A 144,179-nucleotide genomic window follows, 5' to 3' on the forward strand; every position below is an offset into this window, starting at 1 on the left:
GGGAAATAAATGTGAGACCATAAATATAATTCTTTGATTTTACATTTATTTACCTTTCCGAAGTTTTTGTGTATTACCTTGTTTTTGTAGTCATTTTGATAAGATTACTGTTTCAGTTGATAATGGACAGGTACCTTCCTTGATGCAAAATCTGAGTTAAGCAGTAAGACAACAGATATATTTGGAACAAGATGGGCAAGACATGGCAACCCATGTTTTCCAAATTAGTTGTTTTGGGGAAATGTTGGTTGAGAGCAATGTATGAAATAAACTATATATTTTGGAATATTACTTGTATATCCCATCCTCAAAAACTCTTCAAAATGATCTATCAGAAAAATGATCTGTCTCTTAAGGCAGGGGTCCCCAAGCCCTGGGCCGTGGACCGGTACCGGTCTGCAGCCTGTTAGGAACCGGGCCTCACAGCAGGTGAGCGGCGGTGAGTGAGCGAAGCTTCATCTGCTGCTTCCCATCGCTCGCATTACTGCCTGGACCCTCTGTGCCCTCCTCCTCGCCCTGTGGAAAAATCGTCTTCCACGAAACCGCTCCCTGGTGCCAAGAAGGTTGAGGACAGCTGTGTTAACGTGGTTAACTTATGCTTTAAACCTACTTAGATGTGCTAAGCAGGCATTGAGAGGAAAATTTCTATTCCAATAGCATTTTATTTTATGTATTCTTGATAATTTCAACATTTAAATATATTATAAAAGTAAGGTGTACGGGGAAAGACACAGCACTTTTGATATTTTTCTTTTTAAATTAGAAAGTTTGTATATTTTAACCATGTGCCTTATTATCATCAGATATTTAATCATGCCAGAAAATGAGACTGTAAGTGGACAGAAACTTTATAGTCATAGAAATGTTTTTAATATTCCTCCTGAGTCTCAAAGTTTGTGAAGCTTTTGTAATATGTAGATTTGCATCCATTTAAAAGCCAGTATTATTTTGTAAACTGTTTATTATGGTACATGATATATCCCACAGCTTATCACACTCCGTCTAGAAATAGAGCCCTTATCTTTTGACTCCTTCATCAGAAAACAGTCTACGAAATCTGGAGTGGATTTAGATCCAGGGTCTCTTTGGCCAAAAAAATACAAAGATTAAATTATCATTTGGATTCACTGTTTATCACCTTCTAACCCTTTGAGCAAGGAGTAGAGAAAATCAGAGAAAAGTCCAGTACATCTTTGGGCATGCAAGTTTTATTTGAGATCGGGGTCCGTCTTGCAGACCACTATCAACAGGGATTCAGGAAGGATATTGTTTGCTTTTCACAATGTAAGTCATGTGATTACAGTGCTTCAGTGTCATTTTAGTAAAACAGCATTTGATTTCTCACGAGAATTTGAATGCTGCCAGAGAAGCAGCTTTTAATTAAGAAAATACATAATAACATCTCTCAGGAGGGTAGTGGAAATAATCGCCAGTGTCAGAATATTTTAATATTTTTCTTTTTTTTTCTTTTCCAAACTTTCCCTGACATCTTAATTCCTATGTTGTGAGACAAATTCCTAATGAAACCTTTCGTGCTTTCTTAGATCTGGTGGTGGTCAGTGGTGTTTACTTCCCCCGAATCATCAACACCTGTGACTCCATTAAAGTCTAAAGACCCTTTTATCTTCTGTAAAATTCTCAGTTTTCATTCATAATGGAAGACAGCCCAGAGAACTTTTTTTTTTAAAACACTGGGTCAAATTGGCCATTCATAGGAAGGGGCTTGTTGCTGTAATGATTTCGTATTACATCATACCTCTTCTCCAGGGCGCATCCTGGTGTAAAATGAATGAAAAAAGACACAGCTGGGCAGCCTCAGGGGTAGCATGTGGCTGTGATTCTTGCATCTCAGTGGCTGATTGAGGCAATTTCTGTCACCAGTCACAAGGTGTGTGGTTCAAGTTGTGATGAGATACAATGTTGATATTAAGCAGGGTGCTTGCTAGGGCTTTGGTAACAAAGTACTGCAGGCTGGGTGGCTTACACAACAGAAATTTATTCTCTCACTGCTTTTGGAGGTGGGGAAGTTGGACATTGAGGTGTTGGCAGAACTGGTTCCTTCTGAGAACTGTCTCCTTTGTTTGTAAATGGCGATCTTCTCTCTGTGTCTTCACATGATCTTCCTTCTGTACCTGTATGTGTCCTAATTTCATCCTCTAAAGACACCACTTACACTGGATTAGAGCCCACCCTAACGACCTCATTTTAACTTTATTACCTCTTTAAAGATAATATCTCCAAATGCAGTCACACTGTGAGGTACTGGCATGTGAATTTTCAGGGTCGCTATTCAGTCTATAACTCTAAGACTAAAGAGTTCTTCTCCAATTAGCTTCATTGCTCAAAACATAGTTGGAATGGCCTCTGCCATACTCCACACCACTCTTGTTGTTGTCAATTAAGTGCTAAATAAAACAGAAAACAAAAAACGGAAGCAGGAATCAGGACAATGATAATATACCCGAAAGATGTAGAACACACGCAACCTGATTCAGAGAAGTAGGAGGATGGCACAGGGATGAAAGGATGAAGTGGAACTCGGTATCATATGCACTCACAGTGAATGAGTGCAGTTCCTGCAGAGTATTTCAAAATACACAAAATGAATGTAAATTGAAAAGATAGCAAGATGCAATTCTGTATTCTGAACATTTTCTTTGAAATAATGCAGACATCTTACACTAATGAATGCACTAAAATACTCATAAGAAGGAAGCAATTTATTATTATTGAACAAACTGATCAAGTTTAACCGTCACAGTAAATATGTTTGTGATTTTTTAAGTAGGTAAATGTAATATGTTCAACTATAGTTATTAAAATGTTTGTGAAATTCAGAATGAGAGTTTTAATATAGGATTTTATTATTTTCAAGTGTGGTTGAGAAGGATTACCGTGACCCCTGACTCCTAATAAATCACACTTTTTTATAAATCCCCATATTTGAGTATGAGAGGAACCAGTAACTGCTTTTAGCCAATAGAATATGGCAAAGATGACAGGAAAGTCACTCTTGTGATTTTGTCATGTTATATAAGACTCCATCTTAGTGAACTACAGCAAGAAATTCTCCTTCTAGCCTTGAAGAAGCACACAGCCACTTTGTAAATGGCTTATGGAGGGACCACATGGCAAAGAACAGCAGGTGGCCCCCAGGAGCTGAGGGTAGCTCCAGCCACAGTCATTAAGTAAGTGGGGTCTTCAGTCACACAGCCCCTAGGAAAGGAATCCTGCCAGTGTCCTGAGTTTGGCAGTTTGGAAGTGGATCTTTCCCCAGTTGAGTATCATGATGAGAATGCAGCCCAGCTGACACACTGATTGTTGCCTTGTGAGACCCTGAGCATGGAAGCAGGGCAAGCCTTGCTGGGACTCCTCATCCAAGGAAACTGAGATAATGTGTTTTGTTACATGCTCCTGAATTTTGTGGTTATTTTTTACATAGAAATATAAAAAATACTCAATGCAGAAAAAATTATCAGGAGATATATATATATATATATATATATATAGATATATAGATATATATATGTATGTATTTATATATATATATATATATGTATGTATTTATATTTATATATATATATATATAAAATCTCCCAGAATAAGGAAAATTCAAAATAACTGTGTATTTGCCTTTGTAATAGAGGTTATTCTTGTCTCTTTGAAAATGGTTGAGTCTTCTGATCTCAAAATTAATAGCATTTCAAAAGGTATTATCTTTCACTACAAAACCCCAGTTACCAAATTAAAATCATGAGTGTCTCCCTTCTGCCTACCTATTTCAGTAGGTTTTTGTTGACATTATTTTCAAAGCACCAGACCTTGGTGTATTATAAAAGCAGACTCCCCTAGTCCTTGTCCTCCATTTCTCTCCTTGGCCTTTCACCCTCCCTCCCTCCTTCTTCTCACTCTTCTCTGTCACTCCTCTGCAGGTGCTCACCTGCTCCCTCCCTCCCTCTCTCTCCTCTGATTGCTCTACCTTCCCTCTGCAGTCTCCTCCTCTTCCCTGCCTCATTATCTGCTCAAACTAGCTAAAGCCTGACATGGAATTAATAGAAACAAATGGTTATTTGTGCTAAAATAGGTTATAACTAATGGTCTGACAACTCTATAAATGGTGAAGGATATAAATGCACAATTACATCAGCCAAAAGTGTACACAACAATTGGTTTATTAGCACATTTTGAAAATATTTTTTCCTCTGTAAATTACAGAAAAAATAATAACTCTATTGATAATGATCATTAGAAATGTAATTAATAATTGAGGTGAAATATCCCTGGGGTAGATGCTGAGCATTGAGACGATCTTTCACCCAAAGCTATGATATATAAATTGTCTTTTGCAAATAAAATAGCCTTTAGCCTTGGGTGTACATTTTTATGTGTGTATAAATGTTAAGTGTGTATGTGTATGTCTGTGTTATTTACCATTCTTCTTTTTACATTCGTTTGAGTAAAGATTTAGTCAGATACATTTCGATTTGTAAAGATGAAGAGTGGGGCAAGGTCGTTCCCAGGGTCTGCCTCTAGGCAGAACTAAATGGATAGCACTGTGGTGTTAAGTCAGAGAATGATAGGCTGCCTGTCAGGGTTGGTGGGCAAGGTGATGAGACTGAGATGATTAATCTGGATAAGATAAACCAGTTTTATAGCCTTGAATGTAATGATTTATGAGGCAGTGGTGACTGTAAGAAAATGCAGAGATAGTTTGTTTAAAGCAGGATGAGAGGAAGGAAAACAAACCCAAACACTCTTGAAGAAAATAGGTAATACCATAATAACATACAAATATAGTAAGATTTATAAGGAGGACAAGTCATGAGATTTTTGAAACAATAAATATTGGCTGGAGACAATTATTTTCTTCAATTGGTAAGGTACATTTTCTTAAGATATTTAGCCATTCTACTTCTATCCATGTAGACAAAAAAAATATGTAATAAGTCTACAGTCTACATCAATGCTATCTCACCTCTGAAATTTCTTCTGAGACATAAAGAAAACATTTTTCATGAAGAAATGATTATTTAAAATTCTTGACCAGTAACATTCTTTGAGAGTTGGCATGTGACCTCTGCATGCAATCCCCCACATGTAATTTGTCATATACATTAAAATAAAGTATTTGTAGATAGTCAAAAGTCCATTCTTTAAAAAAAAACTTTATTTCAAAATAACTTTAGATTTACAGAAGAGTTGTAAAGAAGGTTCCTGTATATCCATCCCACAGCTTCCAATAATTTTAAATAACCATCATACACATACCAAAATGAAGAATTTAATACTCGTACAACATTATTAACTGAACCAGACTTTATTTTCCACCAGCCTTTTCACTAATGTTCTTCCAATCCAAGATCCAGTATAGGATACAACATTGCATTTTTTTTTCATCCCATGTCCTTATTCTTCTCCAATATTTGTTTGTTTCTTCGTCTTTCCTTGTGTTTATTGACCTTGATACTTTTGAGGAGTATTCATCTAGTATTTTGAAGTATTTGTCCCTCAGTATGGGTTTGTCTGATGTTTTCTCATTGTTAGGGGTTTGGAACTTTTTGGAAAAATACCACAGGGGTGAGTACTCTTCTTATAACATTCTATCGGGAAGTACAAGATATCAACTTACTTGTTATAGTATGCTAATTACTTGGTTAGGGTGATGTCTACCAGGTTTCTCCACTGTAAAGTTACTATTGCACTTTTTCCATACCCTATTTGTTAAAAGTCAGTTGCTAAACCCAGGATACTCTTAGAGGAGAGGAATAAAGAACTACCTCCTAGAGAGAGGAATATCTAGAAATTTGTGGACACGTGTACCACAGGAATTAATAATGTTTGGGAGGAGAAATCTTGAGGGTATGCAAATATGCTCTTTTTTCTTAAAAGTTTTGCCTACTAACTTAAAAATTTTCCCATTAATCCATGGAACTAGCCTGCAGCAATTATTACTACAGTGTTCCAAGGGCGATTTCCTATTCCCCTCATTCCTTTCAATTTATTACTTAGAAATCTTCTGTAGAGAAGATGTGCCCCTTATCTCCCATTTACAATATTTGTTAAGTTATTATTTATATCTGTACGGATTCATAGACATTTATTCTTAAGATTATAATCCTATACTATCATTATTTATTTTGTTGCTCAAAATATTTGGCCATTAGGCATTCTTTCAGCTTTGATCCTGGGAAAGAATGATCTTAATTTAATAAATTATAATAGAAAATGAAGTTGATATAGAGGGTGAAATAGACATATAGTCAATGGATACAATAAACAAGTTCACCTTTCTAACCATGAATAATGATTGCACCAAGAAAATGACTACACAGGCCCAAACTGGGGCACTGATTTTAACTTCTAAAGCATGAAAGTATATTTTTACTCAAGTAAGCTTTTTTTTTTGCAAAAAATAGATTAATCATACATTGATTCTTCTTAGTTTTATGGATGAAACAACTTAAGATAGAACAAAATATCCATACTGAAGAGATAAAGTCCTTTACCCAACGTTACTTGAATAGCCATGGTTTATATGTGGGCTTTTAGGTGACAACTGTGGCAACAACAGGGGATGATTAAGGAAAATCAGTAAAAATAGGGGGTACCTACTGGGATGTATCTACTGACATGTTTCATGTATGCAATGATAGCAGGTTTTATTTTTTTAATTATTCACTGCACCATGTTTTAGAAAACACTTTAAAAACAAATAATCCAGTGATTAATTTATTTTTATTTTTATTTTTATTTTTTTTTAACATCTTTGTTGGAGTATAATTGCTTTACAGTGGTGTGTTAGTTTCTGCTTTACAGCAAAGTGAATCATAATTTATTTTTGACATTTTTCTTAGAATCTTTCACTACTAAACTCCGTAATCCCTGTGCTTAACTAAGTCAAATGGCTGAGTTGGTCAGTGATGTAACACATTGAATATTGACCCTCTTTTTAAAACAACCAGAGAGCCTCACAGGCAATTTTTTTTTTCAGGTTAACATTTAGATGAATTTTCAGTATTAACTGCCAGCAATTCATGGTCTGCTTTTCTTATCATACATTGTCTAGTTTTTCAGTTTTGGAGCACTACCCAGCTTTCAGTTTTTAATTTCATCTTTAAAAACCTTGCTTACTCACAGAAGATATGGATTTAATTACTTGGTTATACTGTGAATTAAAAAATACTATTCCTAATACCAGAAAATGGATATATATATATATTATATATATATATTTTATATATATATATAATATATATATAATATTTTGGTTCTTTTAATTGCATGTTGAAAAAATAACACCAAGTATAAGTTTTTAATTACATGCAAATAGTTTCAGAAGGATAAATTACATATATTTAATACTAAGTTAATAATAAAAACAATTACATCAAGTTATAGGTGTATATGGCACATCAGAATCCATAGGATTTAATACATTTAAAATATTTGAGGAAGTCTTGAGGAATATAGCTCACTTTGTTTTTACTTTTGTTCTAGGACCAATGTTGACAACCTTCTAAATTTTAATTGAGTAATATGTAGGAATAATTTATGGCAGATTATGAGGAAAACTAAACCAGAATCTGTTTTTTCTTTTTTTTTTTTATTGAAGGATAGTTGACTTACAATAGTATATTACTTTCAGATATACAACATAGTGATTCAGTATTTCTATAGATTATACTCCATGTAAAGCTATTACAAAATAATGGCTATATTTCCCTGTGCTGCACAATACATCCTTGTTGCTTATTTATTTTATACATAGTACTTTGTATCTCTTAATCTGCTACCCCTGTCTTGCCCCTCCCTGCTTCCCCCTCCCCACTGGTAACCACTAGTTTGTTTTCTACATCTGTGAGGCTGTTTCTTTTTTGTTATATTCGCTAGCTTGGTTTGTTTATTTAGATTTCACATGTAAGTGATAGCATACAGTATTTGTCTTTCTCTGTATGACTTGGGTCACTAAGCATAGTAACCTCTAGGTCTATCTACATTGTTGTAAATGGCAGAATTCCATTCTTTTTTATGGCTGCGTAATATTCCTCTCTCTGTGTGTGTGTGTGTGTGTGTGTGTGTGTGTGTGTGTGTGTGTGTGTGTGTGTGTAATCCATTTATCTGTGGTTGGTCACTTAGGTTGCTCTTAAGAGTTTTTATAAAAGGTGATGTTGGGGACAATGGACAAGCTGGACACTTCGGAGTATGATGTTGAAGACATCATTTTGCTCTTATCTTTCCAGTACTTGCTAAGTGTGTAATGCAGCTGAGTGCTGTAAATCCGTCTCCTCCCATAGAGGCATACACTGGAATGCTGGGGGCTGGGGGCAAGCTACTCTTCTCTCCCTCCCTCCTTCCCTCCCCCCCTCCCCTCCTGAAGGATGAATCTCAGGATTGCACACCTCCTCCCAATCTTGCAGCGCTTGAGGCTGTTGAGAGCTCCCACCTGCTTTCTTGGTCGTTAACTCCCTCCCTGACCCCCCAGCATTCTAACTGTGCCAGTTGCCTCAGTGCTCTGAGCGAAGCGAGATGGAAGTAAGTCTTTGGGCAGCAACCCAGAAGGCTGGGATGTCAGGTGGATGCTTCCCTCACTCCTTCCCATGAGGGAGAAATGGGGGGGCTGAGTGGACCTGAGTGCCGAGCCATGGAAGTTTGGGGGAGGGGCTGTAACAGATAAAGTTAAACTGCTCCTCTTACCCATTTCAAAGCATTTTTTCTCAGTTTTGTGCTCCTCTGGTATGCTGCAAATTCTAAACTGGATTCTGGAGTTCTCACAAAGTATTTTGGCCCAAATATTGTTTCATCAGTGTTTCTGTGGAGGAAGAGGGCACAGGACTTCCTATCCCACTGTTTTGCTGAGGTTACTCCTAGGATTTATTTTAAACATTTATGGCATGAGGGGACTTATGACAAAGGGAGGTTACTGACCAATAAAATGCTCTATGCAAATTTTAGAAGATTCTTTTACTTTCTTCAATGAGCTGAGGTTTTAGGATCTTCTTTTTGTTTTCTTTTTTTGGCCATGCCGTGCAGCATTCAGGATCTTAGTTCCCCTACCAGGGATCGAACCCATGCCCCTACGTTGGGAGCTCGGAGTCTTAACTCCTGGGCCATCAGGGCAGTCCCAGGATCATCTTCTAAGGTGACTGAAATGAGTATGTTTTATGACTTGAGCATACACAGTGCCCGAGCTGATCCAGGTGAAGAGTGAGGCGCCCTTGGCCGCGGCCAGCCCCCCACCGAGGAAGGGAGCCCTCTCCTCAACTCGGTCCAGGACCTGCCGGGCACGCTGACACCTGTGAGAAGGAATCAGTCGTGTGAATCCCAGTAGGGACCTTCCCTGCCCAGTGGGGGGCGGCGAGGGGGGAGCTTTGGACGTTGGAATCATGCGGCATGGATGAACGGACACACAGGGCCTCTTGGAGGGTCCCGCCCACACACTCGGGGGGCCCCAGGCCTCAGCTTCCCTCCCCGCCGTGAGATCTGGGAGGCCTCGCTGCCGGGGTCATTGCGTTTGCTTGTGTGTGTGAGACTGTCTGTCCCCAAATCTCCCCAGTCCCCAACTCCTGTCCCCACCCAAGGCTAGGAAACAGCAAGATGGAGAAGTAGCAGCCTCCACAGCGAATCCTGGGCGCCTGCATGGCCTCGCGGCACAGGGCACCATGGGAAATTCTTCCCTCTTCGAACAGAAGGATGTTCTGACAGGTTGCTGGCTCCTTTGATGGTCATGTTGGTGGCTGTAGCTCTAGGTGTGCGTGTGTGTGTGCGTGTGTGTGCGTGCGCGCTTTCTGTGACTCTCCATGGTACAATCCCACCGTGTCCCCAGGCCCCCTCTCCCCTCCACAGTAACAGAAACGCTCCCGGGAACCCTGAGGGGAGACTGAGGACACACACTGCTGTGACTCCAGAGGATGTTTTCCAGCAATGACAGGATGTGTGTGTTAGGATAGGACTAGATACGCCACAGCAAATGAACAAGCAAAGCCTCCATGGTTGAAAGCATCAAACATTAATTTTTGAACTCACGTTCAGCACCAGGGCAGCTGCTCTCCAGGTGATCAAGGCTGACAGAGGAAACAGATTCTGGGGCATTGGGCTCCCTTGGTTGAGGTATTAGGATAAGAGGAAAGACTGAAGAACCCACTGGAAAATAAATTCTTTGCCTTGAAATTGACACTCCTCATTTCTCACCACCCACTGGCCAGTACTGATCACCTACTCCTGGTGAACCACAGGTGATTTTAATAATCCTGTATGTTCAGAGGACTTGAAAAGTGGTTATGGGGGGTCTGAGGTGTCTCTACCACAAAAGGAGAAAGCAAATTGAAAAGATTTTTGCCAAGAATTTTCTAATTGCCTTACCTTAATTACAGTATATCAGTGGAACAAATAGAATGGTTAGGTTACCAAATTTCTTTATCCCTTACATGAATGACAAAAATATTACATATTTATTTTTGTCATTATGTTTCTGTTAATTTTCTTTTAAGTTGGCTAAAAGTGGTCAACAAAGTGGCATTGAGTTCTGAACTTGCAAATATGAATATTTGCAAATTCAGAGAAATTGTAAGCATATTTGAGATTTAAGACCAATTACTTGAAAGAAAAAAATAAATGTTGTATATGCATGCCCAGCGTGAGATCAACTAATGATTACACAAAAACAATAGTAATAATCAGATTGAGTCTTCCAAAGTGGTTATAGCAGGAAAAAATGCTGTGTGCTGTGACCAAAATGTTTCCATGGTGCTATGCAAAGAAACAGGAATTCACATCATAAAGTAATTATTGAGTTCAGGAAATCTGTTTTCTCTTTTTTTGATAAATGAGGACAATTATTTTATTATATCTGATACAAGGGTACACTTTTAAAAACTTATTTTTCACTTTCACTAAAATATAATTTATAGCATATTCAGTAAATATTTTAATTTAATAAATTTAGTTTATGCAGAAAACAAATTTCAAGCATACTGTCTAATGAGTCATTCCAGGGGCTCTGCTCACTATTGTTACTGTGAGATCCGGGCTAGCAAAAATCCCATTGTCTTGTAATGCTACCAACTCAAAACAAGAGATGGCTTTACCGCCATAGGGGAAGGGAACATGTAGAATAATATGCCTAAAGGCTTACAGGCTCTTAAATCCTTCCACGTGGAGGTGGCACCTTATAGTTTCAACTAAATCTCACCAGCTAAGGCAAGCCACATGGCCATCCCACCTTAAAGTTGAGGGATAATATAATCTTTCTTTTTTTCCTTTTGCTTCGTTTTCCCACCAGCTTTATTTAGGTATAACTGACACATAACATTGTGTAAGTTTAAGGTATACAAGGTAATGATTTGATATTTGTGCATGTTATGAAACTATGACCACAGTAAGGCTGGTTAGTTAACACTTCCATCACTTCTTATGCAGCAGTTACATTTTTTTTTCATTTTTTTTTTTTTTTTTTGGCAGTGAGAACTTTTAAGATTTACTCTGTTGGCGACTTTTGAATATCATTCAAATTCAAATATGTAATACAGTGTTGTTACCTCGATCACTGTGCTGTCCAGTACATCCCCAGAATTTATTCCTCTGAAAATACTGCCTTGAGTGCCACAGGAAAAGAGAAGTGGAAAGTTCTCTGAATACTAATGATACCTCACAGATACCCCAAAATAATGTTAAATATTTAATCCGATTTCAAATCTTAAATAATTATGTTAAATGATGTCAGCCATCAGTGTCTTGATATATACTTAGATACACCATGAGAATAGTGAAATTGTCACAAGTTGACAAAATGATTTTAGAAGTCTGTGTTTATGAAATCAAAAAAACTTGAAGTTATTCTATTGGGAGATATTTCTTTGGTCTTTATTTGAATTGTTCATTCTAATTATTAATATTAGGAAGAAGGGAAAACCAAAAAAATAACAAACGTGGGTCTGGTATTTTGCAAAAGAGAAAAGCACTATAGATCTTTGGTATTTATTTCATTTAATAAGCTGGTCATTCAGAAAACCTCCACATAGTTTTATTTGCTTCTATTTTATTTCAAAGCAAGCAAAACATCACACGATTGCAAATATATTTAAATTCCAAACATGTACAAGTTAGAAAACTAGAGTTTTGTTAAATAATGTAAAACTGTAATAGTCGGCTTCTAAATAATCTACAGAAAAACCTTGGATATATGATAGCATTTATAAATAAGGCCAATTGCATTTCATTTTCTTAAGAAATAACTTATAACTGCATAAATAACTTTGAAAACCTCTGCTTTTGCTTAAGAGCTTGAATAGTAGGGTATTTGGACAGAATAAGTAATGAATTTGGGGGAAAGGGATTTGTACATTTTATTTTCTTATAAGGTGGAGTAAAATGTTTTTTCCCTCTGTCTGTTAAATAAGATATATCCTCCTTCTAAAGGAAAAAACTCCCTTGACTGTTTCACCTTTATGTGATTTAAATCATTAATTCTAAGAAAACAGGTGAATTCTTATCCAAAATCCTTCTGACAGCATTTATAGAAAGCTCAAAGCTACATTATTTACATGAGATTAAATATTTTTAAATTGAGGAGTTATTTCTACCAACAAGCTACCCACACTGTTTTGGTAGTTATTTCACTTATTTATGCTTGGGAATGTTAGTGTATTCTCTCAAGGAAGTTAAATATATTTTCTAAGTAAAAGGTACTATAAGTTTTCTACTATTTGGCATCTTTAAGCTCAGGGCCCAATTATATTCTGAGTCCCCTGTGATGGTGACTGCTAAGCCCTGGAGCTGCAAAGATGAGTAACTCACACAGGTCCTGCCATCACCGGACCTGTATATATTATACAGAATGTGGCGAGATACAGATGAACTGACACATAATGTCCATCTGCCATCATAAGCACTCTTAATTATCCAGAAAGATCTGGAGACGTTTCACTCTGCATTTCTGAATCACCAGTTTCTCATTCACAAGAAGAAAGATGCAATTAAGCTGACCTATATTTACTAATTTTGAGAAAACTAATCACAATTGGTGAAATGGTATATTTGTTTCACAATTCATAAAGACATGCATCTGTTACTTATACTTGTTTATGTCCTTTTAGACTTAATTAACAAGGAGACTCGTATATATGCTGTTAATATTCGTTAATTAACATGCATTCATATATAAATTTAGATGCATCCATAGATAATAGTATAAAGCACTTTTTGCCAAGAAATAATAATGACTTTTGTAACAGTAACTGCTAATCAGGTAGAAGAACAGTTCCTAATGAAAATTGATTTGGCCTGACATATTTATATATATATATATGTTTTAATGTAAAAAAAACCCTAATAATTACATTAAAAATAAAATTCTGCTAATGGTAAAATCAAGTTAAGATAATAGAAGAATAGAATGAGTAGTTTACACATAAAAACATTGCGGACAGACTGATTTTTATACACTATGTTTAGTTATCTGAAAATATTAGAGTCAAGCAGTCCAATATAGTGTTTATATGAGGTTGTTTATGAAGTGAACTTAATGAATCTACTCCCTGAGTTCATTCTCAGTCCAAGGTTAGACTAGTTGCATAGCCTTGAGTAAGTTGTTTGCCCTCTCACACCCTAAACTTTATCATCTGGAATACAGCAATAATAATAATGATAAGAAGAGGAGCTATATCTACTGAAGAGGGTGGTTCTAAGAATGGAAAGTAAAAAAAAAAGAATGGAAAGTGATGCAATATCTAAAATATTTAATATATTGTCCAACTCAAAGAAACACTTCAATAAATTTGAACTGTTGTTAATAGTAATGATAACAATGATGGCAAAAAGAGACTAATCACATCCTGTGAAGATAAAGATGAATTTGCAGTACCTCAGTCAACCAATAGGATTAAAATTACTAATATTCCAGAAGGATCTTACAAAACAAGATATGCTAGTATTGATTATTAAGTAACCACATTCCAAGATCAAACATTGCCAGGTAGCTATTCTGCCTCATTTCAATTGATGAAGACAATAGAGAGCATAAAATAACATGCAATCAAAGCTTCCTGAGCCAGTCTAAGACAAGCCCAGGGGATGGAGGCTCTTGGGAGCATTTTATTTTGTACACCAGCAACAGAACCAATGGCCTGCCTTCTCTCTATCTCTCTGTCTCTCTTTCTGTGTGTGTCTCTCTTTTCTAAGTCTACAGCTGACCTATCTCAATAGTAAGTGTAAAATATGAACTGTCTATTTAAGGGTGGGTAGGTGGGTGTCCCCCTCTGGAACAGTGTTTCATAATATCCAATGATACATTGGCTCAAACTTTTCTCTCTAAAATAGCTTACTCTTTATATTTAAATTTCATTAATGTCAGTTATCCCTGTTAAGCCCTTAAAATGAATTCTTAAATATGCTTTATACCTTTATAATATAGCATTTGTGAATTAAAAGCAAGCTTCACAAGGGTAAGTTTTAGCCAAACTCCTATATGAATTGACATAAAGTATCAAAATTAAGGAAGTTTTGCTGCAAATTATGTTAGTTCCATTTTGAAATTGATGGAATTTTTTAGTTTCCATTTAATGATGGTTTATGTAATTTACACAAAGAAGTAGAATGCAACTTAAAATTTTATATAAAATCCCAAAGGATACAGTTATTTAAAATAATAGAGAAATCAGGACAATAAACCTATGGATAAAGAAATAATCAGAGATAACATTTATACAGATAAATGCAAACAATATGATCCCATGTAATAAAGGAAGACACAGTATTTGGCTCTAAGCTTCTAGTGGCCAGAGCAAAGAAAGAACATAATTCTTTCCAAAAGTTATTGCATCTGTAAGATCCAAAGACAATAGAATTATTGAGCTTTCAGAATGGATATCATGAAAGAAGATATTCTTGGTATTCTTTAATAACCAACAGTTTTTCTTTTGTTATTATTTTAAATTTGAACTTTAGCTAGAACTTAAGAGAAACTTAAATGATTTAAAGTTAGTAGTAATTACAGGAAAATACCCTACAGTAATAAGGATGGTGGTTCTTATAAAATACAGTTTGAGGTAAAATAAGCTAAGTATAAAGTGATAAAGAATTAATTAGGATCAATGAAAAGAAAAAATGTTAAGTGTTTTTATAATTTAGCAGGGGGTTTAAGACAGACTTTTATGCATTAATGACAGGTATGGCAAATAATATTAACAAATGTATACATTATAAATCCTTTCAGTGTTTATCAGAAAAACAATTCATTTAATTTCTGGAAAACTTCTGAATAATTTGCTTCCAATTATTGCTTTTTCTTTTCAAATAAAAAATAAATGCTTATAGAAGGTCATGTAACTGTTGTACCATAGGCTGTATATGTGTCTAAAAGACTTAGTTTATATGGTCCTATATTGCTTTCTCAATTATTAAAAATGTTCCAGTTATATGTAGTTTTTCAAACTTCCAAAGTGCACATTCTTTTATATTGACTAATTGTTTAGGGCATTACTACATATGTGTTTTTACCCTTTAATTGCACTGCGGATTTCATTAAGTCAAGAATCATATCCCATAGTCTTTGGTATTAATGTATTTGTAGGTACCCACCCCACTCTCATGATACTGTATTTTGCTGTCTAATTCATGGAACAATAACCGATGAAATTTTTTGGAGAGTTAAGCATTTTCCAAGGTAATTAATGGCCATCTTCTGTATTTACTTCAGATCATACCATCAAAGATACATTTTGCTGACTTTTGCTGACATTAGGAAAATGGGAGTTGTTTTCTCTCCAAAGAAAGATGCTCTTTCTCCTTCCTGGCATTTCAGCCTTCTTAAATGTGACGGCACAGACAATTTCCAATGAAAGACTAAACTGGACTTTGAAAACAGAGGTGCTGTGCTGGCTGAGACATGGACTCAGGCCGTCTCTCTTGAACTTCACATTTTATTTTCCCGAAGATTAGCTGGAGCCCACGTAACAGTCTCCCCTGTCTGAATATTTGAACAGTTGGAGACACAAGTACCAGCCAACAACTTAATTATGAATTTTAAAAATTGGCATTAATCTTTTCTCTTTCCTGTATATATTCTCTCCTAATGCCACAAGTCACAGTAAATGGCTCATTAAACTTCAGGCAATGCTATGGAATGCTTGCTACCATTTATAGGCAATGCTCTCCAAAGTACAATTAGAGGGACTATTATGACACAGAACAATGGAGACAATTATTTCTGAAGTTTATTAATGCTAATTAGAATATGGCATCTAAGACAGCTGCTGATACTTCATTGCTAAATACTGAGGGACTAATTAGTGTTTGATGTTAATTAGCTGCTTCTGCATGTGCCTGGCCCTTAGAGGCATATGCCGTCACCATCGGGCTTTTAAAAGTTTGGCCCTGCACTCTGCACGAATGTGATGTGGCATTTAGGAGTTCTTTTAGAGTATATGGCATTCTTCTCTAATATATATGCCCTGAATAGATTCCACGGAAGCTTTAATAATTAGCTAGTTATTCCACTCTTCATTGAAAACATACTAATAAATTGTAGATTTTTAAGTGCTAAAGTGAAGACGATCCTTTAATTTAGCTTATATTTTTTCATGACCTCTGATAAGGGAATGACTTCAAATACTGGAGATCACTGGTATGAAAAGTATCTGGCTTTAATTTACTTAATAATCAAGCTGACTTTGCTTGTGTTTGTCAATTTACACTTAATCATTTACTGATGATTAAAATTCATTATTAAATAAATATATCAATTATGTACACTTGCCCATGAACCAATTCAGTAACTTTTTTCATTTCTGATTCTTTTTCTCTTTTAACGAAAACAAAATGATTTTCTTTCTTTTTTTTTTTTTTTATGGAAGTGCTGTCATTTATTTAACTTTTTTTTTAATTTTTAAATTTTATTTTATTTATTTTTTTATACAGCAGGTTCTTATTAGTCATCAGTTTTATACACATCACTGTATACATGTCAATCCCAATCTCCCAATTCATCACACCACCACCCACACCCCCCCGCTGCTTTTCCCCCTTTGTGTCCGTACATTTGTTCTCTATGTCAGTGTCTCAGTTTCTGCCCTGCAAACTGGTTCATCTGTAACATTTTTCTAGATTCCACATATATGCGTTAATATATGATATTTGTTTTTCTCTTTCTGACTTCACTCTGTATGACAGTCTCTAGATCCATCCAAGTCTCAACAAATGACCCAATTTTGTTCCTTTTTATGGCCGAGTAATATTCCATTGTATATATGTATGTACCAGAACTTCTTTATCCATTCGTCTGTCAATGGGCATTTAGGTTGTTTCCATGACCTGGCTATTGTAAACAGTGCTGCAATGAACATTGGGGTGCATGTGTCTTTTTGAATTATAGGTTTTCTCTGGATATATGCCCAGTAGTGGGATTGCTGGATCATATGGTAATTATATTTTTAATTTTTTAAGGAACCTCCATACTGTTCTCCATAGTGGCTGTATCAATTTACATTCCCATCAACAGTGCAAGAGGGTTCCCTTTTCTCCACAACCTCTCCAGCATTTACTGTTTGTAGATTTTCTATTGACGCCCATTCTAACTGATGTGAGGTGGTACCTCATTATAGTTTTGATTTGCATTTCTCTAATAATTACTGATGTTGAGCAGCTTTTCATGTGCCTCTTGGCCATCTGTATGTCTTATTTGGAGAAATGTCTATTTAGGTCTTCTGCCCATTTTTTCATTGGGTTGTTTGTTTTTTTAATATTGAGCTGCATGAGCTGTTTATATGTTTTGGAGATTAATCTTTTGTCTATTGATTTGTTTGCAAATATTTTCTCCCATTCTGAGGGTTGTCTTTTCGTCTTGTTTATGGTTTCCTTTGCTGTGCAAAAGCTTTGAAGTTTCATTAGGTCCCATTTGTTTATTTTTGTTTTTATTTCCATTACTGTAGGAGGTGGATCAGAAAAGATCTTGCCGTGATTTATGTCAAAGAGTGTTCTTCCTATGTTTTCCTCTAAGAGTTTTATAGTGTCTGGCCTTACATTTAGGTCTTTAATCCATTTTGAGTTTATTTTTGTGTATGGTATTAGGAAGGGTTCTAATTTCATTCTTTTACATGTAGCTGTCCAGTTTTCCCAGCACCACTTATTGAAGAGACTGTCTTTTCTCCATTGTATATCCTTGCCTCCTTTGTCAGATTAGTTGACCATAGGTACGTGGGTTTATCTCTGGGCTTTCTATCCTGTTCCATTGATCTATGTTTCTGTTTTTGTGCCAGTACCATATTATCTTGATTACTGTAGCTTTGAAGTATAGTCTGAAGTCAGGGAGTCTGATTCCTCCAGCTCCGTTTTTTTTCCCACAAGACTGATTTGGCTATTCGGAGTCTTTTGTGTCTCCATACAAATTTTAAGATTTTTTGTTCTAGTTCTGTAAAAAATGCCATTGGTAATTTGATAAGGATTGCATTGAATCTGTAGATTGCCTTGGGTAGTATAGTCATTTTCACAATATTGATTCTTCCAATCCAAGAACATGGTATATCTCTCCATCTGTTGGTATCATCTTTAACTTCTTTGATCAGTGTCTTATAGTTTTCTTCATACAGGTCTTTTGTCCCCCTAGGTAAGTTTATTCCTAGGTATTTTATTCTTTTTGTTGCAATGGTAAATGGGAGTGTTTCCTTAATTTTTCTTTCATATTTTTCATCATTAGTGTATAGGAATGCAAGAGATTTCTGTGCATTAGTTTTGTACCCTGCAACTTTACCAAATTCATTGATTAGCTGTAGTACTTTTCTGGTGGCATCTTTAGGATTCTCTATGTATAGTATCATGTCATCTGCAAACAGTGACAGTTTTACTTCTTCTTTTCCAACTTGTATTCCTTTTATTTCTTTTTCTTCTCTGATTGCCGTGGCTAGGACTTCCAAAACTATGTTGAATAATAGTGGTGAGAGTGGACATCCTTGTTTTGTTCCTGATCTTAGAGGAAGTGCTTTCAGTTTTTCACCATTGAGAATGATGTTTGCTGTGGGTTTGTCATATATACCTTTATTAAGTTGAGGTAGGTTCCCTCTATGCCCACTTTCTGGAGTTTTTATCATAAATGGGTGTTGAATTTTGTCAAAAGCTTTTTCTGCATCTATTGAGATGATCATATGGTTTTTATTCTTCAATTTGTTAATATGGTGATCCCATTGATTGATTTGCATATATTGAAGAATCCTTGCATCCCTGGGATAAATCCCACTTGATCATGGTGTATGATCCTTTTAATGTGTTGTTGGATTCTGTTTGCTAGTATTTTGTTGAGGATTTTTGCATCTATATTCATCAGTGCTATTGGTCTGTAATTTTCTTTTTTTGTAGTGTCTTTGTCTGGTTTTGGTATCAGGGTGATGGTGGCCTCATAGAATGAGTTTGGGAGTGTTCCTCCTCCACAATTTTTTGGAAGAGTTTTAGAAGGATGGGTGTTAGCTTTTCTCTAAATGTTTGATAGAATTCACCTGTGAAGCCTTCTGCTCCTGGACTTTTGTTTGCTGGAAGATTTTTAATCAGTTTCAATTTCATTACTTGTGATTGGTCTGTTCATATTTTCTGTTTTGTCCTGGTTCAGTCTTAGAAGGTTACACCTTTCTAAGAATTTGTCCATTTCTTCCAGTTGTCCATTTTATTGGCATAGAGTTGCTTGTAGTAGTCTCTTAGGATGCTTTGTATTTCTGTGGTGTCTGTTGTAACTTCTCCTTTTTCATTTCTAATTTTATTGATTTGAGTCCTCTCCCTCTTTTTCTTGGTGAGTCTGGCTAATGGTTTATCAATTTTGTTTATCTTCTCAAAGAACCAGCTTTTAGTTTTATTGATCTTTGCTATTGTTTTCTTTGTTTCTATTTTATTTATTTCTGCTCTGATCTTTATGATTTCTTTCCTTCTACTAACTTTGGGTTTTGTTTGTTCTTTCTCTAGTTCCTTTAGGTGTAAGGTTAGATTCTGTATTTGAGATTTTTCTTGTTGTTTGAGGTAGGCTTGTATAGCTATAAACTTCCCTCTTAGAACTGCTTTTGCTGCATCCCATAGGTTTTGGATCATCGTATTTTCATTGTCATTTGCCTCTAGGTATTTTTTGATTTCCTCTTTGATTTCTTCAGTGATCTCTTGGTTATTTAGTAACGTATTGTATAAGCTCCATGTGTTTGTGTTTTTTTACTTTTTTTCCCTGTTATTCATTTCAATCTCATAGCATTGTGTTCAGAAAAGATGCTTGATATGATTTCAATTTTCTTAAACTTACTGAGGCTTGATTTGTGACCCAAGATGTGATCTATCCTGGAGAATGTTCCGTGTGCACTTGAGAAGAAAGTGTAATCTGCAGTTTTTGGATGGAATGTCCTATAAATATCAATTAAATCTATCTGGTCTATTGTGTCATTTAAAGCTTCTGTTTCCTTATTTATTTTCATTTTGGATGATCGGTCCATTGGTGTAAGTGAGGTGTTAAAATCCCCCACTATTATTGTGTTACTGTCGATTTCCGCTTTTATAGCTGTTAGCAGTTGCCTTATGTATTGAGGTGCTCCTCTGTTAGGTGCATATATATTTATAATTGTTACATCTTCTTCATGGATTGATCCCTTGATCATTATGTAGTGTCCTTCCTTGTGTCTTGTAACATTCTTTATTTTCAAGTCTATTTTATCTGACATGAGTATTGCTACTCCAGTTTTCTTTTGATTTCCATTTGCATGGAATATCTTTTTCCATCCCCTCACTTTCAGTCTGTATGTGTCCATAGATCTGAAGTGGGTCTCTTGTAGACAGCATATATATGAGTCTTGTTTTTGTATCCATTCAGCGAGCCTGTATCTTTTGGTTGGAGCATTTAATCCATTCATGTTTAAGGTAATTATCAATATGTATGTTCCTGTGATCATTTTCTTAATTGTTTTGGGTTTGTTTTTGTAGGTCCTTTTCTTCTCTTGTGTTTCCTACTTAGGGAAGTTCCTTTAACATTTGTTGTAGAGCTGGTTTGTTGGTGCTGAATTCTCTTAGCTTTTGCTTGTCTGTAAAGCTTTTGATTTCTCCATTGAATCTGAATGAGATCCTTGCTGGGTAGAGTAATCTAGGTTGTAGGTTCTTCCCTTTTATCACTTTAAGTATATCATTCCACTCCCTTCTGGCTTGTAGAGTTTCTGCTGAGAAATCAGCTGTTAACCTTATGGGAGTTCCCTTGTATGTTATTTGTCGTTTTTCCCTTGCTGCTTTCAATAATTTTTCTTTGTCTTTGATTTTTGCCAATTTGATTACTGTGTGTCTTGGTGTGGTTCTCCTTGGGTTTAGCCTGTATAGGAGTCTCTGCACTTCCTGGACTTGGGTGGCTATTTCCTTTCCCATATTAGGGAAGTTTTTGACTACAATCTCTTCAAATATTTTCTCTGGTCCTTTCTCTCTCTCTTCTCCTTCTGGCACCCCTATAATGTGAATGTTGTTGCATTTAATGTTGTCCCATAGGTCTCTTAGGCTGTCTTCATTTCTTTTCATTCTTTTTTCTTTATTCTGTTCTGCAGCTGTGAATTCCAGCATTCTGTCTTCCAGGTCTACTTATCCATTCTTCTGCCTCAGTTATTCTGCTATTGATTCCTTCTAGTGTAGTTTTCATTTCAGTTATTGTATTGTTCATCTCTGTTTGTTTTTCTTTAATTCTTCTAGATCTTTGTTAAACATTTCTTGCATCTTCTCGATCTTTGCCTCCATTCTTTTTCCGAGGTCCTGGATCATCTTCACTATCATTATTCTAATTTCTTTTTCTGGAAGGTTGCCTATCTCCACTTCATTTAGTTGTTCTTCTGGGGTTTTATCTTGTTCCTTCATCTGGTACATAGCCCTCTGCCTTTTCATCTTGTCTATCTTTCTGTGAATGTGGTTTTTTTTCCACAGGCTGCAGGATTGTAGTTCTTCTTGCTTATGCTGTCTGCCCTCCAATTTTATGTCTTTTAAAACCTGAGACAAGACTTTAGTCATCAAACTCGTGTTTTGAAAAAGTATCAAAGTTTAGGTTAAGCCAGTCATCTGGAAAGAGTTATCATGCTAGTCTTAAAAACTTTCAAAGGCACTGTTTGCTTGTTTTCCTGGGGGCTTGTTGGGTGGGTGGGGGAGTGACTACTATTAACAGTTTGCTCAGGAATTCCTGTGACTATCAGCTTTACTTGTTGAATAACTTCTTTCAAGCAGAACTTTCTCTGCAGTTAGTAAATGAACTTAAGAATTCAGCTGAGAATATGAACTCTGTGAATAGTAACCACAGTGATATATCATGGTTTAAAATTTTAAAGATAATCCCAGATTTTAATTTCATGCAGGGATAATTGTTTTTATGATGATGTAAGTTTGCAATTTGAACAATGATAAAAAAGGATTTAGTTAATAATTATTACCCAACAATTTTTACCCATTAGTTTATGGCTTTGAGATGTTTTGGTACTTAAGCAATTGGTATGAATCTATTATGGCCCATGGCGTTAAAAATAAAGGAATGAAACAAAGCTTTCCACAGTGGAAATTATATGATCATTTGTCAAAGTTACAAAACTACAATGTCTTCAATGTCTAATTGGCCAGAAAACATGGGAAAGAAGGACAGTGAAGGAAGAAAGTGAAGAAAAAACAACTTATAAATGTAGTCAACATTTTAAAATACCCACTGTCATTTTTCTAGGTTGATTTCTCAATAGGATGTTTGAGCTTTGGAAAACAAGGAATAGACCCACAAAATAAGCTGTCTATTTATTTTCTTTTTACTCTTCCAAGTACTTTTTGTCATCTTCTTCATAATTTTTACATTCCTTCCCAGAAAGTGAATACAAGTTTCCAGAATGTTAGATTTTAGGAGGTGAAAAATGATAGATACAAAACTTAAAACATAATTGGCTGTTTGAGAACTCTGAAGAGTGAAATATGGAAGTGTATAAATATAATTGATGTAGTATAGTGAAAACAATACGAAACTTGACTCTTCATATGTTTGTGGCACTGGGCCTCAAAGTCTCAGATTCCTTGTCTGTAAAATGAGAAATATTCTGTTCACATAGCAGAGTATTTAAGAGTATGTTCTCTGCTTTGCTTCAAGGGGCTTTTGTTTAAAGGTGCTCTGTGACTTATGTGTGTCGTAGCTTTTCTATCTGTAAAATTAGAGTGATAAATTTGCCTGTCTTATACCAGAGACTCTAGCGAAAAAAAGGCTAAGGGCAAGTATTAAAATGCAAATACTTTACTTAGGATGTGCAATATCAATAATTTACCCCAACTCTGGTAATGTCTCTCCCTATATTGAGAGTCTTTTATCTCTTTCAACATTTTATCAAGTCAATGACCCCAAAATTGAATTTCATAAAAGACCCTAGTCAGTAGTCTCACATCTGAGTTCTAAGGTTGTTTGAGACTTAATACTCAAATTAGTTTTATTAGTCTTAAATTAACTATTACCCTGTTATCATTTAGGATGGAGGGTATCAACCAAAATAAATACTGCAAGAGTTTGCAACTAAGAGGAGTTTATTTAGGGTCTCAATCATTGCAGTTTGGGAGACACAGATTCAAGTAACCCCAAAAGAATGTTTCTAGGAAGAGAAAGAGTCAGGGGCTTATAAAGAAATTTTGATTGACTGTGATGCAAGTCAGAAAGTGTTCATCCTTAAGGAATGACCATTTGTTTTAGGGTAGAGGTTCAATAAGTAGATAGACTGTCATGAATTATTAGAGTGAGTCCAGTAAGTATCTTGAGTTTTTGGCAGGTATTCTGGATGACTTCATCAGTTCAAAGGTCAGATTCCATCCAGGCTGAGAAGTGCATAAGTCACACTTCTTAATGGCCTCCAAGCTCCATTTTATCTCATTTTATTTTTGGGGAGAGGTTTAGAATTTATATATTTTTTCCTTTTTTATTGAAGTATAGTTGATTTATAATGTATTTGTTTCAGGTGTACAACATAGTGGTTCAATTTTTTTATATATTATAGTCCATTTAAAGTTATCATAAAATATCGGCTATATTCCCTGTGCTGTACGATATATCCTTGTAGCTTATCTATTTTATCCATAGTAATTTGTACTTCTTAATCCCCTTCCCCTATCTTGCCCCTCCCCATTTCCCTCTCCCCAAAGGCAACCTAGTTTGTTCTCTATCTGACTCCGTTTTAGAGAGTTCTCTTACTCCAATTTTATTTTTCCTTTACAAGGGATAGCAAAAATCATCTTAAAATATGCAACCTGTGAAAGACCTATAATAAACAAATTCCATGCTAATTCATATTCAGGTATAAACAGTGATAGAAAATAACTACCATTGATCCAGTTGACTGATTTTTGAATAATTATAAGTCATTTTACCAAGATGGTCTTAACTTTCTCATTCTTCACTAGACTTTAGGGCATTTGCTTTAGAAAACGCTTAAATTCTCTGTTCCTTTGAGATGTAAATCTTTTCCCAGTCTTTTGTGATTTTTTAACCCAGGAATTTCTTTCTCAAGCACTTGGAAGCCATCTCTTTGAAACACAGTCTAGAAAAATGGTGCCCTATGTCCCCATCTTCCTGGAGGGCAGGAGGACAGCTCAGCAATTATCACAGTTATTACTAATGAGCAAACAGAGGGCCTAATCACCTGGACCAATCCTCGCCCTCCTCCTGCGATACTTTTCTACTCACTCAGCCCAGTGCTTAAATCTCTCTAGCCCTTTGTTTCAGCGGAGTCAGGTTTAATCACTCTACCCTGCTGCGGTAGTGTTGAATAAAATTTTCCTTGCCTGTTTAACTCTGTTTAGTGAAGCTTTTCCTTGATGCCCTCAAAAATTGATCTTATATTAATAATCTGGAAATTTTGATGTATAACAGTATTGGAAACATATGTAGGGTATTTTGTCTTTGAAAAAATTGTACTGATATTTCAAAATGTATGTTAGGTCTATCCATTAAATAACTTTGTGAAAACTAAAACAAAAAAAATTCCACATCAATTTGAGTATAAGAAGTTATTATGCTCTGCCCAATAAGACTTCAATAATAATGGCTTTCTAAGACTTTGCTATCTCCAGAGATAGTTTTGATACTTAGTATTACAGACATATGCCTTTAAGAGTAATTACAAATTTAAATCCAAATTTTTATTTTGCTTTCCTTGTCTGTTTTTACTCTGTTAGAAAAAAATAGGTGGAAAAAATAGGTGATTTAGTTTGCATTAGGTTGCTATTTCTTGTGTCACAGTCACATTCAGTTAAACACCTCCTGCCTAAAATCTGTTCTAACCTTTGTACAGAACTATTATCCTTCTGAAGATTCCCAAAGGTTATAGCAATTAGAATATACTATGTCTTTGCAGCTAAAATTCAAAAGGTCTCTTTTAATTATGATATTTTACCATAGATCAATAGCCCCCATTAAAAGGATTCTTTTTTTCTTTCTCCTGACCCTGCTTTGACTATGCTTACAGTGAGTTGCAGATCAGTTATTGCTAAAATATATCTAATTATTTTCTTCCACTAAAACGTCTAATTTAGCTAGGGGAAAAATAAAGAGCCTCATACATTTTTTATAAGAGAATTTGTCCTCTGCCTGAATATAAGTAGACTAATGATTTTAATGAGGTGACATGCCCAGGATTGGTGTGAATAGAAGCAGTGACAAATGGTGACTTTCAGGATGTTATGATTCGTAACCACAGGCAGAGAGGTAGTGACCTGTGTTTTTCAACGAGCAAAACTTGTTGCCTTTTGCCCTATGCTACTCCATTGTTGTTGAGGATTTTATTTTGTGTGCTTTCCCCACACAGAACTATATCTTCATACAGGAAAGGCAGATAAAATCTGCACATGAATTTGGAGAGGAACTGTTTTATACCACTGTGAGGCCTTCTAAGGCTATTTAAATAACTCCTAAGAGGTGAATGGTTTTCATCCGGCATGGGTAGTCATTGGGTGTTAATTCTAAACTGGTCCAGGTTTTTAAACCGTTGAATAATATATAATTGTTCTTACTGCGACTCCTTAAGGCAAATCAGTTCTAGACAAATTAGAAATGAAACGAGAGGCAAACAAAGGTGGGTGTAAATAGATCCACTGACATATTTGCAAAAAAACCACAAAAGTCTAACATATATTTCTATACTATTCCTATATGAAATAGTACTATTCTAAGATGATTTAGACCCAAAATGAAATTAATTACTAATGCTATCTTTCTGAAAGTTGAGCTTAATTTCAAGCACCAAATGATTAACCTAAAGTACATAATTAGGTTGATTATTTATACAAATTCTGGTGACTTTTATAAAGTCCTCCAGTTATGAAAACTCTTAATTATTATAAGCAGCAGGTGCAAAGATGCCATACAAGTCTATGTTCCTCATTCATCTTCAGAGAAAATATCACATTTTCTTTATCCATTCACTCCTTGACAGCTGTTTCAATTGTTTTCATAGCTTGGCTCTTGTGAATAATACTGCAATGAATGTGGGCATGCAGATATTTTCTTCGTGATACTGATTTCATTCCCTTTGGTTATGCAGCCAGAAGTGAGATTGCTGGATCATACGGTAGTTCAGTGTTTTAATTTTTTGAGGAGCCTCCATGCTGTTCTCCATAATGTCTGTACCAATTTACATTCCCACCAACAGTGCACAAGGGCTCCCTTTTTTCATGCCCTTGTCGACACTTATCATCTCGTGTTTTTGATAGTAGCCATTCTAACAGTTGCAGGGTGATATTGTGGTTTTGATTTGCGTTTTCTTGATATTTAGTGATGGCCATTTGTATGTCTTTGGAAAAATGTCTTACTAGGTCATTTGCTCGTTTCTTATTTAGGTTATTTGTTTTTACTGTTGCATTGGATGAGTTCCTTTTATGTTTTTGATATTAAACCCTTATCAGATATATGATTTATAAATACTTTATCTCATTCTGTAGGTTGCCTTTTTATTTTATTGATCGTTTCCTTTGATGTCCAGAAGCAGTTTGGTTTGATATAGTCTCACTTACTTAAATTTGTCTCTGTTGCCTGTGCTTTGGGTGTCACACTCAAAAAATGATTGCCAAGACCAATGTCAAGGACCTTTTTAGAATTTCATTATAAGAAATGAATAGGAAGCTTCTGCGTTTAAAATATTAGAAAAACAATGAGTTTTTTTTTTAATAGATCTTTATTGGCGTATAATTGTTTCACAATACTGTGTTAGTTTCTGTTGTACAACAAAGTGCATCAGCCATATGCATACAAATGTCCCCGTACCCCCTCCCTCTTGGGCCTCCCTCCCACCCTCCCTATCCCACCCCTTGAGGTCATCACAAAGCACGGAGCTGATCTCCCTGTGCTATGCTGCTGCTTCCCACCAGCTATTTTACATTCAGTAGTGTATATATGTCGATGCTACTCTCACTTCGGCCCAGCTTCCCCCTCCTACCCCATGTCCTCACATCCATTCTCTATGTCTGCCTCTTTATTCCTGCCCTGCAACTAGTTTATCAATACCATTTTTTTTCTTTTTTCTTTTTTCTTTTAGTTTCCATATATATGTGTTAGCATATGGTATTTGTTTTTCTCTTTCTGACTTACTTCACTCTGTATGACAGACTCTAGGTCCGTCCACCTCACTGCAAATAACTCAATTTTGTTTCTTTTTATGGCTGAGTAATATTCTATTGTATATGAACATATCAATTATTTTTCTTTAGGATAAATATCAGCATATGGTTTTACTTTTAAAAATTTCAAATCTTCCTTTTCTTATATCACTTCCTAAAAAGCATATGTATTTCATTTGTGCCAAACTCTTTCGAAAAGACTTTAGTAGTTGTTTATCTTCTCTATATTTACATGTTCTAATATTCATCTTTAATAACAATAATGTTTTGTTACATTTTTCTTATGAAACATTTGCTCTGGTGACAATCTCAGTCTTTGAAACCTGACTGCGTGGGTCCTGGTTCAGGAACTTCCTATTTAAGTGTCCTATTTTAATACCTTTAAAATTTCTGTATTTCACTTTCTTCAGTCTATTTCTCTCTGTTGATCTATCTATCTCTCTACCTAACTACCAATCATCTGTCTCTAGTGCTATGTTGTTTCGATTTATATCCTACTTGAGGATATTGAGGAAGGTGTCTCATTTAAACATCCTGTGCATGTAGGCAATTACCTAGAGACCAGGAAGTTTAGACACGTGTTTCTAAACGTTTTCACAGTGAAATTTCCTTTGAATATTTTAGTTATTTAGCTATTTTCAATGTGGATGTCATTATGCATAATAAGACAACTAAATGAAAATTTGTGGAGATGGAATTTGTGAAATTGGTAAGTGAAAAGATCTCCAGATAGTCACTTTCAAGTAGGTAATAATATTTGGCTGCAGAAAGCGGTTATCCCTGAGAACCATTTGGAAATCGAGATACAATTTAAAAAGAATCCATTTAAGGCATCAGTGAGTTGAGGAAGCAATAAATAAGGAGTTGAATGGATATAATTCTGAAGGGGAGAGGACTTCAGAGAAGTTTTCTTATGATCTACAGCTATTTTGGTCCCTGGATGTATTTATTATTTCTGAGCTCAGGCTGAGAATGTATTTTGTTTGGATAGATGCCCACTCTTGGGGAATGGAGAAACTATAAGAAATCTTTGTGGTCTCCAAAGGGTAAACTAAAATCGAAACAAAAAAAATGACAGTATGAAGGGAATCAAAACACATCCAATTTCCTCCTTAAGACTTCTGTGAAATTATGAAGTTGTACCTGATAAGAGGGACTAAAATATTAAGCCAGAATTCTCTAAGAAGCATAGCAGAGTTTTCTGCTATCTCACAGAGCTAAGAAAACAGAAATCAGAATTAAGATTATGGAAAGGGACCAAGACGAGTAAATCTAGCTATTTATGAGAGCCCAACAAGTCTGTTAGAAATAGGGCATCTCAGGCTTCCTGTAAGTACAACTCTGTCCAACTAAGCTCAGTGCTTATTTTGATGAAGGTCTAGCAGAAGAAGATGTAAACCTTTACAGAAGTTTGATTTCATCTATAACCTCTATGTTTTTTAGTATAACACATCAGACATTCAGTTGAAATTAGGAAGAATGCCAAGAAATAGGATCATGTGATCAAAAACTAAAAGAAAAAACCCAGGAAATAAAAATTAGCTCTAAGGTATTTAAACTAATGGAATAAGTAGAAAATGACTTTAAAGTAGCTGTGATTAACTTGTTTAATGAAAAGGAGAAAAATAGAAAAAAATTTGAGAAAACTGGAAACTATTGAAAGATACATAAGTTCTAAGAATAAAACTACAATACCTGAAATTGGGTATAACTTCAAGAGTACATGAGTAGAAACTATTCAAACTGAATAATTGAGAAGAAAAAATGGGAAGTATAGGAAAAATTCATGAGGCAAATGAGACAAAGTGAAAGGTCTAATAAACTTGGAGGTAAATATAAGGAGAAGTAAGAGTGAATAAATCAGACATCATCAGTATTTGAAGAAATAATGGCCAAGACACTTTCAATACTGATGAAAGATTTCAAACCAGACATTAAATAACTTTTGCAAACCTCAATGAAGATAAATATGCAGCCATACCTAGAAATGTCTTCCTAAGACTGTTGGAAACAGACTAAATGTTTAAAGCAGCTAGAAAATAAGATCCGATGCATTCAAAACATCAACAATAGGAGTGCAGGCTGAGGACACACAAAAAACAATGGAAGCCAGAATACAATTGAATAATGTCTTTAAGTGCTGAACAAAAATAATTGCCAGCTTAGAGTTCTACAACAGTGAAAATATCTTTCAAAGTAAAGGCTAAATGTAGATGTTTCTCTTCTAGTTCTGGGCAAAATGGAGTAGACACATTTCTCTTTATTCTTGTGACTAAGCACAATTAATTCTGGATGTTATGTGTAAAAAAGACATGAATATATTCTGAAAGATAAAGAGAAGCAGACTGACTGAGGACTTCAACATCTTAGACGATGAATTCTTCGAGTTTTCTTTTTCTTATATACCAACAACTGGATGCTGGAGAAGCTGGCATCCTGATTATGCCAACAGGCACAGACAAGAAAAACAAAATCAGTGTAATAATGTTGAAGAAAAATGGGGAAGTTCATATGATTACCTCATATACAGAATAAATACATGAACTTATAAATATCATGTATGAAAGCATAAAAAAATCAAGTAGGAAAAATCTCACAAAAATGTGCAAAACATGTAAGCTGCTATCTACAAAAACCTTTGAGAGAAATTTTATAATGCCTCAGTAAAGCAGTATACCACGTTCATGTATTTAAAGAATTAATATTGCTAAGACTTTTCCTCTAGATTGATTTATAGATCCAGTATTATTTCAATATTGATCACAGAAGAGTTTCTGAAGATATTGGAATCTGGTTCCAAAATTTATATGGCAATTTAAAGGGGAGAGGGAGAGAAAAAGAGCGAGAGGGATTGAAAACACCCATGCATAGGTATGTGCTCGTATATGTGTGTTTTCAAGAATACAGTATAGCTGAAGTAATCAGTGATGTCCCAAAAGATGGACCGTACATAGAGATTGTTCTAGAGAAAACATTATAAATAAGTAGTGTTCAGAAATATTAAAAGGTTTACCAATCTTCTGGGCTCTCATAACCAAAGCAGAAGCCAATTTTTATTCCAAATTATACCAGAATGATTGGAAAGTTTTCTTAATTAAACCTATTAACCTACATCTGACATTTCTGAGTAAATAAGGCAGTGTGAGTTGCATAGCAGCAAAATCACACAGAACAACCTAGATTTTTCTACCCCATTTCATTCAGAGCAACCTGATTTTGTTTGTTTTATGTTATTATTTTGCCTCCAATATTTTAAATAGCTCCTGATTCAAACCAAACTATAAGTCTGCTAATGTATGCATTTCCTCTTTTTTATTTTTTTTGGATGACATGTTTATTAGCGTATAATATCCACACGGTACAGTCCATCAGTTTTCTTGGTCTTACAGTTGTATGTGTTTCGATAAATATATACTATTACATAACCACTACCACGATCAAGATATAGAATATTTGTCTCCCTCACAGTTCCCTCATGTCCCTTTGTACTCAGTCCCCTTCCCCCACTCACCACCTGACCCATTCTTGGCAAAACCTGATCTGCTTTCTGTCTCTCTAGTTTTCTCTTCCCAGATTGTCATATAATAAGGATCAAAGACTATGTAGACTTTTATATCTGATTGCTTTCACTTCAGCAATATTTTTGTATTTTCCAGTAGTTCATTTCCATTGATTACCGAGTAATATTTTACCTTATGGATATACTATGATATTTTTCTCTGTTCACTGATAGCATATGTGTTGCTTTCACATTTGGGCTATTATCACGAAGGGTACCGTAAATATTCATATATAGGTCTTGGTATAGACATATGTTGACGTTTCTCTTAGGTAAATTTCTAAGTGTGTGATTGCTGGTTCTAGACATATGTTGACGTTTCTCTTAGGTAAATTTCTAAGTGTGTGATTGCTGGTTCACATGACATAATATTTACCTATAAAAGAAACTGCCAAATGGTTTTCTAAACTGGCTATACCATTTTTCATTCCACAGGACAATGTCATGAGAGTTTGAGTTGCTAGCATTTGGTATTAACAGATTTCATGAAAGTTAGCTGTTCCATACATGTGTAGGGGTATCTCAGTTTTAATTTTTGTTCCTTAATGACTAGTATTGTTAAACATTTTTTCATGTGTTTATTTGCTATTCATAGCCCTTCTTTGGTAAATGTGTTTTCAAAAAAATTTTTTGAGTCATTTGATTTCTTACTGAGTTGTGAGAGTTTAATCAGATGTATATTTTGCAAATATTTTCTCCCAGCCTGTGGCTTTTCATTGTCATCACATTGTCTTTTGAATGGCAGAAGTTTACATTTTGATGAAGTACAGTTTATCAATACTTTCTTTTGTATTGTGAGTTTTTGGTGTCTTATCCAAGGAATCTTTGCTTAACTCTTCACTTAATTAGAACAGCCCTCATTACGTTTGTCTGACGTTAGCTTTGTGTTGAAAACAAATTAAATCTTAATATTGATGCTTAAAAATATATATGATGGTATATGTGTTTGCTTTTACAGGACTAGAGGAGCCATATATCTGCAGTAGTAACATGTCATTTATGCTGCCAGCTCTCACTATTATTAAGACAAAATATAAAGCTTGAAAGCAGCATTTGGAATAGCATGAAATAAGGATGTCACATCATATTTAAATTACATTATTATAAGTTTCAAAATGTAAATGAATATACACGATATGAGTGAGGTCTTGTGCCTTTAAACATCAAAAATGGTTTGAATTTCGAAATTTTTTTCTTGAAACAGACCATCTTTTCAGTAGAGTATATTTAAATATTTATTCCAACACAAGAATTGAACATAAAGAAGAGACTTATAACATTTAATTGTCAAATCAGAAAATAATTCATTTTGAATTCAACTTTAAAAAAGTATGTTTTACCTCTGCATGTCTGGAACCTCACAATATATTGTTATCATTTCTGCTTTAAACCTCAGTAGTCTATGTGTGTATATTTACTCAGGATGTCCTGAATAAAATAGGGACGTACAAGGCACGAGAAAGAAACAGAAAATTATGACTTGTGTATTGACACAAACACATCTGTGAATATGGGTCCTATTTTTCTACTTTCTTCTTGTGTCTCATGCTTCTAAAATTTATTCAGGATGTTGTGTGTGAAACAGTGTTATAGACTAATGTAAGTAGTATTTACCCCAGAAAAAAACATGCCCTTTTCACTTTCAAGCCCTAGTCTGGGGTGTGTGTGGATCTAACAGTGATTGAGCTGGTTCATGGCTTTAGTGTGTTCATCGCTACCTTCAAATACTCTTGGATCAGAGCTTTGCTTGCAGTGGCGCCCCAGGTGTCAGTCTGCTTTGCATGCGCACTGTGAAGGCCCAGGCATCTGGAGTGAAGGAGGAGGATTTCTCTTGGTCCTTCTGCCCTGCCCCAACCTTTGGAGGGCTGTGGGTTGTCGGCTCTGTTGAGGGACCATGGGAAAAATGGTGGGTTGTGCAGACACCGTCTTTGACTGCAGCCCCTCAGGATTCTGATCTCTCATGTCAACCTGTACCTAGACGTTACGAATTTATTAAAATCTAGACCCCTTTAGCCTTCCATATGTCTTTCAAGATTACCCCTTACCACCACTCTCACCATTCCAGCAGAAGAGATAGCAGTTATGGTCTCTTCTCTTCTAGCAAAGCCTTCACTTTTTCTGCAATTTAGTTTTATTGTTTTTCTTTTTGTCCTCAGCTCTGTGATGGGTAGAAAAACTTGTGTGGCTTTGTAATTTATCCATCTTACTCTCGTTCTTAGGGTGGGTGTGATGGCCTTTTGCGATTTCTGGATCTTAACTGAAAGCTGAAGGATGGAATGCTTTCATTTTAAAATCAATATCTGAAAGATACAGAGTCACCAGCATCTAGCAATTTTTTTTTCCTTTATTGTATCCCATACTTTTAATTAGGCTCACGCTGCAGAATTGGAAGACATTTCTCATTTGTCGCTCTGCTGCCATTCTTAAAAATCTCTGCACTGAATGACACTTTTAGTCTCCATTATTTTATGCAAGTGTCAATTACTCGTGGTCTGGTTCATTACCTGTGACTGCCAGGACTGTTTCTGAAATGGTGAAATAATGGCCTATGTAGTATGAAAACACTGAGAGAGTGGTAGGTGTTGACTGTAGTTCCATGAGTCTTCATCTGAAACTAAAACTATTGGCGTTTTCTTCTTTAAGTTCCTGCTGTGTGCCCACAAGCTACTGAAATTATAGAGTCAAAAAATCCAAGTGTGAGCATTTAAGTAGCTCAAATCTAACCTGTTTTCTAGACAAAACGCTTATTTTCTTCCAATAAACAGCCAGTACACTGAAACTAATTACACGGAGTCCACATCTCCTACCTCCTTAGAAGAGGAGCTTTTCTTTTTCTGTTTTGTTTTCATAAAAATCTTAAATGCAGCTTCTTTGACAGCTTATCCACTGATACATTTCTGCATGATTGTTTAAAGAGTGGTTACTGCAATTAATGTCGTCTTTGTGTACTTTGCAATTTGTGGGTAAGCCTGTTTGCTTCAGAGAGTCTGGTATTTTGGATTTTTAGCCAAATAAATGTCAACACATTTATATTTTTAAGTTTTTTTTGGCTTTGGAAAAGTCAGCTTATTCAAATAATACCTTCATTAAAAGTATACTTTTCATAGTTATCCTTTCTTTACTTGACCTTGGTTATTTTATGGTTATAACTTTGATTTCCATTCTTATAACAGTTACAACAATTAACTATGGAGATTCTCGAATGTCAGCATATGAAGAACCTCAATTATGGGCATCAAAATGGAATGAGTTATTTTTGCCCAGGCAAAATCCGCCTCATGTTACATCTGCATGAATAAACTGCTTAAATACTGTATTAGCCAGAGTACTGAATGCTAACTTCTGTAACAATAGAAACAAAATCTCAATGACATAGTGAAAAAGAGTCTTATTTATAACTCGCATTGCAGTCAATGTAGAGTGCAGGTTTCTGCTCTAAATGGTATCTCGAGGAAAAGCTTTGCTCCATTCTCGTGGGTGCTTTAGCTTATAACACAAAGGTTAGCCTGAGGTGAAACAAAAAATGGCTTTTGAAGGAATTAGCTGCCTCATTAGAAAAGAGCCAAAGATTTCTCCTTTGTATTCTATTGAACACATCTAGTTATATAATGATCCTACTTGCAAAACAGGTTTGGGGGTTGAAGAGGAGGACCTGGATATTGACGAGTTTCTGTAATCACTGATACCAATTGGTAGCCAAGGTCAAAGTGAAGTGTGAGAAGTCCCAGGGTGTGGGAGCCATTCTGTGACGTACCTATGTTCTCTTTCATACGAATCCATGGGAAAATAGCACACATTTTGTTAAACATCTGTTATGACAAGCTTTATTTCATTTTCTCATTTAATAAGAAGAAGAACTCCCAATTTGGTGGTGTTTTTGTATTTTTAGATTGGGACACTGAATGTTACATATGAAAAAAAAGTGGCTTCTAAGCCATAAAGTGAATAAATACTAGACAACATAGAAATACCCCCTTTTTTGATTACTTGTTTTATATTTATGTATTCTTTGAAGAATTTATGTTGCCGCTAAATGGTGGATCCTTGTCAAAGAATTCCATATTGTTTTTTGTTTTTTTCTCTTTTTCATTATGGTTGTTAAAAAATTTTAGCAAGGGGTTTACATAAGAAATCCAGTACCCAAATTTAAAATAAAACATACCCCTTGACTTTTAGTACAGTCATAGATTATAGAGACCTAGTGCCATGATTCATTCTGTTTTAACATTACTTGTGGGTGAGAGAAAAGTTGTGCAATGCTGGAAATACTTTAAAAATTGATAAAAACTTTGATTCAAATTGAAAGTTTTCCTTTGTTTTCTAAAATACTAAACAGAGCACAAGAGATAGCTATTAAAATATTTACTAACACTATAAATTTGCTGCTAATATTAGGGTGTATATAACACTGCATAAATTTATTAGCAATATCATGTTTATTGTTGACGATGATTTTATTTGTTTTAAAATTAGGTTGGGATTAACAATTCAGAGGTACTGTAAGTGAAAAGTGGAAAACTTATGCATTTCACATATAATTATAATTTAAAGTATAAGAATAGATGAGATAGCACAGTGGAGAAAATTTACCACCTTCCTCTCTGTGCCATGAGATTAAAAAGGAATTATTTATTACTCTACATGTCAGTTTGCATCAGTAGATGTGCCCTTGAGACAGAGTTATGTAATATTTTCATTTTCTATATTATGCATTTATCAGTGCCTGATATAGATTATTCCCTAACTTATAGAAGCGCCTGAATCTTTGCTTTTGAATCAATGCATATATGTTAGCGTGTATAACAATAGTTTACAATAAATACATTGTCCTAAATAGTCACCTTTAGAAGGGTAGAAAAAAGATGTAAAGGGGATTCTACTATGCAAATATCCACTAAAATGCTGTAGAAAATGTTAAAAATTGTAAAAGGTAAAAGAGTAAATTTAGTTGACGATATCAGAGAAGTATTTATGATGCTGATAAAATGTGAAAGATAAGAAGAAATTTATCAAGTAGAAATAAAGCAAAGGAGGGGAAGGTTTAGTGTATCTTCTAGGCAAAAGGAAAAATTAGAAGCAAAAGCATTTACTGTTTAACCAATAATATTAAAACTGGCTGAAATTTAAACCTTGTCTAGAAGAATATTATGAGATCAAAGTGGGAAGCCAAATTAGAGCAATGTTGTAGAGATCCTGAAATGAAATATTTCTCTGTTACTTATTTATTGCATGCCTTACATTTTTCTAAGCACTGGGGATTTAACAGTTAACTCAACAGGAAAAATTCCTTTTCTGCAGGAGACATATGCTAGTGGTAAGGGGAAATGAGGAAGAAAGATTGACAGAAAATAACTAAAAGAGTACAACGTATGCTTCTTAGGATAAAATATTATGTTGATAATACATGAGGAAGTGAAAATGGGGATATTTAAGTCCAGCTGTGAGAGGGTGGTAATTTAAAGGTGGGTTAGGGATTAGGAAAGGTCTTACTGCAAGTGTTATGTTTGAGCAGAGACTCAATGAGGGCATGAGCCATGCATCCATCCAAGAGAAGGGCAGGGAGGTCCAAGTTGGAGCTACAGTGGAGTTATAATTTGAAAACCTTTAGCATCTGATGATAACTGATGATAATAGATGAGTTCACCAAGGGAATGAATGAGGGTATAGGAATGAAAGAAGATGAACATGGACTGACCTGGTTATCTAACTTCAAAAGCTTGCAGAGATGAGGTAGAAAAGCTGAAAGAAGCTGAGAAAGCACACACACACACACACACACACACACACACACATACACAAACACGGAAAATGAAACACGGAAAATCTGGTTAACTTGAAACACAAACTAGGAAAATACTTCTAGAAAAAAATGATTGTTTCAACTTTTGCTAGAGATATAAGGAAATAAAGTCCTAGGACTGACTCATCATTGTATTTAGGTCATTGGTGACTTTGAGGAGACCAACTCCAGTGGCATGATGAGGGTGAAAGCCTAGTTGAACAGGGTTCAAAAGAGAAGAGAAGGAAAGCGCAAGTTGACAAGGAGACCAGGTAAATCCTGAGTAGCATTGCTGCCTCATTTATGAGTGGAGAGAGGACCGTGATTGCTCTTGGGGATAGTGGACAATTGTTAGACAAATGCCCTTTGTCTAAGAGGTAAGGTGACATGGGGTGTAGTGTACAAATGGGACGGTTATCATTCTATAGGAACCGAGGCCATTATTTCAAATGAAGAGAAGCGAAGACAAAGGTGCATTTGGATGTGCATGTGTCGTGGTGGTGTGGGTAGCTCTATTCTGATAGTATCTATTCTGATAGCTTTTATTTTCTGTATGAAGTAGAAGCCCGAGAATGCCAAGAACAGACTTGAATTCTTGGGTAGAGAGAAGATAGGAAATGCTCTTATATTAAAGGCATGGGCTAGAGAAACAGAGTAGCATTGCTGGCAAGCACTAAGAGCCCAAGACAAAAAGTTAGAGCTCATGGATTTAATGTGAACTTGTACTTTTCCATGTATTTTTCTCGAGACACAGTCAGCTGTGCAGTTTTAGTGACAGAGCTGGGGAAAAAAGTAATCTTAACTAGAGTTAATGCTTTGCAAGGCAAATAGGATCACAAAATTGGCAAGCAAGAGAGTAGAGACTATGCACCACAGTGACTTAACTGGGGGCCTTTGAATCTGTATTGGGACAGTGTGGTCACGAGACTGGAGTAGACCTGTGAACAGATGGTAGAATGAATGGATTTCAGGTCCTACTTGAATGTAAATGTTGTTGAAGTGATGGTAGGAGCCAGTCACCTGGAAACATTAGAAGTGGTAGTCATAGGGTGGGGCATTAAATTGTGATTTTGGCAGAGATGTGGCTTTTAGATATGCCAGGGGTCTAGGGCATGCCAACGGGGGTAATGGTGAAGCGGAGCTGACGACAAATCAACCGTCTGAGAAACTGTGGTATTGGAGTGTTGACTGTTAGATGTTAAAAGTTAAGAAGGAGTAGTGCTAGAGAAAAAGAAACAAAGCCAGAACATACAATAGAATCTTCGAGGAGAGTGTTGAGGGTTTGGGTAGATACCTTTGGCAAGGAGTAACAGGTGATACAATCTCATAGGGCAAAATGAAAGCTTAGGTGGTTTGAAGGAAGAGGGAAAGAACATGATTTGAAGGTAGCGAAATAGAGTGAGGAGTACACATCCCGCGCCCCTAGTGAGTGACTCCTGGGCCTGAAAAGACATGCTGCTTAAGAGAGGGGCAGGGGTCCCAGTCCTTATAGGAGAGCCAAGGGTCAGAGGAAGGCAAAGGGAATAGCAGAAGAATCAAAACTACAGGGGATTTTTCTGATGAAGAACCATGAGTTCCAGAGGGCACAGGGGAAGTTTTCAGAAATTCGTCAAGTTGGGAAAGGGTCATAACGGTCCAAGATGTTGGACCTTGAGAAATGTCTGACCATCCTGGGCTTCTCGTGGTGACTGAAAAGAGGGAGAAATCCCCGAGTGGGATCCATGCCAGCGGTCTGAATGCCTGTGCTGGAAAATCTGGAGTGCTTGAGTGCTGGGGTTTGGGGCAGGATGACGCGTGGCAGCACTAGAAATTTTTAAGAAGTGAAACTATCGCTTCCTGTTTTACTTAAATAACAGACTCTGATTAGAAAGGATACAGATACAACGCTGTTAGTGATTTGCCTTATCTCCTATCCCCTATGTTCTTCATATAGTTACCTGCAAGGTTTCATTAATAGAACTTTAGGTTTCATTTGAGGAAACATGAAAATAAGTAGCAGTTCTAATTGCCTAGTATTTATACAATTTAAAGATTCTCTGGATGGTGGGGCACAAGGCACTGACTCTCTATGATACATGAAAGGCAGAACTGTCCCCTGCAACTCCGAGGAGAGGAGGTGGCCGGGCAGGGCTCCCTGGGGGTGGTCCTGGGGACAAGATAACAGCATGCCAGGGCTGCAGGGGGCATCTTATGTATGGCAAGCAGGATGGAGTTTCCTAGGTTTCTCGAGCTGCCTGTGGATTCCATCATTTGAATAATTTTAAAGACTCCTAGGGCATAGGGGCTCTTCCTAGCTGTTACTTGGCCCTGGAGTGACTAGGACTGCTGCAGTGTAGACCTGGGTGGTGAAAGCCCAATAGGAGGTGGTTGGATTGCAGAGTTAAGCAGCTGCTCAAGAAAAGGAACTGGCCAGCCTTAAGCCAGGACCTCGAAAACCAGCTCAAAATAGCATTAGAAATACTATATTATACCCAGTAAAGGCAATTGCTAATCAAGGGATTTAAGATACTTTCATCTTTAACCTCAAAAACCGACCTATCTTAAAACTGAGTTCTGATACTAAAATTAGGCGGCGTGATATATCTATTTTTGCTATACGGTCAAACAGTTCCATTTAGGTAAGAAGTTATGAAACAGTTATGAGCTGGCAAGTTTTTTCTCAAAGAACATTTTCTCCCTTATAAGTGACATGGCACATTACTGGTATTAAGTCAAAGTGCCCTGTTTTCTTCTAAGATTTCAGACTAAAAACTAAAGCGTTCCAATATGAAAGTTAAATATTTTTAAAAAGATGGATTTCCTTTCAGAATCTCATGCATCAAATTTCTGGAGCAGCAGCCCAACCTGAGGGATTTACTGAGGGTATATTTCAACACCAATCACATGTTACCAGCAGCCATCATGAGTCACTCTTTCCACGGAGTGTCAAAAACTGACATGGCTTTAGCTTACCATGAAAAGATCCTCTGTGCAATTGTTGTGAATTAAATACATCAGAAATCATGCTTACAAGTTAAAATGTTCAAATAGTATTTCATTTCAAATACAATGTCTAACAGGTGTTCTTCAAAGTGACACTTGAGTACCTCATTTTACAAGGCTCCTTAGAATGTAGCATCTGGCAGTGCACTATTCCTAATTTCAATTTCTCAGTGGCGTGCTTGGAAAGTACCTGAGTGACTGTCTTCAGGTGAACATGGCCCTTGTGTCAAAATAAAAGTTCAGGCAATAGGAAATTGCAAAATTATGAAGCTCTTTATATAAATCTGCGGTCTGCCTGGTTTTTGCAATGCAAATAGAGAAAGCAATCTTGGTGTAATTCATCTGTGTCTGAAATCCCCTTGCATTGCTGCAAAGTGTTCCTTAATTGACTGGTAAATCATTCTATGATCAGTTTAGCAAATTGTTTTTCTTTTTTTTTTTCTGTGCTGACTCTGGGGAGCTTTGGGCTGTTTTATGGTAACCGTTGCTGTTTTCTTCTTTTCAACTGAACCACCATCACCTCTGCATGTGATAAAAAAGTCCGAAACGGGAAACAGTAAGTCTGTGTATGAGAATTCAGATGCTCCTGGAATTAAGTAAATATAACCTCCCTGCCACAGATTATTGAATTTGAGACTTTTTATTAGCAGCTGAAAAATTGGAGCTTTCTAAAAGCCTGATTCCCTCCAGAGGACTTTGAAAATAAAATGTTTACCAATAACTAGGCCTGGGTTTACAGTATTTCCTCAAGCCAGACCAGGGACTACACTGTTAACAACACAACCTTGAAGCCAGTCCATTGTATGAAAAATCTGTTCCCAGTACACTGATAGAACAATATAAGAAGCTAATATATATAATTGAAGCTTTTCAAAATGCTAGTGTGTCATTTGGTAGTTACAGCTACAGCTGATGTTATTCTAAAGGTCTGGTGCGATCATGAAGTCTGTCTAACTTCTCTCTTCATTCCCATCCTCTTCTCCCTTTGTTGGTCTTTCCACCGATTACACGTTCAGGCACTTCCTGTAGGTGCCCTTCTAGAATGACTTGCTCTCAACCCCTTATGAATTTTTTTTAATTGTGTCGTCAATTATGGTTTTGTCTCTTTGTGAGATCGTAGACATTCCCCAAAGCTTTCCGGGCCCAGAGGAATTCATTTAGCTTCTACCCTTCAGGGATTTACAACTGAGCAGGGAAACCTTCAAATCCTATTATTTACACAACTTCTATCTGCTCTATCTGAAAGAGCAATTCATATCTTTTGTTTGCGCTGTTCATCTTTTTTCTTTTCTCAACATTAGCTTTGTCACCGTGCACATAGCTGTTTCCAAATCATTGAAAATTCATTTTTTCAAAGCTCCATTTAATGCACTAGTCCTATAATTTTGCCAAAGGAATCAGATCTGGCACTCATTATTGCTTAATATTTCCAATCCATCACATCTTTTATACACCACTTCCACAGATTCATCCTCTCTATTAATTTTTTACTCACCATTTGAAGAACTGCTGTGCTGTGGGAGCTATTGGTATGAATGGAGCATTATAAAGTTTTATTGTATTTTATTATTGCATAACTGTTATGCCAATACACATACTGAAAGCAAACTATTGGTGTTTAACATGTAACAAATTCCCAGCATAATGTTATTTGAAACCTTCATTTAATGCATGACTAAATCTTGTTTCATAGACACAGTAGATTTGAATGAAAACCAGCTCAATTTTACTTATAATAACAAAGATACTCTAATAAAAGAGAGATGTTCAACTTACTACTTGAACCTCATATCTGTTATTGAAATGGAAATCGATTTGTGCATAAAAACAGAAGAGGGGAAAGCATAGCAGCAGAGCTAGAGAAATTTAATTGCTTTATAATTCATATTATTTTGATATTTTTAAATAGAGCATGTTAAAGTTTCTTTTTTCCCTGCCTGGCATAATTCACTAAATGAGAGAGAGAGTAATTATATGGTTCAGAGGCAAGGCTTAATTATCTAATATTTTTAATTGCTTTGTGATCACCTATCTCAGATCACCTTGATTATTGCACTTTTGTGGTTGAAATGAATGTGGTGTAATTCAATGATTCATGACTAAAATTTGAAAAATCTTTACATTTCATAGGGCTGATTATTGAGAGAAGCAAACAGAGTTTTAATCATGTTGATCTCAATAATACAAATGGAAAAGAGAAAGCCAAACCCAAAGTATATAGAAATGATTCCTCACTAAAGTGAACTTGGTTAATATCTACTCACCTTTCATAAAATATTATCTTAATTTGAATACACCATGAAAAATTATGTGTTTTTGAAATTTGGAAACACCAATTAATCACAAGAGCACTGTGGGTGCAGTTTGAGAGGTGGTTACAACTCTGAAGGTAGTTTTGTTTTTTGTTTTTTGTTTTTAGCAGAGAGGAAAAGACATTTCAATATATATTTGGATGCTTTTCTCATCGTTTATTTAATCAGGCACTTTTTAGGTAGGTGGAAATTTACCTAGAGGTATAACTAATGATGAAATATTCCCGATTTTCACCTCTCGAGAAATGTATATAATTTCAATATGGTATCCTCTTTCTTTGCCAGGACTATTGGTACAATATACTTTACCCTGGTTTGAGGTATAGAAACTTTTCAGAGGAAAAAATACTCTGCATATTAAAGCCTGAATCTGCAGAGCTCATAGGAGTACTTCAAAGTAGAAGGCATCCTTACATGTGTGGCTATTTCAGTCTTTGGAAATGTCTAGCCAGCAGTAATTATGGGCATTTAAAGGCCAGTGAACAACATCCTGTTTTCTTTCTTTCCCATCTGAGCTCTGGGCCCATTGGGATACAAGATATAAGTCAGAATAACTCAAAATATTAGTTATTTAGAGATAAAGCTAGATTGCAGGGTATGGCTTGAATCTGATGAGATTGCACAGATATTCTAGTAATTCTTCCCTTACAGTAAACTCATTCACTCAGTCACAGGAGAGCTACACAGACTCTGCTGCCATCTGTAGAGGCTTTGCCTGTCCTGGTGAATTTCCCTCATGAGTTAGCTGAGAATTCATCCAAAGGGCATATTTACCGCGAGGTACCAGGAATGGTTTGGTCAATCCTGCTCCCTTCTGCTAAATTCATCTACCAGAGGAGTGACAGCTGTTCCCTAAGAGAGGGGTGGTTGACAGATGGGGAATGAAACTCTAACTCACCTTCCTCCACTTGGAAATGTGAGCAAAAGAGAGTAGATGTTCCTCCCTCAAAACGAGGTCTTCTTAGGCTGTATTTCTGGAGCATCTTGCCACCATTCCGGGGGTGCAGGTGGGTAATTTTCAAGCTCTTCTCCCAGCTTCAAAGCCACTCTTCCGATTTGGCTTTGTGATGCCAGGCGTCTGCATTGCCCATTGCGGGTAGGCTCTGTCCATAGGCTTTGATTTGATGAGACAGCAAAGTGAAGGAGAAAAGGAAATGGCTTCTAGCTGTTGACTCTTGCTGACCTTTTCTTCCTGTCAGTGTCACCAAGCCATGCTGCTCTTCCACTGAGGCAGTGGAAGTTCATGTAGAAGTAGCTGAACTCACATCATAATTTCTCCAACACTCCCAGAGCCACTTTACAGCCCTGAAGAGACCCCAGCACCACCTGGAGGGTCACTGCTTCTATTCCCCTGGCTTCCCCCACCTTCTCAGAGCCACCAGCAACAGCTGACCCTTCTCAGAGGTCAGGGTGTTACCTCCTTGTTGCCCCTCGTTGAGCTTCTAAATGTTAACAATTTCAGTGTTAGTCTTGGAATGGTAGGTATTCTCCACTTGGCTCCCACCCTGTTACCTTAATGTTCTCTCTTTGCCTTATCAGTCCCGTGGTTAACAGTGTTTTATGCATTACTGATAATTCTTTAAGTAAAATTTTATCTGTTAAAATAACTGATACGGTTTCTGTCTCCTGGCTAGATCCTGGCTGTTACCTTTGCCCATATAATGATCTTTCTGGTATTGAGGACAGATGTCTTGGCTTCCTTTTCTCTAGGATTCATGACTTGGTTTAGTATCATGATAATTTTGTGGTAAATGCATTCCTGTTTATTAATATACTTCCTTATACTGGTTGAGACACTAAAAATAGCAGACATATGCCAGCTTGGAATAACCATTGCAAAAAGTTGGAAGTGCTACATCCGTTATATCAATACACTGCCACAGCTTGGGTTCCCTGGAAGGAGACTCTGAAACAGGTGATAGTGTGCAAGATCCGTGTTAGGGAGATTCCCTTGGGGTCAACACCTGTGCAGGGGAAGGGGGGTCAGGAAGAATGGGCAATGCAAGGAGACAAGATGTGATGTAGGTTCTAGGACACCTCAGCCAATCACATGAGGACCTCTGGGAATAAAATGACTCATTGGGATTGTTCTAAAATGGGCTGAAATGGCCTTTTTGTCTATTAGATTTAGGACATTCTAGGAAGGGTGTGACCTTGTGAGTTGTCTCTCTGCAGCTGAGGCAACCCAAGGGGAAATGGCAACAGAAGTTAAATTGGTGCTAATCGAAGGAGGGGAAACTAAACCAGGAGGTGACAGTATTTTAAGCAGGGAACCGTCCTCCTTAGATTTTATATTTCTGGAAGATCACTCCTATGATGATTTGAAGGGGAGACTGGGTTGAACACTGGAGCGTGATGAAGGCCGGGAAAATAAGAGTCCCTGAGTGTTTAAGTTCAGGTGTGATGAAAAGGAAGGGTGTGTTTAAAAGAGGCTGTTTAGCATTCAGTGATAGATGAAATGCACGGGAAGGGAAATTGGGAATGTAAAGGTGATTGAGTTTATAGCTTGTATTATACAATAAACTGATGCCATAACCGGAATGGAAATTAAAGAGGGACAGATGTAGCGAGACACTTTGGATAAGCACTTTATAATTGTAGTGCCTGAAATAAATCCCATTGTAATTATTCCTTAGACATTTGCGTGCTGAGGTCTGGAAATCAAATATAATTTCAGGCTGTATAGATGTGAGAGTTACCAACGTGTAGATACAATTTGAAGCCACAGCACTGGATGAAAACACTCCAAATATATGTGCAAAAGAACATTAAAGATGGATTGTGATATATCCAGACATTAATTCTTGTTGATTTTCCTCCATTAGATTTAACTTATCTAACCATCCTGTCAAAATATTTTTGAATTTGGATTTTTGTCATCTAGAATTTTTACAATCTTTCCAATTTTATAAAACCTAAATTTGGTGTGTGTTATTCATCTCTCATTGAAATATCTGATAAAATATCAAAAGTAAACATGCAAAGGTCAGAAACCTCCAGATTGACATTCATTTATTATTATTATTAATGATAAAATGTTTGCATTGTAGATAATCACCTGTTACTAATCAGATTATTTTCCTCCATCCAATATATACATGTCCATTTATCCCACAGTCTATTACAGAAGGCTTTGCTACAGAGTTATTGAAAAATAACTAAGTAATGTAAACTATATCCCCTTATTTAAGATTATTTGTTCCTGTTGAAAATCCACTGATCACAATTTATCTGAGAGCTCACAACCCATCACTGTATTTATTCTAGAAAATTCATACACTCATTTTCCTGCAAAACGCATATACTATATGTACACATTCAACTGTAGCTCTGAATATATATTATTACTGCTTCTTAGATAAGGATTATTGTGTTAGATGGCGTGTACGCTTTAAAATTCTTTAACAGACTCGAAGTTTGATCTGGAAAACGTACGTTGATTGGCACTCTCTTCATCATAGTTGAGTCTCAGTTTCATTACACATGTGCAAGCAATTAGGCAGTAAGGTATAACAATTAAAAAGCAAGAGCTCTAAGGTTAGACTCTCTGGATTCTTATCGTATTTGTTAGTTTTGAAACCTTAGGAAAGTTGCTTCAAAACTGCGTGCCTTGATTTTGATCATATATCAAATGGGAACAATAGTGTTTACCTCTGATACTTGCTCTGAGATTTGACTGAGTTACTAAATGTAAATTCTTAGTAGGATAACTTACACTGAGAAAGCACTGAGTAAATATTATCTATTACTACTAACTTTCATATATTTATAATATAGGACTTTGAATGTAGCAAAATCTATCCATTCTAGTTTTGATGAACATTTGAATAATTACCAGTTTGGGGCCTTGACAAATCGTGCAGCTATATAGATTATGCCCTGATTCTCCTGTACACAAATTTCCCTATAGTATATATCTATTGATATAAGCAAAATAGATTGGTTACAGGTTGTGACTATCTTTGATTTTTTTAAATTTATTTTCTGACATAGTTGTACTAGTTTGTACTCTGTCAGCAATATGTGAGAATTCTTATTATTTACATCCTCAAAAATACTTCCTTTTTATTCAGACTTAAAAATTTTTCCAATTTAGTGCCTGTGCAGAGAGATCTCCTGGGGGGACTTCACTCCTCTGGTTTCTCAGAAAATTGAGCACCTGTTCATCATGTACCTTTCATTTGGATTTCTTCTTTTGTGAAGCAGGAGTTTAAACATTTACATATATTTCTCTGAGGCTGTCTGTCATTTTGTTATTGAAGAGTAGGAGTTCTTTAAACATTATGGATACAATTCTTTTTGGTTGTATGTGTAGCAAATCTCTCAGTCTGTGGCTTGTATTGCTATAAGTTGTCTTTTGATACTAGATTTGCTTATTTTAATACTTAATATCTTCATTATTTTTTTCTTTTTACTGTTTTGGGTCTTGTTAAGAAGTATCTACCTATCCTAAGGTCAAGAAAATGCTCTTCAATATTATCCTCTAAATCTTTATTGTTTTGTTTTCATATTTAGCTTTACATTATCCCAGGTATTGATGTTTCTATGTGGCTTAAAATAAATGTCCAATAAAGTTTTTCTTATAGCCAATTGTTCGAGGTCCGTTTATTGAAAAGACCAAAGAAAATAAGCAGACTACAGCTTCATGCAATAACTTGGATGAAGCTTAACTGTGTACTCTCAAGTGAAGCAAATATAACATAAACTTATAAACTTAAGTTTGCTTAAAACTTAATATATATACATATTAAGTGTTAAGTTTTAAAAATGTAAGTTTTAAAGTTTACATCTTGTTTTGTGGGCAGAACAAAATGATGAGATATAAAACCGGCAATTAAGATCTTTACTATTTTGAGATGTAAATACATTTTACAAATGAACAGATTTTCCAATTTATAATTTTAAGGGAATTTTTCCTGGTCTATTAAAATATATTTTATTTTAGAATGCAGGGGAAAATACTTTTTATATTTGTTGTGTATCTTTCTACTTTAAAGCACCCATGGTTTTAAAACTTTGCATACCTTTTCTTGGATTTTCTAGGTATATTATCCGCAGATTATGACTTTTTTGTTCCTATTTGCCTACACTTTGACTTTTTTGCATTCTTACCTTTACACGTTCACTGGCCAATTGTCTTCTTTGAGTACCTATCTTGAAATTCTTATACATATCTTTGAATGTGAAGAGTAGAAGAATAAACATTAATTTTATAAAGGCATTTTATGTATTTTGATTGACAAATGTTGATTAGAATTAATATATTTTTCAAGAAAGTAAAAAATTGGTCATGTTATTCAATTTTTCATTCTTTCATATGCTAATACATATTCTATTTATCTACATTTAAATGTTCATGGGATGTTTATAATATTTATTTTTATATGTTATATATGGTTGTATAAGTTCTTCTTTTCACTGTGAAAAATCTAAAATCCTTTACCAAATGCTAAAAATATAAATACTAATAATTTTCTTTTAGATACAAATATCAATTATTATACGGTCTAATTTTCATGAAAGTTTTATATATATATATATGCATATCTATATAATTTACTGACTTCTCTAAAATTGAAGATGTTTTTACATACCTTCATGTAACATTAACACATTGAGAAATAAATGAATAAGAATAAAATATTAATATTTAGAATAGATATATTTATAAATTAGAAAAATATAGTATTCAGATTTTTTTGAAACTGCATCTTTATCTTATTTATACATTTGGGACCATAATTGCTGCCTTTAGAACTACTGTGAATTATGAGCCTTGAAAAATGTCAAACTTTTCCTAACTCTGCTATCACACATACTGTCTCCTCTAATTGAAAAGTTACTCCAGAAATCTTTCCATAACTTAAACCTCTTGTTTCAAATTTCCCATAAATGTTACCTTTTCAGAAAAGTCATTCTAACAAGCATACATAAGATTTTTTCTCCCCACCTTGTTATCTTTCTATTATGCATTTATAAAAAAGAGGCTTTCCATTAAATTTCCTAAGGTCTTACTTTATTACCCAGGGTCTTTGTTTATTATGTGCATCTTCACCATATCTTGTAGCTCAAGCTTTTCTTTCCTAGTTGTTACAAAGTAAGACAAATGTCCCTATCTTAAAAAGTAATTATACTGGTGACTAACCTTTATCAAGCATGGCCTTATACCAGATCCTTAGGTCATTTAATCTCCACCTCTTGTGAGGTAATAACTGCGTAGAGAAGGGGGATAAGTGAAGGGGGCAGGATTTGACAGGGGATTGATTTCCAGGGTCAGCTGCTTCCAGAACCTAGTTTCTAACAATGTTTGCTAACTGTAAAATAAACACAACACACATTTGCAAAATTTCCCTTCAAACTTTTAATTTTTACTTTTTAACTTAAAAGAGTAGATGTCAAGAGCCTTTCCCCCTGTTTTCTCTAGGAGAAAGTTTCAAGTCTAACATTTCTCTTTAGTCTAGTTTGAGTTGATTTTTTTTGTGTATGATGTAAGGTAAGGACCCAATTTCAGTTTTTTCAAGTGGATAGTCAGTCTTCTCGGCACCACTTGTTGAAGAGACTATCCTTTTCCTATCATGTATTCTTGGCCCCTTTGTCAAAGATCTGCTGAACATACACAAGTGGTTTGTTTCTGGGCTCTTTATTTGGTTCCATTGCTCTATGTATCTGTCTTTATACTGTATAATACTGTTTCAATTACTGTAGCTTTGTAATACATTTTGAAATCAGGAAGCATGGTATTTCTAGCTTTGCTCTTTCTCCAGTTTGCTTCAGCTTTTTGGAGTCTTTTGTGGTTCCACATGAATTTGAGAAGTGTTTTTCCCTTATGTAAAAAAATGCCATTGGGAATTTGTTAGGGATAGCATTGAATCTGTAGGTTTCTTTAGGTAGTATGGACATTTTAACAATATTAATTCCAATCCATGAAGGCAGGATGTCTTTCAATATTCATCTCCTTTAATTTCTGTCATCAGTGTTTTGTAATTTTCAGTGTACAAGTCTTTCACCTCCTTGGTTAAGCTTATTCCTTAGTATTTTATTCTTTTTGATGCTATTAAGAATAGGATTGTTTTCTTAATTTCCTTTTGAGATGATTTGTTCTTAGTGTATAGAAACACTATTTTTATATGTTGAGTTTATATCTTGCAACTTTATTGAATTCATTATTAGTTTTAACAAGTTTGTGTGTGTGTGTGTGTGTGATCTTTAGAGTTTTGTACATATAGAATCATGTCATCTGCAAACAGAGATAATTTTACCTTTTCCTTTTTGAGTAGATTCATTTTACTCCTTTTTGGCTAATTGCTCTGAAACTGTAAAACTCCTAGAAGAAAACAGAGGGGAAAAGCTTCTTGACATTGGTCTTTGCAATGCTTTTATGGATATGACAGCAAAAGCAGAAGCAACAAAAGCAAAAATAGACAAGTGGAACTGCATTAAATGAAACACTTCACATCAAAATGAATAATCAATAAAATGAAAAGACAGCCTACAGAATGGGCTGAAATATTTGGAAACCATATATCTGATAAGGTGTTAATTTCTAATATATATAAGGAACCCTTACAACTCAGCAAAAATTCTGAAAGAAACCAATTAAATGAGCAAAGGGCTTGAACAGACATTTTTCCAAGGAAACATACAAACATGGCCAGCATGTGGATGAAAAGATGCTAAATATCATTAATTATCAGGAAAATGCAAATCAATACTACAATGTTATATCACATCACACCTGTTAAAATGGCTATTATCAAAAAAAAAAAAAAAAACCCAAGAGATAACAAGTATTGACAAGGTTGAGTAAAAAAATGAAACCCTTATATACCTTTAGAGATAATGTAATATATTGTAGCAACCAGAGAAAACAGTATAGAGGTTCCTCAAAGTTAAAGCTAGAACTACCCTATGATCTAGTAATCCAACTTCTGGACATATATATATATACAAAAGAATTGAAATCAGGATCTTGAAGAGATATCTGTATTCCCATGCTCGTTGCAGCATTATTCACAATAGCCAAAATATGGAAACAACCCAGTTGTCTGTCAACAGATGAACAGATAAAGAGAATGTTGTATGTACATTCAATGGAATATTATTCAGCCTTAAAATAAGGACATTGTGGGACTCCCCTGGTGGTGCAATGGTTAAGAATCTGCCTGCCAATGCAGGGGACACAGGGTCCATCCCTCATCCGGGGAGATCCCACATACTGCAGAGCAACTAAGCCCGTGTGCCACAACTACTGAGCCCACGTGCCACAACTACTGAGCCCGCACACCTAAAGCCCGTGCTCCGGAACAGGAGAAGCCACCGCAGTGAGAAGCCCGCACATTGCAACAAAGAGCAGTCCCCGCTCGCCGCAGCTAGACAAAGCCCACGGGCAGCAACGAAGACCCAACACAGCCAAAAATAAATAAGTAGGAAAAAAAAAAAAAGGAGATTGTGCCATTTGCAACAACAAACAACATTTGCATCCTGGAGGTCATTAGGCTAAGTGAAATAAGCCATTCACAGAAGGACAAATACTGCATGATTCCACTTATATAGGAAGTATCTAAAATAGTCAAACTCATAGAAACAGAAAATACAGTAGTGTTTGTCAGGGAATGAGGAGTGGGGGGAAATGGGGAGTTGTAGTTCCATGAGTATAAAGTATCTGTAATGCTACATGAACAAATTCTAGAGATTTAGAGATAACAGGTGTGAGGTGATAGCTCATGATAGTTTCGATTTGCATTTCCCTTATAATTAATGATGTTGAGCATCTTTTCATACACATGCTGGCTATTTGTATGTTTCCTTGGAAAAATGTCTGTTCAAGTCCTTTGCTCATTTTTAATTGGTTTATTTGGTACATATAACACAGTGTCTCTAGTTAACCGTACTGGATTGTACACTTTAAAATTTGTTAAGAGAGTAGATCCCATGTTAAGTGTTCTCACCACAAAAGAAAGAAACAAAACACAAAAAGACACAAGGAAACTTTGAGAGGTGTTGAATATGTCTATTACCTTGATTTTGGTGGTGGTATCATGGATGTTTGCCTATGTCCAAACTCAAGAATTTGTATACATCAAATATATGCAGTCCTTTGTTTATCAATTATACCTTGATAAATCTATTATAAAGAGAGTATATGGCCTTCATATACCCAAATGATTTAGTAATATTTCTTCTACTTGTTTAATATTTTGTGAGTGGCCAGATTAATGAATTCATTTTTAAATATTCTTGTTACAAAGGAAATGTTATATTCCATTTGATATTCCCACTTTTATTTATACTTTTAACCTGACAAACTACTGAACATAGTAAAAGTTTTTCTAAATAATTGTTACATTTAACTTTTGAATGTTGAAGTAAACATTTCTTTAAGCTGTCTTTTATAACTGTATGGTTTCCTCCTATTACATAAATGTGTTTAAGAATTCTAAAACTTCACTTTATATTAAATTCTTAGAAGGTAATTTTATACTTGATATCTACATAGTTTAAATGTTCATTTATTGCTTAACCCATTGCTTTGTTTTTACCACGAAAGAAAGATGGAGACAGTGTTACATCTCTGCCCCCAAAGTCTTCATAGGTTTTCCATTTCACTCAGAATAAGGTTCAAGAATCTACGCTTATGTTGTACAACACAGTCCAAATTGTGAGATGTTGCAGATTTAGTAAAAACAAAGACTATAAGTCATCTCATTAATCATTTTTGAATTAATTATATATTGAAATGATTTTAATTTTGTTACATCATACTTAGAATGTATTATTAAAATTAATTTAATCTGTTTTAGTTTATTTAATGTAGCTATTAGAAAATTTTAAATTATGCCTATGACTCACCTTACATTTATTTCTGCTGGACCTTTCTGCTTTGCTCCACTGCCCCCCACTCATGTATAGGTATCTAGTCTCTTCTGTTACCTCTCCCCTCCTTGCTTACTCTGCTCTGGACACACTGGCCTCCTGGCTGCTCCTCAAATATTCCAGGTCTACTATTCAGGGCCACTGAATAGTGAACTCCCTGGTGTCTAGCTCTAAGAAGTATCCAAGTTTTCACTGGACAAAGAGTACTATAGGTAGTGCAGAATTAAATCCATAACCCAGGATTGATTGTGTGAGTAACTTAAAAGAATTTCAGCATCTCTTTGAGCATTAAAGTATTTTAACTTTTTTTTAAATCATGAAATATGTTCCTGAGATTTCATTATACTCAGTTTTACCAGGTATGATGCATTTTGTCCAAATATTGCTTGGAACATAATATCTGTTAGATGTATGACCAATAAAATATACGTGAACAATGTATCAATAGAAATGGGTTCAAGGTCATTAAGTAATTATAGACCTTTAGCATGTTCAATAATTAGGTCTAAATGAAAGCAAACGAAAATGTGGATAAGCAAGCATTCTGGGGCTCTTTTGCTTGGCTTCAAATGAATTCCTCTAAGCACACTTTTAAGGCAGTGATCAGAAAAATGTTGATTATATTCCATACTGAAAAGATGAATTAAAACCTTTCATAAATACACACTAATTTAGGAAAAAAGAGCCTTCCACACAGGATTTGAGATGCAAATAATCAATCCTCTGTCAAATTCCTGTTTTTTAAAAATAAAGATTAAAAGATTAAAAGAGTGCTTCTAGGCACTCTTCTCAATTAATGACTTCTTAAAATTATTTTAAATTATTAAATTTATTACTATCTATATTATCCTCAATAAATTGAATTTTTCCTTTGATAAAAGTAAATACACGTCATGCTCATTTGTAATAAGTGTAAGTAGAACAATAAGTCATTTAAAAAGACAGGTTCTTGGACTTTTTGGACTTAGCTTTGAAGATAGTAGAAACATTATAGCAAGGGCAGGTTTATTTTAAGTTAAATTCCTAAAAGTTTTACAGGATGTGCCTAAATATTTCTACAAATTGGAACAACCTTTGAAAGTAAGAATGTCATTACACATTAAATACTATATGAAAAGTAAACACTATTTATATTAATTCTTATCTTTATGTTTGCACATAAACACATACATATTTGCTTATGACATTGTGCTTTTTAGAAAAATTCTGTTTAAAATTTTTAATTCATAAGGTATAGAGTATATACTTATTTTATAATTTTAATATATATTATTTTATTAATATAAAAGAAATGCACACATTGTGGAAAGGTTAAAAAGCATACTAACAAATTTAATAGAGAACTTAAAACTCACTATTTCACAACCCAGAGAAAATCAGACAATCATTGTTAAAATGCCAATCATTTACAGAGAGTGAAAGAGAGATTGCATAGTGAATATATTTCATGTTTACATAATGTGAACACATTGCATACATAGATTTGTGTAAACTTTATATGGTATTCCTTTTTATCCCCACTAATATAAATCAAAAACTCTATCCATATATAAAGACATATTTCCCTCTTAGGATTTTCTTTTCTTTTTTAATCTCTCTTTACAGGGGCAAAGAAAGTTACAGAAAACCTTCTGGTGAAAGTTAGAGAACTTGCTTTTTTGTCAGACAGGTGGTAATAATTTCATACCTGCAAGATTAAATGTGGTACCTTTGCAATAAAACAACCAGAGAAAGCAACAGCATTTTAAAAAGTGCAAAAGGATTTACTTGACAGTTTATGAATTACAATGCAGGTGTATGAAGAAAAAAATATGTATGCTTCCTTAAAAAAATCGGAAACTAGAAAGAGGAAAAATGGCCACCTCAGATTTTTAAAAAGTACATTATAAGGAAAATGGCACGTTAAGACAGTTTAGCTCTTAATTGTAATTGAGATGTTCTTGACTGTTGCCTATTTGATGATGGTGGTGGTGATAATAGTAATTATAAGAAGAAGAAGGAAGAGGAGGAGGAGTGTGAAGGGAGACTATTTTTCTAGGCATGGATTTTTGAAAAGTGAAATGAGATTTTACCGTTTTATCCTGGTCACTAACTTTAATCATTTCTGAGTCAGTGCACAGTCAACTTGTCAGGTGTTCGAAGTAAGCTGCTGATATCCTGTACAAGGAAGCCTAAATATAAAATCACCACGTTATCACATTGCTAATGGGTACCACTGAATAATTCAACACCGATAATAATAAGGGATAAAAAGCTGGCTTAGATTTCTGCATTATGATTCAGGGTAGTAATTTACTTCTAATAACCAGGGTAAATGCCTTTTATTTTCCTCTGAAAGATTTTTTTTTTTAATCTTCTGCTTTTGCTTCATTTATCATGTCAGGGAAGAAAGGAAGGAGCGGTGGGATAGCAGGGAGGGATTTAAGCTAGAGGCTCAAGATTTATCAAGTGGTCGATGTAATGTGTCATTTAGTTTCAGGAGGGGGCCATGGACTTAGGACTGAGAGAGTTTAAGGTCAACTTTCTGTTACCAGTATAGGAGCTGGAAGGCTAAAGAAAATAACTTGGGCCAAAAATGACAAAGTTCCTAGATGTCATCACTATTTTGTGCCTGTTTCTATGGTTTCCTGTAGTGAAGGTGCAGGGTGAGGAGGAAGAAGAGGAGGTATCATAGTAAAATCTTGCTAGGCTATCATTTCCAAGTTACTGCCCAGAAAGGAAAGTATTCTGATGGCAGTGTTTAGAGCTCCTTGAATGATTTGTCAGGTAAACTTCATCATTGTAAATATAATTTTTATTTTCTGTGTAAGGGACATTAATATGTGTATATATATTTTTAGGTAGGCAAAGTTTGAATGTGCTGTACACCTTAAATTTATACAGGGCTTATATGCCAATGATAAGAAAAAATAAAAGGAAATATTATATAATCATAATCTGACTCATCATGCATAGTGGCTTAGTCCTATTAATATATAACCCCAGAATCTCATCAATATTTATTTCTTGTAGGGAGCCTATACAGTTTTAACCTATACAGTATAAAGAGCATTTTGAATGAAATTACGTTTTATAGAATTTGGATTTGAATCAAAATATTGTTTAATTTATGTAAAATATTAATATAGAATTTTGCTTGTAAGGTTTAGATGTTGCATTAATTTGCTACAGTTTTTGTGTTGAAGTACCCCAGACTGGTAGCTTAAACAACAGAAATTTACTCTCCCACAGTTCCCGGAGGCTGGAAATACGAGATCAAGTTGTTGGCAGGGTTGGCTTCTCCTGAGGCTGTTGAGAGAGGATGTGTTCCATGCTCTCTTCTAGCTTATGGCTGATTTCTGGCAATCTTTGGCATTGATTGACTTTTAGATGCATTACTCTGATCTCTGCTTTCAAGTTCACATGATGTTCTCCTCGTGTGCTTGTCGATGTGACCAAATTTCTTCTTTTTATAAGGACACAGTAATATTGGATTAGGGCCCTCCCTAATGACTTGAGCTTGACTTGATTGTCTACAAAATCCCTATTTCCAAATAAGGCCACATTCACAGATACTGGGGGTTAGGACTTCAACACATTTGGGGGAAACACAATCCAACTCATAACACGTGTTGATGTATCAAAGGTTCTCATTATATTTCTGGTCAAGATGTTGTGAGTTTACACCTTGAGAATCCCTCTCTGAGCTAATCATTAAGTAATAACATGTTCATTATAAAAATAGGAAAGTGATAAAAAGGAAAACAAAAATGAAACAGCCACAGCCAAAAACAGGGTAGCTCTCTCTCAAAAACAGGACCAACAGAGAAAGACAACATGAAATGGTTAGGGAGAGAGTGTGGAAGCTGACCAGTCTTCAGGAGTAGCAGCTGAAGGGAGTAAACCTCAAGGCCTGATTTCAACATCAAATTAGATAGAGCTGAAGAGAAAATTACCGTTTTGGTGATGGACCTCATATTACTGTAAATAAAACAGATTTAGTATATCAGATTAAGAGATTAAAATGAACTTTAAATTAAAAATATATTTATTACATATTATATAAGATACTGAAACACATACAATTAAATGTTTGTAATCCAAATTATATACGTAGTGGTCAGAATGAAGAGGCACACTATGAGTACTATGGTAATTTAGAGGAAACTAAGACCCAGGTCAGCACTACGTTAACCGTTAATGGGTGAAACTTGTCTTAAATTAAAGTAAGACATGGTTGCTCAGATTTCAAATGCACAAAGAACAGAAAAAAGAATTTTTACAAACTCACATTTACTGTTTGTCTGAAATCAGGCTTTTTCCTCTAACCACATACCTACCTACCTACCTACCTACATACATATATACAATAGATTTGTGATCATGTATATAGAAAACCCTAGGGAATCCAACATTCAGCAAACACTTAATGAGTACTTATCATGGCTAAATATTTTCAGCAATAGAAAGTAAGAGCTGTATTAAACATTTGTTAGTTGTTGTCATCCTGTAACATTAAAATAATGGAATAAATGAACAATTAAACATTCTAAAGGAATTAAGAGAGTGCCGCTGTGGGGATGTGGGAATGAGAAAGTAGGTCTGGTTATACTGGATGATGCAAGCAGGCCACATTGAGCAGGTAACATTTGAGCTGAGAAAAATGAGGGGATTTGGCCTGTATTTTAGAGTATTCTTATTGGCTATATGGGTTGAGGAAAAGAGACACATCAAAAAAAAGAAGGTCTTGAGTGTTTTACTTAAGACCAGTGCACAATTATCAGTTTACTGATTTGAAAAGGAGTGTGGGAGGAACAGATTAGGGAGAGAAATCAAGAGAGTGAACCTTTAAAAAAAAAAAAAAAACAACTTAATCATCGGAAAAAATATTTTCATGGAGCTTACAACTTCAGTAAGAATGGGATGCTCAAAAGCCATGAAGTTAAAGACAGTTTGAGCAAATATATGCTAAGGTATCATAAATGAGGACTAAGATTTCTCCAAACTTATTTAGGAAAAAAAGTTACTTCCTAAAAATGAACATAAGTTAATATTTATAATGTACAGAAAGTAGCTAAATAAATTGGAGAAAACCATATAATTAACTAATGAGCAAAGTCCATGAATGGTAAATCATTGTTAAAAATTTAAATGCTAAATCAAGATTAGTAAAAAAATGCTATTACATTAGTAATTTAACAAATGCAAATCAGAATATGCGTTCACATAACAAATTGATCAAAAGGAAAAGAAAAATTTTACAGCATCCGTTGCCTCTGGCCTTTGGGGCAATGGACCTTCTCACATATTTCTGAAGGGAGTGAGAATTACTGTGACCATATGGGAAAATTACATCACAATCCTTTTAAAATTGAGTTCATCTTCTGATCAGCGTTTTTGATTCCCTTGTACAAAGTAACAGCCCCCGTATGTATGTATGCTTGTAGATGGAAGTTTATTTTAGAATTATTTGAAGTGGCTGACAACAAATTAAAGAAACAAACAGAAGCAAGTGAAAAAACTTAATTTGGCCAAAAAAGAGAAGAAAGAGGAGGAAGAGAGAGAAAAGAAAAGATTTTTAAACTTTCCTTTTGTTTTTCTTCTTTTTTATCTTGAAGAAAAAGGGTATATAATACTTTGAAGTATTATATGATTATAAAGAAACAAGTAAATGTATACATATTAAACTTGAGAAAGACTCATGCTTAAATAATTTAACCAAAACACAGTAGATATATATGGCTTATATGCCTTTGTAGTATTTTTCTAATTATGGTATGAACTTATTTTTATATTTGAAAGAAATGTATGTATAATTATTTGCCAACCATGCTATTAAAGGCAAACCAAGTGACCTAAAGAAGATAGTCTTCTCAGGTTATCACACAATTTATTTTTCTTTGGCTTCATGTATCTCAAAGAACTCAAAGGAGGAAGGTTTTAATCTTCACTGCACCTCAAGGTACATACATTCTTCATACCTGTGGCAGGGCATTATAACTGAAGTAATAAAATTTCATAATTCCTAATAACAAGGTTTGTTGATGTGTCTATCTTTGTTTATAAATTAGTCAAGTGTTCCACTGTGGTGCACTGGAGAGCACACATGTGAACTTTAATGAGGGTGTAATACTGGCTCAGAAATTTGCCTGAATTCTTTAATGGATTCTGCAAGGAAGAGAGGTTACAGATCAATGTCAAGGTGCTTTCCTCAAGAGGTTTACTCGATTCAGAGAAATGAGAACCAACATCAGTTTTCGCTAAAGTCCATGAAATGCTCTGAGTCTAATATCCTGTGTAGTTGGAGCTCCTCTCCTGTCCCAGTTCTCAGTACACTACTGGAACCTTCCTCTCACTTCACACAATTTAAATTCCTCAGCATATTCTCTACAGCACCTTTCATAGACTTGCCACATCTACCTCTCGGATCTCACTTGACCTGAATCTTAATTTGAAAATGTACTGAAGTTGTAACCCTCCCTCAAAAATAATCCACATGCTTACCATTCTACCTGAAAGCCTTATCACCCAGCTGCCTAGTTTTTCCATATTTAGCAAAACCTAATCTGTTTTGTTGTTATTGAAATGTTTTCTTTTGTTGAGCATTTCCAGACAAATCCAGACAGAGATATCAACCTTCCTTTGTGCAATGACAACATTCAGTTCATAGCTTAATGCAGCAGAGTACTTAAAACACTCCATTGTACATTTCTCTTTTCACTTGTTCGTGAACTTCTGATTCCCAGAAAACATACCTCATATCTGTTTGTTAGAGTGCCATATATATAATCAACAAATAGCCACTCAATTACTGACTAAATATGCACTCACAATGTTTGTTGAAATAATGATTTATCTTTATAAAAACCTGGAAAAATTATACATGAAACAAGATTGACTTTTAATATATTCTCTGTGATCATTTAAGTGCACATCTCAAGACTTGAAGATATGCCTAAGGATAAAAATTTCAACAAGTGGCATTACTGCATTTTGTGTTTAAGAAAAATCATGTCATATTCTGACAAATAAATTTGAAGCAAAAGACAAAATAAAAATTCTAAGAAGCTGTGTATCCTGACATATAATTATTTAAGCTAATTTTTACTTTTTATGTTCAAAAATATCTAGTTTTCTTGGAATACAGACCATACAATTATATTCTTTTGGTTTTTTTTTTTTTCTGAATCAAAGAATTTATATTGGATATAAAGATTCCTGCTAGCACTAGTACACCATCATTATTAGTCAAACAAAGTATAAATAATAAGTACTGGTAATAGAAGCACTCTGGCTGAACTGCCAAAATCCTTGTGCTTGAGTAGAAAATATAGGTTTGAAATTTGAGATGTGGCCATGCAAGGTATCAGATGTATAATTTAAAAAAAAAAAAGGAATGACGGGAAAAAAAGTAATTGGAGTTACGGAGAAAACTTATATCTAAATTTTCCTTACACAGTTTTAAGAATGTAAAAAGAAAAAAACTACTTTTTTAAAATATAAAGCTTATATATATATATGCATTCACATGCACAGAAATGGATATTGAAGGTGATTGTGTCTGTTTATAAGGTTTGAGTCTCTGAATAAGAGGGATAATTGATGCTATCTCAATTTCTAAATTATCATAACACACTACAAACCATTTTTAAAGTTGAAGAAGGCAAGAAAATGATGAAATCCGTATTCCCAGAGTATTGCATCATTGGCTGATGTGGGGACCAAAGGGAACAGAGGTGGACATTGGCAGAAACAGGCTTCTTTATCATCTCCACTCCCATCCTTGCCAAAAAAATGAACATTTCAGTGTTCTCTTCTTGCTTTGTTTTAGGCATTAGGAATGAGCACATGAATAAGCACAGTTTGCTTTCCTAATAACTTCTGACCTTTGGGAAATAGGAAAACTTCATGTCCTAAGTTGATCGTTTAAAGGGTTCTGTGAGGGCAAAGGGAAAAGGAAGTAGTTGCTGTCCCACGTATACACACCCACACACACCCCACACCACATATGTACCCTCCATATGCAGACAGACATCGCTAAATATTAATTGAAATGAGCTAATACATAAATGAGTGAAATTAAAAAAAAAATAGGTGGTTTATTTTTGGACCTTGACAAGTTATCCTAGAGCACTATTTGGAAGAAGAAATACATAAGAATAGTGAGATTTAATGACAAAATTCTCCACAAATAAACCACAATTTTAATTTGCTTAATAGTAGGAAATAATTTTATGGATTTTGGAATATTGCTGGAGTTTCTGATATCCTTATAATAAATAAAGTCTGTCCCCCAAATTTATGTATATTATTAAAAATATGCTTAGGATTAATTTTAACTGATTTTATTAGAGACATCTGATTTGGAGATACAGCTCCATCTCACAGCTGTTACCTGAGAACTCTTTCTGTTTTACTAGTGGTTTAGTAGCACTATTCCTTCGCTCCAATATCCTTCTGTTTCAGAGTATTTTTTTAGTCTTCAAATAATCTTTTCAGAGAGGGTGTATGAGAATTAAAGTTTCTTTGATCTTGGATATATTTTTCTATTTTCTTTAGATATGGAGTTTGGGGGAAAACTGTAGTGACTAGAGTAATACATCATGTAAAATCATATTTTGATTCTGGATTTATTGCATGAAAAAAATAAGCAACGGAATACAACCCTAAATCAGAACAGTTAAAAGATTTACCATATCATGGTGCTTTGGTCACATTGGAAATTTTTTAAAAATCAGAATTAATAAGACATTATAAAGATCTCCTAGGTCAAAGATTTCTTAAACTGGATTCTATGATTACTGTAGAATTTTAGAGGGTCTAAGATACCACCTGAAATATAATTGTGTGTAGAAGTGATTCTTCTTTTCCATGGAAGTATTTCCATGGAAATATTTCTTCTTGGAAATACTTCATAACTTCCGTTGTATCTCAGAGGGCTCTGTATCTCCCCCATAGTTTGAGTTATTATTATCATATAAATCATAATGAGATACATTCCTAATCTTATACACAACATCAACGAGATAGTTGGTGAAGTTACTTGTCTAAAACTATAATCTGCTCATATTTATTGTCTATGATTAATTCATTTACTTATTTAAATAGAAATAGAAGAAACCCAGTTTACAGTCTATAAAGAAAAGTTTTATAGAGAAGTATTAAAAAATCATACTTTTATTTTGAAGTATTATCTTCTCCAAATTTTATTCTGTGCATCTTTAAACTTTTACTTTACTTCACGGGGTCCAAACCTGTGACCATTTTGATTATATTTTTCCAAGTATGTGACAACTTTTCAGTCTCCTCCTCAAAACGTGGCCCTTCAGAATGGGTTGTGTGCTACAGAAGTGTCTGTCACGTTACTCATTCTGTTTGTTTTATAGAGTTAAAAGAAAAATATATATATATATTTTTTTGTAGCTCCTTTATATTGTTGGCTTATATTGAGCCTGTAAACAATTCAAAAATATACTTTCTGTATATTATTCTGTAAAGACTTTAGAAAGTAACTTTGCTAGTATCCTAGGCATTTTATCTGGCACATATTAATCTATTTTGAGCCTTTACCTACCTAATACTGTTATTATTTTCTTTTTTAATTTTTATATTCTCTTGAACAATGATTAATGTTGAAAGAGATTTTCATCTAAAGTGGCAATTTGCATGTCACAAAATCCTCTGCCAGATATTTCCTGTGTCATAGTTCAGCTAGAAATATTTAAGCTTAATGATTCTGTCTGTTCTGGGAACTGATAGATTTTTTTCCCTGAATTAAATAATACTGCTAATAATGAAAGTAACAGCTAGTGTTTGTTGACTGTAAATGTGTGCCAGACAAGGAGATATTTGTATGGATTATCTCATTTAATTCCCATAATAACCCTGTGAGGCAAATGCAACTATTATCCCATTTCACAGATACCTTAAGGCAATACATGAGAAATCTTTATAGCATTATTGTTAAATAAGGAGGGTTCGGTGTTAAACAAGCTACTTTTATGAGAAGGATATCCATTCAGGAATTGGTGAGCTCTGTGGCTGTGTGTTATTTTATCTTTGTTTCCCCATCACCCGATGTTGGTTCCTAGTAAGTCTGTATGAATGAATGAATATGAAAGCACAGTATCCCAGCAATTACAGGTTTTCCTTTAGGACACATATTTTATGTTAGGACACATCCTCTGTAAACAGTCAAACAACATCACTCTGCTAATGAGTAGAAAACAGATCAAATCATCCTACTCTGTTCTTGGTAAAGTCGGTCTAACTGCAGACGGAACTTTCCACTGTGACTATACACATGTTTGTCACTGAATCTGACTTTTCCAAAATGTCTCTAAGTGGGAATACTTGGGCTTGACATTAATAGCTCTTTGACTTGATAATAGCTCTTTTTCTAATAACTCCTTTTCACAACCAATGAGAGAAAGGAAGCCAGAAAAACTTTTACTTTCACAAGGGTGATATGAGGAGTGAAATAAAATGGTTCAAAACCTACAGACTCTGTTTTAATAAAAGAGTATACTTTAATTTTGATAAAATATCTGTAACATATAATTACCCATTTTAACTTTCTTTAATTGTACTTTCTTTAATTGTTTAGTGACATTAAGTACACTCACATCGTTGATCAACCATCATCACAATCCGTCTCCAGAACTTTTTGTCTTTCCAAACTGAGACTCTGTACTCATTAAACAATAACTCCTCATTCTACCAAGATGGTACTTTTTAAAAGAAGCCAATTTGGCAGAATATTAAAACTAAGGAGAATGAAATTACACTGTAATAAAGTAAGACCTAATTCTAAAGCCCAACACATTTGTATATGGTTTGTGAGGAACTAACTGAAAATATTTTTCTTTTTATGCTATAATTCATAGATTAATTTTACTTTATTTCCATGCTCAAAAGTTTTTTTACTATAATTTTATGTGTTCAGTTAATATTCTGATCAATGAGTGTTAGTACTAAAATCAAGAACGATTGTTAGGATACATGTGGGAAAATAGGTTCTACTGTACTTTTATAAGTAAATAGGTATCATAGAGTGTTAAATAAAGGACATAAAAATAGTGCTGTGTCATTTATATCGTGGAGGATATGATAGCATGGAAGAAGTGCTATCCTTGATGATGAAAATGTGCCTGTGGATAATTGAGCTGCTTTGGTGGTAAAAGCAGCTCAACAAATCTGGAACAACATTGATTCTAGTGAGTTAAAGTCTTAAAATTACAGAGCAAAAGAAGGCCTGGAAATATATTGACTCAATTAAATAAAATAAGTTTATATCATTTGACAGAACATTTTGCGTATTTTAATAGTACTTTGGATGTACCTTATAACTCTTTAGATAAATACTCCTGTTTTTAGAAATGTGGTTATGTACCTCTATTAGCTGGTCAAGGAAAGTCCTTGAACAAGCTGGGCATCACTCAATTTAAATAGTTAAAATAGCAATAAAACATCATTTGATACTGATTATGCAAGTTCCATATATAGAGAGTTGAGGATCTCTTTTAATGCTTATTTCCACTTGACTAAAATGGAAAAAGGAATGAATCAGTTTATTTTGGTTTATGGAATGTCATGACCTATTTGGATAAACATTATTGAGATAATTGCCTTGAATTTCTGAAAACCTCTTACAGCCTAGGCCTCTTTTTTTTTTCTCTCTCTTGAGTTCCCCATCAAGCTCTTTTGCATTTCATTTAGGTAGTAGAAGCAGTTGAGCTGCATCATTTAGTAATTTATTTCACCCTCCATAAATTCTACTTTCTGCTTTCAAGGGTACAATAGCATTAGCTTTTTTTTGAGACTAAAATGTCTTAGGTTTGAGAACTAAGCAAGTTGTCTGTAAATGTATGTTCTAGTCCGTTTGTTAAATCTGCAGTAATAAATGTCCACATTTGGTAATTCTCAGTAATAAAATGTGTAGGCGCAGAAGACATTTAAATTAGTTGAAGGACTTTTTCACATGTTACAATATTGTATATAAACTGTTGTTACTGTATGTGATGTAGTATTAATGTGCCCCAGGTCTTAATGGGTTTCGTTTATGGTCGTCCTGCCTAAAAACTTGCAAGAGAAATAAATGTGTTTTGTTTTATGGCGGTTCATATGGCCATTTTATTAGCTCCCCAGCCTTGGGGTCAGGTGTATTTTATAAGAGGAACAAGCATTCACAGTAACCTGCCATCTGCAACACTGGTTTTAGCGTTTCTTCCTTTGGACACCTTAGCATTTCTGGTAACACCCGGCTCTGACAACCCTGTTGTATTAAATGTGCCTTGCAGAGGGCTGGCCCCTGAAGATGACCTGTTAATGAAATTTGCAAGGCATATTTTTTATAAATGGGTCTCGATTTTAGCGTTTGTCTGAATTCATATTACAAAAGCAAACAATCTGCGATTTTATTGAAATGTTGTCTGGGCGGCAACAGAATAAAAGCCCAATTTTGTGGGGCTGGGAGAAGTATATTGACTTCGTCATTTAATTACTCTTTTTATGAACAATAACCTAAAACTGCTTTCCTTGGCATACTGCTTCCTGATTATTTTTGTTGTCGTGGGAAACTAGAGATCTTGACTTTTTAATCACTTAACTATTTCAGAGGGAAATGGTTGTTTTTATCTATATACGTGTGTGTATCTATAAGCAATATGAAAATAGTCAATTTGAACTAATTGCTATTAGGGGAATTCCATAATTTAAACATTTCTTTTAGATGCATGGAAAATAATATATCATGCTTCTTCCCTTGCAATTTCTTCGGAGGAAAGAGTTAACTCATGGGTATGTTAATTTTTAACTACAGAGAACTTTTAAATTGTTCTGCATAAACATATGAGGAAATACTAGGCTCTGCTTCCCACCTTTGTTGAGGAAGATTAAAGGAAAAGATTCAGATTAATGTTCTTTAATCCCTTCACAGCTCTAGAAAACCCCTACATCCAGAAATCTCTGAAGCTACTTGGTATGTTATCACAGAAGAGACAGTTTATTTAGGAATACATCACTGGAAAAGGATAAATTTTTCAATATTAATTCTTAATAAAAATGATAATGGACAAAAGAAACTGAGAAAAAGTATAGGAGTTGAAAAGTGGTCATTTAAGGCTATTTTCTATAAGCTGACAAGGATAATGACCACAAATAACAATAACAGTAATACTATTTATTGAATTCACCTCACGTATGAAATAGCATTTTCTAATTTAATCCAGTATCTGAGTCCTGGTGTGAATTTACTACATTAGAGTCAGTGTCACTCTGGTTCAACGTTCTTTTATCAATTGGAGTCCAGGCAGGAAAAGAGAAATTACTCTAGATATTTCTAATCAAGGAAAGTTCCATGTAGGAGTTGGTCATGGAAAGGCTAAAGGAGCACAAGAGAAGAGAGAGATATTATCAAAGATCACAAAGCTTTTACTGTTAGGATGGAAACCTACGGCCCACAAGACCATTAAACTGCTGGACGTTCAGGTTTCCAGCATAGCTGCTGTTGGAAGAGTGTCACCAATGAACAGAAAGTGGGTGAGAATAGATGTGCCTTTTCCCCAAATAGTATGCTGCAAAAATCACTTAATTAGGAATCTGCAAATTACTAGGATTTTAATTTTAGTAATTCCACTTATTATACTATGGGCAGTCCAGGACCTTTTGCCTCTATGGCCTTGATTTCCAACATTTATAAAATGAAATGGTTGGACTAGACCATTTTAAAGAATTGTTTCACATCTGAATTTGTACACCATCATAGGAACTCTTATTTTAAAAGAGCCAATTATGGTTTGGGGAGAAAAAAAAAGTGTCCAGGGCCTCCCAATTTCTGATTTTGGTAGGGTAATGACTTCCATTTCTAGTACTACTCTTAAAAAAATTTCATTGAGGTATGATTGACACATAAAATTTTGTATATATTTAATATAAACAACTTGGTGGATTTAGAGATAGGTATATAACCATATAACTATCACCACGAACTGTGCCATAAACATATCCATCACCTCCAAAAGTTTCCTATTCTCTTTATTGTGTTTCTCCTCCTCCTTAATATTATTATTATTTTGTGTTAGAGGACTTAAGCTATATGCTCTTAATAAATTTTTAAGTATACAATTTATTGTTGCTAATTATAGGCACTATGCTATATATTAAATCTCTAGTTCTTACTCATCTTGTATAATTAAAATTTTGTAGCTTTTGACTAATACCTCCCCATTTTTCCCTCCCCCCAGCCTCCAACAACCACTGTTCTACGGACCTATATATATAGCATTTTCTTTATCGGTTCATTTGTCAGTAGATATCTAGGTTGCTTTCATGATTTGGCTATTGTGAATAATCCCGCAATGCACTTGGAAATACAGGTATCTTGTCAAGATCGTGATTTCAAATTCTTTGGATGTATACTCAGAGTGGGTATTCGGGTCCTTCGCCCATTTTTTAAATCTAATTAGTTATTGCTGTTGAGTTGTGTATATTTTATATATAAACTCTTTATTAGATGTATGGTTTGCGAGTGTTTTCTCTCATTCTGTAGCTAGCCTTTTCACATTGTTGACTATTTCCTTCACTGTACAGAAGCTTTTTAGTTTGATATGATTTGTCTATTTTGCATTTGTTGCCTATATTTTTGGTGTCATATCCAAAAGATCATTTTCAAGGCTAATGTCAGGAAACTTTTTGCCTTTGTTATCTTCTAGTTGTTTTATGGTGTCAGGTCTTAAGTCTTTAATCCATTTTGAGTTGATTTTTGTGTGTGGTGTAAGATGAGTCCAATTTCACTTCTTTGCGTATAGATGGACAGTTTCCCACACCATTATTGAAGACTATCCTTTGCATATTGCATATTCTTGGCAGCCTTATCAAAGAACAGTTGACCACATATGCTTGGGTTTATTTCTTGGCTCTCTCTTCTGCTCCACTGATTTACTTGTGTTTTTATGTCAGTACCATACTGTTTTGATTACTGTAGCTTTGTAATATATTTTGAAATCAGAAAATGTGAGGACTGCCACTTTTTCTTGCTCAATATTTCTTTGGCTATATGGGGTCTTTTGTAGTTACATAAAAATTTTAGGACTTTTTGTTTCTGTAAAAAAAAAAAAAGCATTGGCCTTGTAATAGTGATTGCATTGAATCTGTAAATCACTTTGGGTAATATGGACATATTAACAATAAGAATTTTCCCAATCCATGAACACAGGATGGATATCCTTCTATTTATTTTTGTCTGCTTTAATTTCTTTCCTCCATGTTTTATAATTTTCAGTATATGTCTTTCACTTCCTTGGTTAAGTTTATCAGTTAGTATTTTATTATTTTTATGCTATTGTAATTGGGATCTTTTCCTTAATTTCCTTTTCAGATTTTTTTTCCTTAGTGTATAGAATCATATCTAATATTATGATAATTTTTTGTCCTGAAACATTGCTGAATTTATTTATTAGTTCTGAGAGGTTGTGTGTGTGTGTGTGTGTGTGTGTGTGTGTGTGTATCTGAAATCCTTAGGGTTTTCCACATAAAAGATCATGTCATGAGCAAACAGATCATTTTACTTCTCCCTTTTCAGTTTAGATGCTTTTTTATTTCTTTCTCTTACCTAATTGCTCAGGCTGATACTTCCAGTACTATGTTGCCTAGAATTGATAAGAGTAGGCATCCTTGTCTTGTTCCAGATCATAAAGGAAAAGCTTTCAGCTTTTCATCACTGAGTATGAGGTTAGCTGTATGATTTTTATCTATGACCTTTACTGTGTTGAGGTAAATTCCTTCTGTTCCTTATTTGTGGAGAATTTTTATAATGAAAGGGTATTAAATGTTGCAAATGCTTTTTCTGCATCTTTTGAGATGATCGTGTGATTTTTTTATCCTTTATTCTGTTAATATGGTGTATCACATTGATTGATTTGCATATGATGAACCATTCTTGATTCCAGTTAGGATAATTTCACTTGGTCATGGTATATAATTCTTTTGAAATTCTAGTGCTGTTGAATTTGGCTTACTAGTATTTTGTTGAGTATGTTTTCATCTATGTTTATTAGTTACTGGCCTGTAGTTTTCTTTTCTTGTAGTGTTCTTGTCTGGCATTGATATTAAAATAACACTAGCCTCATAAAAGAGTTTTCAGGGGGTCTCTATTTTTCTTTTTTTTGAACAAGTTTAGAAGGATAGGTATTAATTCTTCTTTAAATGTTTGGTAGAATTCCATTGTGAAACTATTTGAACTGGAGCTTTTCATTGTCGAGGTTTTTGGTTACTGATTTAATCTCCTTATTTGACATTGGTGCATTTAAACTTTCTGCTGATATTTCTTCATGATTCAGTACTGGTAGGTGGTGTGTTTGTAATAATTTATCCATTTCTTCTAGGTTGATCACTTTGTTGGCATATAATCATTCATAATACTTCCTCATGATTTTTTTAAAGTTTCTGTGGCATTATAGTAATGTTAACTCTTCCATATCTGATTTTATTACATTCTTTTCTCTTTTTTTGGAAAAAATATTTATTCACTTATTTAAAATTAATTTTTAATTGAATTGAAGATTCTTTAAATTCTATAGTGCTTTAAAAACTTCAGAAGTTTCACACAGATGATTTTATATAATCCCATAATAACCCTTTTTTTCCCTCTACCCTTAATATTACCTCTCTCCCCTTCCTTTTCCCCACTGGTAACCACTGGTTTGTTCTCTATATCTGTAAGTCCACGTTTTTGTTCTGTTTTATTCACTAGTTTGTTGTATTTTTTGGATTACACATATAAGCAATATCATACACTATTTGTCTTCCTTTGACTTATTTCACTTAGCATAATGCCCTCTAAGTCCATTCACGTTGCTGCAGATGGCAAAATTTCCTTCTTTTTTATGGCTGAGTAGCATTCCATTGTGTGTGTGTGTGTATACACACACACACGCACACACCATATCATCTTTATCCATTCATCTGTTGATTTACATTTAGGTTGCTTCCATACCTTGGCAATTGTAAATAATGCTTCTATGAACATTGAGGTGCAGATATCTTTTTGAATTAGTGTTTTTGTTTATTTGTTTGTTTGTTTGTTTTGGATACATACCCATAAGTGGAATTGCTGGGTCATATGGTAGTTCAATTTTTAGCTTTTTTGAGAAAACTCCATACTGTTTTCCACAGTGGCTGCACCAATTTACACTTCTACCAACAGTGTACAAGGGTTCCCTTTGCTCCACATCCTCACCAGCATTTGTTATTTGTGTTCTTCTTGATGATAGCCATTCTGACAGGTGTGAGGTGATATTTCATTGTGGTTTTGATTTGCATTTTTCTGATAATTAGCAATGCTGAGCATCTTTTCATATACCTTGGGCTATCTGCATTTCCTCTTTCAAAAAAAGTTATTCAGGTCTGTCAATTTTTTAATTGGGTTGTTTGTTTTTGATGTTGAGTTGTATGAGCTGTTTATATATGTTGGATATTAACCCCTTATTTGTCATATAATTTGCAGATCTCTTCTCCCATTCATTAGGTTGTCTTTTTGTGTTGTTGATGGTTTCCTTTGCTTTGCAAAAGCTTTTAAGTTTAATTAGGTTCCATTTGTTTATTTTTGCTTTTGTTTCCTTTGCTTTTCCTTTTATTTTTTCTATTTTGTCTTAGTTATTATAGCTAAGGATTTCTTTTTTTTTTTTTAAGATACCTTTTTTTTTTTTTTAATTATTGATTTATTTATTTATGGCTGTGTTGGGTCTTCGTTTCTGTGCGAGGGCTTTCTCTAGTTGTGGCAAGCGGGGGCCACTCTTCATCACGGTGCGCGGGCCTCTTACTATCGTGGCCTCTCTTGTTGCGGAGCACAGGCTCCAGACACGCAGGCTCAGTAATTATGGCTCACGGGCCCAGCCGCTCCGCGGCATGTGGGATCTTCCCAGACCAGGGCTCGAACCCGTGTCCCCTGCATTGGCAGGCGGATTGTCAACCACTGCACCACCAGGGAAGCCCAGGATTTCTTGATTTTGTTGATATTTTCAAAACTAAACTTCTAATTTCATTGACCTTTTTTATTGTTTCTATTCTCTGTTTCATCTATTTCTCCTCTAATCTTTATGATTTTTTTCCTTCTCTTAACTTTGAGCTTAGTTTATTCTTTTCTAGTTCTTTGAGGTATGAAATTTGGTTGTTTATTTGAAGTCTTTCTTCTTTTTAATGTAGGTTTTTATCGTTTAAAACTTCCCTCTTCGTAATGCTTTTGCATCCTGTAAGATTTGGTATGTTGTGTTTTAATTTTTGTTTGTCTTGAGATATGTTCGAATTTCCCTTTTGATTTCTTCTTTGGCCCAATATTTGCTCAAGGGTGTGTTTTTAAATTTCCAAGCATTTGTGAATTTTCCAGTTTTCCTTTTGTTATTGATTTCTAGTTTCATTCCACTGTGGTTGGGAAAGATACTTGGCATAATTCTAGTCTTCTGAAATTTGTTGAGGTGGTTTGTGACCTGACATTTGATCTATCACAGACAATGTTCTCTATATACTTGAGAAGAATGAATATTCTGCTGCTGTTGAATAGAATGTTCTGTATATATCTGTTATGGCCATTTGCTTTATAGTTTGTTCAAGTCTGCTGTTTCTTTATTGATTTTCTGTCTGGATGATCTATGATTTAATGTGGGATATTGAAGTCTTCTGCTGTTACTGTATTGATGTCTATTTCTCCCTTCAGTTATATCAGTGCTTGTTTTATATATTCAGGTGCTCTGATGTTGAGTGTATATATATTTATAACTGTTGTAGCTTCCTGATTAATTGACCCTTTTATCATTATGTAATGTCCGTTTAGTCTTGTGACAATTTTTGACTAAAAGTCTATTTTGTCTGACATAAGTACTGCCACTTGCTTTTCCTTTTGTTTACCATTGCATGGAATATCATTTTAAATCCGTTCACTTTCAGTCCATGTATGTCCTTAAATCTAAAATAAGTCTCTTGTAGACAACATAGAGTTGTATCTTTGTTTTGCTCTTGTTTTTGTTTTTCATCCAATAACCACTCTATACATTATGGTTGGTGAATTTCCTCCAGTATATTTAAAGTAATTATTATAGGTGAGGGATTGCTTTGGTCATTCTGTTAAATTTTTTTCTGTCAGTTTTGTTTTTTGTTTTTCTTTGCTGTCTTCCTTTTTGATTTTCTTTGCTGTCTTAGTCCATTCAGGCTGTTATAACAAAAATGCCATAAACTGGATGGCTGATAACAAGCATTTATTTTTCACATTTTTTGAGGCTGGGAAGTCCAAAGCTGGGATGTCCAAGTCACTGCCAGATTCAGTGTCTAGTGAGGGCCCATCTTATGGTTTAGAGTCAGCACCTTCTAGCTGTAACTGCAATGGCAGAAGGGTCTAGGGAGCTCTGTATGCTCTTTTATAGGGTCTCTAATCCCACTCATGAGGGCTCCATCCTCACGATCTAGGCACTTCCCAGAGATCTCCCTTCCTAATGGTATCACACTGGGCATTAGGTTGCAACATAAGATTTTGGAGGACACAAACATTTGGTGCATAGCAGATTTGATCATGTTCTTTGTAGTGATATATTTGATCCTTTTGTCTTTCTCTCTTTTTAAAATCTGCTGTTGAATTTTTTCTTTGTGGCTACCATGTGATTTTAATAAAAATTCTGTCTTTGGGAAATTTAATTATAATTCAGATATAACATGTGAAGACTTTTTTAGTTCGCTGATTACTACCATTATAATCTATAAATTTTTTGGACTTTCTACGACCTTAATCATGACATCACAAAAGTATATTTTATTTCTTTCCTACACTTATTCTTCTGTTTCTTTTTTAGGTTAAGAAAAATATTATACTTAAAAAATTATTGAGGAGACATGTATTTCTTTTTTACCTTACTTTATTTCACAGGCCAGGATATCCAATAAAATGCTAAATAGAAATAGTAATAGTGTGCATTGTTTTTTCCTCTGTCTAGGGGAAAATGATCTAAATAATCCTTCATTATATATGATCACTGACTTAGTGATTCTTTTTCTTTTTTTAGACCCCTATTGATTAAAGAAGTTTCCTGCAATGACTACTAACAGCAGTACTTGTACTGAGGTAAGGTTATTTTTTTTTCATTTTTTTGCGTTAACATGGTGAATTATATCTGTTGATTCTCAAATGTTAAAATTTTTACTTTTATTATTCCTGCATTACACTCCAATTTCTCATGATGGGTTTGAGTTTCTGTATTGCTGGACTTGATTTACTGATATTTTGGTCAAGATTTTCCCATCTGTATTTATAACAAGGGTGGATCTGCATTTTGTTGTTATTGTTGAAATGTCCTTGTCAGAATTTGATATTGAGTTTAAAACTGTGACACAGAATGAGTTGGAAAATGTTTTCCTCTTTTGCTATCCTCTTCAAATATTTGTATAGTATTGGTGTTGTTACTTTTAAAAATACTTAGTAGAATTTACTGATGAAGCTGTTTGGACTTGAACTTTTCAATGTAAGACAGGTTTCAATAATCAATTTAACTTCATTAACAGATACTAAATTATTTAGGGTTCTATTCTTTTGTCAAGTTATGTTATGGTTTTCAAGGCATTTATTCATATCATTTTTACTTTCAAACTTGATAATTCAAGGTTGGTTATAATTTTTGTTGGTGTCTGTAGTGATGCTCCTTTATTGGGGGGTTTCTTTGTTTAAAGACTCTTATGTTTTCCAACTGAGCTAGCTGAGTGCCCCTGGCTTTCTTTCTATTTTATATTTAAATAGTATTGCTTGGGTTTTTCACATTAACTGATAATACAAAAACTATTCTCGGCTAGTTTTTTGTTCTCTATTTTATGATTTTAATTTTATTGATTTCTTTTGCTTTATTGTTTGGATGTTGCTTTCCTGTTCTTTTTTTGTGCTTTCTGAAATGAAATTTGAGATCATTGCTTTTAAAACTTTCTAATGATAAGTCTATAAATTCCCCTGCATGTAATGGGTTTTAATATATTTTCATTAACATTCAGATTAAAATATTTTCTAATTTTACTTGTGATTCCTTTTTGATTATGTTCTGTTGGTTATTTGGAAATAACTTTATTTCCAAATTGTCAGAGATCCTTCCTCCCACCCCCTGCTTTTTAATTGATTTCTTCTGTTTTTTCACCAATGTCAGAGAGCATACATTGAATGATACCAACCCTTTGTAATTTATTGAGGCTTGCTTTATAAACCAACATAAGGCCAGTTGTGGAAAAAATGTATATGTTTTTGAAAATTATATGTACTGCATTTTAAAAATGATTCTGCTAAGCATAGGGATTATATGTAGGGCTACATTGTCCATGTTATTGTTAGTTTTATATTATTGTTTCATATATGCTTCATGTATTTTATGTTTCTTGCTATCTATTAATCATTTTTTATTTATTTTCCAATATACTAATTTAATAGATATAAATACATTTACCATTCTTTAATAGTTTATAAAATATACTCTTGGCTTACTTAGCTTAGTCTTCTGGAGATGGAGAATATTTTTCTTATCTTTATGCATATTAAATTATGATTCTAGTAGCTTAACTTAGAACTGCTCTAAATTTTTAAATGCTATCTCACAAAATGCATTGCCTGAATCTTGCAGATTTTGTTCATAGGTATCAAATTAAATTCTTGATTTGGGGATTTTGTTGTCTTTAAGTAATAATTTCTTAAATTGTGTGAAGTTAGTTGCAAATAATAGAAACCCACCCTTACTGCCTGAATCTAAAAGGGCAGTGATGGTGAGAGGTAGGTAAAGGATCTGATGAATTTCTAGGCAGTGGCTCTCTCATGGCTACTTCTCTGCTTATGTTTTTTGAGTCTGATTATTTTGTGAGCATCTCTCTGCAGGCTCATGTGCTTGCTATACTTGGCAGGTGTGCAGTGGCCAGAGTGTATTGCAGTGAAAATGACCAAAACTGGCCCCAAGTCCTGATGACGTTTCAGGTCCAGTGCTCACCAGCAACTAATCAAATTGGTGTCTATAACCTTTAATTTAGTCTCTGTTTAGCTCCGTGTGGCTCTCAGTCCATTCTCGAAATAATCAGCTCTGACGGGAGGCCCAGTTCTCCTGGGACATGTAAGGTTATCAAGACTGTACAGTAGGGTGGGTGATATTTCAGAATCTTAGAACAAACTGTGAGGAGGGAGAAAATGAGCACATTGTATTTGACTCTGTTAAATGTTATATCATATTTGATTTAAGATTATTTTCACACTAATTTAAAGGTTTAGAGTATCTTTCTTTTGGCTGTCATCTCGTTTACATTATATATTTGAGCATTATGATACCTGCAAATTTGATACAGAAAATTATATTTGCTAAGTAATGAAATATTATTTAACATAAAATAATGTATTTCCATAGTCAACAGAATGTTCCATTTTATTCATAAATGAGAAGATAAATTTGAGAAGTATCCTGTAAATGAAAATGAATTCCTCTGATATTTTTAATATCTCCTGTATTATCTTCTTTCTCTGAGGGCACTCACTTTACTACCTTATGTCTTGCTATGAGTATCATCCGGTGAAGGGACTAGAAACATTTATTTTATATAAATTGTTATATATGTAATATATACCTATGAATATTAATGATTAAGAATGTCATATTCACTATCGACATTCTTCTTTGGAATGTGAGAAATAAATGGTTTTAGAGGCATCTAAAGTACATCATTTTTTATATCAATTAAAATCCACCTTGAACGGTATATAACCTGTAATTTTTTAGGTCAGACATGTAACTGCTAATCTTTAAATTCAGTTCATATATTCTATTTTATACTTCACTATAATGAGACAAGCATTTCAGAGAAGGCAAGTAATAATATTACTATGAAAATGTTTGCTGATAGAGCCTATTGTGTTCAACTAAATTAGCATAAGTAATTATTCTTCAAAAGAGTCAGTTTCATTTTCATTGTTCCCAGTTGTATATTCTACATAGCTACCATTTTCTTCAGGCATTAGAAAATTTCAACAGCTGGGTAAATTTTAATAAACATAATTAACACTTGTTCACAAGTGTTTTTGATTAGCCTTATGATTATTTGTATAAGTATCTGGGTAGAGAAATGCATTCAGTGCAAGCCCGTGTCCCAGGCCAAGTATAAAGTTGGCAAAGTTTGTCTTCAGTATTTTATCCACCTTATTTTATAGATAAGTATATATTTTTCAGAATTTCTACTTCAAAAAGCCCAGTTATTATTTACTTTCCTTCTAGTTTCTCTCTCTGTAAGTTACAGTAGGATCAGACTAGGGTTAGATAGCATAGGATGCAAAATTAAGGCTGCCTAGCCTTAATTAGTTAACTATCCTAGACTCAGTGTCCTCAACTGTGTAACCTCGGAAAAACATTCCAGTTCTCTAATTCCCATCTGTAAAATGGGCATTATAATAGTACCAAATGCAAACTTTGCGATGAGAATGGAATGAGATAAAGCATATTAAGATTTTAACATAGCACCTGGAGAAAAGTAATTATTGACTGAATGTTAACTGCTGTATTGTTACAGCAACTAACAGTGCTCCAGCAGTCTCCAACAGTGTAACTCCTCACACATATAAATAAGTGGGTCCTTCTCTCAAATGACAGTGCCTGTTGGATGTTATCATTTGAAAAGTAGGCTTTGCTTCTTGCAGTCATTCAGTGAACCAGCCTTTTTCCACATCTTCCTTCTTCCCTAATGATGATGTTGCTGGTGGTGATGAGGGTGATGACCTCTTCTTAGAGGTTTATTATAAATTTCTCTTTGGAGTCTCTCTTCCTCCCATAATGCCATCTCATTAGTGCACAACTAATTTGGTAATGTTGTCAAACTAATTTAGGCTGGCTGCATGATAGTTCCATGTCCTTTCTTTCAGTATTCACCTTTTAAATGAAGTTTAATTATCTTTATATCAATGAGTAAGAAATAAGGTTGAGCATCACCTGGGAAGTGCCAGCTGGAAAGGTGTGTCACAAGAGAGAGGTTCTCCTAGTCATATCATTTCAGCCAGTGCCTATCAGTCTGGCACTATATTCTCTGGTTCTACTTTTTCTAGAAACAAATGCAACTTTTCAGTCATTCTTCGCTATGCTTAAGTGATTATCCTACTAAAACATGAAGATTTGCAGCAAATTTTAGTTAACTTGTTAAGAAAGCTCTCAAAAGCATAATCGGTATTTCATTCATTAGTTGTTACTTCATTTACTAAGTGTTATTTCATTTGAGAAAAAAAAAAACTGAAACAATCAGAAACCAACCTGCACAGGTTTTTAACTACCAAATCTGTATGTAAGCTAGTCACATATTTACCCACATATTCTGCCTTCTCCCTATTACAATGGATGAGTGTATTGTAATCCCATCTAAGGACTCTTCCAATTGGAATCTAACCTGCTTCTGAGGAAGAGATGTGCTCATGTGATCTTGCATCCCTTTTGTGTACATGTGTTTGTAATATGTGGTGCTCTTCAAGGCGTGGAGCTCAGAGCAGGGGTTTCCTTGCCCAAGTACCCAAGGGGGAGGTACTGTTCGCAAAATCAGATTGTTTTGACTTGATTGAATCAGTTTCATCAGCACAGAAAATAGCTTCTTAACTCATAGTAAAATCAACCCTTTCTTTTACATTTAAATTTGGATACATTCTTTCTTGTTTTTTTCTTGTTGTTGTTGTTGTTTGTTATTTTAGTATAAATACCAAAAAGTATTTATATTTTGCTTTTTGAGAAAATTTTTACACGTATTTAAAATCTACATACCTCTGTACAGAAATTCCCTGAATGATGTCTGCTATTTGCAAATTAAAAACTGGGGAAATAGTTATATTTCCTTAGATTGTGTCAGGTAGTTTCACTAACACGTTTACTCTTCTGCAATGTAAGGTCACATCAAAATAACATGTGATCCTAAGAATTTGTACTTTCAGGTATACAATCTATGAGCACAGTGGCTAGCATGTAAAAGATATTTCAAAAATGTTATTTCTCTTTGATCAAGTTTCTACAGTTAACAATTTTTTATGACTAGATTAAATCCTAAAGCTTCAGCTATTTCAGGGCTCTTTCAAATATATTTTAGGATATTTGTTCACTTTCTATGGATTATTTACACAAGGTAAAACGGAAGAAATAGCAAATCAAATTCTACCTACAGTCTTGTTCCTGAAATACCATGTATACAAAATAATCTGTTAGCAATGTTTTATTTCTTAATAAAATAGAAGATTATGAAAGTACCTTCCAAAGAGCAGTGACGTAGCAGAAACCATGCCATTGGATCCCTTATTAAATAACAGCTAGGATATTTAATAGTTAGAAAAATGTTTGTCTTCAGGTGTGAGAACTGTTAGTAGAAATGTATATCCCAAGTATGGCTGGATTAATATTTTCCCTGATACAGTAGAATTTAATCTGATAAAACACACTCTGTAGAAGATTTTATATCTCTGACAGTGAGCCATTCTCGCGTTTCTCAGGTAGAGAATCTGTTCATTTCTCTGTCCAGATACAGAAAATTCTTACATCAAGGCAGTTCATCCAAATTCCCATTTGTACTATTAGAGTGGAATTAAAAGTCCTAAAACTAGAATAGAATTAGATGGCCAGATGCTTAAGTGAGTTGCCCCTCCTCAGGTAGGCATATTTCAGCTCCCAACCAGTGTCTATAAATCGAAGTCATTTAAAGAAATATTTCAAAATGTAATGCCCCTACAGTAATCTTTAAAGACTGTTAATTAAGCCTTTTATACTAGGAAGCAAAAGTCTAATCAGAGAGTTATGCTCATGCATTTATTCTCTATATACCATTTATTATTTTAGGCAATATCTATATGATATTTCAGAGTAAAATAAAACAGTATATACTGTTATAGGAGGCAAAGTTGTACTAATACTTTCATTTAAAGCTGATTAATTTTATAATACTCTAAAGGGTATTGTTAATAAAGCAGCACTGATAAAAACTTCTGAATTGTTAGTCTGTGAAGTCCTTATTCAAATCATATTTAACACCTTCTCTGGCTATCTGTTGATTAATGATATAAGAGAGAAAAATGTTCATAAGAAAATATCTTTTCTCTTTTGTTTTCCTTCCTCCCTTTCTCTCTTTCCTTCTCTCCTTTCCCTCCTTCCTTCCTTCCTTCCTTCCTTCCTCCCTCCCTCCCTCCCTCCTTCCTTCCTTCCTTCCTTCCTTCCTTCCTTCCTTCCTTCCTTCCTTCCTTCCTTCCTTCCTTCCTTCCTTCCTTCTTTTTTTGCATTCACCTAGCTCCTTACCCATTTCTAGCCTTTGGCTGTGAAAATGTATTTGCTTATTACTGGTATCCCTTTTGGCAGATACTAACTATTCAGTTTTACCCAATATCTAATTATCCTTTTGCCAAAATATTTTAATCTTTCATTAATGTGTTTCCTTTGCCTTTGTGAACTTTTATATTCCTTTTTGAAATATCTTAATGGTGTTTTCACAAGGAGAGATGATAAATATGTGTGTTCAAATCATTGTGTTTTAACTGAAGTTTATTTCATTCCAATTGAATTAGATTTTATTTTCATCCCTTTGTTTGTTTTGTTTTGATGACATTGGTGAGTGTAATGTAGAATAAGCCCAAAGTATTTTAAAATGAGATTTCATTGCTGTTGACCCCATGATGAAATAATATAGTATGACCCAGTTATTGAGATGGAACGAGAGAGTGGAATGTCCACAGTTTGTGCCATTTAACTTCACAGAAATTACATGTTTTAAAAAATAATCTTCATTTAAGCCTCAAATAAATGCACTGATACTGTTTGACAGCTTGTATATATAAATATTGCTATTGAATTTTATTGGTATTCATCCCTACTCTGTGAGAGCTTGGAAGGTATGAACTATGACCAAGGATCTTAAAGCATTCATTGGTACTTAGAAGAATAGAAAGTATTAGTACAACAACAACATAATCTTTTCCCAGCATACATTCTGTAACTACGCAAGCATGTTTTTCCTCAGGAACAGAGTGTGCTGATAGTAGTAAAGTGCTTCTCAGCACCAATTTACATTGATTCTCCTGAACTGCATGATAGAGTGGAAATTTGGAATATCAGGAGTTCTTGTTCTGACTTTGTCTCTAAGAAACATACAACCTCAAAAAAGTACTAATTTTTCCTACGTCTGAATTGTCTTGTTATTATATAATGGAGAAAACATAATATTTTATTTTACACTTATAACCTTCACTGAAGAGAATGAATAAAGCATACTTGAATCCTGAGATCTAGATAAAAATATAAGCTTTCTGTTAACTCTGAGAATAATGTAAAATCAGGGGATATTTTTCAAAGTTTTAAATAAATTTATGAAAGGCATTTCCATCACTGATAGCAAATTTCTTTGTTTTTAGGACAGCTAATTATGTCTTTTAGGTTGGCAAAATGAAAGCTATGGCATGAGAATTTTGTAACTATGAATATGAAAGACTAGATTTTGAGAGGAAGTCATTTGGGAAAGATAATGTTGCTTTCAGAGATACGGGCTGGGAATTAAGTGGAAAGAAGATGGCGAAGGGAACAGCATGGCATCTGTCCAACATCTACCCATTGGCTCTTTGGTAATTCTATCCAGTATCATGGATTTAAACACCATTTACAAGATGATAATTACCAAATTTATATCACCAACCCAGATCCCCTTCCTATACTTTGGACTCATCTCCATTTCCTTCTTGATATTCCCATGTGCATGTCTAATATACATCTCATTACTAATATGTCCACAGTTGAACTCCAGATACACCTTTTATACTAATGCCCTACCTGTTTAGTTTATCAGGTAATGGTAACTCTAACCTTTTCTTCGCTTAGGGGGAAAATAAACTTTGAGTCATCCCTGATTCCTTACTTTTTCCGTAAACCACAAATCAAATCATTTGGACAATCTTTTTGGCTCTAGTTTCAAGAGCTATCCATAGCCAGATCACATATCTCTATCATATGTATCTATCTCTGCTCTCACCACCATCCAACCCACTGTCAGCAATTACCTTCATTTATGCGATTGCACGCTAACTTCTGCAACTTCTAACAGTGTCCCCAAGTGTTTATTTAAAATAGGAACCATAGAGGTCATTTTAAAAAGTAAGTTACAGGTACAGAGAATATGGACTAGACTTGTTTTGCTTCCTTCTCCCCACTAGTGCAATTATGAACCCTGGACATGTTGCAGGAAATATCTGAAGGTTAAAAGTGAAAAGTTGCAAGAGAAAGGCAATCTAGTTAGGGACTCCAGGACAGGAAGAACCTCTAACTTCAAGGTGTCTTACTACCCAGTCCCCCAACAGTGGATGGCAACCCAGGTCTAGCATTTTTAGACTGTTAGTCTAGCAAACGTAGGCAGTATAGGTAGGTTCATTTCTCCCCGGGATCAAAGGTAAGGGGGGGAACATGGCAGCCCTGTTGGCAAACGCTCTCCTCCACTAGGTCTAAGAATCCCCTCCATGTTGAGAGATGCCAGGTGTCGGGGCTTCCCCAGTGAAGAGGATCCTGCCAGGGACCAAGCACCTGCACAGGGAAGCCTCTTTGTAAGGACCAGCTAAAGAGTGTCTTCTTTCAATGGACCCACCAGAATGAATCCTAATGGATATGAAGTCATTTTGAGGGGTGGCTAAAATGCTCTAAGATCAGTGTGTGGTGTTTTTATGCAACTCTGTGAATATCCTAAAAGCCATTGAATTGTATACTTGAACAAATTTTATGGTGTGTGAATTATATCTCAGTAACCCGTTTTTTTTTTTGAAAAACCAATGGGATATTACTACACACCTATCAGAATGGATAAAATTTTAAAAATGGGTAACACTAAAAGCTGCTGAGAAACTCTTTCACTCGTACATTGACAATGGAAATATAAAATGGTAGACCCTCTTTGGAAGCAGTTTGGCAACTTCTTACAAAATAAACATACATTTAACCATATGTCTAAGCAATTGCACCCTTGGGCCTTGATAACAGAGAAATGAAAACTCATATTCACACAGAAAGTTGTAAATGAATATGAAAAGCAGCTCTATTCATAATAGGTCCAAGCTGGAAACCACCCAGATATCCTGTAACAGGTGGACAATTAAACAAACTGGATACAGCCGGGGTATGGAATACTACTCACCAATAAAAAAGAACGGATTTTATATGCGTGCAACAACTTGGACGGACCTCAAGAAAATGACACTCAGTGAAATAAGCCATCTCAGAAGTTTACTGAATATGTGATTCCACTTCTACAACATTTTTGAAATGACAAAACTAAAGAAATGTAGAACAGATTAGGTAGCGGTTGCCGTGAGTTAGGGAGAGGGACAGGTGGGGAGTACGAAAGATTAGTCTGGTTATAAAAAGGCAATATAAGGAATCCTTGTGCTGATGGAACTGTTCTGTATCTTGACCGTGGTCCTGGTTACACAAACCTACACATGTCATACAATTGTATAGAACTAAATGCACAGATAAGCACACACATAAATGACTATAATTAAACTGGGGAAATATGAATAGGATCAGTGAATATTTTGGACACTATCCCGGTTGTGATATTTTATTAAAATTTTACAGAATATTAATAGTTGAGGAACTAGGTAAGGGTGGACAAGATCTCTGTATTATTACTAACAACTGCATGTGAATATTATTTCAAAATACGATTTTAATTTTAAATAAGTCAAATCCATGTTATGTTTTATCTAAAAAAGCCTTAAATGGTTTTTTATTTCACACTGAATAAAAATCTAAACTCTTACAGTAGCCTCACAGAGTCCTCTGTGATCTGGCCCTGTCAGCTCTCAGGTTCAACAAATCACCCACTCATTCGCACAAGTTCAACGTCACTAGACTCTGCAGTTGCTCAAAAATGTTAAAGCATTTGCACAGCCTTTTGTCTCTGATTGAAATGTTCTTCCTCCATACATTCATATAACTTCCTCTCTTACCTAGCGAAAGCCTTTGTATATTGGGCATGCCCTCAGATTGCCTTGTCCCCTTCTCTTACTCTAGCTGTTGCTGTGGCAACCAGCTCTGTGCAGCTGTATCCTGACAGCACCGTGTATCTGTAACATTCGCTCTGGTGCTTGTCTTCCACTTCATCATGAGATGCCAGCAGAACACATCTCAGTTGTGCTGATGCACTGCAGACTTGCAAGTGTAGGACATTACATCTCACGGAACCTCCCTTTCCAGTGTGTGCTGGGAGCTAGTGTCTAAGCATTGCCCGAATTGATCCCTTGGGCAGAGAATGCTGAGATACACTCCACATGACTTTTCAGAGGATTCCTGGCAGTTGGGTTGGATTTCCTTCCTTCCTTTCCTTCCCATTGCTGTTTCTTGCATCATTTGCCAAAGTAAGTTGCCTGCAAACATCTAATTTGTCTGATTATTCTGTCTGCAGTACAAAAACTTAGAAATCTTTGCTCTCTCAAGCCTTACTCAGATCTGTTTTTTTCTTTTTCTCCTCTACAATACTTCTCATATTCTAAGATAATATATAATTGACTGATTTATCCTTTCGAACCTTAGTTATCTGCCTTTTCCTGCTAGAAGGTAAGTTCCATGGGAGAACAGAACTTTGTTTTATTCAATAATATATCTTAAGCACTTACAAAAGTTCCTGGCATATTGTATTATTTTACAAGTATTTGTTTAATAGGGTAACTTGTTTGAACCTCTCTTTTCTAAAGAGAGAACAGGTTTTTCATGAACATCGTAAGAGAATCATACATGATTCTACGCATAAACAGTACTACATTGAGGCCACAATTTAAAGGGAGGTATAGAGTAGGGAAGGTTGACGTAGTTCACCTTCAGCTCCTCTCTGGCCCCATTGTTAGAACACCTGGAGACAGATACATTTTGCATGGGTTTTGGCATTCTCCTAATAGATGCTGGAAGATGTGGTCTCAAAGGGAGTGAGTAAAAGATAAGTGGGAGTTGGCACAAAAGGGAAGAACAGACACCATCAGATGTAATTGAGAGAGGAAATCCAGTAAACACCCAGCAGAGAAGCTCAAGACAGTGAAAATGTAAGCTATTGTTCTCATTCAGGTGAATTACAACTTCCTGAGGTTCTGTGGCAATTTCAGGAAGTTGCACCACATTTTTCATTTTAAAGAAAGTGAAACCACTTATATAATAGCATAAATCAACTCAAACCACCCCAAACCTGGAAATAACTAAAAAGCTCCCTATTCCACAGAGAGAAAGAGATCTAATCCAAGGCTCAAAAATTACAGGAAAGTCTAGCTTCTCTATGAATAGAAAATCTAATATAGTTTGGCTTAATGTAGGAAAAAAAAAAAAAAGCCAAAATTAAAACTCCTTAAGATTAAAGAGATGGCCTAAAGGGAAAAAATTGGAAAAAGAAACAAAAATTTCTTTTCTCTTATTAAAAACACAGTTAAAACTAGTTGATACTTTAACAGACACTAAAATTAGGCATTCAAAAAAGAAACTTTTTCTTGAGATCCACATATTTCCAGGTTGACAATTTATGCAATTTCACATCATTTTATAATCTATATAATTTATATATATGTAAAATTACATAATTATGTATAATTTAGGTTTCATTATGTTAAAATGTAAGAATTTTAAAAATTTGTTAAACAGCAAAAAATTATCAAAGCACTCACTTGCTTTCTGTTATGAGGTCAGAAAAGTTTGTGACTTAGGTAAACATTTTCAGACAATAACGTTGCCTTTTGATAGATGTAGTTGTAAGCTTGAGGGAAAGACTGTGTGGTTTTTTGTTTTATTTTGTTATTTAATTAAAATAACAGACTTACTCTCAGCATATTTGTAACTGAATGGGAATATCATATCCTTTTAATATAATACAAAGGGAAAGACCATCCAAGGATCCTCCAAAAGATATTATATAGTTAGTTTGTTCCCTATCTACTTACTGTTGATTAAGCATACCAGGTTTAGTGACATTACAATTCAATTTACATATATCTTTTTCAGTAGTGATGCAAATATTTTCAGTCTAGAGGGACAAGGAACTCCAGAAATTATGGCTTGTAACCCTGTTGACGTCAATTAGCTTTTTTTTTTCTTCAATCAAACCCAGCAATCCTATCCTTCTATTAATACCCTAGATTCTATGATGCTCTTTGAAGTGATTATACCATTTTACTGGTTCCCTTATCCATCATCAATTACTGACCTCATGGAAACTTTGTTTCTTGGTTTGAGCCTTTGATGATTTCCAAAGTCAAATGAATGATGGAGATTTACTCTCTAGTGGGTGATGCACAACAGAGAATCTGATTTGCTAGTTCTTTGTTTATCTCTCTTCTGCACTCAAATCAATTAAGAGATCTATCCCAGTTGGGAAAGAGAACAGATCCTTTGAGATTTGAACCAGTACTCTGGACTTCTTTTATTAATTTATGCATTTTTTTACTAAGATGTTATATGTATTGAATAAAATACACTCATTTAAAAGTATAGGTTGTTGAGTTTTAATAATTGTACAGAATCACACAGCCATAATGATAATCAGGATATATATTTTTTTCTTATTCTAAAATGTTTCTTAGTTCCATTTTGCAATCAATCTACTATTCCTACCCCTGGATCCAGGACACAGCTGATCAACTTTTATTATAAATTTTACTTTTCTAGGATTCAGTATAAATTGAATCACACTGTACACGATGTTTTATGTTTGGCTTTTTCCCATTAGCATAGTGTTGCTGTATGTATTAACATTTCACTGATTTGTATTTCTGAGTAAAATATTACTGAATATATTGGGGACCTGAATGGTTGGCTAAACTGTCACTAGTTTATACATTAGACAGTTTGGCATTTGTGGTTTTTCCCCCCACTTTGTGGCAATTTATAACAATGTTGCCATAAATGTTTATCTACTCATCTTCATATGAGAACACAGTTTCTTTTCTCTTGGGTGAAAACTTAAAAGTGGAATCGCTGGGTCAGATAGTAAGTGCATATTAAACTTTATGACACTGCTGTACTGTTTCCAAAGTGGCTGTACCATTCTCCTTTCCTCCTAGTGCTATATGACAGCCCCAAGCTCTCTGCATTCTCACCAATACTTGGTATTGTTAATCTTTTGAACTTTAACGATTCCAGTAGGTAAATAGTATATCTCATTGTGGTTTTAGTTTGTATATCTCTGAGAACAAATCACATGACTAATGGTGTTTAACATCTGTTCATATGCTTATTGGCATTTGTATATTTCTTTTCTGGAGTGTTTACTCAAATATATATTTTTAATCCTTTTTTTAAAAATAAAATGAAGTAAAATTGACATAACATTACATTAGCTTCAGGTGTAAAATGTAATGATTGACTATTTGTATATATTGCAAAACGACCACCAAAATTAGTCCAGTTAAAATCCATCACCATATATAGTTACCAACATTTTTCTTGTTACGAGAACATTCAGATTCATTCTTCTAAGTACTTTCAAATATACCATAAAGTTTTAACTATAGTCACCACACTGTATATTGCATCCCCATGACTTAATTTATTTTATATTGGAAATTTGTACCTTTTGACTTCCTTCACCCATTTCACCCACCCTTTTAGTCTGCCACCTCAGGCAACCACCATTCTGTTCTCTTTATCCATGAGATCTTTTGTCGTCGTTGTTGTTTTTTAGATTCCACATATAAATGAGATCATATGGTATTTTCTCTTATTTTACTTAGCAGAGTGCCCTCAAGGTCTATTCATGTTGTTACAAATGGCAAGGTTGCATTCTTTTTTTATGGCTGAATAATATTCCTTTGTATGTATATAACATGTTTTCTTTATCCATTCATCCCTAGATGGACATGTAGGTTGTTTCCATGTATCGAATATTGTAAACAATGCTACAGTAAACATATGGGTGCATACATCTATTCAAATTAGTGTTATCATTTTCTTTTGACAGATACCCAAACATGGAATTGATGGATCATACAGTAGTTCTGTTTTCATTTTTTGAGGTACTTCCACAGGGCTTTCCATTAGTGGCTACACCAACGTACCTTCCCACCAACAATGCACGTGGGTTCCTTTTTCTCCACGTCTTCGCCAATACTTGTTATTTCTTGTGTTTTTTGATAATAAGCATTCTATCAGTGAGAGGTGTATCTCATTGTGGTTTTGATTTGCATTTCCTTGATGTTTAGTGATGTCGAGCACCCTTACATGTACTTATTGGCCATATGTATGTCTTCTTTGGAAAAATGTCTATTCAGATCCTCCGTCTTTTAATCAGATAGTGAGGGTTTTGTTGTTGTCATTGTTGTTAAGTTGTATGAAGTCTCTAGATTTCGGATATTAACCCTTTATCAGGTATATGACTGGCAAATATTTTCTCTTATCCAGTATTGCCTTTTCATTTTTTATTGATAGTTTCCTTCGATGTGCAGAAACTTTTTAGTTTGATGTAGTCCCACTTGTTTATTTTTGCTTTTGTTGCCTTTGCTTTGGTGTCAGATCCAAGAAATCATCACCAAGATTTATGCACAAATATTTTGGACATTGTCTTTTATGGGTTATTTGTTTTATTACTTAATTGTAAGTGTTCTTTATATCTACTAGATAGTCCTTTGACTGACATTTTACATTAAGTCTATCATTTGCTTATGAATTTTTCTTAACTATGTTATCAAAAAGAAAAGTTTGCTTTAAAGTTTTATGAACCATATTTTAGACATTTTTCTCTTATAGTTGTATTCTTTTGTCCTTTTTAAGAAAGCATTACCTGGCCCAATATTAGGTAAAGTTTAATAGATTAGCTATTACATTTAGTACTATGAACCATTTTAAGTTACTTTATGTGTATGTTTATATGGATAATGTAAGGTCAGTGTTTTTGTTTGCTTGCTTTTAAAACACTATTGGTTCAGGAATATTTGACTAAAAGAATACATTTCCCCATTTAATTACTTTGGACTATCTGTCAAAAATCTAATGACCATACAAATGTGGGTTGATTTTTGGAACATCTAATTTGCTCCATTGATCCTTATGTTATTAACACTTTAATGTTATTGAAAATGGAATATCATTTTAAAATTTCATTTTCTGAGTGTTTTGTTTTAGAAGATAAAAATATAACTGAGGTTTGCATTTTGACTTTGAATGCTGTATCCTTGCAAAATTCACTTATTATTTCTAGGAGCTTTTTTCTTTTTTAGATTCTTCACATTTTTCTAAGTACACAATCATGTTGTCTATAAATGAGGATATTCCTTTCCAGTTGGTTTTTAGTTTGTTTTTTATTGCTTGATTACATTGGCTAGAACTTCTACTACAATGTTAAATACCAGTAGTGTTAAATCATATTAATTTTCTTGCTTGTTTAGATAGAAATCATTGAGAATTTCACATTGTACTTATTCTGCATCTATTGAGATGATTGTGTGCTTTTCTCCTTTATTCTACCATCAGTAGATGAGTGGATAAGGAAAATGTGGTATTTTACATTCAATGGAATGTTATTCAGCCTTAGAAAAGAAGGAAACCCTGTCATATGTTACATATGAATCTTGAGGACATTAGACTAATTGAAATAAACCAGTCACAAAAGACAGATATTTTATGATCCCACTTATATGAGATATCTAAAATAGTCAAACTCTTAGAAACAAGAGTAGAATGCTGTGTGTGCAGGGAAGGGGGGAATTATTGGTCGATGGATACAGAGTTTTCATTTTGCATAATGATAGAGTTTGAGGTTTGTTGCCCAACAATGTGCATACAGCTAATTTTAGATGGTAAGTTTAATGTTATGTGTTTTTAACAACAATAGAAAAAATCAAGTTATATAATTCTGCTAGGCTTTTTCCAAGACAGTTGACTACTCTAGAATTTTTGCATTGCTACATAACATGTAAAATTGACTTGTCAATTTGTCAAAAATATCCTGGTATTTTGATTGGAATTGCAATGAATTTATAGATTATAGTACATCTCTTTATCTAGGTCTTTAAAATCTCTCAGCAATGTTTAGCAGTTTTTCATGTAAAGACCTTGTGTAACTTACATTAAGTTTATTCTGAAAGTAATTATTTTTATGCTATTGTAGAATTTCATAGCTTAAATGTGTCACATTTTAAAGCAAATTGTATATTTAGCGTATAATCAGTACATTTTGGTATTTTATATACAGAAATAAACAAACTACAATTATGTGTATATATGTATACACATGTATATAATATACATTCATAATACATGTGACATGTATGTTATGCATGTGTATACATATTTATAATATTTTGTATAAAATATTGTGCTGTATTGTTGCTTTGTTTTGTTCCTTCCTTCCCAGTGAATTGAAGTTATTTCCTAAATTCCTGTATTTGGCAATAAAAATAAGAGGTGATTATTCATTTCACCAATCCTGAGTGGGACCAGCCCATTTCTTTGATAAGATTGTTTACCTATGTTTTCCAATGCTCAACGCACCAAGGACTGGTGCATCTCTTGCTGAAGGCTGATCTCTTTGATTATATCAGATTTTGTGTTCAGAGAGGATAAGACCTTGCTTTCACATTTAGATTCAACCACTGCAGGTTCAGGATCTAGGATCCAAAAGAAAGAATAAGACAGTCTTTCCTGTATTTCCACACTGCTTTACTTGTATTTCTCACATCCGTTTTGTGTGTGTGTGTGTGTGTGTGTGTGTGTGTGTGTGTGTGTGTGTATTTGGGGGAATGGTGATGGCAGAGGGAATTGTCAAACTGAGGAAACTGTAGGTGCATTTAGGAAACTTGCAAATTCCAGTCCGTCCTGCCATCCAAACAGTGGTCCATAGTGTGGCTGGCCTGTTCTTAATCGGCAAATCTCCAGTCTTTGGAGGTCTTCTCCTCAGCCTGGCACATACAGGCATCTGATCCCAAGGCACTTGTGTTCATATATAAAGCTCTCTCTCTGGAAATCTGTGCACTTAGGCTTCCTTTCATCCTTTTCTCTTTAACAGGTGCATAGGTAAGTATGATATTTATTGCATCCTTATTTTTATTGATACTAATCAGAAGAAAGAAATTCTACATTCTTTCATACCTAGTTGGAAGACTATCCTATTTATTTGTAAGTTTTTTTTATAGCAAGGTCTTATTATTTTTATTTGAATAAGTAGAGAAGCATAAATGGAAGGAACTGAGAAAATGTCTACAAGTTCAAGTGTTAAATTTTTCCGTATTCCCAAAAGTCATTTGGTTTCTAAGAAAGTACTTTTGCTGTGCTTCTTTGTATCTTACAGACATTGGTTTTTATGATACAAAAGCTCTATAAAGTTATTTCTTCCCTTCCAATAGTTTATCCTTTTGGTCATGAAACATACATGTGTAAACATCACAATTGAGTCCACCTTGATCTCTTATAGAGAAGCATGGTTGATTCCTGTCCTTAGACTTAAAATAGCATTAATTTTAAAGGAGCAGATTCTCAGTTTATTGTAAACAATATCTCCTTTCAGTTTAGATATTCTGAATGAAAATTGTCAAACCATAGGTTATGATATTCTTCAGTTGTTTGTAACACGTTACAAAAAGTCAGTGATAGATTTATCTAATGTGTTCATTTTCTGTGTGCTTCAAAATTTTCATTTATGGGACTATATTAATATTTCCAAAGTTAGAGAAGATAAAGCACCATTCACATGGTCAGTCTGAGAAGTGAGAAGATTTACGGAAAATATTTGCTTAGGTTTTAGTAGTGAGACTGATAGAACCAGGTGTTACTACTCCATCCCTAAGGCTTTCCCTAACAAAGAACCTTTATTAAAATGACAGCTGTATTGTTGACAAGGTCCTGTCAGCAAACATTACTGGACACTGTTAAAGGTAAAAATCATCAGTAGCATTGATTTATCATGATAACGTTCAGGGCAGCAAATGTTAAGTACTATTGAATAAAATAATGCTAACAATGTAACCAAAGTTATTGCAGCCCACAGAGTAAGGACGTTACATTTGTCATTGAATTAAGGCCACATATTGGAAGGTGGCCTGCTTCTTCTCTACATGTGTAGCATACATTTTTTTTTATGAATTAAATAGAATTGTGCAGTTGGTTTGATTTTTGCCAGTGTATTCAGGAACTTGTCTTTCACACAATAGAAAAGCCATTTATTTTCTCCTCTAAAGCATTTATTTAATGCTAGGTAATCACTGTACCACTGTGGTGAGCTTTGTCTCAAGAGTATACTCCATTATTGATATATTACTCACAGGAGCAAAGTACATTGAAAGGAGCATAAATCAAAAACACGTACACAAATATTTCCAAAGATTGAATCATTTGTTCTGTATTTTTAAAAATTTTAATCTACCAACATACTGTCACCAACTGTGTCAGAGGTAGAAACACACCTGAAAATGACTTCAGCCTACAAATGGACGCACAGTTGAATTTGCAAAAGATACTTTTTCCTATTTTAACATAGAGAAACAATTCCCATTTTTGTGGAATGTATAAATTGGGGATCTAGAGATACAACATTAGTCATATCTAAAGGTATTCAAAAATCAAGGCTTTGAATTCCTGTTGTGTATTTGAAAAATAGTTTATGTTACTTCGATGTATAATTGAATACTAGATAAGATTTTACAAGTTAAGTATTTCATAGTTTGAAATTTGTGTCACTAATAGATTAAAAAATCACTATTTTTTGTCTAAATTTTGTTTTTCTCCTAAAAGTTTAGTTGCTTTTTAACATTTATATATTTTTTAGTAAGAAAGTTAATTATTTTACTAGAAATAATTTATTAATGTTATGAGAAATTTTGCTGTATTTTCCCAGAATTACTTACAAACTCTAGATATTATAATAATTAATTGTAGACTCTACTATAATTTACTTTAATATTTCAATTGTAATTTAATATTTAATGGAGTTTCTATATAATATAGTACAATACCTTGATGCTTTTTATACTATTTATTTATTTATTTATTAACGTCTTTATTGGAGTATAATTGCTTTACAGTGTTGTGTTAGTTTCTGCTGTATAACGAAGTGAATCAGCTATATGTATACATATATCTCCATATCCCCTCCCTCATGCGTCTCCCTCCCACCCTCCCTATCCCATCCCTCTAGGTCGTCACAAAGCACCGAGCTGATCTCCCTGTGCAATGCAGCTGCTTCCCACTAGCTATTTATTTTACATTTGGTAGTGTATATATGTCAGTGCTATTCTCTCACTTCATCCCAGCTTACCCTTCCCCCTCCCTGTGTCCTCAAATACATTCTCTATGTCTGTGTCTTTATTCCTGTCCTGCCCCTAGGTTCATCAGAACCATTTTTTTTTTTTTTAAGATTCCATATATATGTGTTAGCATAAGGTATTTGTTTTTCTCTTTATGACATACTTCACTCTGTATGACAGACTCTAGGTCCATCTACCTCACCACAAATAACTGAATTTCGGTTTTTTATTTTCTTTTTTTTTTTAATGGATATACTTTTTTCTTTAATAGACCTTTATTGGAGTATAATTGTTTCACAATACCATGTTAGTTTCTGTTGCACAGCCATATGCATACACATGTCCCCATATCCCCTCCCTCTTGAGCCTCCCTCCCATCCTCGCTACCCCACCCATCTAGGTCATCGCAAAGCACCGAGCTGATCTCCCTGTGCTATGCTGCTGCTTCCCACCAGCCAACTATTTTACATTTGGTAGTGTATGTACGTCGATGCTACTCTCACTTCGCCCCAGCTTCGCCCCTCCACCCCATGTCATCAAGTCCATTCTCTATGCCTACCTCTTTATTCCTATCCTGCAACTAGGTTCATCAATACCTTTTTTTTTTTTATAGATTCCATATATATACGATAGCATATGGTATTTGTTTTTCTCTTTCTCACTTATTCACTCTGTATAACAGACTCTAGGTCCATCCACCTCGCTACAAATAACTCAATTTCGTTTCTTTATATGGCTGAGTAATATTCCATTGTATATATGTGCCACATCTTCTTTATCCATTCATCTGTCGATGGACACTTAGGTTGCTTCCATGTCCTGACTATTGTAAATACAGCTGCAATGAACATTGTGGTACATGACTCTTTTTGAATTATGGTTTTCTCAGGATATATGCCCAGTAGTGGGATTGCTGGGTCATATGGTAATTCTATTTTTGGTTTTTTAAGGAACCTCCATACTGTTCTCCATAGTAGCTGTATCAATTTACACTCTCACCAGCAGTGCAAGAGGGTGCCCTTTTCTCCACATCCTTTCCAGCATTTATTGTTTGTAGATTTTTTGATGATGCCTATTCTGACTGGTGTGAGGTGATGCCTCATTGTAGTTTTGATTTGCATTTCTCTAATGATTAGTGATGTTGAGCATCCTTTCATGTGTTTGTTGGCAATCTGTATATCTTCTTTGGAGAAATGTCTATTTAGGTCTTCTGCCCATTTTTGGATTGGGTTGTTTGTTTTTTTGATATTGACCTGCATGAGCTGCTTGTATATTTTGGAGATTAATCCTTTGTCAGTTGCTTTGTTTGCAAATATTTTCTTCCATTCTGAGGGTTGTCTTTTCCATCTTGTTTATAGTTTCCTTTGCTGTGCAAAAGCTTTTAAGTTTCATGAGGTCCCATTTGTTTATTTTTGTTTTTATTTCCATTTCTCTAGGAGCTGGGTCAAAAAGGATCTTGCTGTGATTTATGTTATAGAGTGTTCTGCCTATGTTTTCCTCTAAGAGTTTTATAGTGTCTGGCCTTACATTTAGGTCTCTAAACCATTTTGAGTATATTTTTGTGTATGGTGTTAGGAAGTGTTCTAACTTCATTCTTTTACATGTAGCTGTCCAGTTTTCCCAGCACCACGTATTGAAGAGACTGTCTTTCTCCACTGTATATTCTTGCCTCCTTTATCAAATATAAGGTGACCATATTTGCATGGCTTTATCTCTGGGCTTTCTGTCCTGTTCCATTGATCTATATTTCTGTTTTGGGGCCAGTATCATGTTGTCTTGATTATTGTAGTTTTGTAGTATAGTCTGAAGTCTGGGAGCCTGATTCCTCCAGCTCCATTTTTCTCTCTCAAGATTGCTTTGGCTATTCGGGGTCTTTTGTGTCTCCATACAAATTGTGAAATTTTTTGTTCTAGTTCTGTGAAAAATGCCATTGATTGTTTGATAGTGATTGCATTGAATCTGTAGATTGTCTTGGGTAGTATAGTCATTTTCACAATATTGAGTCTTCCAATCCAAGAACATGGTATATCTCTCCATCTGTTGGTATCATCTTTAATTTCTTTCATCAGTGTCTTATAGTTTTCTGCATACAGGTGTTTTGTCTCCTTAGATAGGTTTATTCCTAAGTATTTTATTCTTTTTCTTGCAATGGTAAATGGGAGTGTTTCCTTCATTTCTCTTTCAGATTTTTCATCATTCGTGTATAGGAATGCAAGAGATTTCTGTGCATTAATTTTGTATCCTGCTACTCTACAAAATTCATTGATTAGCTCTAGTAGTTTTCTGGTAGCATCTTTAGGATTCTTTATGTATAGTATCGTGTCATCTGCAAACACTGACAGATTGACTTCTTCTTTTCCAATTTGGATTCCTTTTATTTCTTTTTCTTCTCTGATTGCTGTGGCTAAAATTTCCAAAACTGTGTTGAAGAACAGTGGTGAGAGTGGGCAACCTTGTCTTGTTCCTGATCTTGAGGAAATGGTTTCAGATTTTCACCACTGAGAATGATGTTGGCTGTGGGTTTGTCATATATGACCTTTATTATGTTGAAGTAGGTTCCCTCTATGCCTACTTTCTGGAGAGTTTTTATCATAAATGGGTGTTGAATTTTGTCAAAAGATTTTTCTGCATCTGTTGAGATTATCATATGGTTTTATCCTTCAGTTTGTTGATGTGGTGTATCACATTGATTGATTTGCGTATATTAAAGATTGCTTGCAATCCTGGGATAAACCCCACTTGACCATGGTGTAGGATCCTTTTAATATGCTGTTGGGTTCTGTTTGCTAGTATTTTGTTGAGGATTTTTGCATCTATGTTCATCAGTGATGTTGGCCTGTAGTTTTCTTTCTTTGTGACATCTTTGTCTGGTCTTGGTATCAGGGTGATGGTGGCCTCGTAGAATGAATTTGGGAGTGTTCCTCCCTCTGCTATATTCTGGAAGAGTTTGAGAAGGATAGGTGTTAGCTCTTCTCTAAATATTTGATAGAATTCACCTGTGAAGCCATCTGGCCCTGGGCTTTTGTTTGTTGGAAGGTTTTTAATCACAGTTTCAATTTCAGTGCTTGTGATTGGTCTGTTTATATTTTCTATTTCTTCCTTGTTCAGTCTTGGAAGGTTGTGCTTTTCTAAGAATTTGTCCATTTATTCCAGGTTGTCCATTTTATTGGCAGAGAGTTGCTTGTAGTAACCTCTCATGATCCTTTGTATTTCTACAGTGTCAGTTGTTATTTCCCCATTTTCATTTCTAATTCTATTGATTTGAGTCTTTTCCCTTTTTTTTCTTGATGAGTCTGGCTAATGGTTTATCAAATTTGTTTATCTTCTCAAAGAACCAGCTTTTAGTTTTATTGATCTTTGCTATTGTTTCCTTCATTTCTTTTTCATTTATTTCTGATCTGACCTTTATGATTTCTTCCTTCTGCTAACTTTGGGTTTTGTTTTTTTTTTTTGGTTCTTCTTTCTCTAGTTGCTTTAGATGTAAGGTTGTAAAGGTTGTTTATTTGAGATTTTTCTTGTTTCTTGAGGTGGGATTGTATGGCTCTAAACTTCCCTCTTCCCTTTTGCTGCATCCCATAGGTTTTGGGTCGTCATGTTTTAATTGTCATTTGTCTCTAGGTATTTTTTGATTTCTTGTTTGATTTCCTCAGTGATCTCTTGGTTATTTATAGTGTATTGTTTAGCCTACATGTGTTTGTATTTTTTACACATTTTTTCCTGTAATTGATATCTAGTCTCATAGCATTGTGGTTGAAAAAGATACTTGATATGATTTCAGTTTTCTTAAATTTATCAAGTCTTGATTTGTGACCCAAGATATGGTCTGTCCTGGAGAATGTTCCATGAGCAATTGAGAAGAAAGTGTATTCTTTTGTTTTTGGATGGAATGTCCTATAAATATCAATTAAGTCCCTCTTGTTTAATGTGTCATTTAAAGCTTATGTTTCCTTATTTATTTTCATTTTGGATGATCTGTCATTTGGTGAAAGTGGGGTGTTAAAGTCCCCTACTCTTACTGTGTTACTGTTGATTTCCCCTTTTATGGCTGTTAACATTTGCCTTATGTATTGAGGTGCTCCTATGTTGGGTGCATAAATATTTACCATTGTTATGTCTTCTTCTTGGATTGATTCCTTGATCATTATATAGTGTTCTTCTTTGGCTCTTGTAACATTCTTTATTTTAAAGTCTATTTTGTCTGATATGAGAATTGCTATTCCAGCTATCTTTTTTCTTTTTTTTTAATTTTTTTTTTTTTTGTGGACCATTTTTAAAGTCTTTATTGAATTTGTTAAAGTATTGCTTCTGTTTTACGTTTTGGTTTTTTGGCCACGAGGCATGTGGGATCTTAGCTCCCCAGCCAGGGATTGAACCTACATCCTCTGCATTGGAAAGCGAAGTCTTAAACACTCGACTGCCAGGGAAGTCCCGCCAGCTTTCTTTTGGTTTCCATCTGCCTGGAATATCTTTTTCCATCCCCTCACTTTCAGCCTGTATGTGTCCCTAGGTCTGAAGTAGGTCCCTTGCAGACAGCATATATATGGGTCTTCTTTTTTTATTCATTCAGCCAGTCTATGTCTTTTGGTTGGAACATTTAATCCATTTACATTTAAGGTAATTATCGATATGTATGTTCCTGTGACCATTTCCTTAACTGTTTTGGTTTTGTTTTTGTAGGTCTTTTCCTTCTCTTGTGTTTCCTGCCTAGAGAAATTCCCTTAGCATTTGTTGTAAAGCTGGTTTGGTGGTGCTGAATTCTCTTAACTTTTGCTGTCTGTAAAGGTTTTAATTTCTCTGTCGAATCTGAATAAGATCCCTGATGGGTAAAGTAATGTTGGTTGTAGGTTTATCCCTTTCATCTCTTTAAATATGTTCTGTCACTCCCTTCTGGCTTGCAGAGTTTCTGCTGAAAGATCAGCTGTTAACCTTCTGGAGATTCCCTTTTATGTTATTTGTTGCTTTTCCCTTGCTGCTTTTAATATTTTTTCTTTGCATTTAATTTTTGATCATTTGATTAATATGTGTCTTGGCATGTTTCTCCTTGGATTTATCCTGTATGGGCCTCTCTGTGCTTCCTGGACTTGATTAACTATTTCCTTTCCCATATTAGGGAAGTTTTCAACTATAATCTCTTCAAATATTTTCTCAGTCCCTTTCTTTTTCTCTTCTTCTTCTGGGACCCCTATTCAAATGTTGGTGTGTTTAATATTGTCCCAGAGGTCTCTGAGACTGTCCTCAGTTCTTTTCATTCTTTTTTCTTTAATCTGCTCTGCAGTAGTTATTTACACTTTTTTATCTTCCAGGTCACTTATCCATTCTTCTTCCTCAGTTATTCTGCTATTGATTCCTTCTAGAGAATTTTTAATTTCACTTATTTTGTGTGTTCACCATTGTTTGCTCTTTAGTTCTTCTAGGTCCTTGTTAAACGTTTCTTGTATTTTCTCCTTTCTGTTTCCAAGATTTTTGGATCATCTTTACTATCATTACTGTGAATTCTTTTTCAGGTCTGGTGGGTTTTTACCTTGCTCCTTCATCTGCTGCATATTTCTCTATCTTCTCTTTTTTTTTTTAACGTACTGTGTTTGGGGTCTCCTTTTCACAGGCTGCAGGTTCATAGTTACCCTTGTTTTTCGTGTCTGCCCCCATGTGGGTGAGGTTGGTGCATTGGCTTGTGCAGGCTTTCTGGTGGAGGGGACTGGTGCCTCTGTTCTGGTGGGTGGGGCTGAATCTTGTCTTTCTGGTGAGCAGGGCCATGTCTGGTGGTGTGTTTTGGGGTGTGTGTGAACTTAGTATGATTTTAGGCAGCCTCTCTGCTCATGGGTGGGGTTGTGTTCCTGTCTTGCTAGTTGTTTGGCATGGGGCGTCCAGCATTGGAGTTTGCTGGCCGTTGGGTGGAGCTGAGTCTTAGTATCGAGACGGAGGTCTCTGCGAGAGCTCTCGCCGATTGATATTACGTAGGGCCGGGAAGTCTCTTGTGGTCCACTGTCCTGAACTCGGGTCTCCCACCTCAGAGGCTCAGGCCTGACACCCAGCCAGAGCACCAAGACCCTGTCAGCCACACGGCTCAGAAGAAAAGGGAGAAAAAAAGAAATAATAATAATAATAAAGAAAGAAAAAGAAAAAGAATATTAAAATAAAAAATAATAATAATTTAAAAGAAGAGAGCAACCAAACCAATAAACAAATCCACCGATGATAAGAAGTGCTAAACACTAAACTAAGATAAACATAAAAATCAGAAACAAATCAGTCGCAGACAGCAAACCCCAAGTCTACAGTTGCTTCCAAAGTGCACCACCAGAATTTTGCCATGATTCGTTGTGTATTCAGGTATTCCACAGATGCAGGTACATCAGGTTGATTGTGGGGATTTAATCCACTGCTCTTGAGGCTGCTGGGAGAAATTTCCCTTTTTCTTCTTTCTTCGCACAGCTCCTGGGGTTCAGCTTTGGTTTTCGTCCCCCCTCTGTGTTTAGGTCGCCCTCAGGCATCTGTTCCCACCCAGACAGGATGGGTTAAAGCAGCCGCTGATTAGGGGGCTCTGGCTCACTCAGGCTGGGGGGGAGGGAGGGGTATGGAATGCGGGGGTGAGCCTGCAGTGACAGAGGCTGGTATGACGTTGCAACAGCCTGAGGCATGCTGTGTGTTCTCCCGGGGAAGTTGTCCCTGGATCACGGGACCCTGGCAGTGGCGGGCTGCACCGGCTCCCGGGAGGGGACGTGTGGATAGTGACCTGTGCTTGCACACAGGCTTCTTGGTGGTGGCAGCAGCAGCCTTAGCATCTCATGCCCATCTCTGGTGTCCACATTGATAGCCACGGCTTGCACCTGTCTCTGGAGCTCATTTAGGCGGTACTCTGAATCCTCTCTCCTCATGCACCCCAAAACAATGGTCTCTTGCTTCTTAGGCGGGTCCAGACTTTTTCCTGGACTCTCTCCCGGCTAGCTGTGGCACAGTAGCCCCCTTCAGGCTGTGTTCACACCGCCAACCCCACTCCTCTCCCTGGGATCTGACCTCCAAAACCCGAGCCTCAGCTCCCAGCCGCCACCCGCCCCGGCGGGTGAGCAGACGAGCCTCTCAGGCTGGTGAGTGCTGGTCAGCACTGATCCTCTGTGTGGGAATCTCTACGCTTTGCCCTCCGCACCCCTGTGGCTGCACTCTCCTCTGTGGCTCCAAAGCTTCTCCCCCCAACCCCCTGTCTCTGCCAGTGAAGGGGCTTCCTAGTGTGTGGAAACTTTTCCTCCTTCACTGCTCCCTCCCAGAGTTGCAGGTCCTGTCCCTGTTCTTTAGTCCCTGTTTGTTCTTTTTTCTTTTGCCCTTCCCAGGTATGTGGGGAGTTTCTTGCCTTTTGGGAAGTCTGAGGTCTTCTGCCAACGTTCAGTAGGTGTTCTGTAGGAGTTGTTCCACATGTAGATGTATTTTTGATGTATTTGTGGGAAGGAAGGTGATCTCCACGTCTTACTCCTCTGCCATCTTGAAGGTCCCCCTGTGCTATTCATTTAAATGAGCTCTAAAGCTAATCAGTTTATGTACCAGTGATGATTCTTTCTTAAAAATAACTTATATTTACTCTGGCTAATTAAACAGCAAAAAGAATTCTGGAAAGATATCAGTGAGCTCACAAAATGAATTGTAAATTAGAGAACTGAGCTTGAAGAACAGGAAAGAAAAAAGAAAGAAAAGGAAGGAAGAAGAAAGAAAAGGAAGAAAGGAAGGAAGGATGGAATGGAAGGATGGATGGAAGGAAGGATGGATAGATAGACAAATAGATGGATGGATAGATAGATATAGACTGGGTCACAGTAATCACCTGAAATAGTCAAATTCGAGACCCAAGAGCAGTCTAGTTTAACTATTTCTATAGATAATGGCAGTCAACTCTTAATTCTGCAGATGATACTGTGAGTAACCACTAACTGTGCTGATCTTTGCACCCCTGTCAACATCACAGTTCTGGAAAGAATATTCAGTTTTTAAAGATTAGATCACATTTGAATGTCCTAGCTACTAGCACACTGAGATTCACACATTAAGAAATTTTCCAAAATTAATTAGGAGAGATGTTTAGGTAGGTAGCTTTTTTTCCAAAGCTACCTACCTAAACATCTCTCCTAATTAATCAGTTAATATATCTGTACATATGTATGTATAGATATTGTCCACAATTTTCCAAAACACCAATTTATTTTTTCCAGTCTCTATTCAATATATACATGATAGTGTGGAAAATATTGTTAATAAATTAAAGTTTTAATATTCAGTACATAAATACAGTCATTACATGGTGGCTTGGGGGCACACGAATCAAAGTAATTGATGCAAACGTAAATATTTCTGTCTGTTTCTGTAAAGTTTGCAATATGAAAGGCCATATTGATTTGGAAATAAAGTTTCTCTTTTGTTCCCTCTCATTTTATATAGAATTGTTTTTTTAAGTAGTAATACACTGTCCCATAGGTGAAATAATGTTTGTTGTTGATTTGATCTTCTAGGTCTGGATGTATTGAGTTTGTCTGTTTGTTTTAACATTCCAATTTTTAGTGAAAAAATGAGGCTCAGAGAAACTCAGGTGTTGACCATGATAACACCGTTACTCTGTTCAGGTGTGTGTTCAAGATTCCACTTATATTTAACTCCTAAACTGGAGAATGGACATCCCCTTGGACTAAATCCAAGTGTTAACAGCTCTTTAATCTTCCCTGTCTTGACCCCTGGGTGTGCACTACTTCTTGCCCTGGTATCTAAGAATGGTTTCTCTGTTCCAGAGTAAAATAAATCAGGACGTATTAGGGAATAGTCCTAAAAATGCACAACTTTGGAATAATATTCATCGACATTTACCTTAGTGCTTAAACCTCAGTGAGATATTAAAAATATATATTCCTGTCCTGCTCATCGCATCCATATTTTCCTCTACTTTCATGTATATGGAGCTTACTTATAATAATGCTTATTTAATTTTCATGTCTTTTACTTTCATTTTCTGTGTCAGTGCAACATCTCTTTCTATTGATTGTTTCCTCTCTTTTTTATAGATATTTCCCTGCTCTTTTGTGTTCTAGGTAATTTTTGATTGAAGGCCAGGCTCTGTGTTTCTAGAGACTCAGATACTGTATTTTGTTATATTTTTGTATATGCGGCTGGGTTTTATCCTTAACCAGAGTTAAATTCCTTGGAATCAGTTATATTCTTTTGAAATTGCTTTTATGATCTATTAGGGCAACTTTACACCTACATGTTATATACGAAAGATCTACAGGCCCATTTGTTTACATAAAGTGTTGAGAAACCAAACACAGATGTATACCTACTATTGCACTTGGGCAAATTCCACCCCTGCTAAGAGCAATATAATGAAATGGAAAACTGGAGAGTCCGTGTGACCAGGGTAGGAGATTAGTTCTCTAGGCCATCCTCACCAGTAACTCCCTACATACCCTGAGCAAGTCACACTATAAAAGGCTTCAGTTTTATTATTCCTGTAATTAGGTGTTTGGGTTAAAATGAGTCCAAGTTCCTTTATGCAGCTTCAACATCCTTTCCTATATTTGCACAGTTGGCTCCAGTGGTAGCATACTCCCCTAATCCCCCAATTAATGGAAAATATTTGTGTTCATTTGCTCGGGCTGCCGTAACAAAATACCACAGATGGGGTATCTTAACAACAGAAATCTATTGTCTCACAGTTCTGGAGGCTAAGGTCTGAAATCAAGGTCTCAGCAAGGTTGGTTCCTTCCAAGCACTGCGAAGGAAGTATCAACCCCAGACCTGTCTCCTTGGCATGTAGGTGGCTATATTCTCCCTGTGTCTTCACATGCTCTTGTCCTTGTGTCCCCATGTTCTCTTCTTATAAGGACACTGACCACACTGGGTGAAAGCCCACCCTAATGACCTCATTTAGATGTAATTACCTCTGTAAATTCCCTCTATCCAAACATAGTCACATTTTCAGGTACTAGGTGTTAGGACTTCAGTATATGAAGTTTGGGGGGAACCAGTTCAGCCCATAACATCCACTGACCCACCAGAACACATCTGCCACATACTGAATGTTCAGATACGTGAAGATCATTTTTCTGTGCTCTCTCTGCCTGTTACATAACTTTTCGTCAAAACTATCTTATAATTATTATAGCTGTATGGCAAGTCTCAGTACTTGGCATGCAAGGTCTTTATTCTCTTTTCAAGTGTGTCTTAGTTATTCTTGTCTATTTAAAACTTTATAGTAATGGTTGAATCATTTAACAATGTAGCAAATCTGGACCATTTGTGAGAAAAAAATGTGGGAAATGAAAATCCTAGATTATGCCAGTTATATGGGATTAGATTAGTACACATATAGAGAAAACGTTAGGTTGCTTAATCTAGAAATAATCAGAGTGAGTATGACCAGGTAAACCACTGTTTTTAAATTGAATCCCACTTAGTAGGGAGCAATGAGGAATCTTGAAATCAACTCAGGAAAAGTAAAAGTTCTGTTTCAGTCAAGATATAGTACTAATAGAATTTTTAACTACAGGATTTATTGTTTGCAACTATACAGATCATGAGAAGTTAAAACAATTTCCCCAATAATAATTCATAAACATTCATGCACAAGGGAAGCCATCCCCTAAGCCTGAATAATAATGTATACATGACTTGCTACCAAACATCTTTTTGTGTCATATTCTAAAAAATTATAAAATACTAAACTATTTCTTGAAAGTGGTTTAATGTCATTGCCTTATCTATTATTCCAAGTTATATACCGTTGTATGAAAAAATTCATACTATGTGTCCCCTGTTTCCGTGATACAATTATTTCTTGAAGTTTTAAATACTTTTTATTCTACAGTATCATGCTCAATGGGTACGTTGCTCTCTGAAAATAATTTCCTTTTCGAGATTTTTTTGATATTTTTGTTTTTTTTGATATTTTTGAGATTTTATTTATTGTCCTGGCCATTATAACCAGAGAGTATTATCACTGAAAAGTCATGGCTGGGATTGAAGTGACAGGAAGTAAGTACTTTTTGAAAATCCAAGATTGAAAAGCATGACTCACAGTTTGATACTTTTTGCAGGAAAAAAAAGTTGTTTTGTAAGAAAGATGACGTGAAAATTGAGCGGGGGTGATAGTGTGGGAAGCAGAGACTAGATGATTTAAAGCCTTTTTTTATTTTGAAATTTGTATTAAGGGCATAAATTTCCAATTTGTGTCCTAAAAAAAGAAATAGCCTGAAACCCCAAAACTCAGAGCAACATAATATGGTGAGTATATGAATATACAAATAAAAAGGAGTAGTGGATAGTTTTTCAAAAATATTATGTTTTTAAATTGAAAGCCGTATAATATTTTAAAAAGACATCAAATTGTGTTGTCTCTAAAATGTCCATATTCACATATAGATGTGTGTATACAAAAATTATTTATAACTTTCATCATCTAAAAACTATTATGATTATTGTTGTTGTTTTTACTGCTTCCGGTGCTGTTTGCTGTTTTTAATCCCACCTCTGTTTAGGGGCCAATGAAGCCTCTCATCGGTGATTTTTTGTGCTCAAACTCACAGTAATTCAAATTTCGCCTTTTTCTGATATTGTCTTCTGTTCGTATATTTTTCTGAAGACCTTCTCAGCTGGACACCGGCAGAGCATGATAAACCATATAGGATTTTATATATATATTTGCTCTTTTGTCAGTCTTCATTAATTATAGCTACACTTGGCACTTTACATACATGTTCTGAGTTAATCCTCTCAACAACGGTATGAGGTGGTATTTCCTCCTTTTGAAAAAGGTGAATTTCACTCATGAAGAGATTTTGTAAAGATACGTGTTTTATCATCGCAATGTTAGCAGGTAGATTGAAAATGGGGAGTTTGTTCATTTCTCCTGCCTTAAGTTATATTTGAAAGTTTCCTTTACCCTATAGTGAACATTATCCCTGCTGTGTCTTAGTCAAATTTTATCCCTTCCAACTTTGATTGTTTAATTTTTTCAGTCTGCATTCTTCTGTGATTACTCACTGACCTATATGAAATTGGGTGAGTCAACAATACATGTAAAATAACTGAAATTAATAAACTATTTCAACGTTTTCTTCAATGGACCTAGATATATTTTAAGGTAGGAATCATTTAGGTATCTTATTTTTCTCTTATTTGGGCTTCCAAATTCCCCTGTTTATTCTTATAATGAGACACGGTGATAATTCTTTTGAAATATAGGTGGGCAAGTATGGACAGAAACTACATTTGGAAATAATAGGACAGAATTAATTGGCTGGAAGACTTAGGAAATTTGGATTAAGAGACACAAGTACAGTATTTCACTCCCAGAGACTCACTATATATTTAAGAACTTTATATATGTTGAATTTCACTTTTTCTGTTAGGCAAAATAGACTTTAAAATAGCTGTATTTATAATATATTTTATTACTTGTAAGGTTTGTTCAAAATAATAAAATGCGTAAATTATATGACCAGAATATTCTTCCTACTCAGTATCCAGAAAGCTTATGGGATTTATCATTTCCTCTTTAGGGAATGTACAAACATTATTTTTGTCTGCATTAAGTGCTATGTCCTGTGACACCAAAAGGAAATAGTTGACCTGTGGTAAATAATTTTCATGAATATATAATATTTTTATTACATGCATCTATCACTCCTTTAGTTATTTTAGTGTTAAAAGTTAAGTTTCTAAATAAGTATACTTGATATGCTAAGGAAGGAAAGGACATTGGCTCATATAAAATGCTCAATTAAAAACAGGGGAGCCAGAAGGAGAGAGCAAGAAATATAATTAACAAAAATAAGTGTAGCAAAGCGAAAATAGTTGCAAATATGATAGCTATTAGTCTAATGATATATATAAGCACTCTAACTAAATATTATCTAGAGGAAAAATTATAAATATATTCATACCAATAAGGCACCTAAAAACCTAAAAAATATACAGGATATCTCATCACCATAGAAATAACACCTGTTTGGCTTTGGAGGCACAGGAATCTAATTATAAATTAAGTCATATCATTGCACAATTAATTAATATCCTGATATAAAGACCCACCTTAGAGAACTAAGGTAAACTAGACTGATAGATGGCTTTTTACTTTAGTAGTAAATATACAGTTGGACTGCATTATTTATGATGAACCTGAAGTAAGTTTTCGTTAGATGTTAAGATTTCCAATTACTTCCCTGTTTCCCTTATTGTAAAAACAGTTTGACATTGAAAAGTGTCTTCTCACATCACCTTTAATCATTTTCAGTACACACAATCCTTCTTTAGCTGTTCCTTTGTCTAAATGTTACATTTACATATGCCAAAAATAAAATACACTGTTTTCATACACATATTTTGTTTCCTTCCCTCAGTTTAAAGAAGCATCTATCTGTCTATATCATTTATCTATCCATCTATCTATCTACTGACTTCATGCTATTAGAATTTGTGTTGCTATAATTAGTGATTATTAAATAACATAATCATTTGGGGACTTCTCTGGTGGCACAGTGGCTAAGAATCCACCTGCCAATGCAGGGGACACGGGTTCAAGCCCTGGTCCGGGAAGATCCCACATGCCGCAGAGCAACTAAGCCCATGTGCCACAACTACTGAGCCTGTGCTCTAGAGCCCGTGCTCTGCAGCAAGAGAAGCCACCACAGTGAGAAGCCCGCGCACCACAATGAAGAGTAGCCCCCGCTCGCCGCAACTAGAGAAAGCCCGCGTGCAGCAACAAGGACCCAGTGCAGCCAAAAATAAATGAATAAATAAATAAAAATTAAAACAATAAATTCAAAAAAATTATCATTTGGAAATATTATAGTTTTCTATATAAGATACATGTGATTAATAAATTTTGAGAATGTGCAGAACATGGTAGTATGGATAATCCATTTGTCAATTAGCTTATATTATTAAGATATATCTTAAAGAACCTTTAGCACATATACGGTAGACAATTCATGGCTTCCACGTTAATTCTGCAGTTTTTGTCCTGTTGCACGTGGGCGGGGGAGGGCACAGGAGGCTGCCCAGGCTGCTTGATGTGGGTCAGTCTGCTTCATGGTCTCTGGGTGGGAGCCAGGGGTCTCAAGCCCTGTGGATGAGTAGACTGCTTCCCCCACCACTTGTTGCTGTGGGTTCTCTGTTGCCATCCTTGTTTGCGGGGCCAGGCCCTCCTGATGTCCTAGGGACTCAATTCAGGGGAGGAATAAGCCTACCTGCGCTGCCTTCTGTGGCTAGGTGGAACCCAGATTTCCAGTCTGGGTCTCCTCCTTCTGTCGGGCGGGGAAGTAGGATGGCCTGCCACTGTGGTGTTCCTTCTATTCTGGGTCCTAAAGCGATCTGTATTCTCTTTACCGCCTTGCAGAGCCCTCTTTTGGTCGCCTCCTGCATCATTTCCAGGGATTATAGCTGGAAAAAGATTATGCCCTCTTGTCTGGACCCAAATCTGTTATCTCTTTGTTGAGATATTCTCTCTCTGAAAAAAAAAAAAAAAAAAACACCCTTTTTTGAAGCATACACAGTTTGTGAGCACCTATTCACGTGTGTATGTATGTATGTGCACATGTGCATGAACATTTATAACAGGGCATTTTATGCTAAATCACCCATTACTATTGCATTTATATATTTTTTCATGATATTTCCAATAGTTTTAGACCTACCTGTGTTGATGAAATGGTATTTGGATCATAAAGGTTTACAACAGTTTTATCTTTGTGAATGGAAACTTTTAACAAAATATTCTCCTCCCTTGCTCAACGCTTTAGCTTTGAAAATCACTTTTCTTTTTTTGATCTTGCTGTGAGTTCAACTTCCATCAGTTGGTTTGCCATATGTTGAACAGTTCGTTCAGTCTCTCACTGCTTCAGTTTATAACACGGTATAAAGTCCAGGCTTTGGGACCCGTGACACCTGGGTAAAGATGCTACAGTCTTTCCATGCTGACTGTGGAAGCCTGGGCAGTAGGAGTTACCTCTCCTCATTTCCATCTGTCATATTTAAATAGAAATTATCATGAAACCTACTGCATAGATTTTTAGGATGAGTGAATATGTGAACATACCAGTCATATGGTGAACTTTATATATATGTTATGTAAATTATGTATTAATATATAATGTTATCATATATTAATTATAGTATAATACACATATAATTACATATTAAGATATATTACATAATATATATCAATTATACATCACATATTATGTTAACTATATATTATAATATATTTTGACAGTGTAATTATATTATTGTTAACAGAAAATAATTACTATTAATTTTTTTAAGCTTTGTTTTACAGCATCTCTGATTTATTATGATTTGTTGGTCATTATGTTTTATTTGTTGATGTATTTATATGAATCTACATAAGAATTTATTCCATAAATATTACTTAAAGAGGGGCTCATGCTTTCTTTTCAGTCAGCTCTGCTTTACTTTATAACTAATGCTCATAATTCACAATCTGCTCTTTTGTAACCTCTTCATTCTTTATATAATTTTAGCAATAAAACCTTTTGGCCTTTAAGTTTAATAGGCCCAGCCTCTGTGAAGGTTTGAAAAAAGAGACCTGTGTATTCTGGTCTCAGATTGGAATCAACCGTGAACAGGAAATTTATCTCCAGGGAGCTGCAGGGAAAAATGAGCACATTTCAAATTGTAATTCAGAAAACTGAGTACTAAACTACTAATATGTAGTAGGCATTCTGCTAATACATTATTTTATGTATTTCTCAGAAAACTTGCATGGTCAGTAATATTGTTACTCTTTGTTGAGCACTTACTCTCTTTACCTTCTCTGTAAATTCCCAAAGAAGCTTGTATAAAGTCCATCTCTGAAACTAATAGTAATTTTTTTCTTTAGTGCTTTCTCCCCCATTTTTCTGAGCTTCTTGAAAGCAGGAGCCTTATCATTTTTTTTTTTAATTATTTATTTATTTATTTTTGGCTGTGTTGGGTTTTCGCCTCTGCGCGAGGGCTTTCTCTAGTTGCGGCGAGCGGGGGCCCCTCTTCATCGCGGTGCGCGGGCCTCTCACTATCACGGCCTCTCTTGTTGCGGAGCACAGGCTCCAGACGCGCAGGCTCAGTAGTTGTGGCTCACGGGCCCAGTTGCTCCGCGGCATGTGGGATCTTCCCAGACCAGGGCTCGAACCCGTGTCCCCTGCATTGGCAGGCAGACTCTCAACCACTGCGCCACCAGGGAAGCCCAAGATCCTTATCATTTTAAGTTTTCTATCCTGGGAGCGTAGCACACTGCCCAGCACATATTTGGTTATATGAGGAAATGAACAAATTGTCTCTTAAGAATTTGGGAGACTCTATCAGTAGCCTTCCTAGTGGGAATTCCTCACAGAGATCATATTTTATACTCTATAAAATCACGCTGTGATTGGTGAGACTTCGTTTAAATGGAGAGTCAACTTGTATCTGAAAATCATAAGCACTGAGCTGCTGTATCCAGGAGGATGGTAATTCAGTCAATTGAGGTTGCAGCTTAAGTGACTAATATATTTACTTTTGTAGTTTTCACTATTAAGGAAAACAGTTACATGATGAAAAGGGAAAAACTACTGTGTGCATTTGAGAATGAGTGTGTGTATGTGTTGGTGTGTGTGTGTGCTGGTGTGTCTTTCTGCCTTGGGGGACAAATGAGGATGTGGTGGGATTTGATTGAGGATGGAGGGAGAGTCTAGGTGGTGACTCTGTGAACATATGTCAACCCCATATTTCGTACCGGTGCCCTGTCTCAAATTCTCTTGCCTCTCGATTAAATTGTGCCTTTGAGGTTCTGTTTTCTGACATCATAAATTGTATGAAAATTTAACTAAAACTCTTTTGTAGTTAGTTTTTACTTCACTATTATGTACAGTAGGGTAATTTCGGAAAGTAGCATTTAATTCATCCAGACTGACATATTTCATTTGGCAAGTTTTCTAATAACATCAGAGCATATATGAACAATACTTTTATTAATTACCAATATGTTTACTTTCCAAATGTCTGTGATAGGTTATGTTAAATATAAGTACTGGAAATGTCTATGTACAGAGGTATTTTTGAAACACAGCACTTAACATTTCTTTTAACAACAACAAAAAATCGGTCTAAATTTGTGCTTCAGATAAGGGAGTCCCACATTAATAACCTCTTATTTATTCAGAGAATACATAGCAGTATATTTTTTAAGAAATGACACACTTTGTATTAATAAAGCTTTTTTAGTTCTCAAATTTTCATCTCAAGAATATTATTTGTTTCATTTAAGGTTGTGTTTGCTGCTTTAAAAGCTGTTAATTTTGCTTGGAAATTATGGCTTTTGTGATGTGTGAGACTTATAAAGCTGTCAATCACGCTGGAAAAAATGTAAGGATCATGGAAAGCTTGATGTTAACTGCACATTTTAGGAAAATTAACAATCTGGTGGGCTCTGTATAGAAGAAGTTAATCAGTCCATAGAATAAACTATAAAATATATTCCTGCTTTGCTATTGACAAATAAATCTAGAGAGACAATAATTTTTGTACATTTATAATGGGTTCCGTTGCTGAATAATAAACACAGGTAAATTCATTTCTGATATTAGAAATGGCAGAGCTTATCTGGGGGAAATAGTTATCTGAAGCCATTTTATTAGCAATGCATACTTTAAAAATCTTCCCAGTGGTACTTGTTTCTACTTATTTAAACATAGAAGGATGTTCTCATGTAGCTGGGGATTGATATTGCTACAGATGCAAACAATAATTTACTTGGCCCTGCATTCTTCAGAGTCACCTGAGAAAATGTATTTAACATTAGGTAGCAGTTAAGCTGTGTGTTTTGAACTTTCCTTCCCTACTGCATACCTTAATTCAACAGCTAAAAAGCATATTTCTACTATTTATCCAGTTGGTTTTAGAGTTTTCCTACTATTATAAATGCTAAGTCATAATATGGAGTGACTTATTATTACTATTTTGGTAAGCATTACTCTAAAGGCATTACCACTTTAGGAAAAACAGAAAAGAAATATGCCACTGATGTATTGTGTATCTTTCTGGAAATATGCGCTATGAATAACTATGGTTAGGATGAAAATTTTAAACTCCCTCTAAATTCATTATATTAGGTGCAGGTAGCTATTTTGAAGAAAGCAAAAAACAATCAGGAAAATTTGAGAAAATGAAATTTAGCCTATTGATGTATCTGAAGTAGAAAGTATGCCCTCTATTAGATAAAGAATATATGGATAACACTTATGAATGAAAGAATTCTGTTAGCAAACTTCTATAGAAAAAAATGGATTTCTACTCAATGTTCATATTTTCTAACTTAAATTTTTTATTTTAATAAAATATTTATTAATAAATGAATTGATTAATGATAAATTATATATGTATATGTATATATAAATACCAGGCTCTCATCCATGATCTGCAGTACCTAAGAGACATTTTTATTTCCCCATTTCTACCTATACATTTTACAATCTATAAAAATTAAAAAGAATAAAAGATATGTATGCTATATACATATCTATATATTTTATTTTAAAAAACTAAGCTATCTTTTATTATTATAGGTTTACCAAGGGTTTTAAAAATCATAATATAAACACATAATTCTTAAATATTTGTGTTGAAGGCAGAATAAAAGTTTACTGGAAGGTGAATTTATCTCTTACAAGATTACAAAAATGATTCTTTTCTTTCCCCTAGAGTATGATGAATCTTATATTTCAGCTAAAAGGTAACACGCCTCCATAGTACTATAAAACTTGTCTATTTTCCCAAATATAGTGAAGCCCCCCTAAATGTTGTGTTTGGAACTCAATTTCTACGTTTGATGGAAGGTTTTCCTGGAGGACAGACAAAAGCTGCTCCCATGCAGACTGCAGACAAGTGATTAAAGGTCTAGCTCTCCTCTCAAAACACGGAAGGAATTGATGTTTCAAACGTGTTTCTCATGAAACTGTGGGACATGTGTAAACAACACATACAGTTCAGGATACAAGTCACAGGCACTGGAGGCTATGATCTCACCTCCTGTCCAGGGTTTTTCCCAGCTTAACCCTGGGCAACACCTCCCTTGGGATAAGGTGGCGATCTGTCTGGTCAGCTCATTGGGATCTTGGCAATCTTGTGGGCTTCCTTGAAGAAGTCTGCACAAAACAAGGTTCTGCCTGTGTCTTCAAGCTCAGGTAGCAGAGATGGGCTGAGCCTGTCCAGTTTGGGGAAGTCACAGAGGCACAAAGCACTCAACGTGGAGATAAAAAGCAAACCTTAACCAAAAGCTCTGGGGCACTGCCGCACCTGCTGGGAAACTCTTGGTGTTTGCTTAGACTGCAGCACGTAACAGAAACCATCTACAGTGGCTCAGCCAAAAAACAATCTGTCTTTCCCACTTTCCCTCAAAGCAGCTTATCAACTTCAGCAGCCTCTGTTATCACCATCCCAGGATCCATCTATATTTTTACTTTTCTATAATTTGCTTCTGACTTTCATCCTCTATCTCAAGGTGAAAAGGCAAAAATTAAACACACACACACAAAGAAACAAACACAAACTTGTTGGCAAGATTTTCGAGGCTCTTCTGTGACTTTCAGTTACTTTTTAGCAGCCAGAACCTCTTCTTAGGTACAAGTGATTCTGGAAGCATTTTATCCATAGACAATGCTGCCCAAAATAAAACTGGGAATCTGTTACTCAGAAAGAAAGGGGAATGGACATTTGGTAGGCATCAGGAGTGTCTGCCCCAATCATTTCAAGAGGCTAGCATTCATCTCTTTAGTCAAAGTAAGACTAGTTTACCAATTTGAATTAATTTGAATCTGACCATAACCCTAGTCTGCTCTATACCGAGGGAATGTTCCTTTATTGTCTCATCCACATTGGAGATGGAGAAGTTTTTATATAAGATATAATCTCATTATAGTAGGAAAAAAGTCTCGACATCAACTGGTATTTTATATTCAGTAACATAAAATTAGTAAAAATTGGTTTCATATACCAGACAATTATGTTTTTAAAATATAATAATTGATTAGAATGACTATTAAAGGAGGGTCCATTATTTAAAAAAACTAAAATTTTAATGCATTAAGGGACTTAATAATGGCCTGTGGTTTGAGAAGATTTCAATTTTCTGATGTTCCAATTTTTCTTTCTTCCAGTGATAGAATATTGGTAGAGTATGATTCACCATAGACTCAATGTCTGAACGTATTAAGATGTTCGTTCACATTTAAAGCAACTGTGACAGCTGTCTGGCAATCATGAGGAATAATGATGTGGAAGACTTTCAGAAAAGGCTTGGGCATCAACTGGTGTCACTTGTCATCTAGAGATTTCATTCCTGCTAAAATGCCCATGAAAATTATAGGAATCAATTTATTTTACTTGGAGTTATATATAGAGATAATTTCATACTTAGGAAAATGATATAAATATATTGAACATCTGCCAGAGAAAATGTACTTGATTAAGGAAGCTATCAGAAAAAATCATTTGATTAAGAAAACTATCAGTTATACAATAAGGCAACGATTATAAAGTACGTTTTATTTGTCATTTATAATCTCACTCTACTTGCACCCATTTTTTGGATGATGTATTAAACATTTTGGACTGTAATTATTTTGGTTTAGATCCATTAAATTTGAAGAGGCTCTGGCCGCTAAGCCTTCCCAGATTTTTTTTTAAGAAGTCATTATTTGTAGTTTCTAAATTTAAGCCAAACCAATAAGACTGGCATTTAGCTCATTAACAGTTCTGAGAATTTACTGAGCATAAAGTTTAAATGACTTTCCTTATTTAATTGTTCAGATTATTATTCAATGAAAACTATTTTTACTTTGCCTAAAGCTCTTTCTTTGACCAACATGATACCATGAAAACACTTTTGTTACTAAAATGATTGTTAGTTTCCAGGGAGGAATATATAATAATGGCATTCTTTTGGCACTGTTCATCTAACCGCACATTGGCATGGATGCTTAAATGCCAGATCATATCTTGGGAGTTCTCTTGTGGAGAAGGATGCTGTCTAAAACCTCACCAGTTCCAGAAATATTTTCACCTAAGGGGCAAACCATGGCCAAAACCAAAGATCTGGTTCTCTGTCTTCCATTTGTTTAAAATTGTTCTGTTTTCATAGGGAAGGGATTCATGCTGCAGGGACCACAACAGAGAAAGTTTTGCAGATTCCAGGTTATCTGAATTCTTAACCTCAACTTTTGGGATCCTCTAAACTTCTGTGAGGGGATTTTTAAGATACTGTATCTGTAAACCCTGACAAGTACGACCCATTTTTGACACTTACGCTCTTTTGAGTAAAATTTCTATATTTGTAATCAGATTCTGAAAGGACTCTGACCAATAACAATTAAGAATGACAGGTCCAGGCAAAACCCCTCCATCAGAAAGAGGCAGGGCCAGGACTCGAAAGCAGATCTTCTGAGTTTCTGTTTAGGGCATCCCCTATTAACCACACTACCTCTGATTTGAAGGTAACCTTCCTTTCTCTGGCGAAGGAATATCATTTTCCTTTTTCCCTGAGATGTAGTGAATATCTGTGGTTTTTAGACAAGTTTGCAAGCTTGTGCTGCATATAATAAAGGAAAAAAATATCTTGGAGAGAGGAAGAACAAAGCCAATGAAAATCATATGTTGGCACAGTGTGTGTTTGTGACACCTGTTGTGTAAAAACGGTGCTAGGCATACTTTCCATATTTTCTTGAGTGAAACTTCTGCTCTGTTCCCCTAGCTCGGTTCCCCAGGGATCTTTAGTCGTCAGGCTGACCAACACTCCCAATGATAGGTAATTTTCCAAGGGAACAAATGAGAGCCTTGCCCATTAATATCCCCTAGTGGTTTGGAAATAATCAAGAAAGCAAAAGATGTTCTATGCAGAGAAAATATCCCAAACTCTTATCCTCCGTGTTTGCTGTGGATTGTCTCTCTCACTTTCCGACAGAAAGTGAGTCCACAACCAATGTTTATGTGAATGTCTAAACAGATCTTAGCACCTTGATCTTATAAACCACGCCGTATGCATTTCCAACCAGCCCTCTAAACCTTTTATGCAGCTTGATTGCAGTCAGCATTCATTTCATTCAAGTAGAGAAAATAAATAAATGGATAGACACACACATTGAAGCCTATTCACTGGCAGTATAAGTCACTTGTTATTTTATATTTTAATGCATAAACCATCCCTTAAAGCTAGTTTTCCCAAATAATTATCGACTCCACTTGAGTTATATATCCTGAAAAGAAATGCTTTTCCGGAGCCATTCCCACTTGGGCTTGTGTGAGAAGCACCAGAGAATCCTGTTCAGGAGTCTTATTGACTTGATTCCTTCTCCTGTGATTCCAATTACTCACGCACTGTTTTCCACTTCTTTGCCTTTTAAATCTGCAGCTGACAGGACTGTGCAGATGAGATATTTTCCTGTGCAGCACACACGTGCCTTTTTAGAGAGCACTGCATGTGGCTTTCTGGAGGGAAATTAAGTCCCTTCATTTACTTTCACATTCTTGATATATGCAGGGAAAATGCATTGAACATAATTTGCTCTATAAAGCATAACTACCTTTTTTAATTTTAAAAAAGTTTTAGGGAAAATGATTCATGGTTCAGATCTACTGCTTTATATTATATAATCCCTAAAATTCAGTTCATCAGTCTATATACAAACAGTGAAGAGATTTTAACCCGAATTTGATAATACAGAAGAAAAAAACACAGGCTCTGTGTTAGTGAGCTCGGGCTGCCGTAACAAAATACCATAGATTGGATGGCTTAAAAGACAGATGTTTATTTCTCACAGTTCTGGAGGCTGGGAAGTCCTAAATCAAGGTGCTGGTAGATTTGTTTCCTAGTGAGAACCCTTTTCTTGGCTCAGAGAAGGAAACTTTCTTGATGTATCTCCACATGGCACAGAGCAAGAGAGCTCTGCTCTGTCTTCCTCTTCTTGTAAGGACACTAACTGCATGCTGGGGGCCCCACTCTTCTGACCTCATCTAAACCTAATTACTTCCCAAAGGCCCTGCCTTCACGTAACAACATGTTGGGGGTTAAAACTTCCACATAGGAATGGGTTGAGGTGATATACAAATATCAGGCTGTTACCAAATTTTCAAGTCAATTTATCACTTTCTTCAGGTAGTTTACATTAGATAATGATAACATTCATCATTAAATGCTTCTCTTTTCAAGGGGAGAATTGAAGTCATCTTTCCCACCTGTGCTCCCTTGTAATCTTATACTGAACAATTATTTCATATATGACATCTGTCCAGCTCTCCATCACAACCCTAGTAGGCATATATGTCACTCTGCAGGCGTACAGACTTTAATATGGCCTCCCTGTGTTCACACTCTCTTCTCAGGTGTGGGTAGAACCTGTGACTTGCTTCTCGTCAATAGAATAGGGTAAAGTGATGGGAGGGAAGTAAGATGCTATTGTGAGCAGACTTCTTTTCTTTTCCTCTCTGGTTTTGAAGAAGTAAACTGCCGTGTATCTTACATCACATGGAAATAACTTCCACCAACAACCTGAGGGAACTTGGATGTGAATCCTACCACAGCTGAGCCTCTCATCCTCCCAGCCATGGCTGCGACTTGGATGCACCTTAGTGAGATGAGAGCCCAGCTAAGCCAGCTTAGCTTCCTGACCCATGCGAACTGCTAAATAAGAAATGTATGTTGTTTTAAGCTATTGAGTTTGTGGTGATGGTTATGCAGCAATAAGAAACTAATTCATAGTGGTTTCATCGCACCCATTTTCAGCAGAAGAAACCATCACCAAACAGCTAGATGGCAGACCTAAGAAAAAGATGAGTAAATTGATTAAAAAAAAAAAGATTAAAAAAATCTCCATCCAACCGCAGACTAAAACACAGTGTGTCTCGGTTACTCTTTTCCTTTAACCCTGCTTGCCTCCAAGTGGCAGAAAGCTGCTCTTTCTGGGCAGTATATTCTTTAATTCACTGGGGTGGGCGGAGATTGTCTTATATTTTCAGCAGCATAGATATGTGCTTTCTGAGAGGAAGCCCTGCCTCTGCGGAAAAGGGTAAAAGAAGCAAAATCAAGAATCCCAAAGGGGTCCCCAGAGCAGCAGTCAGCTGTAATCCGGCTACTGGTCCCTCTCCCCCAGCCTGGCCTCACCCCCCCACCTTCATCTCCACCCACACCCACACTCCTGCCCACCCTCCAAAGAGAGCTGAGCTGCTCAGGAACAAATCCTTAGTAATAGTAACCGCGTATTAATATTTAATAGTCTAAATATATTTAGAAAACACAATAACCCACATACATATTTATAAACTTAAGACCAGTGTTTTGTTCTGGACCTCCTATGAAGGAGGGCAGGCCACTGGGTGACTTTATGTCATAAATGGAATGGCACTGGTGCTGCAGTTTCCAGATAAGACGCCTCCTTGCGATTCGACACCTCTTAGAGAAAAAGAGTCAACCTGCAGAGAGTGTAATCTGTCATCTGGTTTTCAACAAAAAAATTATAATGCTTCAAACGGGTCCCTCATACTGATCAATATAGCAAGTTGTAATATATGAGGTTCTTGCCAAAGCAAAAATAAAGTGTTTTGTCCCCCCTTTCCTTAAATACCATTTCCCTTCTTGTGCTGAACTGCTACTTAATTTCTTGGTTAAATTTCTGTATTATTCCTCCTGGACAAGGCATTAGAATCCAGGGTGGGTGAAGGGAATTCTTCAGTTCCTGATTGCCTTCAGGTCAGCCAGGAGCTCTAGAAGGAAGGGCATTGCAAAAGCAACAACTTCAGTAATTCAAGATATTTGACAACCTATTGCATAATTATGTCTTCAAATATTTACAAAGACCAGAATCGTTGCTATAAAACATACGCAGGGATGATTTATGACTCTGCTTTCACATCACTGCCGAGGACAAAAGCAAGGTCCTTTGTTGTAGACGGCTGGTGTTCATTATCAATCACAAACTATCAAGCAAGCTGAGGATAAGGGTAGAAATGAAGGAGGGAAAGCAAAGGGAAGAGAAAAGCTTGCTCCGCTTGCCTCTTCCCTGCCAGGTCCATATATTCTTTCAACATCTATCTCACTAAATCCAAGGTGACGGGCTGCAGTAGGAAATTAACTTGCGTCTCTTTGGGTCACGTTGGGGAAGGCTCTGGTTCTTTCTAACAAAAGCTTGGCATCTTGCTGTTATTCCTGCTCTCCTACTCATCTTCCCAGGAATCTGTGCTGCATAATAACTGTGTTCAAAAATCAGAACATATGGCACAGCCGACTAATTACTATATCAATATTTCACTCTGTTGTCAGTGATGGGATCTTCGTGGCAATTCTACAACTGTAGCTAAGGAGCGATGCCAGCATGTTAAATACTGTCGCTAGTGGTATGCCTCCTATACCTAGCTTAGTCTTAAGTCATGTCTTACGGAGTTGGACACTTGCTGTGTTTGTGAAGTAGTGTAACCTCTAGAGGGGGGCTAACTGACCTCTTAAACAGTCATTCTCCATTATGATCTCGCCTAATTAACAGCCATATGCTCTCAGGATTTGCACACCGTGGATACAAATATACCACTTAAAAGAAAACCTGCTCAACCTCCAGGTTCTAAATGAAAAATATTACTCGGCAATGTAAGGGTTCATTCATCGCTCAAACAAAGCTGTTAGGCGGACAGACAGTTGGAGTGTGGGTACAGATGAATACTGAGTGGTGATGATTATATGGTGAAGGTAGCTGTGAGCATTTATTGCGGACTCATTATGTACCAGACAGTGTTCTAAACATTTTTGGCAAAGATGACCTCATTAAACACTCATTGAAGAATCTACTAGACAAGCGTTTTTACAAGCATCTATTTAACAGGTGTGGAGACTCAGGGAAAGGGATTTAAATGTCTTCAAGTCTGTTCACCACCGAATTAAAACTGTGGGATTTAAATACGTTGACCAGATCCAGTGACACTAAACAATATTGTACTGCCTTCACCCAACTTGTGTGACCATATTTATCTGCAATGTGCCACATCTTACCCCAGGGAGAAAACTTTTTGTAGGTCCTAACTGGCATAATTTGGAGGGAATAATGAAAATACACTTAAATTTTGATCCAGAAATTCTGTTGCTGGACATTATCCCAACTGATGTATGGATGCATGTGTACATGGGTCCTTGTGGCATGATCATAGTGAAAGATTGGAGACAATGTAAAATTCTCTCCGTGGTTTGGCGGGCAGATAATTATGATAAATCAGTCTAATGAAGTACAACACAGCCATTCAGAAGAATAAGATAAACTTATCGATTCAGATATGGTGAGATTGCTATGAATTGCTATTATTTGAAGTCAGAACTCAATATGTAAAACAATGTTTACATACTTATAAGATAGAGAGGGAGATTAAAAACAGTACTGGATGGATAAGATCTTAGTATAGGAATTCAGGGTTTTAGAGTCTAGGATGGAAGGGAGACCGATTTTCACATTTTTCTTAATTTGAATTTTTGAATTTCTTGCCTAAGCAAAATGTAGCATCATGAAAATAAAGTAATGAGGTAAAAGGTAGATTTGAAAAAAAAGTAACAGAGCAGGTGCCAGATTCACCTGCAGTGAATTATTTGCCCAAGGGTGGGCTCTACCTCCTCACCTTGAAGCTCGTGGTGTTCCGTTAGAATAGAGGCTGGCAGGACATATTTGAGGAAGTTGTTACAGGATGGCCGGCTGAAAAGCTAGCTTGGTAGAATTCTGCCAATCAGCCAGTTCATCATGGAACACTACATCCTTCACAGATTTTCAGCTGCAGCTCTTAGAACTGACTCTCAATTCTGTTTCACTCCAAGGACTGACGTACTTCATAGACATGTCAAGGGCAGAAAATGAAGGAAGTGGTCTGATACATGACACCACCGCTGGATAGTGGCAGAGATGGAATAAAACTGTGGGTTTCTTGATGTCAAATCAGTTCTTTTTGACCCCTTATATAGGAGAAGGGAGGTTTCACTTCTCTGAATAGGATGAGGGGAGAACAGGGAGGGAGATGGGGGCACAGGGCACATGGTACACAAGCAAATAAAGCTCTGGGCCGGATGTGATGCCTGTGGTGCATGTTCCCCGTGGAATTTTCTGGACATAAAACTGCTTTCACGGAAAACACAACCCTAGCTAAAGGTGCCCTGGGCCTTTTTTGGTACTTGACGCTCTTTGAAGGTGCATGAATAAAATGTGTTAGGTTTCCCCGTGCACAGAGGCCATCTACCACAGTGACAGGCTCCAGCGTTGATTGTTGGAAGCCAGCTGGGGCACCCTTTTCCAAGCCTTTGCTCAGCTGCTCCAGAAAGATGGCCACATACTTCGGCTTCTATAATGAGCTTTCTAACCCGGATTGACAGGTTTCCTTTTGGGAACTGTGTGAGATACATAACTGGGACTTTTTGTGCTTTCGAAAGGCAGGATGTGACTAAAATTGCCCGATACAGACAGTCACCTCTGCCTCATCTTCTTCTAACACTGAAAGCGGACCACATATCACGTACACATACATGCATGCACCTATATATGTATTCATATATTTGTAACTATGTATTTACAGTTAAAGAAACATTGAGTCTTGAGTCATAAGTTCTTTCCTTTCTAGTTTCGAACATCTTCTTTCATCACAAAAATGTTACTGAACTTTCTAACGGTTTCAGTAAACCTAGAAAAACGTTACCTGTATTTGAGGATTTGGGGGAAGTTACGTATGTTCTTAGCACTGCTGGTAGCTCTTCAGTGAATGTTATATACTTCTGTTTCTCTCTTCCCTTCCTTCCTGATGCCTTAAGGATACACTACATACCGTAATTAACTTTGTACGTGGGTACCGTTGAATGGTCTGGGAAACCTGACCACGTTACTATAATGTGCTGTTGAGGATGACACTTCTATAAATACTGTAAGGAATCTAGAAAAGGGAAAATGCCAAAAAAGTGTGAATCAAAATGTGACTTTAGGCCAGAGCTATGAACAGAAAGAAAAAATCAAATTAAGTAAAAGAGAAAGGAAGCTTCTATATTGCTTTTGTGTCTCCCTGTACTGTACTCTTTTATATGCCTCCTGCTTCCAGGGTCCAAAGTCAGGCTAATAAAATTCATGCTTTTAAACTACATTATAGGTTAAATGGACTGTCCTGGAAATATCTCTACCATTTGTAAAAAATATATCTGGATGAAAACGTGATCTAAATACTAAACAACTGAAGGATCTTTTGAACTAGAAACTACTGACCATTTAGGACGGCCTGCACTTATTTTTTTTAACCATTTAAACCCCACTTTCCAGGTTTGTTATTTCTTGGTGCTTTGACATATTATAATATGGATAATATAGTATATAAAATCACCAGCTAAAGTCCATAATATTTCATTTCTAGATATCTCCAATTAATTCTGTTTCTCCTTTTCTGTCTAATATAGAATCGTGAAGTTATTTCTATAAGAGTCTTAGAATAAAATATTATACCATTTAATTTAACTTGGAAAAAAATCTTATAAAATGACTTGTGCTTTTAAAAATATATTTTATATAATTTATCATTGATATTTAATGCATCTTATTTAATAATATGTTATTCTGACCACAGGGTCTTTCCTAGTATATTATTGCCTCTTTTGTATTTGATAGAACTGCCAATTTTCAAATAGATGTGTACACACACACACGATTAGGGAGACTAAAATTTTTATTAAAATTATTGAGTCTGACAGGAGAAGCATTCTGTTTTAATAAAACAGTGTTCAGAATAGCAGCTACTTCAGGCTAAATCAATATTAAATCTTTCAACAGAATCAGTTCAGTAACAATTTAAGTTTGCAATCAACCTCTTTCTATGCTGATAGAAACCAAAGCAACCAGCTATATCTTATCAAAGGTAACTTTCTAAATTACCCAGGTCATGAGCTTTGCTTGAATGCATTTTTCCCTGTTAGTAGCTAAATCATCTCCTATCTGGATTAATTATCACTGATCATGAATTCTTAGCTGCTTCTTCCCTGAAGAATTTAAAGAGGTTATAAGAACAGCAGAAATATCTATACATAGACCATGTCCTTTTTAAAAAAGTACTGTTTTCCTCCTGAGCTATGCTGGGTAGAGGCACTGGCTCTATTAAACAGTATTGTGGATGTAAGTGTTTTATTCTTTACCACATTTGTCAATATAGCAATGAAATATAGAGAATTTATAAAGTGGCAAGAGTTGGATCTCAAAGGTCCCTAATAACTAACCTCTGCCTTAGGATATAAAGGTATAGCAATGACACTTTTTCTAGGTTTTCACACAAACATTCTCCTTTTCAAGCTTAGCTAATATGTAGAAGTTACAAGCTTTTGCCACTTGTGAAAATTATATGTATTTGGTTTCTTCAACCCCACTTTTCCCATTAAACTTCCAAATTTAAAACTGGAAAATTTAGTATATCTCAAATATTGCATTTGAAAGGCATCTTCAAGGGACTATGAACTGGGTCCCCTAAAGTAAATGGAGTTTTAAAATTTCCCTAGAGAATCAAGAGATAAAGTTGCAGGAGTTATACAAAAACTCTATGAATTCTTTTCAACAAATAATCTCCTTGCATTTTGCAAAGCGATGTGTTTTCATTTCTGTTGGTTCTTCCGTGGAAACCTCTCAGTAACTGTTTCCCTTTCTCTTACCAGTGCCTTCCTTATTTCACACCTGGAGGATGGTTATCTTTCTCCTAGCCTCCTCCCACTTTTTAGTCTCTTCTCTCGCCAAGTTATTAACGAATTCCTTTTCTCTAAAATTCTGATTTATTTTGTTTTCTATTTTAGAGGAAACCTTTAAGAAGCCTCATTTTCTAGAGAGAACCCCTGAGCCACTGGAATTTGTCATTAAAATATTTACAAAACTTATTTCTCATCTGATCTCCTTCCTTCTGTGTACACCTGTCTGGCTATTCAGTTCATTTCAACTTTTTTTAGTAAATATGTGTGAGGCCATACTTGGAGACAGATATTGAGAATTCAGAAATAAGTAGGGCAAGTTCCTTGTCCTTGAGAAACATGAAGTCTGGACCAGGAATCACATTTGAAATAGAAATTCAGACTCTCGTGGAAGCACAGAAGAGGGGCATGACACTTCTGAAATAGACCCATGCCATCACATCTTTGATGACCTGATCAGGTTCTCTGATTGGAAGATCTGGACATGGGGGAAGGGAAGTTGGAGGCAGCTAGCTAGATGCAGGGTATCCTGGGTGACTGATCTGGGGTGCATATTTTGCTTCCTCTGGTTGGTCGTCAGTTGGAAGCAGGGGAGGCAGGGAGGAGGAAGAAAGGGGGTCAAAATAGGGAAGCTGGCCGTCATTAATCAAACCCTGACCAAGTCCTGATCTTTCCAGGACAGTTGCTGCAAAAGTTGTGGTTCGGTTTGCCAGGCTAGCTGCTACTGAAGTTGTGGTCACAGGTCTGTTTGTCATGTATGACCTGCCCATTGTCCATTTGTATATTCGCTGTCTGAGACTTGAGCTTAAGGACCTTGTCAATTTCATACTTATTGTGCATTCCTCTCATCTCATCACATAGTAAATATTTAACAACAAAGAAAATACTCAATGAACTAATTATGCACAATTCTTTCATTGTCTGACTATGTATTGGGTCCTTAACAAACATATCACAAACATATATCCTATATATGTATATGTATATATGTATATATATACATATATATACATGTATATATATATGTATATACGTATAATATGTATATATGTATATATCCAATATATAGATATATCCTATATATCTATATATAGGATATATCCTATATATCCTATACAAACATATCATCCTAATTAATGTTTCCAGGAGAGTCACAAATTAATGTCTGCATTGAAGAACAATAATACTTTGTCAGGTTAAATATGGAAATGTTTTCAGTTTTACGGGGTGTATGCGTGAAATTGTAATAATTTAAAGGACATTTGTTTTAACCTGATCCCTGAAGAATGATGCTGATGTGGAAGGGGTTATGTGATGGGTCTGTAATTGTTCCCCAGCTGGATCATCTTAATAACAGGTCTTCAGTATGGTTAGCTTATTAATATCTCTCAGGTGCAGGCTTATGTTATTCACATATAATTATAGGAATAATTAAAAAACTGAAGTGTAAATTTGTGTTCAACGTAGAAGTATTGCTCTTGTCAATATTTATTGGACCTTCATGTACCTGCTCTTGTCTCTCTTCCTGCAAGAAATCAAATTAAGTCAAAATAAAATCAGAGGTTGCTTTGAGAACATGTCACTAGACCCCATATGTCCCAAATACCTGTATCATGGCTTTCAGGTAGTCTGATGAACTAAATGGGCAATAGTTTCCTTCAGACAGAATATACTTCCTCCTGGGCTGTGCTTTTAAGTTCAACATTTGCTTAAATTATTTTATTTTCTTTTACAGGTTACTCACATTACAAATTATTTTTGTCAAAATATTTCTTAGGGTTTTTAAAAAATATTTCTTAGCTTAAATTTGTTGAGATTGATCCCAATCATTCAGGTTGAAATGGAGCACTTTTCTGCAAGTTCTATACATCCGCTCTGAGTTTCTCCACTTCACTACTTCATTTCCACGTTTCAGTCTACCATGCTAATTCCTTTTCCACAGTGTTACACATAAACTTCTTGAAAATGTCTGAATTACCTCTTTCTACTGCCGGCAGCTTTTGCTCTGCCAGTTCCATGCCAGTTATATTCTATTGCTGCTAAGGTCACAAAGGAGTTCTTCATGGCTCTCTCCATGAGTCAGATTTGGTCCAGATTTTGCTTGACCTTGCGGATCATTTTATTCCTCAGAAGACCTTTACCCCTCTGTGCTGCATGATGGTGGGGAGTTTCACATAAGAAAAAGAGGTTTATTCTTTAAATTACAGCAACTAAAACGAATAAAGACTTTTTATATGGAATATGGGCTATCCAATCTCAAAAGCTTATTAACATTTCTAGGCTTAAGAGGCTGAAGAAAAATAGAAGCAGGTAAAAAGAACAGAATGGAAGGAAGGAAGGAAGGAAGAGGGAGAGGTTGATGGAGGTCACATGAGAATACTTTTCCTAGATTTTTCTTGGAAGCTTAAACTAATCACGAGGACTAACTCTAGGACGGATGGCTGCAGAACTGATTAAAAATGCTTCCCATAGACAGGTTGGGGAAGAAATGGCAGAGGATACCGTAAGTGGCTTGTTTTTAAGGGAGAGTGATGGGAAATGTTGTGGGGTGCTACAGAAATGCAGGGAGTGGCTGAATCCTAAGAGTTGAATCTTGAAATAAGCACTTGAATAATACTCAAACTCCCAAGTAGTCAGGAAAATGTAAATTAAAATAATAATGAGATATCACTTCCCACGTATCTGCCTAGAAATTATTGAAAAAGGATAATATTGCCAAGGGGGAATGTCAGCGACATGGACCTCTGAAACATTATCTTGGAAATGTAAATTGTTATACTTTGCAAATAGCTCTTCAATAATACACATTACAATTAAAAGTGTATTTACTTCAACCCAACAATTCTACTCCTGGGAATCTTTTCCACATAAATATCAGCACATGTACTTAAAGAACCATGTATCAAAACATTATTTATAGTAGCAAATAGAATGAAATTAATACCCATCATAGGGGAATAGCTGAATAAATGATGATACATCTAGTGATGTTCAAAATATAAAAACAAAGGAATTAGATTTATGTAAATATATGTATGTAAATATATCAAAATTAAATGTATGCATTTTTATTAAATTAAAAGAACTTTATGACAAAACTGCTTATCAAGTAATGTTAGTGCAAATCATTCATCAAATCATTCTACTAATCTCTAAATCATTTGTAGATTTTAAAAATAAATTGTTTACATATTTATTTGAGATAAATGTCCCTAATTAAATGCTTCCCTGCATTGGGATACAATTTGATACATGAAACTGTACTCACTCTTTTAATGATTCAATAGTAAATCAGTCGTCACTGGTCCCATCAAATTTTTCTCAAAATCAGCGGTGCTTCTCTCATCTTTTGTTAACCTAACAATTGTATTGAAAGAGTTTGACCCTTTGATGTAACTTTTACATTGAATACGTACATTATCAACCTTATTCACAAACAGTAATGGAAATCTGCATTTAACTGGATAAATCATTAAGCAAATACATGGTGAAATGTGAGACAGAGCAAACTCTCTTGCCAAGCTGCACCTCTGCCCCTAGCTTTGAGTAACCTTTGTGCACTTCTATTTCTTCATATGCAAGATGAAGACCATGATAGCCTGCTTTGCTAGTTCTCAGATAAGGCAGTTTAACTGCAGCCTGGCTCAGAACAGTGTCCACGATAACTTAATACGAATGCTTGTGTCTGGTGGGCTGTCTCTAGCTGTTAACCGCCTAGACATCTTCAATGGAGAATGGAATTTAATAGGGAGAAGAATTCTCTGGCTTCCATGGCAACCTCCAAATACAGGAGTGGCCACCATGCCAGAAGGACCTGTAGCCCACACTCACTTGCTTCACTTTTCCCTGCCAGCTTTCTTAGGGTCCAGAGTGCAGTTTCCATCAGGCACCCAATCATGTGTGACTGCAGGGGACACTGACCCATGCTGGTGCCAGTTTATGGGGCTACTTGGGCATTGCTCACTGTGGTGCCAGCACCTCCGCCAGTCTCACTGTCTCCAGACCTGAGGCCTTGAGCCATTCTGCTCAGAGGGAACTTGGGGACTCAAGTGGGTGCATGAGGCATGTGGTTGGTGGACCGTCAGGTGCTGAATCTTGAAGAGAAGCCAAGTGATGACTAGGGGTGTGGGAGAACTGAGGACCTATCAGATCAAAATTAAATATTGTAACTGACTTCTAAGCTGCATTGAAGATCTCTGCTGGATAAATCCGTAGCATAGTTACAAATAATTTGGAAATTACATTTGATATCTATATCTCCTTCCTATCTATCAATCTATCTATGTGTACAATTGTAGATGTGCATTAACAGTAGATGTGAAAGGGGACCATTAATTCAGGGTAGATTTCAAGTGATTTTCATTTTCTTTGAAAAACTTTCAGAAAATTTATTTCTTTCAATAAGCATGGATGGTTTGTGTGGGGTAAAATATCAAAGAATGGAACAGTTACTGTTGAAGTACAGAAATCAGAAGCCCAGTCTCCATTTTTCCTGGAGAGAATGAAAGTGTCCATTCTTGGATGGACCATGTGGCTTCATACAGTGAATGCCTCAGAGGCCGTATTGAGCTTTTATGAACCAGTTGCATGTCCAGACACTGTTACCAGGGTCTCATGCACAGGTTTGGTCATTTAATTCTTAAAACATCTCTAATGCTTCAAAATTCCCCCTATTTCTCAAATTCTCCCATGTTATCCCCAAGAACCCATGACTGTTGTATTTTTTATAGTTAAATTGATGATCTATCTGGAAATAATTTTTATGGAGAGCATGATATGGTATTCTTTTTTTTTTCCATTTCTCCTTTTTCTCCTTCTTTTGAATATGAACATGCAGCTGATCAAGCACCATTTAGTGAAAAGGCCCTCCTTTCCACATTGCTTTGTACCATAAAACATGACTATGCACATGTGTGCCTTGTTCTAAGGTCTTTTGCTCCGTTTGACTCTCTGTTTATCCTGGTCCCAATTCCTCATGGTGTTAATTATTGTAGATTAGAGCACTCTGGCATTTGGTGAAGCAAAATCTTTTGTTTTTGTGACCCCCTTAGTTATCCTTGGCTATTCTTGGGGGAGATTCCAGTATGCCTCCAATTAGCCATTTTAAAACTCTGTAAAGCTTATCAAAATAGCATATCTGCAATTGTACTGGCTTGAAGGCGAAAATTCCTCTGTATTCCCTGTATTATAAACCTGGCTGAAAATCTCTGTTGGTAATTAGATGGATTTTATAGCTGTCCAAGTCAGCATTTTTCTCCCTTAGCAGTTATACTCTCTTCTTCGTGTCAAATTGACATTTGAGTGCAATTGTTTTTCCACAAATATTTTGACAGAGCCAATACTTTTCTTTTATGTTACAAAAGTCTTAAGGCTTAAGACTTCACTGAAACATATATAGTCTTTTTCATTTGTGACATTTCCACAAATATTGTCTTTTCTAATCCATCAGGCAGATTTGGAGGAGGGTGGGCTTTGTAAGTGGTATTCTATTCAAGGGAGCAGGAAGTATTTCAGAGTTATCCTTCAGAAGAGGCAGGTTATTGTGGTTAAAACATTGTAAGATACAGAAATAAGAATATATGACGAGGTCCAGAATGTTATTTATCTCAAACTACATTTAACGAACCAAACTAGTCCCGTGCTCATTGAAGCATTCAGCTGTGCACGTCACATATGAGCAGCTCCACTGGGTGACAAATGAAGGGTATGAGTTTGGTTTTTCTGGTTTCTGAATAAGCTGGAACATTTCTTGTGCATTTCTTGGTAACTAATTAGCACAACTTCTTCATTGTCTTCTCCCCTTTTGCTTATTTCTTAGGCAACCCCATATTTCCCTTCAAAATTTAATTCAATAGTAAAATAAATAAGGTGTTTTAATTCTCCAAAGAATTACATGATACAATATAGTTAAAATAAGAAAAATTAATAAAGAGTACACATCATAATATGATTCATAACTTAATGCTTTTTTAGTATTGTGATTTACTTGAGACACATTTTTACTGAAATAGAATTGCAGAACTTGTACCTTTAACATGTTACTAATAGTATCAAATTATCTACTGACATTATAAATATGAAAGAAATGATACGATTGTCTCATTCCCCAATCAGTTATCTAAAATGGAAACCTGTGTCCCCTCCCTGTTCCTGCTTCCAGGGCCCTGAATCCTCCCTCACCTGTTCTATATTTCATTTCCATTGAGTAGTCCCATTTTAACATTCTGTAAAATTTACTTTTTTACAATATTTGTTCTTTGTTGTCTACCCAGGTCACCCTGCCTCCCTATCTGAGTTCTGAGAAAGCAGGCATCCAAAGCTATTTCCTTCATTCATATATTGCCAGTGCCTAGGAGGGAGAGTCTTCCTTGTTGCACTTTTATACACCATGCTCAGGGTTGGCCTTACTTAGAAGGTGGTATCTGGTAAATTGCTTGATAGAGGCAAGAAGGCTAGTCATGCAGATATTAAATATAGGGAATAGGAATCAAAAAATGCAGACTTTAGGTGGGGGGCTCATATGTTGGAATGATGGCGAGGATTTCAGTTACCCTGGGATATAGTTAGTGAGGGGCTGGGCACAGAGAGAAGGTGGCACGTAGCAGAGGGTCTCGTGGGCCCGTATCATGGTTTTGGTGTTGACTCTGAGTGAAATGAGAAATATTGATGTGTTTTGAACAGAGGAACGACATGAGCTGACTTATGCTTTCAAACAGGCACTCAGTAAATATCGAGTTGAATTGAACTGAATTGATTTTGAGGGAAAAAAGCTACAGCTCTTGCAAGTTCTGCAAGTTATCAGACACTGATATATGACAAAAATCAAAAAAGGGTTATTGGGAAATATGTCTAGAACAATGGGAATAAAGTTAATTTATATGAAATAGTGACCGCAGGCTAGAATGTTGACTTTTCCTTAATGATCTAAAAGTGATTTCTCAAGAGAACTTCAGTGGAAAAGTGTACACACACTTGTGCACACAGCTTTACATGGAAGGTTAAAGTAGTTGATATTTTAAAAGGAAATTCGCAGTGGGGAGTTCAACTACCTAAAATAGACCCATGTTTACAGTAATGCTTAAAGGATTATTCTTTTTCTTTGGGGATATTTTAAAGTAGATACTAATAGATGCAAGCTGTCGATGACAATACAGAAAAGGTTTGAGAATTCCAAGCATAGTTACAGGAAGTCAAAATCTGTGCCTCCTTTTTGTGCTAAAATTCTTATCACATGGTGATGTATCAGAATTATACTTATAAATTTAACATTCAACAGGTTTTATTTACTCACAGGATGTTTTCTACTGACAGAAACAAAATATAACATGTTCACTAATTTGGATAGGAAGTTGGGATTTTCCTGTGATGAAAAATTGTCATTTGGTCTGTGATACCTACTTTTAATGCAATTTTAGGAAACAGATTTTAGACTCCACCCAACCTCCCTGCTGTCTGCGCTGGTAGCTGCCAGCTATTCCCAGAACAGTACTGGAATTATCGGTGACACTAGTACCATATACCAACAAGGAAGTAGACAAAAACAGAAGCATGCTTCTATAAAGAACACTGGGGTGGTAAATCAATGTTTTCCTAAAGGGAAAGAAAAAAAGAAAACATGACAGTGGAGGAAGAGTGTTTTCTTTTCAAGCTTCTCAGAGAGCATTTAGCCCGAAGCTGAAATAGATGCGTCAATACAAAAGTTTAAGCATTTTAAGTGTAATCTATGAAGGACCAGTGGAAGAAAGTAACAAAAAACACCCAAGAGGAATCTGAATTATCAGAGACAAATGGATATATTATCTTGTATGTTATTTTGAGGTTACCAAGACATTCTTAAGGAAAATTGACAAACACTGATTTTAATAATAGTGAAGGAATTTGGAGATAGTTTGAGAATTTTGTGATTTCACTCATTCACTCAGAAATTTATATTAATAGGACATGTTAGAACTTTACTTCTATTAATAGTATATATAGGAACCTGGAGCAACTCTCTTACTGAGGACAAATAGAGATATTTGATATATATTTTTTGATAAAAATCTGATATAATATGTATATAATTCATCAAGAACATTCTCATATTAAAGGAAATTCTAGACGCCCTCTATCAGAGACCCATTTCACATAATATATGGCTATAACGGCATGTGTATTATTATCATAGAGGTAAATATATTTAAAGACTTCTAAAGTCTTTTTACTGGGCAGGGATAGATAAAAGTAAAACTTTATATTAGTCTTTGACTATTAATGAAGTATGTTGTAATCTTGGGTAACCATTAAAACAATCTTAAATGTTTAGCTGTGCCAGGGAAATAGAACAATAAAAAACACACAGTCAGATCATACAGGAAGCCATGACAGGAGGTTAAAAAAAAGATAATAACATATCTGGAATAATTGGAAAACAAAGAGTAACATGGAATTTTTAAAAATCTGAGTAATTATATTACATGTCATTGGAATAGCTCTAGAAATACAAGCAAGATTGTCAGGCTTGAGTATAAAAAAAACCTACATGCTGCTTATAAGAGACACATAAGGTATAAATTTTTGGACAGTTTGCCCATGGGTGGAAAAAATTAACACACATATAAGAACCAAAATATACCTGATATCACTCTATGAGTTCCAAATAATATTTAATGGCAGGTAGGATTACTAATGATAAGAGAGAGAGTTCATTATGATAAAAATTTCAATTCACAGGGAAGCAATAGCATTATCTATCTATATGAAATTAATAACATTTCCATTCAGTATAATAAAAAAAAATGAGAGTCAAATCCTAAATCATCTAAATACATGTAAGCATACTTCTCTCAAAACTGACTGAACATGAAAAGAATTACAGAGCAAGGAAACAACTCAAATGACATTTTTGACATATGTAAAACACCACAAAGAACAGCACAATATACAGACCCTTTTTGAGAACCTAAGGGTTATAAAGAAAACCTATTAATATGCTGGTCTATGAAGCAAGTTTCAACAAAATTCAAATGATTGAATTATACAGAAAATATCCTCTGACCATAGTAGAGGTAAGTTAGAAATTAATAATAAAAATAATAATACAATCTTAAATGTTTAGAAATTTTAAAAACACACTTTAAGTCATAAGCCAAAGAAGAAAATGTAATGGTAATTAGAATATTTGTTAATTTAAAAATAATGAAATATAATATTTGTGGGATGTTGCTAAAGCAGTCCCTAGAGGAAAATATTTAACTTTAAAATCATATAAAAGGAGAAATGCTAAACATTAATGATCTTAGATTCCATCTCAAGAAAATAGAGGAAGAACATAATTACACTCAAACTAAATAGAAGTCAGGGAATTGTAAAGATAATAAATTAATGGAATAAACAATAATACTAACGGTATTTCAATTTCCTCATTGGCTATGAGTACTAGATAGTGATTCTGGGTTCTCTGGCTGCTACAACAGCTGGTTATTAGATAAAACAAAATATTTAATAATAAATAAAATTTTAACATAATAAAAATATGATGAGACCTAAAAGAAGAAAGAAAGGAGATAGCACTGTATACATTATAGGATGCCACTGAACGAAGTTGGGGTAATTTGAACATCAAAAATAGAAATACCTGCAATTTGTTTAAACATGGCCAATGTATGATGCATGAGGTCATACTTTTGCATTAGTACAAATTGTTCAGCTTTAGAAGATTCTATGAAAAGAAGTCATTATCTGAAAATCACAAAGGAAAATACTTTGTCGTTTCTGCATGACCTTTACCCCAGACCTACCAAATAGTCAATGAAAAATGTCAGAATTATAACTTCACTGTTTTATAATGCCCAACTAAATAATATTTCAAGGAAATGATCACAAATGTCTGTTAAAATCAATGGGTAATAAAAGAAAAAATGATAGTGAATTTTATAATGGGTGTGTTAGTCTCCAAATGCCTGAAAATACTGATTAATCTTCATATCAAAAAATAGGGACAACCAAACATTCTTTGTTTACAATGTATTATATCAGGGCTTAAAAAACAGCGACCACTAATTATTCTTGCCAAATTAAGAAACTGAATCTGATCAAGACTCTAGATATAAATCGTACTTTACAATAAATATGTGGATAAGAAAAACATGTTAAGTACCACTGAGGAAGCAATCAGCAAAATCCAAAATGTGTAAAGTTGATCTAGTGTCTTCATGAACTAAATTAAGCAAAATAAAAATGTGAGTGTGGGTATAGACTAAGGGATGTGTTTGGATTACAATTCAAATGAATCAATCATCATAGATAAGTAAGTATATACTTATTGGAGGAAATATATTGGGGAAAACTGAGGGAAACCGAATAGCAGATTTGTATAACATTAGATCACTACTATTAATTTGTTCAGGTGTAAAACTGGAATTGGGTAGTACTTCAAAATAGTCACTGGAAGGGGCGGGGGGAGTATAGATAAAATAATATTGGCTACGTGTTGGTAATTGGTGAACCTGATAGATATATGGGGATGCACTGAACTATTATTTTTACTTTTGTAAATATTTAAAATTTTTTAAAGTTTCAAAATCAATCAATGTAATTCACTAGATTAACAAAAAAAGGAAAACCACACGATGATCTTGATAGTTGCAAGAAAATTTATGGTATGAAAATTCTAACAATGAAAAAAGTGGAAATCATGAATCTGCAAACTATTATGTACCAAACGCTGCAGAATATGCCTTGCCAAATATTGAACTACTGACAAGATGCTCACTATTTGTATTTAAATTTACTGGTGTTTCTAGAGAGTGAAGTAAGTCAAAAGAAAGAATACAAAATGAACAACAACAGAAAGACAAAAAATAAAATGTTAATTATTTGAAGGCATTTTATTTGATTATATGGAAAATTCAAAATATTCTATGGACTCAGTTGATAAGTGATCTGAGCAAAGTTCTCAGATGCGAAAGTATTATATAGAAATCATTTACATTTTTATACTAGAATTAGCTAATGAGAAAATACAATTTTACCATTTACAATGCCATAAAAAAGCAAATTTCTAGGAACAAACACCTTAAAAAATGTACAAGATTTCTTCTCAGAAAATGACTCAGTTTTGTAGGGAGAAAAAGACAACTAAGTGGAGGAATGTATTATGCTCATGGATTGGAAAGCTCCATGTTTAATTTAAAGAACCAATGGTCCACAAAAAATACTCTAGAGATTTAGTGTTATACCAAATACCAAAGATAAATCCCAGGAAGTCATTTTCCCCTAAGCAGAATGCAATGTTTCCATGGCAGTGAAAGAAACCAACATTAGGTCAGACAGTTAAAGAAGTAGAACAAGTGGAAGACATTTTTTTCTAGATATCAAGTGATGATGAACCTGCAGCAATTAGCAGAGTATGATATTGATGCAAGCATAGAGGAGCAGTAATTAGGCACAGGAGAGACTCTGCAAGGACACACACACACACACACACACACACACACACACACACACACACACACACTCACACACACACACACACACACACTCACACACACACACACACACACACACTCACTCTTAATCTTGACAAATGCGGCTCCATGGACCAGTGAGGAAAGAGCACTCTTTTCATTAATTGGTACTGATTAATTGTAAAAATATAATTTCTGATGCTTTCTTCATACCATACCTAACCTTAATTCCAAGCTGACTATAGATTTAAATTGTAAAAGACCTCTAAAAAAATAAGAAGGGAGATAACTTTTTGTCCTTGGAGTAAGATTTTTTTAATTGTCCATTACTACTAGTACAAGGGAAATAAATGATCATTTGGAACACATTAAAATTAAGAACTTTTGTTCATTAAAAGAGACAGTCAAGAGAGTGATAAAGCAAGCCGTTCTTTGGAAGAAGATATATATATATATATATATATATATATATATATATATATATATATATATATATATATATGCTCATGTACACAACTAAAGCTGTTGCCCAGAGTATATAAAGATTTCCTAAAAATTAGTAAAAAAATAAAAATTAAAAAAAAATATCTTTTCAATAAATAAATGGACACAATCATCAACAAAGTACATTAAAAAGATAGTGTCTAAATGGCAAAGGGCTCAATCTCATTAATAATCAGGTAAATTAAAATTAAAGTTAAAAGGGCACCTGTTGAAGAGCCATACTATGAGTAGCCCAGAGTAGAACTGTTTTTTCTATTAGTGATCTTAAAATGTACCTTATAGCATCTGGGTTCATTGAAGTTTTTATAAACAGATGAATGATATTTTGATTATGGATGGCTTATTCTGCATCAGTGCGAAGTACAGATTTGAAGATGACACAGTTAGATGAAGAAGACAATAGAATGCCGACTGTTGTAGATGATAATCTGAATGAAAGATGAGGAAGGTCTTAACCAGGTGAGGAAGGCGATTTGGAGTTAACAGAATAAATATTTAACTCAGGGTTCACATACTCCCTTTCTCCTTCCTAAAGGGAAGCGTCTGACACTTTCCCATCACTAGGCTGAACCTTATCTATCGGGAGAAAAAAGACATCAGACACATGGACCAAAAGACCCACAGGGGCAAAAGTTAATTCAAGGCTACCTGGCTGTGAAAGGAAATATACATTAGAAGTGAAGGGGGAAGGTACATATATAGCTTTCTAGGTAAAGAACAAGTGTCTCTGTTACAGCTTCATTTGTTTCACCTTTTCAGTTTCATGGTTGGGATTAACTGCTTAACCTATTTCTGTAAGACAGATGACCCTTCTGTTTCTGTAGGATGTATGTTGTCTTTCTATGCATTTTCTGCCAGCAGTGTCTATATTCTGTGTGACTCCCTCTTTCTCTTTCTTTTCCCACAGTATACCTTTCCTACCAGGATGAAATTTTTATCAGGATAATAAACTGTAAAATTGAGGTTTAAGCTAAAATAACAACAATAATAATAATGATAAATCTCTTCTGACCATTCGTGTTGTAAGAGGGTCAAACATTCAGTTTCCTCTTCATGTTGTGGCTCAAGGCTCTGTGTTTGTCTAGTTTCCTCACGCTCTCAAAACTCCTGTCCAAAGGCACTTCAGGAAGCAAGCACATGGCCAACCAAAAAATTGCAATAAATTTGGTGTCTTTGGAGCACAGGAGAGCGTGAGGAAGTACGACAAAGACCCTCACACTCTGGGCTGGGTGAGCAGGGCAGGAAGGTGTTTGCCTGATGGACCTGAATGTTCAGTTTGGCATGCCTCCACCAGGGTACTTATTTCATATTTTTCCAATCATGAATGCTTCCTTCCCTTATATAGCACTATGTTATCTAGACCTTTGTGCTCTATGGTATGCATTTTGTGACTTTAGTACTATTTTTCAAATCGATGTCAGGGATAAATGTCAGTTTTTCACAGAGACATCCAAAATTAGGGAATTAAGGAAGAAGAGTTTTACTTTAGATTTGGTACCAAAATGCTATAAAAATATCTTAGAATAGTGGTGAGTAAGTATCATTTATAGATACTATTCAATTTCTTCAAAATTGAATCATGAATTTTTAAAATCATAGATAAAACCATATCACTTTATGGCCTAAAGCATGCATAAAAGATAAGTAAAAATTATGCTGGCTTTTCAAATTTAAAAAAAGGGTCTGTATTTCACAGTCTCCTCTGAGGTGTTGTTTTTTTTTTTCTTCTTGTTTTATCTTTGATTTCATTTCAATGGCAAGGTGAAACTTTTGCGATGTTTCTTTTCTTCCTTCTACTCCACGAAGAGTGCATTCTCTTTAATCCGTCATTTCCCTGTGTTGTTTGTGTGCTTTTTAGTATATAGTGGGCACGTGTGCCCCTCCCTTTCACAGGGATGCCAGAAACATTCTTCAAAGAAGAAAGCATTTTTTTAAAAAAAGACGGTAAGCCTGAATTATTGATAGGCTCACTCATTCAAAAGGGTTGACCAGGGTGACTGTGGTTCCTGTCTGCTTTCCTCTGGGTTCTGCCTTATGGCACACCTTCTGCCAGTGGCTCTGCCAGGAACACCAGGCTTGTTCTTTGTTCCTTTTCCCTGCCGGGTGATTTTTGAAAGCTTGACTGTTTACTGGTACAAAGCAATGACCCAAACAGAGCACAAAACGCAATGAAGATAGTCTATGAGGGGGCCTGGCGGTACATGATTGCTGGCTGCAGTTAGGACATGGAGAAAAGAAAACAAAGCATCTATTAAGAAGTAGCCACAGGAGGAGCTGCAGAACTCTTCTAAGAATTATTTTCCTGCGATAAACAAAGGAATGAAATAGATGTCCACAAACTCCATGTTGGTTTTCTTTTTCTTTTTCTTTTTTCATTGTGCACCAGATAATTAAGTAATGATGAGACAGGGAGAGGGAGAGAGTTTTTATGTATTTAAGGAGACTTTTCTCTCTTTAAGGTTTGAGTGCTGTGTGTTGGGTGAGGAACATGTAAGGAAGGGAGTGGGCAGGGAAGGAATATATAGGCACACAACCTCAGTTTTTAAAAGAGATTTTTGGCAGAAAAGTTTTCTGAGATTCTGGTCTATTTTTGCCTCATGGATGAAGTTAAAGGCTGGGAGAGGATGAAACACTCTCTGTCACTATTTTCCTTAACATTCATAGACAGGGTGTTCATATTTTTCCCTTACCAATCATGGAGCAGGGAGGAAGGCATCCTAACCATAGGTCACAGGATGGGTCATATAATGACCCAGAATCTGTCTTTTCTCTAAGCCCATGAGGCTGAGGGAAAGAAAAATATGCTAAGATTAATATTTGCCAGATAGAATCAAATTTAATTGATTCTTAGTGTACTTCCAAAGGTGCATAGAAATAGTTAACCATTTCTATGGCCGTGAAGCTATGCCAACGACAACAATACTATCATTTGTTTTCCTAATATCATCTTATCCTTACCTACCTGAGATGAAGTATATTCAACAAGTAGCACTATTCTTGGAAAATGAATATATTGTTACATTTGATTTGCTATTTTTCACTTTAGGATTTTGGGGTCAAGGTTAATATATTAAGTGGAAATATATTAAACAAGTTGAAGTTACAGCTTTCCCAAGGAATTCCAATTCCATAAGTGTTAACTGAGCATAAAAATAAATTAAACTCTAGTTTATAACATACAGGATGGAGAGGTAAAGTATGAATATCTTAAAAATAAGAAGCATTAATAGATGGATATAGGATTGGATAGGTATACATGCAATAAACAGAACTGCACAAAGTGATTCTTGCAGAAGCTAGGTAGTGCCCCATATCCGCATTCACTGTATGCTTGCAAATTTTCTACATTTCAGAGTTTTTAAAATGAAATACAGGAAATTAAAGTATAATGTGTACTGAATAATACACTCTGCTTCATTATATATTCTTACAAGTGAAACAATAAATTTTTTTGAATCTGCAAAATGAGTGGCTTTCTATAACCTCTTTTAATAATATTTCATCTAACAGTTGTTAAAAAGAAACCCACTAAGATCACGGATTCCCTAATGACCCCTTTGGAGATTAAAAGCATGCCGCATTGTGTCAGGTGAATTCTTAATGGCAAAAACTTTCCATAAACAGAGAAACTCAATCATGGGGGTTGCCATTCTGAGGAGATTTCTTGAGAGTATTTGGGAGGAAGGTACTTGGCCGGGGACTTGTGTACTCTGACTCATAAAACGTTCCCAGGATTCCTGGTTCCAACCCAGTTTGGCAAGCAAAGTGGAAAAGTAGTGAACTCAAATGATCTTTCAAAATGCTTCGGTAAATTTGCATTAGTAATCTAAAAAGAGAATATTTCTTTCAAATATTTCCTCTATCTGTTACCCACTAAACATGGAACTTTGATAGATAGAATTTTAAACTATTTTAAACTATGATTTCCAAAGATTTGATAAGTAAAAATGTGGAAAATGTGTATTTTGGTAACAGAAACAAGGTATAATTGGGAAATCTTAAATTTCTTAAATATGGTTTGAGGTTTATATGTTTTACTATTTTATAAACCCGCATGATAATTTACAAAAATATGTAGAATGAACATTCAAAAAGTGAATGAGTGCAATGACCAGGTTTTAAAGCAGTTTCATAAAGTAATGGCTAAGAATAGGTATCCCACTCAAGTTCTGTGAATATATAAACTATCTTCCTCAAAGATAATGTAGTGGAAATGGTTACAGCTTCTGTGCAACCTTGCAGAAGGCTGAAAAGAAATGCGCTGGCTTCAGGAGTTGTTTGTATTGTGTGAGATGCCCACCAACAACTTGCATTGCCATTGCTAGGGGCTTTCAAGAGAAATGTCACTCCTCACAGCAAGCGATGAGATTTGACATATGGCATCAAAGCATCATTAAAACCACACCTGCTGCAGAAGAGGCTGTGTCTTTCAAGAGATTTTCAAGCAGAAAAGGTTACCCTGAATATCCGAAAGGCTAAGGCTTATTTCTTTTCTTTGCAGACAATTAAATGCTCTAAAGAAGAAAGTAAATTTCACTAATTTATGTAAGAAAAAAATCTACTTTTGCAGTATACCTTTTCTAAAACAACTTTATGAAGGTAACACTTTTTTTTTTTTTTTTGCATCACTAGAACATACAATATAACCTAATACAACTTATCCACAAGTATTGATTTCTGTGAGAAAAGTTTTGTCAGGAATCATAGCACACAGGGGCCTGAAAATGTCATGGTTTTGCTCTTTGGGAAGAATCTACTTTTTAAGAACTTTTCACCTCTGTTCTATATATTCAACTCCGGAAAGGAAGGTGGTGTAATTTATTGAGCATTAACTCTATGGCAATGGTTTACATATTTTATTCTCTAGTCTCACCTGGTGATGTATATAGATAAAGAAACTATGTCAGGGTGTTTAAATAGTTTTTTCAAGCTCATACAACCAAAGTGGCAGAGTTGGATTTTAAGTCTGAGTTGGTCAAATGTAAAAAGTTTGTATTCTCGTTTCTTTAGGCTAATGATATTCTCTGTGTTCCAGATTGGATTGTATGTATCTGGCAAAGGAAAATAAGTGTTGGTCTCTGAGCTCACATATTTTATGATTAGTTTGTGAGATAGGGCATATTCATGAAAGAAAAAAAAGAAACATGGTGTGGCATCTGTTAAGCATTAAATAACTAGTACAGACAATAGGCACCACCCCATCCAATATAGCACAAAGACCAGGCACTCAGGAAAGGCTCCTGTAGGGCGTGGAACTGACATGGGATCAGACGAATAGGAAAGATTTAAGTCAGAAGCTTGAGGGACACATATCAATCAATAGGAATGCTGTGAGCAGTATGTATGCGGCATTTTTAATTTTAATGGGAACAGTCGACTGAGACCTGGAGTTGGCTTCTGATTCTGCTACGTGGACTGACATATATTTAGTCTCTCTCTGTATCTCCAGTGCTGGTGACTTGTCCTCATAATCAGCTTCTCTCATCTCAACACGTGATTTACAGACGTGACAAATATTTTTACAGTAAAATTTTCATACTGTTATCGAGCTTTCATCACTGGGAAGAAATGTTCATACGTCATTAAGGAAAACATATTGTGTTTCCTACAAACAAAAAGTCACATAATTTTCCATGTGAAATCAAATTTTAATTTTCCTACATCCAAGAAAGAAGGAAGGATGCCTTTAAAAATATGTCCAGACTGTGTAATGCAAGGGTCAAGTGAAAGGTCAGCCTGATGAAATGCATATCCCAAACTCTGTATTTCAGAACAAATGTGGAAGAAACACTATCAGTGAATAAAGTATTGGGTTGGCCAAAAAGTTCGTTCAGGTTTTTTGTAAGCTGTTACAGAAAACCTGAACGAACTTTTTGGCCAACCCAATACTTTATTTGAGGATACACACAGTTTAATTTTAGTATGTATTCCATCACTTAAAAATATGTCTGGAATATTTACTATATACAGATAACTACTCGACACAAAGTGAGTGAAAATTGTCATATTTTCTGCTGAGTGGAAACAAAGGTGAGTGACAGATAGTAAATGTTAAAATCCCACCAGTAAATGTAAATTTTAAAACTGAAAAGTCTTTGGAAGCATACAAGAGAGGGTTCTATAACCAACAGGGACCTACTGTATAGCACAGAGAACTATACTCAATATTTTATAATAACCTAGAAGGGAAAAGAATCTGAAAAAGAATAGATACGTAAAATGTGTGTGGGGCATGTGTGTATATATACATATACATACACATAACTGAATCACTTTGCTGTATACCTGAAACTAACACAACATTGTAAGTCAACTATGCGTCTACTAAAAAAAAAAAAAAGTTCTGAATGTCTAATTGGATTTAAATAAACTAAAATTCAAGAAAAATGATAAAAAATCACTCTGGGAGAGAAAACAAACATCAGTTCCCCAGTTCACCATGGAGAACAGGATATTTAGAGAAATGCAAGACAGTCATTGGGGAAGAAGAGAGAGTGGTGGGAAAAGGGCAAGGTTCTTGGGCTCCAGAGGCCGCAGGGCCAGGTCGTGAACAGCCGGATCAGAAAGGGTGGACATGCTGGGATTACAGTTCCTTTTCAGTGGGTGCCTAATATAGTCACATTTTATTTTATCTTTGCAAGCAATCCCTCTGGCTTCAGTGTGGACAGTGGGCGGGGTGGAGGTAACACACGGTGACTGCGGTGCTGATATCAGAGCTGAGAGCTGATTGGACGCCCGGGACAGGGATGCGGAGAGGGTGGTGGGTTCGGGAGCCGGGAGGGAGGGGCTTGTGCTTCCCGCGCTGCTGCCCTGGGGGTGAGAGGGAACGAGACGGCACGTGGAGAAACCCTGGCGGGATAAACAGAAAGTGACTCGCGTGGGAAGGTCATCGCAGGTTGGGGCAGAGGAGGTTCAGGGCCACACCAAGGAGATGGTTTTGAGGAGAGAGTCTGCCCAGCTAGTGCTTTTATTTCCTGCCCTCCACAGTGACCCGGCTGGAACTTTGTCTGTCTTGTCACCAATGAGAACAGGAAAAACAATGCATACCTTAGGTTTATGTTTTAACAAGACAGCAGCGCCCCCTCGCCCCCCCGTGCCTCCAGGAGTTCCCCTTAGGAACCCCCTAAGGGCTCCTTCCTGCCCCAGGGCCTCTGCATAGCAGACAGTAAACCAGGCACAGGAGCGGGTGTGCGCCATGCAGGGCTGCAGTCAGGGCCAGTGCGTGGGGAACTTCTCCGGCTGCAGGGGCTCCTGGGACGAGGACTGGAAATCAAGAATCGCCAGATCTCGGCTGTGGGGGAATAGGCTTCTCCCCCGCCCTCCTCGGGGCACCATTCCTAGGCTCCTGAATTCCTAAAGAATGACAAAATGGAGAAAATGCCATTTGGCTTTCCCCATCTCCCCAGCCTCTCCCGCCACCCTGTGAATACATCATCGGCCAGTATGCCTGACTCCTGAAAGGGAAAAATAAGATCACAGGCACACACGTCTTCAAAGGCTAATTAAAGGGGGTAATCTGTTGTAAACTCTGACAATTTAGCTGAAATTTAATTGAAGACATGACCCGATTTATATTTATTTATTTATCTTGACTACACCAGGTCTTAGTTGTGGCACATGGGATCCTCCTTGCGGCATGTTTAGTCGAGGCTTGTGGAAAACAGGACCTTATTAATGCAAAAAATGCAGATAGGTAATTTTTCTGAAAGTAAATCATGGAAAAAAATAAAATTCATGGAACCAACATTGGCAGCATTCAGGGAGGAAGTATTTGGGATACAGACTGGAGCTGTCTGGTTGCTGAGATCAATTTTTCTTGGAGTCCAAGATATTTGGTTATTTGAGCCTGAGGCCTGTACCTATGTGAAGTGTGTGCTTACGCCCTCACCCCTTGCCCCACTTCTCCGCTTCAAGTCAGTAGAGAGAACTCTGGTAAGTTGTCTATATGTCTGTATGTAGATTTTAGGGAGAGAACATGCTAGAGGAATAGTGTGACTGGTTTATTGTTGGGCCTATTTATCTTTGTAACAGAGAGAAAGGCATTTTCAATTCAGACATCTGTCTCAGAGTCTTGGCTAAAGTGACTCTCTTCTGACTCAATCAGGTTCCCCTGCTCTCTGAAAAAAGACCAGATTGTAGATCTCCACAAATTAATTTAGGTAATTAGCTCGTTGCCATTCTCCTGGGAGACAAGTGTTACTTTTTCTTCACCTCTCTTGGTTGACATCCACTGGCATTGGACTATGCAGCATATTTTTCCCCATCTTCATGCAGGAGGTAATGACTGAACAATACTTTATGGGACAAATATTTCTTCTAAAGAAGTTATCCACCTTAAATTATCTAGAATAGTGCAGCCAATATCACTTGGGAAGAATCATGAAAGTAAAATGAGGTTAACTAACTTGATTAATCTTTTATAAATTAATTGCTCTACTGGAAAGAAAAGAGCTTTGAGTTCACTAATATTTTTTTATCATTAAGAAATATATTGGTGAATTATGCTTCTGGCCAAGATGGAGTAATAGAGACTGGATTTACTCTTCTGCCTGGAACAACCTAGAACATTTTTTTTTAATGTATAAAATAAATAAAGCAGCCATCTACAACACATTGGACATTAGGCAACAAAGGATAGCGATCCCTGAGAAGCAGAAAATAAAGATGACAAGACCTAGTTGGCTGCCCCCAGAGTTTCCCAGTGTAAGGGCAGAGGGGGCATTAGTTTGCCATGGCTGGTGGAACACATTTCCACAGAATTAATGGCTTAAAACAGCTCAAATTTTTTATCTTACAGTTCAATATGTTAGAAGGCCAATGTGAGTCCAATGAGCTATAATCACAGTGGCAGCAGAGCTGCATTCCTTTCTGGAGACTCTAGAGGAGAATGTGTGTCCTTCCTGGTCCTGCTTCTAGAAACTTCCTGTGTTCTTTGGCTTATGCCTCTTTCTCTCTATCTTCATTGTCAAGTCCTCATAATGCTTCACTGTATCCCTCTTCTCTACCTTTATCTTCTCCCAAGAATCTTGTCATTACATTGGTCCCACCCAGATAATCCAGAATCATGTCACAATTATGAGGCCAGATGTTTGGCAAGCTTTCCTCCATCTGCAGACCTTAATCTCTTTACGTGAATAATGGCAAATGTATAGGTAAATAAATGCTTTGTCTTACTATTTAAATTTTGTTAAAAAGTAATTGACCGTTTTAACAAAATTGATATTAACAGTCTAGTGAGGCTTTTAGAATCTGTAAAATTAGAATGTATTCATGATGATATTGGATTGGGACTGGACAAATGGAAGTGTTAAGATTCTATTGCAAGTTGTAAGTTCTATTGTAAGATCCTTATACAACACATTCGTGGCATAAATATATGAAGGTAGACTGATTAGTTAAAGATATATACTACAACCTCTGCAGAGGGAATGTAAGGTAATATATTGCTCTTTTACTGTGAGTTAATACATTTAATTTTAGATTTACACTAATGAATTTGTTTTTCAGTTTATGTCTCAGAAGTACATCTCTTCTTGGTGATAGTATCATGAAAGTAAATTTATCAAGGAACAAATGTTAAACTCATGAGTCATCTAGTAGACTGTCCACAATCCTTTTTCTCCAGTAGCTTTATACTTTTCCTTTCCCTTCTTTTCCTCCTTCTTCATGTTATTATTTCTATTATTATTATATATAGGACATCTCTACTGGTACAGAACATCATCTGGGCAGGACTGTATCTATTTTGTTCGTTGCTATATCCCCACATCCACCATAACTGTGCCTCTCTTATAATAGTCTTTCGATAAATGGTTGAATTGGCTTTTATGCCTGCATTTTATTACTTCCAGAGTAACAACTTAGTAAACTTTTATTTTTTTAATATGAATATCTAATTAATTTTTAAAAATGTGAAAGTCAGGGTGAGCAATTATATTTTGTCAGCCACTTAGCTTCTTGTCATCTGTGTACATCTCTTCACTGATGAAGGTTTTCCTCTTTTGCTTATGATGATGAAGTGTGGGGAAAGGATTTTCCATCTTTTATAAAGATGTGTGCATAACTGTTCCAAGAGATCATTTTGTCAAAGCTCAGCTGATAATTCCAGGCTTGTTGGTGGAAATTAAATAATCATATCTCTAGTTTAGCTGCCTGTCTCCTTTATTGCATCTCCACCAAAATCTTCTAAATGATGCTTAGAGACGCTCCTTCTGTTTCTAAAGCTATTCTCTTCGCCTCTCTCCCCATGGTTCCGCTTTTCGCTGTTTTTCCTTTGCTGAGGTTTCTTTTTTGACTTGAAAACAGGAATCTAAAGTGGATCAAGGAAGCTCTCTTCAGTTTCAAGTGCAATCACTCTATTGAAGGGAGGTATGAGACTTAAAAGAAATGGAAAACAGGAGTTTTAAAAAAATCTCCCATTCTGGGTATTCAGTACTTTCTTCTACAATATCTTAAAATAATAGATGTATTTATAATTTGATAGAATTGTTTTCATGCCTGTTTTATGTCTGTCTTTTCTCTGATGTTACTTTCCGTAAAACCAATTGTCCTACATTAGACTTTGAATAAAATTACAAAGTCCATGCCCATTAACTTGGTAATTAAGCATACAGCTCAATCAGTCCTTAGTAATTTTTGGTTTGTCCTCAGATTGCAGGGGATAAGGTTAGAGAACAGGGTGACCACAGAGAAGAGAAAGCGTTCTGACCCCCCTGAATCATCTCCATTCGGTGATTTCAAATCTGTTTTTAATTATTACTGGCAATCATGTTTTCTTGGTTTTACTAAAGAGATTTTATTCCCTTTCCCACTTATAATATGTAATTAATGTACTCCTTTTCTTGTATGCTCCCCAAATCTATTTTCTCGAGAGTGATATTTCCCCTCAGGATATAATTTCATTGTAGCCTTCCGATCCTAATATTATCTATCCTTCTGGAAAACTTCTGAGTACTCGGTCCAATTTAGGCTATGCTTTTTGTAACCAGGTCTCCTTTAGTATCTTTATAAGGGGCTGTCTCTTTCTCAGTTTGTTTTCTTGGTGTGGATGACGGAGCCACGTTTCAGGTGCTCATTTGAAACGACAAGATGATCAGTCCAGGCACCATGTAGTCCTTAATGTGTTTCTTTTTTCTGGAATCTAACATTGTTCTCTTGACCAAGTCAGCACTTGTCGAAACGTTGACTGAATGTGAC

This window comes from Balaenoptera musculus, chromosome 14 (assembly GCF_009873245.2).
Source record: "Balaenoptera musculus isolate JJ_BM4_2016_0621 chromosome 14, mBalMus1.pri.v3, whole genome shotgun sequence".
NCBI lineage: Eukaryota > Metazoa > Chordata > Mammalia > Artiodactyla > Balaenopteridae > Balaenoptera > Balaenoptera musculus.